Consider the following 139,967-nt stretch of genomic DNA (forward strand, 5'->3'; position numbering starts at 1 on the left):
CATCATGCTTTGGGGATGTTTTTCTGCAAAGGGACCAAGACTGATCGATCCGTGTAAGGGAAATAATGGATGGGGCCATGTATCGTGAGATTTTGAGTGAAAACCTCCTCAGCAGGGCATTGAAGATGAAATGTGGCTGGGTCTTTCAGCATGACAATGATCCCAAACACATCGCCCGGGCAACGAAGGAGTGGCTTCGTAAGAAACATTTCAAGGTCCTGGAGTGGCCTAGCCTAGCTAGCTGATTTGTAGCTGTCAATGACAGCTACAAATCAAGCCAGAAATCTGGGTGTAATTATTGACTCAGACCTGAACTTCAACATCCATCTAAAGTTTATCACTAAATCTGCCTATTACCACCTAAAAAACATTGCTAGAATTAAGGGGATTCTGTCTAAACAAGACATGGAAAAACGTATTCATGCATTCATTTTCAGTAGGTTGGATTATTGCAATGGCATCTTTACAGGCCTTAACAAGAAATCTATCAGGCAGCTGATCCAGAATGCTGCTGCCAGAGTCCTTACAAACACCAGGAAACTGGACCACATTACACCGGTCATGAAATCACTACACTGGCTTCCAGTGAGTCAAAGGATAGAGTTTAAAATCTTACTGCTTGTCTACAAAGACCTGAATGGTCTCGGACCAAAGTACATGGTTGATCTGTTAGTTCCTATGAAGCTCCCAGACCCCTGAGGTTCATCTGGATCTGGTTTGTTGTGTGTCCCAAGAACCAGAACCAAGCAAGGTGAGGCAGCGTTCAGTTATTCTGCTCCTCACCGGTGGAACAAACTTCCTGTAGACCTGAGGTCTGCTCCAACTGTCAGCCCCTTTAAATCAGCCCTAAAAACATTACGGTTTACTGAAGCGTACTCCTAAATTAAATACTTACCTGCTGGACTCTACTGCCCTTATTTTAAAACAACTTGTGCTTTTTATGATTTTACTTATTTTCTTATCATCTTATTCATAATTTTATTCAAAATTGAGGGGATGCAGCACGGGCACAGCAGCTTGGCCTCCTTCAGCTTCGGGTTGGTCCGAAGGCATTCACATCAAGGCAATGCAGGGTCCCTGGTTTGGGTTTTTGGTGCTCGGAACCTTGTGGGTCACTCGTGCAGCGCTGCAAAGCGGACGCTTCTTCGGTCAACGATCCTGGAGGGGATTGGTCCGTAGCTGGTCGCTCCTGGTGCTAATAATGGTGGTTCCTGCTCACGGGGGACCCCATGGAACCGTGGACAGGTCCGAGGCAGCAGGACCTATATGGGAGAGCAAACAGAAGAGAGAAGAGAAAAAAAAAGAGAGGGGGGGCCTTGCTCTTTTATAGCGGGGCCTAGGAAGTCGATGCGGCCCCTCCTGTAGTTTGGGGTCGTGTCCAATCAGAGCGTGGTCCCTTATCACTGAAGGGCCACATATGCAAATCCTGCAAAGCTTTGTCCATGGGAGTTTTGAAGTCTTCTTAGTTCCTTTGTTCTTCAAGCCATGTGCTTCAAGTCATAAAACTTTAGTCCTGGTCTCAGTCGAAGGCCGAAAACGCGGCCTTCAACCAGTCAAAGCCTGACTGTTCCCTGTCACACATTTCATATAAATTCATAATTACCCCATGAGTCCATAATCACACCGTGACTTCCTAATCACACATGAATTCATAATCACATGGGCGGTGGCCCAACAGAGGTTAGAGACTGGGATGATAAAGACATGGTTTAGAGGCTGAATTTCTAATTTATTAAGCAAAAACAATCAAAAGCTTGTTTTTAAGACATTCAAGGCCTGTTTAAAATAGGGATTAGATGCCATAATAGGTCCCCTTTAAGCCAAACAGTGGCAAGGAAAAAAAGGGCAGAATGCAGCTCCTGGCCTGCAAACATGCACAAAAGAGAAAAGGGGGGTGGTGGGCAGATCAGCACAACTATAAGAACAATCATGGTTATGAGATATGTCACAACCCCCAAGGGGGTACAACATACCAACCACCAAGGAATGAAGACAACATGATATTAGGAAGATTAAGCAATGTTTATTAAAAGGATTTTAGCTGCTTTTACCTGTGGGGGAGGAAGGGACAAATGGTTGTGCAAAATAAAGGAAATAAACAGAACAAAACTAAGCTTAACCACTTACTGTATGGAGAAATCAAATAACAAAAGACCTAACTAACTGATCTAAAAAGAGACGTGTAAAAGATGCAGTGGGTGGCACCAACCGCTATACCTGCTTTACATAGTGTATTCTAAAAGCAAGAATGTATAGGGTACCCCAGACTATTTAGTCCAGATACTCAAATCAGCATCCAGCACAGTCAAGCCGGGGACCACCAAAATGGCAGGAAGAGATTTTTAAGTGAGCCCTATTCCTCCACCACAGTCTTACAAGTAAGCTGCTTTTGATGTTGCTCCGAGCAACCCATCAAGGTAATCAGAGGACTGCAGCACTTCCCAATTAGCTCCAACAATGGACACCTGAAGAAGAATTGCAGAATGTCTGCACGTAACAATACCTTTTAATTTTTTATTTTTTTTTCTGAATATTTTTATCCCTGATTTTATCACCCAGTGCTCCTACCTAAGTGACAGTCCTGGGCATTGCCATCCTCTACCAACCCCGGGAGGGCCCTGCACTGAGCTCAGGTCTCCTCCTTAACCTAAGGAGTGAGCAGGCCGCATCTTTTCACCAGACAGGGTGGGGTTTCTCTAGCCGGACGTGGCGCGTGGAAGGATCACGTTATTCCGGCCAGATCCTCCCCACCCCATCTGGCGCTCCGGTTGGCCAGAGGGGGCATGAATAGCCCAGGACTGTGTGCATGTTTTTGTGAGGGTAGCTCACATTGCTACCCTAGGGAACACGGGGAGAACATGCAAACTCCACACAGAAAGATCCTTTCACCAACCCCACCCAGGATGTGGGCACTGAAGTCATGGGGGAACTAACACGCACTTCAGCGCCCACAGCGTCCCCGGGGGGAATTGAATCCAGGACCTTCTTGCTGTGAGACGGCTGCACTACCAGCTATGCCAAGGACATCGCGCAGTAGTCGATGTAACTCATCCAGAAATTATCCAAATCACCCGCGACATCGCGAGGTCAAGCACGGTAACTGCATGAAAAAAAGCCAACTCAAACAGTTCGCAAGTTCGAGCCCAGGGACAGCCGATAACGAGAATGTGTATTTAAGAGTAAAACAAATGAGATGGTAGTAATAAAGGTCATTCTACAAATTTTCTTCCCTAAGCTATGTCCAATTTGGGACAGTTAGCCTTGTATAGATTCTAAAGGATCTTACAATTTGAGTTTATAACAATGGAATAAGAGAAAGAAAGTCATAAAATCACTTATAAACATACCATTTTATTGAAATAATAACAATAACAATAGAAACAGCACAAATCACAATAAATGCTGACTCATATTTATAAACTTCTATTAACTTATATAAATATATATTTACATGGTAAAATAAAACAGCAATAACAATCATAGCTGTAACGTTAAGATGTAGAAAGGCACGTAATTACTCATTTATATTTACAATACTAATATTTTACAATAAGATGTAAAAAGGCATGTAATGACTAATATTTAGAAATAAAAAAAAGAAAAACACCCATAACAATAACAATATTCCCAAAAGGATGAAGGTTTTAAGAAAAAGCTGCTAAACCCAAACACAAAAACTTAAAACAGCAAAAAAGTTATCACCTAAGATAAGATATTCCTTTATTAGTCCCACAGCGGGGAAATTCGCAATACCATTACTAAACTCAAATTAATTCATTAATTTTACTAAACTAAACACAACTAGTTAACTTTTAAGAAGCGTTTTTGCTTTTTCTGTAGCCCTTTACAGCCCTCCATTTATCATATGATTGTGTCTCTGATTCTCCACAGTAGGCCTACTGTCCAGTTACCGAAATACTGCCTGTGTGATGGCGTTTTTCGGCTTTTTTTGCACTTGCTGCAAATAACCACATCTGTCTTTTTTGTGTATTTCCTTTTTCCTTGGGCTGTGTGCTCTTCTACCTGTTTCCTACGTCCGCTTTCATTGTGTGCTTGTGTCTGGGGGGATGGTGACGATAATGGTATATATGAAAGTATGTATAGTGAGCATCCAGGTGCAGCCGTCACCTGTGAGGATGCAGCCACTGACGGGACAACGTAGCCAGGTGGCAGTTGTGACAGGAAGGGCAGCTGTGGATGGGGCTGTGGAGTTGGGAAGATGGCTTGGGGTTGGCCTCCCTTTCAGATGTGCTTCCCCAGCAGTATTAGGTGGCAATATAAATTGATGAGGCGGAAGTAAACTGGCTGAAAACAGGGAGGGGTCTTTGTCTTTCTGTAACGTTGAAGGTAGTTTTTCTGGTCCAGCCATGAGTGAGTCTGGAGCTGGGATTACCTGGAGCAGAATGTTTTGTTCCTGTCCCCTGCTGCGCCTGCTGTACCTGTGTAAAATAAATATATAAAAAGATTAGTACTTTCTTTTCAAGGCTCTAATTACCTTGAAAATGCATGTAAATGAGAGGTAAAGTGAAATCTCTGTAAACCTGTCAGCAGCAATAAAGGTGAAAGATAACACTTGATTGTTTTCATTGTAAATCCATTGTTTTGGTGCAAAATTGTACAGATTCTGTCATTGTTCAAATCCTTCTGTACTTAACTGTATATGAAGTATGCTGAGGTCCTCACCATTGTGTGAGTGTGGCAGCGTTCAGGGAGCTGGATGGTGGTCTCACTCATCACTCTACTGTTTGTTATCACACACTCCCGGATGTGCTTGTACAAACGAGCCACCACTGTGAACCGGGACACCTTTTTCCCGTCACAGTGCACAGCATTTGGGTAGAGAGTGTCAGGAAGACGCCCCCACCACCCTGTTACAGTCAGGCCACTGAGCTGGACTGCAGGCCCCGATGAAAGATCTGAAAAATACAATCCCATACATACTATTAAAACACAACTTTTTTCAGTGTTATTATTTTGTAATTAGATATTTTGAATTGTTAATATATATTTTAAACAGTCAAAACCTTGTTCTTGCTTAGTTTATCTACCTGTTGATGCTCTGATGCTTCTATGGTGTCAGTTAAGTTCAAGCTTCCATCTGCCCATCTCCTAAAACGCGGCTCCACTAGATTCAAAAATAAAAAGTGTATGAATTAAATGCAATACTTGGACAATTGGAACATTAGTTACACAGACACATAGATGTGCTATCAGGCACCACTACTATGGAACCAACTTCCAATCTGGGTTAAGGAGGCTGACACCACCTCCACCTTTAAAACTAAACTTAAAACATTTCTGTTTAGTAAAGCCTATAGTTAGTGTTTAGTAAACCTCTAGCTGGTGTTGGTAAATCTCTAGGTAGTGTAAACTTTAGTGTGTCAGAGTCGCTCCTGTAGTTTCTTGTGCTGGCCCCCCCCTTCTCCTCCCTTTTCTCTCTTTTGTCCATGTTGCAGCATCCTTTGCCGGACACCGGAACCTGCAGGTGGTCGTGGGTGGCTTGTAGCTTGCATTACGGAGCACAAGTCTTTCCCTGACCCTGCACCCCAACCTGGGACTTGCTGATTGGGCCGGAGCTTCGGGAGCTGCGTGCTGGCCTGCGGTCCCCACCCCTGGTCATCCCGTTGCTGCTTCCACCTGCCTGCTGTGCTGTTGCCGTCCCTGACCCACCAGTCTGGCCCTCGGCAGGAGGGTCCCCCCTGATGAGCCTGGTCCTGCTCAAGGTTTCTTCCCTCCTAAAGGGGAGTTTTTCCTTGCCACTGTTTGGCTTAAGGTTTTTCTCCCACTAGGGGAGTTTTTTTTTTACCTGCCATTGTTTATGTAATAACTGCTCGGGGGTCATGTTCTGGGTATGGGTCTCTGGAAAGCGCCTAGAGACAACTCTGTTGTATTAGACGCTATATAAATAAAATTGAATTGAATTGAATTGAATGTGTAACTGTGCCTGTTTATTAGCAAATACAAATTTAAGACTGTAGTGTGGATTATCTCATGCTAAACAGTGAATGAATGCCTGCAAGTACCATCATGATTCCCCCAGGGGATGGAGAGTTGTAGTTTATTCACATTCTACTATATACACTGTATTTACTTATTAATGCTATTGTTGTTAATATTAAAAACAGGGATTGAAAATATCTATGGTTTATAACAATGGGTTGTAAAGATTTAATGCCAATTTGGAGGAAAACTCCTTTATGTTTTGTTAGATTGATCTACAAAGCCAAATCATGCTCATCTGATTTACTCCTATATTTGATTTTCAATCATTATAATTCGCCAAGGTTTGTTCATAAAAAGTTGATGATCCTCTGTTCTCTCTTTGCACTGCATTGTATTGTTTATCCGTACATAACTTTACATTCACACCTGTCATTTAGTTTTCTGCCGACATTTGTTTTTCAGCTCCGACCTGTGCATCAGATAAATCAACCTAGATACCATCAAAATTACTGTGGACCTTCACAAGTCTGGTTCAAGCAAGTACAAACACCATGGGAACACAACAATCATACCACTGAGAAGGGAGACAGCTTCTGAGTAAAAGAGATAAACATGCTTTCTTTTAAAATGTTTAAATGATTCCCACAAAAGCTTCAAGCAACATTTTAAAGATTGTAGCTGAAAGGAAAGAAGACTGTGTGGGTCTAGTGGTGTAAACTGGAGGAGATCCTCCATCATCCTGATCATGACAATCATCAAACACAACCTTACCCAAAAGGAAAGTCAAAGCTTGGTTGTGGATGATTCTTCCAGGTGAACAATGATCCCAAACATACCTCCACATTATTGTGGCTGATAGTGAAAGTATTGGAGTGAAACATCACAAAATAAGGACCTCAGGCGTGTTGAAACGTTGTGTTCATCATAATCAATCACCACAAACTAGCACTAAAAGAGATTTGAGTTAATCTGAGCTACTGCAGCTGCTGCAACCAGCCGCTACGTAGTGTCACTGTAGAATATATGTTACTGTTGGGGGAAGAGATTCTGTTTAATAATAATCATTAATTAGCCTCCAAAGACGGGTATCATCCATGAACTTCCAGCAGCTTTTCCAGGAAGATAACAAGATGTTCCCTGGCCAGCCGGGAGATTTTAACATTGAAGATTGAAGTTATTGACATTATAACCTGCAGACTGAATATTGACCGAATTGTGTTGTGTTAGCATCCATAGTTACGTAAGCATAAGATGATGTGTGTTTGTATAGTTAGTTTGTATTTCAGTGGAACAAGGATGTTAACAGATGATGATCAGGATACATAGATGAAATTCTGAAGAAGTGTCAATGTTGTGTGTGTGTGTGTGTGTGTGTGTGTGTGTGTGTGTGTGTGTGTGTGTGTGTGTGTGTGTGTGTGTGTGTGTGTGTGTGTGTGTGTGTGTGTGTGTGTGTGTGTGTGTGTGTGTGTGTGTGTGTGTGTGTGTGTGTGTGTGTGTGTGTGTGTGTGTGTGTGTGTGTGTGTGTGTGTGTGTGTGTTGCAGCAGGGAGGTGAAGAAGAGGATAAAAGGCAACACATGAACACTGACTCAATGAGAACACGACTCTTCATCGGAGCAAACACAGATTTCAAGGTGAGCTCGCAATGTTCAGTTTGAGAGAAAATTAAAAACAAATTATAAAATGAATAGTTTATTTGCATACTTTTTTCACTTGTCATGTGTTTATTGTAATAAACTGTAAATGTAGTATACATTTATTGAAAAAATGTATTTTATGCACCGAATGTGAACATGTTTAATCCTTTATTTTCAGATGAGGTGTTTCCTTCTACTGGCGATGTTGGTGGTGTGTGCTTCAGCTCTTGAAGGTGGTGCTTTTGTTTGTTTCACCTTAGAAGGAGATCTAAATGAAACTTTGAAAGTGAGGGAACTTTGAAGGAATTATTTGTCTTTTCTTGTCATTCTAATTACTAAAGACACTATCTAATGTTTTTATTTTATGTTACAGCTTAAAATAAAGAATTAACCTTTGGCATTCACTAAAATTGTAGAACTAGTGAAAAACGTGAAAACACTGCTTACAAATCAACGTGTGTTAAAAATAATCCTCATAAATGGTTATAATTATAAATGGCTAATTCACTAAATGAATTAGATTTTAGTTGAATTTGAAATAATTAAACACTAAAACTGGATTTAATTCTACTTTTAGTTGCAAGTGAAATATTTAATGACTTTTACAGATTTGATATTAAAATAGTGACAAAAATTGAAAATCAGAGCTGCTTCTCTTCATGTAAACAGCGTAATAGTGTACGAACTGTGATAAACGTATTTGTGTACTGATTTGTCCACTGCTTTGAAGTTTTCTTTTAAATTCTTTAAAAATGTAAAACAACTAATTTCATTTTCTTTTCTTTTCTCCAGATCTGTCAGGAAAGATGTTCACCTTCCCAGCGGAAACAAACTTCAATCATGTGAAGTTGATCACCACGAAACAGAATTTCGGTACTGTAACCGTCTGTCACAGGTCCGTATGAAAGCAGAATCCGCCATGTCTTAATTACTTTGATGTTCTTTCTAAAAAAACATTCATTTGTTATCTTTTAAGATCCATTACAGACCTCAAAAGAGACCACTCCCTGTTCTCTTTGGCCACGCCCTCTAGTGCTAACGACTTCCTGATTTTCTGGGATGAAGGCAAACAGGAGGTTGCGCCCCATATTAGGAATAAAAGGGTAGGGTTTGGAGGTTTCGACTACAAACCAAACACCTGGCACTCCATCTGCAGCACATGGGACTCTAAGTCTGGGGTGGTGCAGGTGTGGGTCGATGGACAACCTTCCATTCGGAGATTTATCAGCTCTGGATCAAACATCAGTGGACAACCTTCGATTATTTTAGGACAGGTAACGTTCTCTACTTAACCTCACTGGTCTTTTCGCAAATCACTTTGATTTATTTTGTAATCGTCTGTTTAGATTTAAGATGAGTTATTGGATGATGAAACCTTTACTTGCCATCTCATCTGCAGGAACAAGATTCTCACGGCAGTAGGTTTGACACTACACAGTCTTTTGTTGGCATGATGTCTGATGTCCACATGTGGGACTACACCCTGTCCTCCTGCGAAATCCAGAACTACATGAACAGCCAGAGCTTCACTCCAGGGAATGTGCTGAACTGGAGGGCGCTGGACTACAAAATCGTTGGCAACGTGCTCAGAGAAAACAAAGACATAATTTGTGTCTAAATTTCCAAAATGACGGCGGCGTAAGTGTCGGAGAAGGTGGCGAGTCATAACTTCTATGTTTCATGTCCTGAATAAAGGAAAAGTTACGAATACTAACAACTTTTGTTGAATCATTAGCCTCTTGTAGATGAGTTGATTTTCTAAGTCTCTTTCCCTTCAATAAACGTATGAAAGCATTATTGCAAGTGTTCTGTGCATTTTATCTTTCCATGTCATAAATGCATCATTTTAATATGACTTTATTTGTGCAGTAAACAAAACTGCCTCAAAGTGTAGTTAGAGATATAAGGAAGTTGAACTGGCTTGATAACTGAGATGGTTTTGCCCACAAATAGGTGTTTTGCTATTTAAAGGGAACAAAGGTGATATCCTCTAAGGTATTAGTTTTCTTTGTGGATACTTTTGATCTCTTCTGGAAACGTCCATCTTTTTTCTGTCGGGATGGCATTTACTGTACCCAAATAGACTGGGCTAACAGTCCGACAACTTATTCTGCACCATTTGTAATTCTCGTGCATCTTGACTGCTCTCAAACGTCTGCCCACCTCAGGCCATTTCTGGTCCTCGCCTACAAATCTGTCCCTCACCTACAGCCCATGCGAGCACCCCCTCGTGGCTAGGTGGGTGAACTACTGCTACCCCGCTAGTCCCCATTATGATGGACATCCCAGTCACAATCGGAGTGAGTGAGAGGGGCAGGGTAACGGCCCGGGCAGGCGGGGGAGAGGTTTGTCCGTCAAGACTCCTCTCCCTGGCCCTGCCCCTTCTCAACCATTCCCCGACCCTGCACCCCAACCTGGGACTTGATGATTGGGCCGGAGCTTCGGGAGCTGCGTGCTGGCCTGCGGTCCCCACCCCTGGTCATCCCGTTGCTGCTTCCACCTGCCTGCTGTGCTGTTGCCATCCCTGACCCCCAGTCTGGCCCTCGGCAGGAGGGTCCCCCCTTATGAGCCTGGTCCTGCTCAAGGTTTCTTCCCTCCTAAAGGGGAGTTTTTCCTTGCCACTGTTTGGCTTAAGGTTTTTCTCCCACTAGGGGAGTTTTTACCTGCCATTGTTTATGTAATAACTGCTCGGGGGTCATGTTCTGGGTATGGGTCTCTGGAAAGCGTCCAGAAACAACTTTTGTTGTATATCCAAGCTTCATTCAAACTCCGAACTGTCCTGGGCACCTTCCAACCCATTAACTTACATGATCTGATGGATTTGATCATGAAAATTAAATTGTCCTCTAGCCCTCTGGATGTACTACCATTGCCAACAAAGGCTATATAACAAAGTGTTGAGATTAACTTTTGTTATTGACCAAATACTTATTTTCCACTATAATTTGCAAATACATTCTTTAAAAATCTGACAATGTGATTTTCTGGATTCTTTTTTTCATTTTGTCTCTCATAGTTGAGATATACCTGTGATAAAAAATACAGGTATATCTCATCTTTTTTTCAGAAGCGCCACCGTGCCCCAATACTTTTAATTAATAACGGAGGGGTTGGAAGAAAGGAAAGGGAAGAAGAGGAGAGAAGGAGGATATTCAGTTTGACGTTTTCCATATTCGTGGCGAACTTGGCGGTGATGATTCGTGAGTTGACCGGTTGCCAGCCGATGAGAGCGCGTTGTGCTGCCGGAGCCAGCATCAGAGCCTTCTGTGTGTGGGCCGCCCTCTTCTGTGTGCCCGGAGTACAGCAATCTCTCTCCAGATGTTAGTCTCAGCTGCCCTGTCTTTAGCCACTTCGTCTCACACAGTCACACAACATCAGGAAGGACACCAACAAAAGAGCACAAGTTTAACAGCTTTTATTTAAGCAACCTCCGAAAATAAATACACTGAGCAGAAATCATAATACTCACTATAAGGAAAAAGGGGACCTGGAGACGCCGGCTGAACTAAGGAGGATGGGGGGGGCACAGCCCACCCCTTTAAAAGGGACGTCGAAGCTGGACCCCCCTCCCTAACTGAAAACCCAACTGAATACAAACAAATGAGCAAACGACCTAAAATAAAGACTACCAGCCATCTCCAGGCCCAAACTAAACTAAAGATCAAATTAAACAAAAGCTAACAAAAGAGCATCCAGTTTGGTGTTGCTTGGTCTGTGTCTCCTGGCACACTTCTTCTTTCTACTTCTTTCGTATTTCCGGCAGTTTTGACGCATCCAGGCGTATTACTGCCCTCCTCTGGTAGTTTGGACCCGAGTTAGTTCACAATGGTCTCTTAAATCCTCGAGTAAAGCCCTGTGGCGTGCAGAAAACGTATGACTGCCCCTGCTATCAGAAGGTGGTCCTCATGTTGGCCGAGTAATATTTTAACAGAAAAACAAAACAAACCTAGATCTGACAGAGTCCTAAATAAAACACTCCTTTCAACAGAATACTTTCTGCATTCCATCAGAACATGTTGAACTGTTTCCGGCCTCCCACACTCACACAACCCATTTAGATGTTTACCTACTACCAATAAGCTCTGATGTAGCCCACAGTGCCCCAACCTCAATCGAGTCAATTTAACCACATTCACTCGACTTCCAGAATAATAATATGAAGTCTTGACCTCCGGCTGAATATTAAAAAGGTGCCTCCCTCTTTCCTCCTCCTCCCAAATTTCCTGCCACTCTCTCCCAATTCCCTCTTTGATTTTAGACCTATACTCAGCCTTTCCTAATGGGATCTCAACATCCACACTGTCTCGGTTTAGTGCTGCTTTCGCCACCCTGTCAGCTACTTCATTCCCCATGACTCCGGCATGCCCTGGTACCCACATAAATTTAACCATACAATGCAGTTTTTCGAGTCGAAACAAAACTAATAGTATTTCATTTAGTATATCTGGTCTAGACTGACACCTATTATTTTTTATGGCTATCAGGGCTGCTGCAGAGTCTGAGCAAATCACCACTTCTTCTGGCTTACTTTCCTCCACCCAGTATAATGCCCAAAGCACAGCTAGTAGTTCAGTAGTGAACACAGATATATAGTTACTGACACGACAACACATTTCCTTTCCTAACTGCATCACATACACCCCAAAACCAGCCCTTCCACTCTCTGGATTCCTTGAACCATCTGTGAATATCTGCACATTAGAATCCACTGTCTCACACAGATACTTTTCCACACAGCTTTTAACATTGCAATCAGTTCCCTTAACAGCAGATAACAAAAACAAGTCCACCTCTGGTTCTGGTACAAGCCAAAAGGGCACAGGGGCCCAGCTCCTGGCACACTGAGCAGAGAGGAGTTGTATATGCTGATGGGAATCAGTTCAGGTGTGCCAGTCCAGGTGTGGTACTCTGAGATGGGAGGAGACTAGATTAATTAGATGATTGAAAATGCTGTGTGTTGAGAGAGAGAGAGTCATGGCCACACGCAACAGTGTGTGTGTGTGTTGCAGCAGGGAGGTGAAGAAGAGGATAAAAGGCAACACATGAACACTGACTCAATGAGAACACGACTCTTCATCGAAGCAAACACAGATTTCAAGGTGAGATCGCAATGTTCAGTTTGAGAGAAAATTAAAAACAAATTATAAAATGAATAGTTTATTTGCATACTTTTTTCACTTGTCATGTGTTTATTGTAATAAACTGTAAATGTAGTATACATTTATTGAAAAAATGTATTTTATGCACCGAATGTGAACATGTTAAATCCTTTATTTTCAGATGAGGTGTTTCCTTCTACTGGCGATGTTGGTGGTGTGTGCTTCAGCTCTTGAAGGTGGTGCTTTTGTTTGTTTCACCTTAAAAGGAGATCTAAAGGAAACTTTGAAAATGAAGGAACTTTGAAGGAATTATTTGTCTTTTCTTGTCATTCTAATTACTAAAGACACTATCTAATGTTTTTATTTTATGTTACAGCTTAAAATAAAGAATTAACCTTTGGCATTCATTAAAATTGTAGAACAAGTGAAAAATGTGAAAACACTGCTTACAAATCAACATGTGTTAAAAATAATCCTCATAAATGGTTATAATTATAAATGGCTAGTTCACTAAATGAATTAGATTTTAGTTGAATTTGAAATAATTAAACACTAAAACTGGATTTAATTCTACTTTTAGTTGTAAGAGATATTTAATGACTTTTACAGATTTGATATTAAAATGGTGACAAAAATTGAAAATCAGAGCTGCTTCTCTTCATGTAAACAGCGTAATAGTGTACGAACTGTGATAAATGTGTACTGATTTGTCCACTGCTTTGAAGTTTTCTTTTAAATTCTTTAAAAATGTAAAACAACTAATTTCATTTTCTTTTCTCCAGATCTGTCAGGAAAGATGCTCACCTTCCCAGCGGAAACAAACTCTGATCATGTGAAGTTGATCACCACGAAACAGAATTTCGGTGCTGTAACCCTCTGTCACAGGTCCGTATGAAAGCAGAACCCGCTATGTCTTAATTACTTTGATGTTCTTTCTAAAAAACAATTAATTTATCTTTTAAGATCCATTACAGACCTCAAAAGAGACCACTCCCTGTTCTCTTTGGCCACGCCCTCTAGTGCTAACAACTTCCTGATTTTCTGGGATGAAGGCAAACAGGAGGTTGCGCCCCATATTAGGGATAAAAGGGTAGGGTTTGGAGGTTTCGACTACAAACCAAACACCTGGCACTCCATCTGCAGCACATGGGACTCTAAGTCTGGGGTGGTGCAGGTGTGGGTCGATGGACAACCTTCCATTCGGAGATTTATCAGCTCTGGATCAAACATCGGTGGACAACCTTCGATTATTTTAGGACAGGTAACGTTCTCTACTTAACCACTGGTCTTTTCGCAAATCACTTTGATTTATTTTGTAATCGTCTGTTTAGATTTAAGATGAGTTATTGGATGATGAAATCTTTACTTGCCATCTCATCTGCAGGAACAAGATTCTCACGGCAATGAGTTTGACACTAAACAGTCTTTTGTTGGCATGATGTCTGATGTCCACATGTGGGACTACACCCTGTCCTCCTGCGAAATCCAGAAATACATGAACAGCCAGAGCTTCACTCCAGGGAATGTGCTGAACTGGAGGGCGCTGGACTACAAAATCGTTGGCAACGTGCTCACAGAAAACAAAGACATAATTTGTGTCTAAATGTCCAAAATGACGGCGGCGTAAGTGTCGGAGAAGGTGGCCAGTCATAACTTCTATGTTTCATGTCCTGAATAAAGGAAAAGTTACAAATACTAACAACTTTTGTTGAATCATTAGCCTCTTATAGATGAGTTGATTTCCTAAGTCTCTTTCCCTTCAATAAACATATGAAAGCATTATTGCAAGTGTTATGTGCATTTTATCTTTCCACGTCATAAATACAACATTTTAATATGACTATTTGTGCAGTAAACAAAACTGCCTCAAAGTGTAGTTAGAGATATAAGGAAGTTGAACTGGCTTGATAACACTGAGATGGTTTTGCCCACAAATAGGTGTTTTGCTATTTAAAGGGAACAAAGGTGATATCCTCTAAGGTATTAGTTTTCTTTGTGGATACTTTTGATCTCTTCTGGAAACGTCCATCTTTTTTCTGTCGGGATGGCATTTACTGTACCCAAATAGACTGGACTAACAGTCTTTAACCGACAACTTATTCTGCACCATTTGTAATTCTCGTGCATCCTGACTGCTCTCAAAGGTCTGCCCACCTCAGGCCCCGCTAGTCCCCATTATGATGGACATCCCAGTCACAATCGGAGTGAGTGGGAGTGAGAGGGGCAGGGTAGCGGGGGGGGGGGGGTTTGTCCGTCAAGACTCCTGGCCCTGCCCCTTCTCAACCATTCCCCGACCCTGCACCCAACCTGGGACTTGATGATTGGACCAGAGCTGCGTGCTGGCCTGCGGTCCCCACCCCCGGTCATCCCGTTGCTGCTTCCACCTGCCTGCTGTGCTGTTGCCGTCCCTGACCCACCAGTCTGGCCCTCGGCAGGAGGGTCCCCCCTTATGAGCCTGGTCCTGCTCAAGGTTTCTTCCCTCCTAAAGGGGAATTTTTCCTTGCCACTGTTTGGCTTAAGGTTTTTCTCCCACTAGGGGAGTTTTTACCTGCCATTGTTTATGTAATAACTGCTCGGGGGTCATGTTCTGGGTATGGGTCTCTGGAAAGCGTCCAGAGACAACTTTTGTTGTATATCCAAGCTTCATTCAAACTCCGATCTATCCTCTACTGTCCTGGACACCTTCCAACCCATTAACTTACATGATCCGATGGAAATTAAATTGTCCTCTAGCCCTCTGGATGTACTACCATTGCCAACAAAGGCTATATAACAAAGTGTTGAGATTAACTTTTGTTATTGACCAAATACTTATTCTCCACTATAATTTGCAAATACATTCTTTAAAAATCTGACAATGTGATTTTCTGGATTCTTTTTTTCATTTTGTCTCTCATAGTTGAGATATACCTGTGATAAAAAATACAGGTATATCTCATCTTTTTTTCAGAAGCGCCACCGTGCCCCAATACTTTTATTTAATAACGGAGGGGTTGGAAGAAAGGAAAGGGAAGAAGAGGAGACAAGGAGGATATTCAGTTTGACGTTTTCCATATTCACGGCGAACTTGGCGGTGATGATTCGTAGGCTGACCGGTTGCCAGCCGATGAGAGCGCGTTGTGCTGCCGGAGCCAGCATCAGAGCCTTCTGTGTGTGGGCCGCCCTCTTCTGTGTGCCCGGAGTACAGCACTCTCTCTCCAGATGTTAGGCTACGTTCACACTGCAGTTCCCAAGTGACCCAAATCCGATTTTTTGCTCATATGTGACTCAGATCCGATTTGTTTATGACAGTGTGAACAGCACAATTCACATGGAATCTGATCTTTTCAAATCAGATTCAGGTCACTTCCATATGTGGTTCTAAATCGGATACAGGTCTGATGTTTTGCAATGCGACCGCAGTGTGAACAGGCAGGTCGGAATTAATGCGACTTTGACGTCACACGCAGAGCCCCGAGCCGCGGGAGAGACACGGGAGACGGCGGGGGTTCCTCCGGGCCGCCTCCGCCTCTCCTCCTCTCCTCCGCCTCTCCTCCTCTCCTCCTCCTCTCCTCCTCTCCGCCTCTCCTCCGCCTCTCCTCCTCCTCTCCTCCTCCTCTCCTCCGCCTCTCCTCCTCTCCTCCTCCTCTCCCTCTCCTCCTCTCCTCCGCCTCTCCTCCGCCTCTCCTCCTCCTCTCCTCCTCTCCTCCTCCTCTCCTCCTCTCCTCCTCCCCTCCTCCGCGCTCACCTTTTTCACCTACGACCTCAGATCAGACGAGACAACCCGCTGAATTTAAGCATTACTAAATAAAGAAGCTAAGGATTCAAATCAGGAAGCGGTCGTGGTCGCATAACCTGCCCGTTTTACAACGAGCTGGACCGTGTGTTCGGTGATAAACCCAGCTGAACGCCGGAGAGCAGAGCTGACACTCCGGGGAGCGGAGCTAGAGCCCTGCTATAGCGGGACTGTTTTCTTCATCCCGCTCCCGCTGCATTTGCGCCCGCAGTGTTTACATCCGCTCCCGCCCGCTCCCGCAAAACTCTGAGAATTCATGCCCGCACAATGATAAAGATGCAAGAGAAACGTCCTTGACAAATCTATCTGATTTAATGTTAACATGATAATTGTGGAGCTTGATGGATAATTGGCAGTTCACAGGCACCTGTTGGATGCAAATCCATCATTGTCATCATCACACCTCTCTGCGCATGCGGGTCAGTTCAAGGCCGCGATCGGCCGCGATGCGTTCACACTCAAGTCGGATATAGGACACATTTTAAAAGATAATGTGAACAGCCACACAAAAAAATCGGATATGGGAAAAAATCGGAATTGAGCATTAAGGACTGCAGTGTGAACGTAGCCTTAGTCTCAGCTGCCCTGTCTTTAGCCACTTCGTCTCACACAGTCACACAACATCAGGAAGGACACCAACAAAAGAGCACAAGTTTAACAGCTTTTATTTAAGCAACCTCCGAAAATAAATACACTGAGCAGAAATCATAATACTCACTATAAAGGAAAAAGGGGACCTGGAGACGCCGGCTGAACTAAGGAGGATGGGGGGGGGCACAGCCCACCCCTTTAAAAGGGACGTCGAAGCTGGACCCCCCTCCCTAACTCAAAACCCAACAAACTACAAACAAATGAGCAAACAACCTAAAATAAAGACTACCAGCCATCTCCAGGCCCAAACTAAACTAAAGATCAAATTAAACAAAAGCTAACAAAAGAGCATCCAGTTTGGTGTTGCTTGGTCTGTGTCTCCTGGCACACTGAGCAGAGAGGAGTTGTATATGCTGATGGGAATCAGTCCAGGTGTGCCAGTCCAGGTGTGGTACTCTGAGATGGGAGGAGACTAGATTAATTAGATGATTGAAAATGCTGTGTGTTGAGAGAGAGAGAGTCATGGCCACACGCAACAGTGTGTGTGTGTGTGTGTGTTGCAGCAGGGAGGTGAAGAAGAGAATAAAAGGCAACACATGAACACTGACACTGAAAAACAAATTATAAAATGAATAGTTTATTTGCATACTTTTTTCACTTGTCATGTGTTTATTGTAATAAACTGTAAATGTAGTATACATTTATTGAAAAAATGTATTTTATGTACCGAATGTGAACATGTTTAATCCTTTATTTTCAGATGAGGTGTTTCCTTCTACTGGCGATGTTGGTGGTGTGTGCTTCAGCTCTTGAAGGTGGTGCTTTTGTTTGTTTCACCTTAGAAGGAGATCTAAATGAAACTTTGAAAGTGAAGGAACTTTGAAGGAATTATTTGTCTTTTCTTGTCATTCTAATTACTAAAGACACTATCTAATGTTTTTATTTTATGTTACAGCTTAAAATAAAGAATTAACCTTTGGCATTCATTAAAATTGTAGAACTAGTGAAAAATGTGAAAACACTGCTTACAAATCAACATGTGTTAAAAATAATCCTCATAAATGGTTATAATTATAAATGGCTAGTTCACTAAATGAATTAGATTTTAGTTGAATTTGAAATAATTAAACACTAAAACTGGATTAATTCTACTTTTAGTTGTAAGAGATATTTAATGACTTTTACAGATTTGATATTAAAATAGTGACAAAAATTGAAAATCAGAGCTGCTTCTCTTCATGTAAACAGCGTAATAGTGTACGAACTGTGATAAACGTATAAATGTGTACTGATTTGTCCACTGCTTTTTTGTTTTCTTTTAAATTCTTTAAAAATGTAAAACAACTAATTTCATTTTCTTTTCTTTTCTCCAGATCTGTCAGGAAAGATGTTCACCTTCCCAGCGGAAACAAACTCCGATCATGTGAAGTTGATCACCACGAAACAGAATTTCGGTGCTGTAACCCTCTGTCACAGGTCCGTATGAAAGCAGAACCCGCTATGTCTTAATTACTTTGATGTTCTTTCTAAAAAAAACATTAATTTGTTATCTTTTAAGATCCATTACAGACCTCAAAAGAGGCCACTCCCTGTTCTCTTTGGCCACGCCCTCTAGTGCTAACAACTTCCTGATTTTCTGGGATGAAAGCAAACAGGAGGTTGCGCCCCATATTAGGAATAAAAGGGTAGGGTTTGGAGGTTTCGACTACAAACCAAACACCTGGCACTCCATCTGCAGCACATGGGACTCTAAGTCTGGGGTGATGCAGGTGTGGGTCGATGGACAACCTTCCATTCGGAGATTTATCAGCTCTGGATCAAACATCAGTGGAGAACCTTCGATTATTTTAGGACAGGTAACGTTCTCTACTTAACCTCACTGGTCTTTTCGCAAATCACTTTGCTTTATTTTGTAATCGTCTGTTTAGATTTAAGATGAGTTATTGGATGATGGAACCTTTACTTGCCATCTCATCTGCAGGAACAAGATTCTCACGGCAATGAGTTTGACACTAAACAGTCTTTTGTTGGCATGATGTCTGACGTCCACATGTGGGACTACACCCTGTCCTCCTGCGAAATCCAGAAATACATGAACAGCCAGAGCTTCACTCCAGGGAATGTGCTGAACTGGAGGGCGTTGGACTACAAAATCGTTGGCAACGTGCTCACAGAAAACAAAGACATAATTTGTGTCTAAATGTCCAAAATGACGGCGGCGTAAGTGTCGGAGAAGGTGGCCAGTCATAACTTCTATGTTTCATGTCCTGAATAAAGGAAAAGTTACAAATACTAACAACTTTTGTTGAATCATTAGCCTCTTGTAGATGAGTTGATTTCCTAAGTCTCTTTCCCTTCAATAAACATATGAAAGCATTATTGCAAGTGTTCTGTGCATTTTATCTTTCCACGTCATAAATACATCATTTTAATATGACTTTATTTGTGCAGTAAACAAAACTGCCTCAAAGTGTAGTTAGAGATATAAGGAAGTTGAACTGGCTTGATCAAACAGATGGTTTTGCCCACAAATAGGTGTTTTGCTATTTAAAGGGAACAAAGGTGATATTCTCTAAGGTATTTTTCTTTGTGGATACTTTTGATCTCTTCTGGAAACGTCCATCTTTTTTCTGTCGGGATGGCATTTACTGTACCCAAATAGACTGGGCTAACAGTCCGACAACTTATTCTGCGCCATTTGTAATTCTCGTGCATCCTGACTGCTCTCAAACGTCTGCCCACCTCAGGCCATTTCTGGTCCTCACCTACAGCCCATGCGAGCGCCCCCTCGTGGCTAGGTGGGTGAACTACTGCTACCCCGCTAGTCCCCATTATGGACATCCCAGTCACAATCACCCACTTATGTTCTCATCCATCCATCTCATCCTCATCCACTCCCGGCTCATAGCCGGGAGTGTCGCGGAGCGCGTGTCATTCGTCAAATTACACTGAACTTTAAATCCCCTCTGTGCTGATAACGACACTGTGCTCACCTCAGTCAATGTGTCTGATAAATGTGTGCGCGTTTACTAAATGACTAACAGCGAAAACTTGGCCATCCTATAACTTACTGAAACTTGGCAATGAAATATGGAATTTGTCCATTTAAATGAACTCTGCCCTGCTGAATGTTCCTACATAGTGACTTCACGCCTATCAGGCCGTGGTTGTGGTCTTGCCATGGTTTTTTTTTTTTAAATGTTTCCTGTAAATTGATGAGCACTGCACTTTTCTCTCCTTTTGAATTACAGCTATCTAAAGTCGGTCGGCGAAAACCATTTTATATTCTACTTCTATGATTAAGATGGAAAAGATGCTAATGGTTGGCGATTTTAACCTGCAGGTCGATGATGTCACTAATGTATAGCTGCAGATTTTCTTAATATCACTGAATATTTTAATTTCAAGCAACATGTTTCTGATGCCGCTCATACGGGTGATCATACGTTGGACCTTGTCTTTACCCGGGGCTTGGATATTGATCATGTTCATTGTGACGATCTACTGATTAGTGACCACATATCTATCTTTTTTAACATATCTATAACTGCTGACCCTCCATGTCCCAATACAACTCTGTCTTCCCGCATCATTACACAGAGTACAGTTGATCAGTTGGCGACGCAATTCTGAAGCTATACTATTTCTGATTTTACTTTCTGATTTTAATGATGCTGAGATCTTACTGCAGTCTTTTAATGAAACGGGTATCGCTCTACTGGATAAATTGGCACCAGTAAAGACTAAGACCAGGGCTATCTGTAATACCACACCGTGGATGACTGATTCTGTCCAGGGCTGGACTGGGACAAAAAATCGGCCCGGGCATTTTGAGCCTAGACCGGCCCACCAGGTATTGATGGAAAGAAAATGAAGCCTATGAATGAGAACAAACGTTCTTGTGACACCGCTTGTACACTGTCAAAAAGGTCTCTTTCCAACCGTATAGTAATATGAGGAATTCCCATTATTCATTGATAAATTTGTATTAATTCAACTGATGAATTAGCTCATTCAACAAAAACATGCTTGCAAAAATTAGACTATCCTTTGTGCATTTAACAAAAACATCAAGGGATGGCTGCTTAACAAACTCATCTAAATTAAACTCCATTTAGAACTAGGGCTTTACCAATTGTATAAAGAAATCACCGCAAAGCGACAAAAGAGCGCAAAAATAAATTGCAAAAGCAATATAGGCTTAAGGCCACAAAGACCACCACAAAACGCTTGCAAACAATATACAATTTAAAGCAAAATAGCCAGCCGATGAGACACAGCCAAGCAAGCCGAACCCTGCTCAAAACCACTGCTCAACAAAGTGATGTCCTAATTAGGGGTGTACACAAACTTAGGCCTACAAAAGCAAACTACCAATTCCAGAAACTCAATTAAGTCAATCAATACTACTGAAATCAATGAATATACTTTGCAAACAAAAGGCCTACAGTCAATTAAGGTCGACAAAATAAATCCAAACCTTAAAAAAAAAAAAATATGCGAATGTGAACACCAACAAATTCAATTAATTTGACGAGCCCCCATCATGTTGCGGTCTCCACACAAATAACATTGAAATAATATGGCTCGAAAATGGAAACCACAACATCAGGAAGGACACCAACAAAAGAGCACAAGTTTAACAGCTTTTATTTAAGAAACCTCCGAAACTAAATACACTGAGCAGAAATCATAATACTCACTATAAGGAAAAAGGGGACCTGGAGACGCCGGCTGAACTAAGGAGGATGGGGGGGGCACAGCCCACCCCTTTAAAGGGACGTCGAAGCTGGACCCCCCTCCCTAACTCAAAACCCAACTAACTACAAACAAATGAGCAAACAACCTTCCATAGTTTTTCTAGGGCCGTCAAAAAGTGGCTTTTGGATAGTCAGTCCTGTTCTCATTGACAATACCGTACGGGTATTTGGCCATCAGATGGTTCCTTTGTGGGTACCATCTGATGGCATTTGGATTTTCTGATTTATTTATCTTGACCCAACCTTATTTTAGGTTCAATTATTCTAATCTATGTTATTTTAATCAGTCTGTATTTTGTATTTGCACTAAGTGCTTTAAATGTTAACCTTTTATTGTGGTTTCAGGACATTGTACAGTAGTCTGTTTCTTGTATTTGTATTTGAACACTGTCATTGTAAACCCTAATGTGTAGTATTTATGTTTGTCAAGGACTACAGATGGAAATTAGCTTGTGGCTAACTCTGGTGCAGCCATCTTTTTAATGTACCTGCACATTGTCCTTTAAATAAATAAATAAATAAATAAATAAATAAACTTAAAATAAAGACTACTAGCCATCTCCAGGCCCAAACTAAACTAAAGATCAAATTAAACAAAAGCTAACAAAAGAGCATCCAGTTTGGTGTTGCTTGGTCTGTGTCTCCTGGCACACTGAGCAGAGAGAAGTTGTATATGCTGATGGGAATCAGTTCAGGTGTGCCAGTCCAGGTGTGGTACTCTGAGATGGGAAGAGACCAGATTAATTAGATGATTGAAAATGCTGTGTGTTGAGAGAGAGAGAGTCATGGCCACACGCAACAGTGTGTGTGTGTGTGTGTTGCAGCAGGGAGGTGAAGTAGAGGATAAAAGGCAACACATGAACACTGACTCAATGAGAACACGACTCTTCATCGGAGCAAACACAGATTTCAAGGTGAGATCGCAATGTTCAGTTTGAGAGAAAATTAAAAACAAATTATAAAATGAATAGTTTATTTGCATACTTTCCTTTTTTCACTTGTCATGTGTTTATTGTAATAAACTGTAAATGTAGTATACATTTGTTGAAAAAATGTATTTTATGCACCGAATGTGAACATGTTGAATCCTTTATTTTCAGATGAGGTGTTTCCTTCTACTGGCGATGTTGGTGGTGTGTGCTTCAGCTCTTGAAGGTGGTGCTTTTGTTTGTTTCACCTTAGAAGGAGATCTAAAGGAAGCTTTGAAAGTGAAGGAACTTTGAAGGAATTATTTGTCTTTTCTTGTCATTCTAATTACTAAAGACACTATCTAATGTTTTTATTTTATGTTACAGCTTAAAATAAAGAATTAACCTTTGGCATTCATTAAAATTGTAGAACTAGTGAAAAACGTGAAAACACTGCTTACAAATCAACATGTGTTAAAAATAATCCTCATAAATGGTTAATTATAAATGGCTAGTTCACTAAATGAATTAGATTTTAGTTGAATTTGAAATAATTAAACACTAAAACTGGATTTAATTCTACTTTTAGTTGTAAGTGAAATATTTAATGACTTTTACAGATTTGATATTAAAATGGTGACAAAAATTGAAAATCAGAGCTGCTTCTCTTCATGTAAACAGCGTAATAGTGTACGAACTGTGATAAATGTGTACTGATTTGTCCACTGCTTTGTTTTCTTTTAAATTCTTTAAAAATGTAAAACAACTAATTTCCTTTTCTTTTCTCCAGATCTGTCAGGAAAGATGTTCACCTTCCCAGCGGAAACAAACTTCGATCATGTGAAGTTGATCACCACGAAACAGAATTTCGGTACTGTAACCGTCTGTCACAGGTCCGTATGAAAGCAGAACCCGCTATGTCTTAATTACTTTGATGTTCTTTCTAAAAAACAATTCGTTATCTTTTAAGATCCATTACAGACCTCAAAAGAGGCCACTCCCTGTTCTCTTTGGCCACGCCCTCTAGTGCTAACAACTTCCTGATTTTCTGGGATGAAGGCAAACAGGAGGTTGCGCCCCATATTAGGGATAAAAGGGTAGGGTTTGGAGGTTTCGACTACAAACCAAACACCTGGCACTCCATCTGCAGCACATGGGACTCTAAGTCTGGGGTGGTGCAGGTGTGGGTCGATGGACAACCTTCCATTCGGAGATTTATCAGCTCTGGATCAAACATCAGTGGACAACCTTCGATTATTTTAGGACAGGTAACGTTCTCTACTTAACCTCACTGGTCTTTTCGCAAATCACTTTGATTTATTTTGTAATCGTCTGTTTAGATTTAAGATAAGTTATTGGATGATGAAACCTTTACTTGCCATCTCATCTGCAGGAACAAGATTCTCACGGCAATGAGTTTGACACTAAACAGTCTTTTGTTGGCATGATGTCTGATGTCCACATGTGGGACTACACCCTGTCCTCCTGCGAAATCCAGAAATACATGAACAGCCAGAGCTTCACTCCAGGGAATGTGCTGAACTGGAGGGCGCTGGACTACAAAATCGTTGGCAACGTGCTCAGAGAAAACCAAGACATAATTTGTGTCTAAATTTCCAAAATGACAGCGGCGTAAGTGTCAGAGAAGGTGACGAGTCATAACTTCTATGTTTCATGTCCTGAATAAAGGAAAAGTTACAAATACTAACAACTTTTGTTGAATCATTAGCCTCTTGTAGATGAGTTGATTTCCTAAGTCTCTTTCCCTTCAATAAACATATGAAAGCATTATTGCAAGTGTTCTGTGCATTTATCTTTCCACGTCATAAATACATCATTTTAATATGACTATTTGTGCAGTAAACAAAACTGCCTCAAAGTGTAGTTAGAGATATAAGGAAGTTGAACTGGCTTGATAACACTGAGATGGTTTTGCCCACAAATAGGTGTTTTGCTATTTAAAGGGAACAAAGGTGATATCCTCTAAGGTATTAGTTTTCTTTGTGGATACTTTTGATCTCTTCTGGAAACGTCCATCTTTTTTCTGTCTGGATGGCATTTACTGTACCCAAATAGACTGGGCTAACAGTCCGACAACTTATTCTGCACCATTTGTAATTCTCGTGCATCTTGACTGCTCTCAAAAGTCTGCCCACCTCAGGCCATTTCTGGTCCTCACCTACAAATCTCCCTCCCCTACAGCCCATGCGAGCGCCCCCTCGTGGCTAGGTGGGTGAACTACTGCTACCCCGCTAGTCCCCATTATGATGGACATCCCAGTCACAATCGGAGTGAGTGGGAGTGAGAGGGGCAGGGTAACGGCCCGGGCAGGCGGGGGAGAGGTTTGTCCGTCAAGACTCCTGGCCCTGCCCCTTCTCAACCATTCTCCGACCCTGCACCCCAACCTGGAACTTGATGATTGGGCCGGAGCTTCGGGAGCTGCGTGCTGGCCTGCGGTCCCCACCCCCGGTCATCCCGTTGCTGCTTCCACCTGCCTGCTGTGCTGTTGCCGTCCCTGACCCACCAGTCTGGCCTTCGGCAGGAGGGTCCCCCCTTATGAGCCTGGTCCTGCTCAAGGTTTCTTCCCTCCTAAAGGGGAGTTTTTCCTTGCCACTGTTTGGCTTAAGGTTTTTCTCCCGCTAGGGGAGTTTTTACCTGCCATTGTTTATGTAATAACTGCTCGGGGGTCATGTTCTGGGTATGGGTCTCTGGAAAGCGTCCAGAGACAACTTTTGTTGTATATCCAAGCTTCATTCAAACTCCGATCTATCCTCTACTGTCCTGGGCACCTTCCAACCCATTAACTTACATGATCTGATGGATTTGATCATGAAAATGAAATTGTCCTCTAGCCCTCTGGATGTACTACCATTGCCAACAAAGGCTATATAACAAAGTGTTGAGATTAACTTTTGTTATTGACCAAATACTTATTTTCCACTATAATTTGCAAATACATTCTTTAAAAACTGGATTAATTCTACTTTTAGTTGTAAGAGAGATTTTTAATGACTTTTACAGATTTGATATTAAAATAGTGACAAAAATTGAAAATCAGAGCTGCTTCTCTTCATGTAAACAGCGTAATAGTGTACGAACTGTGATAAATGTGAACTGATTTGTCCACTGCTTTGTTTTCTTTTAAATTCTTTAAAAATGTAAAACAACTAATTTCCTTTTCTTTTCTTTTCTCCAGATCTGTCAGGAAAGATGTTCACCTTCCCAGCGGAAACAAACTCCGATCATGTGAAGTTGATCACCACGAAACAGAATTTCGGTACTGTAACCCTCTGTCACAGGTCCGTATGAAAGCAGAACCCGCCATGTCTTAATTACTTTGATGTTCTTTCTAAAAAACAATTAATTTATCTTTTAAGATCCATTACAGACCTCAAAAGAGACCACTCCCTGTTCTCTTTGGCCACGCCCTCTAGTGCTAACAACTTCCTGATTTTCTGGGATGAAGGCAAACAGGAGGTTGCGCCCAATATTGGGGATAAAAGGGTAGGGTTTGGAGGTTTCGACTACAAACCAAACACCTGGCACTCCATCTGCAGCACATGGGACTCTAAGTCTGGGGTGATGCAGGTGTGGGTCGATGGACAACCTTCCATTCGGAGATTTATCAGCTCTGGATCAAACATCAGTGGACAACCTTCGATTATTTTAGGACAGGTAACGTTCTCTACTTAACCTCACTGGTCTTTTCGCAAATCACTTTGATTTATTTTGTAATCGTCTGTTTACATTTAAGATGAGTTATTGGATGATGAAACCTTTACTTGCCATCTCATCTGCAGGAACAAGATTCTCACGGCAGTAGGTTTGACACTAAACAGTCTTTTGTTGGCATGATGTCTGATGTCCACATGTGGGACTACACCCTGTCCTCCTGCGAAATCCAGAACTACATGAACAGCCAGAGCTTCACTCCAGGGAATGTGCTGAACTGGAGGGCGCTAGACTACAAAATCGTTGGCAACGTGCTCACAGAAAACAAAGACATAATTTGTGTCTAAATTTCCAAAATGACGGCGGCGTAAGTGTCAGAGAAGGTGGCCAGTCATAACTTCTATGTTTCATGTCCTGAATAAAGGAAAAGTTACGAATACTAACAACTTTTGTTGAATCATTAGCCTCTTGTAGATGAGTTGATTTCCTAAGTCTCTTTCCCTTCAATAAACATATGAAAGCATTATTGCAAGTGTTCTGTGCATTTTATCTTTCCACGTCATAAATACATCATTTTAATATGACTTTGTGCAGTAAACAAAACTGCCTCAAAGTGTAGTTAGAGATATAAGGAAGTTGAACTGGCTTGATAACACTGAGATGGTTTTGCCCACAAATAGATGTTTTGCTATTTAAAGGGAACAAAGGTGATATTCTCTAAGGTATTTTTCTTTGTGGATACTTTTGATCTCTTCTGGAAACGTCCATCTTTTTTCTGTCGGGATGGCATTTACTGTACCCAAATAGACTGGGCTAACAGTCCAACTTATTCTGCATCATTTGTAATTCTTGTGCATCCTGACTGCTCTCAAACGTCTGCCCACCTCAGGCCATTTCTGGTCCTCACCTACAAATCTGTCCCTCACCTACAGCCCATGCGAGCGCCCCCTCGTGGCTAGGTGGGTGAACTACTGCTACCCCGCTAGTCCCCATTATGATGGACATCCCAGTCACAATCGGAGTGAGGGGGGCAGGGTAACGGCCCGGGCAGGCGGGGGAGAGGTTTGTCCGTCAAGACTCCTCTCCCTGGCCCTGCCCCTTCTCAACCATTCCCCGACCCTGCACCCCAACCTGGGACTTGATGATTGGGCCGGAGCTTCGGGAGCTGCATGCTGGCCTGCGGTCCCCACCCCTGGTCATCCCGTTGCTGCTTCCACCTGCCTGCTGTGCTGTTGCCGTCCCTGACCCACCAGTCTGGCCCTCGGCAGGAGGGTCCCCCCTGATGAGCCTGGTCCTGCTCAAGGTTTCTTCCCTCCTAAAGGGGAGTTTTTCCTTGCCACTGTTTGGCTTAAGGTTTTTCTCCCGCTAGGGGAGTTTTTACCTGCCATTGTTTATGTAATAACTGCTCGGGGGTCATGTTCTGGGTATGGGTCTCTGGAAAGCGTCCAGAGACAACTTTTGTTGTATATCCAAGCTTCATTCAAACTCCGATCTATCCTCTACTGTCCTGGGCACCTTCCAACCCATTAACTTACATGATCTGATGGATTTGATCATGAAAATTAAATTGTCCTCTAGCCCTCTGGATGTACTACCATTGCCAACAAAGGCTATATAACAAAGTGTTGAGATTAACTTTTGTTATTGACCAAATACTTATTTTCCACTATAATTTGCAAATACATTCTTTAAAAACTGGATTAATTCTACTTTTAGTTGTAAGAGAGATTTTTAATGACTTTTACAGATTTGATATTAAAATAGTGACAAAAATTGAAAATCAGAGCTGCTTCTCTTCATGTAAACAGCGTAATAGTGTACGAACTGTGATAAATGTGAACTGATTTGTCCACTGCTTTGTTTTCTTTTAAATTCTTTAAAAATGTAAAACAACTAATTTCCTTTTCTTTTCTTTTCTCCAGATCTGTCAGGAAAGATGTTCACCTTCCCAGCGGAAACAAACTCCGATCATGTGAAGTTGATCACCACGAAACAGAATTTCGGTGCTGTAACCCTCTGTCACAGGTCCGTATGAAAGCAGAACCCGCCATGTCTTAATTACTTTGATGTTCTTTCTAAAAAACAATTAATTTATCTTTTAAGATCCATTACAGACCTCAAAAGAGACCACTCCCTGTTCTCTTTGGCCACGCCCTCTAGTGCTAACAACTTCCTGATTTTCTGGGATGAAGGCAAACAGGAGGTTGCGCCCAATATTGGGGATAAAAGGGTAGGGTTTGGAGGTTTCGACTACAAACCAAACACCTGGCACTCCATCTGCAGCACATGGGACTCTAAGTCTGGGGTGATGCAGGTGTGGGTCGATGGACAACCTTCCATTCGGAGATTTATCAGCTCTGGATCAAACATCAGTGGACAACCTTCGATTATTTTAGGACAGGTAACGTTCTCTACTTAACCTCACTGGTCTTTTCGCAAATCACTTTGATTTATTTTGTAATCGTCTGTTTACATTTAAGATGAGTTATTGGATGATGAAACCTTTACTTGCCATCTCATCTGCAGGAACAAGATTCTCACGGCAGTAGGTTTGACACTAAACAGTCTTTTGTTGGCATGATGTCTGATGTCCACATGTGGGACTACACCCTGTCCTCCTGCGAAATCCAGAACTACATGAACAGCCAGAGCTTCACTCCAGGGAATGTGCTGAACTGGAGGGCGCTGGACTACAAAATCGTTGGCAACGTGCTCACAGAAAACAAAGACATAATTTGTGTCTAAATTTCCAAAATGACGGCGGCGTAAGTGTCAGAGAAGGTGGCCAGTCATAACTTCTATGTTTCATGTCCTGAATAAAGGAAAAGTTACGAATACTAACAACTTTTGTTGAATCATTAGCCTCTTGTAGATGAGTTGATTTCCTAAGTCTCTTTCCCTTCAATAAACATATGAAAGCATTATTGCAAGTGTTCTGTGCATTTTATCTTTCCACGTCATAAATACATCATTTTAATATGACTTTGTGCAGTAAACAAAACTGCCTCAAAGTGTAGTTAGAGATATAAGGAAGTTGAACTGGCTTGATAACACTGAGATGGTTTTGCCCACAAATAGATGTTTTGCTATTTAAAGGGAACAAAGGTGATATTCTCTAAGGTATTTTTCTTTGTGGATACTTTTGATCTCTTCTGGAAACGTCCATCTTTTTTCTGTCGGGATGGCATTTACTGTACCCAAATAGACTGGGCTAACAGTCCAACTTATTCTGCATCATTTGTAATTCTTGTGCATCCTGACTGCTCTCAAACGTCTGCCCACCTCAGGCCATTTCTGGTCCTCACCTACAAATCTGTCCCTCACCTACAGCCCATGCGAGCGCCCCCTCGTGGCTAGGTGGGTGAACTACTGCTACCCCGCTAGTCCCCATTATGATGGACATCCCAGTCACAATCGGAGTGAGGGGGGCAGGGTAACGGCCCGGGCAGGCGGGGGAGAGGTTTGTCCGTCAAGACTCCTCTCCCTGGCCCTGCCCCTTCTCAACCATTCCCCGACCCTGCACCCCAACCTGGGACTTGATGATTGGGCCGGAGCTTCGGGAGCTGCATGCTGGCCTGCGGTCCCCACCCCTGGTCATCCCGTTGCTGCTTCCACCTGCCTGCTGTGCTGTTGCCGTCCCTGACCCACCAGTCTGGCCCTCGGCAGGAGGGTCCCCCCTTATGAGCCTGGTCCTGCTCAAGGTTTCTTCCCTCCTAAAGGGGAGTTTTTCCTTGCCACTGTTTGGCTTAAGGTTTTTCTCCCACTAGGGGAGTTTTTACCTGCCATTGTTTATGTAATAACTGCTCGGGGGTCATGTTCTGGGTATGGGTCTCTGGAAAGCGTCCAGAGACAACTTTTGTTGTATATCCAAGCTTCATTCAAACTCCGATCTATCCTCTACTGTCCTGGGCACCTTCCAACCCATTAACTTACATGATCTGATGGATTTGATCATGAAAATTAAATTGTCCTCTAGCCCTCTGGATGTACTACCATTGCCAACAAAGGCTATATAACAAAGTGTTGAGATTAACTTTTGTTATTGACCAAATACTTATTATCCACTATAATTTGCAAATACATTCTTTAAAAATCTGACAATGTGATTTTCTGGATTCTTTTTTTCATTTTGTCTCTCATAGTTGAGATATACCTGTGATAAAAAAATACAGGTATATCTCATCTTTTTTTCAGAAGCGCCACCGTGCCCCAATACTTTTAATTAATAACGGAGGGGTTGGAAGAAAGGAAAGGGAAGAAGAGGAGAGAAGGAGGATATTCAGTTTGACGTTTTCCATATTCGTGGCGAATTTGGCGGTGATGATTCGTGGGTTGACCGGTTGCCAGCCGATGAGAGCGCGTTGTGCTGCCGGAGCCAGCATCAGAGCCTTCTGTGTGTGGGCCGCCCTCTTTTGTGTGCCCGGAGTATAGCACTCTCTCTCCAGATGTTAGTCTCAGCTGCCCTGTCTTTAGCCACTTCGTCTCACACAGTCACACAACATCAGGAAGGACACCAACAAAAGAGCACAAGTTTAACTGCTTTTATTTAAGCAACCTCCGAAAATAAATACACTGAGCAGAAATCATAATACTCACTATAAGGAAAAAGGGGACCTGGAGATGCCGGCTGAACTAAGGAGGATGGGGGGGGCACAGCCCACCCCTTTAAAAGGGACGTCAAAGCTGGACCCCCCTCCCTAACTCAAAACCCAACTAACTACAAACAAATGAGCAAACGACCTAAAATAAAGACTACCAGCCATCTCCAGGCCCAAACTAAACTAAAGATCAAATTAAACAAAAGCTAACAAAAGAGCATCCAGTTGGGTGTTGCTTGGTCTGTGTCTCCTGGGACACTGAGCAGAGAGGAGTTGTATATGCTGATGGGAATCAGTCTAGGTGTGCCAGTCCAGGTGTGGTACTCTAAGATGGGAGGAGACTAGATTAATTAGATGATTGAAAATGCTGTGTGTTGAGAGAGAGAGAGTCATGGCCACACGCAACAGTGTGTGTGTGTGTGTGTTGCAGCAGGGAGGTGAAGTAGAGGATAAAAGGCAACACATGAACACTGACTCAATGAGAACACGACTCTTCATCGGAGCAAACACAGATTTCAAGGTGAGCTTGCAATGTTCAGTTTGAGAGAAAATTAAAAACAAATTATAAAATGAATAGTTTATTTGCATACTTTTTTCACTTGTCATGTGTTTATTGTAATAAACTGTAAATGTAGTATACATTTATTGAAAAAATGTATTTTATGCACCGAATGTGAACATGTTTAATCCTTTATTTTCAGATGAGGTGTTTCCTTCTACTGGCGATGTTGGTGGTGTGTGCTTCAGCTCTTGAAGGTGGTGCTTTTGTTTGTTTCACCTTAGAAGGAGATCTAAAGGAAACTTTGAAAATGAGGGAAATTTGAAGGAATTATTTGTCTTTTCTTGTCATTCTAATTACTAAAGACACTATCTAATGTTTTTATTTTATGTTACAGCTTAAAATAAAGAATTAACCTTTGGCATTCATTAAAATTGTAGAACTAGTGAAAAATGTGAAAACACTGCTTACAAATCAACATGTGTTAAAAATAATCCTCATAAATGGCTAGTTCACTAAATGAATTAGATTTTAGTTGAATTTGAAATAATTAAACACTAAAACTGGATTAATTCTACTTTTAGTTGTAAGAGATATTTAATGACTTTTACAGATTTGATATTAAAATAGTGACAAAAATTGAAAATCAGAGCTGCTTCTCTTCATGTAAACAGCGTAATAGTGTACGAACTGTGATAAATGTGTACTGATTTGTCCACTGCTTTGTTTTCTTTTAAATTCTTTAAAAATGTAAAACAACTAATTTCATTTTCTCTTTTCTTTTCTCCAGATCTGTCAGGAAAGATGTTCACCTTCCCAGCGGAAACAAACTCCGATCATGTGAAGTTGATCACCACGAAACAGAATTTCGGTGCTGTAACCCTCTGTCACAGGTCCGTATGAAAGCAGAACCCGCTATGTCTTAATTACTTTGTTCTTTCTAAAAAACAATTAATTCATCTTTTAAGATCCATTACAGACCTCAAAAGAGACCACTCCCTGTTCTCTTTGGCCACGCCCTCTAGTGCTAACAACTTCCTGATTTTCTGGGATGAAGGCAAACAGGAGGTTGCGCCCCATATTAGGGATAAAAGGGTAGGGTTTGGAGGTTTCGACTACAAACCAAACACCTGGCACTCCATCTGCAGCACATGGGACTCTAAGTCTAGGGTGATGCAGGTGTGGGTCGATGGACAACCTTCCATTCGGAGATTTATCAGCTCTGGATCAAACATCAGTGGACAACCTTCGATTATTTTAGGACAGGTAACATTCTCTACTTAACCTCACTGGTCTTTTCGCAAATCACTTTGATTTATTTTGTAATCGTCTGTTTAGATTTAAGATGAGTTATTGGATGATGGAACCTTTACTTGCCATCTCATCTGCAGGAACAAGATTCTCACGGCAATGAGTTTGACACTAAACAGTCTTTTGTTGGCATGATGTCTGATGTCCACATGTGGGACTACACCCTGTCCTCTTGCGAAATCCAGAAATACATGAACAGCCAGAGCTTCACTCCAGGGAATGTGCTGAACTGGAGGGCGCTGGACTACAAAATCATTGGCAACGTGCTCAGAGAAAACAAAGACATAATTTGTGTCTAAATTTCCAAAATGACGGCGGCGTAAGTGTCGGAGAAGGTGGCCAGTCATAACTTCTGTTTCATGTCCTGAATAAAGGAAAAGTTACAAATACTAACAACTTTTGTTGAATCATTAGCCTCTTGTAGATGAGTTGATTTCCTAAGTCTCTTTCCCTTCAATAAACATATGAAAGCATTATTGCAAGTGTTATGTGCATTTTATCTTTCCACGTCATAAATACATCATTTTAATATGACTTTGTGCAGTAAACAAAACTGCCTCAAAGTGTAGTTAGAGATATAAGGAAGTTGAACTGGCTTGATAACACTGAGATGGTTTTGCCCACAAATAGATGTTTTGCTATTTAAAGGGAACAAAGGTGATATTCGCTAAGGGTTTAGTTTTCTTTGTGGATACTTTTGATCTCTTCTGGAAACGTCCATCTTTCTGTCGGGATGGCATTCACTGTACCCAAATAGACTGGGCTAACAGTCCGACAACTTATTCTGCACCATTTGTAATTCTCGTGCATCCTGACTGCTCTCAAACGTCTGCCACCTCAGGCCATTTCTGGTCCTCACCTACAAATCTGTCCCTCCCCTACAGCCCATGCGAGCGCCCCCTCGTGGCTAGGTGGGTGAACTACTGCTACCCCGCTAGTCCCCATTATGATGGACATCCCAGTCACAATCGGAGTGAGTGAGAGGGGCAGGGTAACGGCCCGGGCAGGCGGGGGAGAGGTTTGTCCGTCAAGACTCCTGGCCCTGCCCCTTCTCAACCATTCCCCGACCCTGCACCCCAACCTGGGACTTGATGATTGGGCCGGAGCTTCGGGAGCTGCGTGCTGGCCTGCGGTCCCCACCCCCGGTCATCCCGTTGCTGCTTCCACCTGCCTGCTGTGCTGTTGCCGTCCCTGACCCACCAGTCTGGCCTTCAGCAGGAGGTCCCCCCTTATGAGCCTGGTCCTGCTCAAGGTTTCTTCCCTCCTAAAGGGGAGTTTTTCCTTGCCACTGTTTGGCTTAAGGTTTTTCTCCCACTAGGGGAGTTTTTACCTGCCATTGTTTATGTAATAATTGCTCGGATGCTGATCTATCCCCTACCGTCCTGGACACCTTCCAACCCATTAACTTACATGATCTGATGGAAATTAAATTGTCCTCTAGCCCTCTGGATGTACTACCATTGCCAACAAAGGCTATATAACAAAGTGTTGAGATTAACTTTTGTTATTGACCAAATACTTATTTTCCACTATAATTTGCAAATACATTCTTTAAAAATCTGACAATGTGATTTTCTGGATTATTTTTTTCATTTTGTCTCTCATAGTTGAGATATACCTGTGATAAAAAATGCAGGTATATCTCATCTTTATCTCAAGTTGGAGAACTTGCACAATTGGTGGCTGACTAAATACTTTTTTGCCCCACTGTATGGGAAAGCTTTTTTCATGAGTCCATGAGACACAGTATTTTAATGATAATTAAAATTATACCATTACTGGAAACTTTATTCAAAAAATGTATGTCATTTTGGTGGACCCAAGCTCATCCATGACTTCAGCTTGTGGATGTTACATCATCTAACTGCCATCAGCATTATGTTGGAGCAGCAGCTGGTATAACTCTTCATAACTAATACTGCCATTGCTACATATAACTGGTTCATAATCTGTTACGGCTGTGGGAGAATGAGCAGATGTCTCAGGATTCTTTCACAAAAAGGTTCAAGTCTCTTTCCAACCGTATAGTAATATGAGGAATTTCCATTATTCATTGATAAATTTGTATTAATTCAACTGATGAATTAGCTCATTCAACATAAACATGCTTGCAAAAATTAGACTCTATGGGGTCTTCAACAGACCGAGTATTTGGGGAGTTAGTGTTTGATGCCACAGTATAAACCAGTGAAATTAAAAACACAGTATGGTATTAGTATACTATTGGTACTACCAATTTCTGTAGTTCATAGTAACATTACATAATACAACCTGATCGCAGTTCTTTAAAAAATAATCTAAAACTGTCACTGAAAAAATAATGTTGCTACCATTTGCAAAAAAAAAAAAAAACTTTATTGCTCAGTCTGGATCCATGAATATCAAGAATCAATGACATCAGTTCTTTGGGGAGAAAATGAATATAAAGAAGCATATAAAAATAAGGTGGTGACATCTTAAAACCTATCCTGAAGTGGACAGGAAGCCAGCAGAGCCATGCCAGGACTTGAGAGATATGATCTCTTTGTATCAGTTGAGAGCCAAACAGCAGCATTTCTGGGTAACTCAAGCAAACAAGAGATGACTCTTATAATCCTACACGAACAGAACTAGAATAATCTGTCTGTGTGGTTATAAAAGCATGTGATTCATCCAAAATCATTATAAAATAGAAATTGCTTCACTTTGGCCAACAGGTTTAAATTGGAATAAGCTGCTTTTGACAACAGAACTAATGTGTTTGTTAAATTCAACAAAGGATTTAGCCAAAACCATCCTAACCAAAAATGAACAACTGCTAATAGTGTGTTTTTTTTGTAAAATCTTTATTGGCACAGAGATAGACAAGTTTTTGAGCTGTTTCCGCTCTACATCCTGAAGTCCTCCCATCGATGCAATCCACTTCCGTTCTGGTGGACTAGTTCTGCATTGCTAGCTAGCACTGGCGTTGTGCCGACATAGCACTGACAAAGAAGATATAGCAACTACATGGATATTTCAAAGAAGAAAAGTGGTTCGGGAACGACGTGTGCGGTGGTTGGTTGTAGTAACTCGAGAAAGCACCTGAACGAGTGGTTAGCTGACTACACTGTTAATTATGAAGAAGTTGTCATACACTAACATTGCTACTGGTATTTTGCTACGGCAGTTGGTGGTTTTGGAAATGGGACAAACAATGCCCACCATAGCTACATTAATTGTGTGAGACATCAGCATTAAGGCAGAGCTGCAGGAGGCTATTCCCAGGGCACGTGAAAAGTTCTGCCATTGGTGAGGCAAGTACGTGGTTCCTCCACTCTTCATGAGTCTTAAAGAGTTTCACCTCCCGTGCCGGTTTTGGAGTGGTAGAAGCTGGCTGTGAAGTTGGTGGCGGCTGGTAAAGATCCTTCCTCTTGCGCCGTTTAGAGCGCACATACCTCATCTTCCTCTGACTAGCATTTCTTTTGGACCCAGCATCCGTGCAGAACGGGCAGTCATCAGGGCAGACGAACGGGATTTTCCCCTGTCTCACAGCATCTTCTACCTAGAGAGTAATATAGTTAAAAAAAAAAGTGCATAGATATTATAATGGATTCGCTGCAAACATGTTATGGGGTAAGGGAACTGTCAATTGAATTTGTGCACATAAATCAAATGTGTGCATATTATTCTACAGTTGTGCATGAATAAAAAATTAAACATTTGTTTAAGTCAAATCATACGAATCTGAAAGCGCCCTTTCAGATTCGTATTCACAATGAAGAAAACTCACCCATAAAACGGCAATCTGTATTCAAAATCTTGTAAAGTTGTAACTTTATGAGTGGTATTCGCACAGAGAAAATACACACTACATATTATATGTATGTAGAATAATATGCACACATTTAATTTATGTGCATGAATTCAATTGACAGTTCCCTTACCTCATAACATTTCATATGATATAATACATTTTACACATAGCCTACAATAAATATATAGAACATACAATAATAGAGAAAATATAAATAACATTGGGCTTGCAGAAATCCACTTTATGAAGAAAATGCGTTATTATTATCATCATTGCACACACGTGGCAGATGAGAGTATGTGGTATTAAAACAAATCATTTCATTTTCTTAGAAAACATAATTTCATTCCTTTTCAGAGTATCGTAAAATATACGTTTTTTGTTATTTCTGCTAAGTTGCTCCGGTTATTACTGTGAATAATATACATTTAAAGTGTAAGTGTTAGGTGTAATTGTGCGTCAATCCAGTGGTAATACCTCAGGGCTCCAGTAGGGGGAGTAACGCTCCTCTTCCTCACTCAAACGAGTGAAGGCGAGAGCTGTGTTTGTCTTTTAATACACCGACCTTCCCTCACTATTTTCCACTGTTTAAGGTGATTATTGTACACAAAGCACCATAAACCTAGCGCCACATGTTGTTGATGACTTTTATATTGTATAACTCCGTCATCGTGGGAGGCTGAGCTAAATAATACTATGGTCACCACGTGGCGTCTGACTGTTGCACCATTTTCATGTCTGTAAAGTGTGTAGAAACAGTATTTCATCTGAGAGATTGTCTGTATGGTGCTTAAAAACGTTATTTCATTACAGTAATAAGTTAGTTAATGTGTCAGTTAAAATATGAGTTAAAAGGATAAATGTATTTCATTGAAGTTACAATTCATGTGGTACACTGGTTAAAAATATCATTTACATCATTAAGAAATGGATCAAGAATAATTTAGTTGTTGAAACTGTAGTCCTGAGACTGAGTGTGTTCATACAGAGAATATCTGTGATTTTTGTTGTACTTTGTATAATTATTTACTTAATACAAACGAGTGAAGGAGAGAACCTTCCCTCACTATTTCCCCCTGTTTAAGGGCACAACACACACACTTTGCACTCTAGCCAAGTAGACTGTGATGTAGTTCGGATAGGGATGGGCGGTATGGACTAAAAAATGTATAACGATAATTTCTGGCATTTATCCCGATAAAAATGACGATAAAAAAAATACTAAAATTAACTCCACCTTTGTAACTATAAACCTATCTCATCATCATTTATTTCTTTCAGGCTCATTTCTTTCTTTCTTTCAGGCTCATTTCTTTCTTTCTTTCTTCCTCGCTCATTTCTTTCTTTCTTTCTTTCTTTCTTTCTTCCTCGCTCATTTCTTTCTGGCTCATTTCTTTCTTTCTTTCTTTCTTTCTCGCTCATTTCTTTCTTTTTTTCTTTCTTTCTTTCAGGCTCATTTCTTTCTTTCTTTCTTTCTTTCTTTCAGGCTCATTTCTTTCTTCCTCGCTCATTTCTTTCTTTCTTTCTGGCTCCTTTCTTTCTTTCTGTCTCATTTCTTTCTTTCTGTCTCATTTCTTTCTTTCTTTCTGGCTCATTTCTTTCTTTCTTTCTGGCTCATTTCTTTCTTTCTTTCTGGCTCATTTCTTTCTTTCTGGCTCATTTCTTTCTTTCTTTCAGGCTCATTTCTTTCTTTCTTTCTCGCTCATTTCTTTCTTTCTTTCTTTCTCGCTCATTTCTTTCTTTCTTTCTTTCTCGCTCATTTCTTTCTTTCTTTCTTTCTCGCTCATTTCTTTCTTTTTCTTTCTTTCTGGCTCATTTCTTTCTTTCACCTTCCTTCCTTCCTTCATCGTTTTTACCGCGAGATGCCAATTTCTTACCGTGGGGAATTTTTTTTACGGTATATCGTGAACAGTAAAATATCTCCCATTCCTAAGTTCAGATACCAAAAATAAAGACATAAAAGGTGAAATAATCTTGTTACCTTCAATAGGATCACAAATGAATGTGGACACGTCCTCCCTGGGTCAGCACCACACGAACATCCTGCAGTTCTGACTTCTCCAGCTTCAGTCACCAGCACCCACGCTGTATATTCTTCTTTGTTCACACACTGACTACTAGACTCTACATCTGCTTTCAAAAAAACAAAACCATCATGTTTGTAGGACATGACACAACCCACTTTGTTAGGGTGCACATATAGATATTCCTCAGAGGCTTTCAGATTGTCCATTGCTTTTGCATCTATTTCCTTGGATTGCAGGAAGTAGGAGATGATCTTGCTGGTGGTGATGCAGGGACACGTGGTCACGTCATCCTGCCAGTCCTGCACTGAACTCGGGTGGGGGAGAGTAACGCCAGCTCCGGTCAGAGTGGTGGAACCGTGTTCCCATTGCAAAGACATTGTCGAAATTAAAAGCTCACGGGCAGAGTCTTTGCTTTAGTATCCACGCCGCTGTTTACACCGGAAGACGCTGCGCAAACCCCTTCCGGCGGAAATGACATGCAATGGCGGCGCCCAGGTTTTGGCGCGAAAAACTTGTCTAAACCCCCTCCACCAGGTCAGGGGTTTCGTCCATCATGAGGGACGAAACGATGCCGCGTTCCATTTGTCCTCGGAAGTGGGGATTTCCCAGTTACCAGTTGGATTTTTCAACTGGAACGCCCCTCGAAGTGGCATTTCCCACTGGGAAAGTGGGAGAGTCTTCACCACCCCCGAGTTCACATTCCAAGATGGCTGCCCCGGTTGTAAACGAGAGCTCTGTAAAAATTCGTAGCACTTCATTCTAGTTTTGGACATCAGTCGTATACAAGTATTGTTCGGCATATATATGCTGCTATAATGTAATTTACATTTTTCATGTGGTATATGCGAACTACAAACTTCTTTACCTACTTTGTAACTGGAACGCTGATAACTCGGCTGTGACGTCATTCCCAGTTCCGAGTTCCGACTTCCGAGGTAAATGGAACGCAGCATAATGCCGCGTTCCATTTGTCCTCGGAAGTGGGGATTTCCCAGTTCCCAGTCGGAATTTTCAACTGGAACGCCCCTCGAAGTGGGATTTCCCACTGGAAAGTGGGAGAGTCTTCACCAGTAATAATAATAATTAATATTATAGATCCATGCTTCACCACCCCCGAATTCACATTCCAAGATGGCTGCCCCGGTTGTAAACAGTAGAAGAGAGCTCTGTAAAAATTCGTAGCACTTCATTCTAGTTTTGGTCACACTAAATCAGTCGTATACAAGTATTGTTCGGCATATATATGCTGCTATAGTGTAATTTACATTTTTCATGTGGTATATGCGAACTACAAACTAGTTTACCTACTTTGTAACCAGTACTCGAGTTGTAAAAAAGAAATCAGGGGGGATGGTGGATTTTATCATATGGGGACAAATAATTTGTGCTGATTACAAATAATATAATATATTACAAATAATAGCAGTGACCAAAACACCTGCAGAAATACTACAGGAATGACATAGCAGCAGTTAAATGCAGCCTTCTGTAAGCTTTAAATATCCACTGGACTTACATCTAATACATCAAAACACAAAAATAAAAACAGTTTTCTGAACTTATCAATATGACTCTGTCCTTCACAGGATAAGTAAAATGGATCACTGCAAAAATTCAAAATCTTAACAAGAATATTTGTCTTATTTCTAGTTAAAATGTCTCATTTTAGTAAAAAAATCTCATTACACTTAAAACAAGACTCTTCACTGGAAAAAAAAACAACAATTTTCACCTGTTTCAAGTAGATTTTCACTTAAAATAAGTAGAAAAATCTGCATGTGGAACAGGATTTTATTGCTTGTAATGAGAAGATAAATCTTGTCCCATTGGCAGATTTTTCCTACTTATTTCAAGTGAAAATGTACTTGAAACAGGTGAAAATTGTCAAATAAGTTATTTTTCTGGTGTTATTTTTCTGGTGATGACTCTAAATGTTGAAATAGCAGTAAAAACACATTAATTGATGAAATGACATAAGGGATGGGAAGGAGGGATGGCAGTTTTACAGGGGGGATGATTTGGACCGTTTTTATTTCAGGGGGGGATGCCATCCCCCCTCATCCCCCCTCAAATCGAGTACTGTTTGTAACTGGAACGCTGATAACTCGGCTGTGACGTCATTCCCAGTTCCGAGTTCCGAGGTAAATGGAACGCGGCAGGGAATGAGGGTGCTGATAAATTAGCAAAAATGGCACTGCAAAAGGAAATAACAATACCAGTTCCACTAGGTAAAGGAGAAGGTAAAGCAGTGATAAAGAAGAAAGGAATGGAAATATGGCAGAAAAGGTGGGAAGAAGATCAGAAAGGACAGGGATATCACAAAATACAAAGAATGATACAGAAGGGAGGAAATAGTCATAACAAGACAGACTGGACCACACAGGATTAAATGGCACTTTGTATGTTATGGGAAAAAGGGACAGTGATAAGTGTGAGAACATATTCTAATGTATTGTAACAGGTATGAAATAGAAAGAGAAAGGCTACAAGAAAAAGTCAGAGAGGCAGGACGTGAGTGGAATTTGAGGGGGATACTGGGAACAGAGGGAGAGGGGGTGGAAATCACCAGAAAGGCACTGATTAATTTCTTATAAGACACCAGGCTGATAAATAGAATTTAAAATAGGCTAAATGAAATGATGTTACACACTCTTGTACAGTAGGTGGCGGTATGCTCTTTAAAGTTGTTTGCGACCCGCCAATAAAACCGAGAAGAAGAAGAAGATAAAGCCGTATTGGTTCAGTGCGCATGCGCGCGAAGCTCGTGTAACAACAACGATGTCGACCAGAGCAGCAGGTGGGTGTGGGCGAAATAAAAGTGTTTATCTGCTTTTATCTGCTACCCAAAGCATCCAAATAGTAGGAAGATGATTAAAAACGCAGTTTCTGATACTATAAACCGGAGAAGTGTTTGGTTAATTGATGTTGCATGAATCTATCCATCCTGTTGCTGCTTTACTGCTCGGTGCATTATTGGAAATGTTCATTATGAAATTGAGGCGTCCTGGTTTCATTTATTCTATGAACCAGGAAGGCCCCTCAGATCCTCTGGCTCTTCATTTCTAGCTGTTTCCACAGAGTAGAACTAAAACATTTGGTGATGCTGCTTTTAGCCACTATGCTCCAAAACTGTGGAACAGCCTGTATTACAGTACTACAGCCTGCCGGAGGATCTGAGAGGAGCTGGAAATGTGGACACTTTTAAACGTAGACTAAAAACTCATCTCTTTGGTCTGGCTTTTATGTAGCATCAAATTTTATAGTTTTATTCTGTTTAACATTTTTTTAAAGGTATCTGTTTTATTTATTTATCTATCTCTTATAATGTTTTTATTATTTTTTATTGTTGTGGACTGATTATTTTTTTAGCCTTAATCCTTGAACTTTTATCTTTTTATAAATATTATATATTCTATTGTATGTCAGGGTGCATTGGTCTCCCAGTTTTTATTTTTTGGTCTCCCAGTTTTTATTTATTTGTTTATTATGCTTATTTTTCAGTCAAAATGTCAAAGCACCTTATTTCATGTACCTGGATGAAAGGTGCTATATAAATAAGATTTGATTGATTGATAAGAAACACGTGTGTTTTCAGGCCGAAGAGGGACGAAGCGCAAGAAGGAGGAGGAGGAAGAGGTTAAAGCCGAGGAAGATCAAACTGGTGAGAAGAAGGAAAGAGGAGAGCAGGAGAGCGACCAGGACGGCTTAAGGGTGATTATTGAACACTGGTGAGTACGGACGTAACTCCAGGTACTTAATCACATGTAAAAGTTGTTCAGTCGCAGTCTTGAGTAAATAGATTTTTTGTTGTTTTTTATTTTTTTACTTCTTTTGACACAGGTTATTTTTTAACCTCCTTGGCTTGTTTTGAAATTTGTTTGCAGTTTTTATCTCCTGCCTTCGGCCCACCTAAAGCATAATTAAATATGGTATAGTATATGATTATTATAGTATATGTGATATCCACATGTGACATGTTTTATGAGCTTAACCATATTGTCACAAGTATTTGACTAGAAACTTATAACATAGTGTCTCACTTCTACCATTACTGCTTTCTTGAATTTTAGTTTTCTCTATTCCTTCGTGCAGCTTTAACTTGTAGGGGGACCCCTGAGCAGAAAATGACAAAAAGCGTATTTTTGCAGCTTGAAGTGATAAAATAATGGCAGCATAAGATTGAGATTTGTCCATAGTTGTTTACAAAACACTGTTCACACCAGCAGGAGTGTATGCTGAGTTGCAGTGATGATTGAGATGATTTATTTATATTTATCACTTAAAACTAGAGATGTAAAGAATAGTGGTTCAGTGATAGAAGCACTGCTTTACAGGGACTTGGATTATATTTGTTGCAGTCTGGCAGCACTATGTTGGTTTCTTAAAGTTTCTAAAATGTTCTAAATCTAAAAGTCTGGGCTGCCTGTCAGATAGTTAACATTGTTGTGTAAAAATATTCCAGGTGTGCATTAATAAGTATATTAGTATAGACTTTTTTTCATAAGTGTTTTGTTCATGTACAGCATTTGAGTAAATTTATATATTTACCATATGATAAGCAATCATGCTGATAAATGACTGTGACCCTCCAACTAATTTCATGGTCTATCTCTTAATTCTGACAGTAAAAGCTGACGAGTGTACGGGCGTAATGCTGAGGAGGTGAAATCTGCTCTCCTGGCTGCCCGTCCTGGTCTCGCTGTGGTCCTCAACCCTGAGAAACCACGCAGGAACAGCTTTGAGATCACTCTGCTGGACAAAGGCAATGGTGAGCAGTCTGAGGTGGAAAATGTGAGGAGGAATTACTGCAACATTGTTGGCAAAGACTTGCACTGACAGTTTAAAAATAAAAGAAACCTTGTTGTGGTTGCTAAATCCAGAGGAGCAAATGTGTGTTTTTTTTTTTTTTTCTCGTTTCATTTTTAATAATGGCCATCTTTTAAAAGCACTCCATATCAATGCTGGAGTTGTGGTTGCAGAACTGAATTAAGCATCTTACACTTAGTTTCACTCAAATTTCTCATGACATACGAATAGGAAGTTCATTTTTCTAATGTTAAGACAGTATTATAGAAACAATGTCATCAAGATGCTTACAGGAAGGATAAATTGCATTAATTTAGTTTAAGCATTTCTCTTATGAATATCACAACTCTTGGTTTTTCTCTTGACAGAAACATCTCTGTGGACCGGGATAAAGAAGGGTCCACCTCGTAAGCTGAAGTTTCCTCAACCTGAAGTTGTTGTTGCTGCTCTGCAGGAAGCTGTCAAGGCTGAATAGATCTCCAGTGAAGGTTTGTCAAAACTAAAAGATTAGCTTATGGATGTTAAGGTTTAAGATCTAAGCATGGTTCACTTAAAGAAGCTTTTCCTCTCATGTGCAGTCAAATATCCAGGAGACGTCATCTGTGGAAGCAAAAATGATGAGGAGTGACCAAGGAGAAGCTCTCAGTCCCTCTTCTGATGACTTGAGCTCCAACTGATGATGTATTCTGGGTAGATGGTGACACCCACTGGAGAGTCTATAAACTTTAGTCTTGCGCTTTTAAGTGTTTTCAGTTCTCATTCAAAAGTTAACTGTACTTTTTAATCTGTTTTTGGTAAATAAAGTGTTACTACCTCTTGTGGATGCTGTTTTTTTTTTTTTTTTTTTTTTTAAGATTTTTACATAGATTTAGTAGTTTGAACCCTATATTTTCTCTCCAAAAAACATACTTTTTAATTTCTGTCCATTCCTTCATGTCAGATCTGTTTTTCATCCAAAAAAATTAGATGTTACACTTTTGATTTCAAGAAATTGATATGGTTGAAGTATTGATTGATCTCCAGTTACGCAATGAACTAAATCTTTAAAATGATCCTTGAACAGTTTAAGGTATTTTGATATTTCTCTGTTTACGGTGAAAAAGCTATTAGACAGAGGAAAAACTTTGGTTCATTAAAAGTGAAGAATCAAATCTAAGCTGGATACATGATCTCTTTTCCCTCAAACAACTGCATCAGGAACTGAAATTCACCAAAAACTGATATTACCGCATGGACATGGGAATTTTTTTCAACTTCTGGTCTTGGTGGCGTGAAACTTGGACCATCACACAATTAAGATATCTGCTGTGGTCAGGTGATATGTGAGCTATTGCAAAGATCTTACTTTGACAGTACGAAGGGCAAATGCTTCCTCAAGAAGTACAGTCTGCTCTGTCTTGTAAACATCCTCCAGGTTGTGTTTGTGGGGATTATTTTAAATTTGTCCTTAAACATCGAGATATGTACGGTTCTCTATGAGCATATTTAGATTGTTCCTAGTCTAGCAAAAATCTAACAATATACTTGTTCATGTTTAAGAGAATGTGATTGATAGGGCTCAACAATCTTTGCTCAGCCTCTTCCCCAACTCCAAATGAATAGAGAGGACAAGACAATGAGTTGTATGACATGTCAACAATGCAACTAATCTCCTCTCAAAATGTGGGATGTTAAAACAACTGATTAACAATCCGTCCGCAGAAGGAATGGAGATCACAGATTTGAGTCGATGGTAAGATTTTTAAAGAACTGTAACAAGGCAACATGTATCCAAAAGTCATCACAACAGCAAGGGCGAGATAATGAAGTCATTGAAGATGAAGGTAGAAGTCTGGGCATATTCTTGAGATGAAAAGGCTGAATCAGAAGCCTCTCGGCACAGAAACAACCAAAAGTCTATTTAAAAATTACTCATAATTTAAGTCTAAATCTTCCTTCCCTTCTTGTTATGGAAGCATATGAGGGCCTATTTTCAAATTAAAATACATTTCCGCAAATGCATTTTAATTTGAAAATAGGCCCTCATGCTTCCATACCTTGGAGTGACTGGAGTTTGAACAGATGTGTGAGATTTACCGCCACAAGGGGGCAGTAACAGACATATATACGGGCAGTAATGCCACTAATTTACCCAAAGAAGAAGACTTAGTGGCGCGCTATTGGTTGTTAGCGTTGTGACGTCATTACACGAGCAGCAGCAGCACCCTCATGTGTCAGGGACAGATTGTTTTGGGTTTTTTTCTACACTAACTCTTGGAAATTACACGTAAGTGTCATGCAGACTGATTAACATTTGTCTAACTAACTATGAAAACCTTTGGAGCATTTGTACACGTTCATTCCACCTTTGTTAAAGTTATCAACCCCAATATTTCAACCCCAATATTTGGCGCAGTCTGCTAACTTAGCTAGCGTGTTTGTATACAGGACTGTCTCAGAAAATTAAAATATATTGTGATTTTCTGTAATGCAATTACAAAAACAAAACTGTCATACATTCTGGATTCATTACAAATCAACTGAAATATTGCAAGCCTTTTATTATTTTAATATTGCTGATCATGGTTTACAGTTTAAGAAAACTCAAATATCCTATCTCAAAAAATTAGAATATTCTGGGAATCTTATTCTTAAAATGTAAGCCATAATCAGCAATATTAGAATAATAAAAGGCTTGTAATATTTCAGTTGATTTGTAATGAATCCAGAATGTATGACATTTTTGTTTTTTTAATTGCAAAAACAGAAAATAAAGAACTTTATCACAATATTCTAATTTTCTGAGACAGTCCTGTATTTCACGTAGATCATTCTTTTGTCTTTACTCTTTGGCTTCTCATTAAATAAGCTTAACTTATTCTCTACAGCTTTGCATACATCTCTGAATACGAGTTCTCTTTTTATTTTCCTCAGGATGTCATAATCAACTGAAGTTTAATATCATACAGCTTTGCTTGTCTGCTTTTGAATGAATACTTTATTACAGACTCAAAAGGTTCCATATAAAATACATAAAAATTACAGGTCAATATAACTTTTTAAAGAGGCATTGATTACACACGAAGAAATGTGTTGCTGCACCACTTGTTGCCTCTTTAACAGAGAGTGTCTCTTCGTAGTCATGGCAACAGAAGGTGTGGAAAAGACAAGTGATGACGCTCCAGCAAGCGGGAAGGTGTGCACCAGGTTTGACCTGGAGAAGGAGACCGAGCTCCGCTTTGAGGTGGAAGCAGGAGAGGCGTCAGAGCAAGTGGAGCTGGAGCTCCTCACTGGGATGGCTGAAGTGTTTGGCTCAGAGCTGAACCGTAACAAGAAGTACACTTTCGGACCAGGCTCCAAGATCGCAGTCTTCACCTGGCAGGGGTGCTGTGTCAATCTGTACGGGAAGCCAGAGGTGAGGGTGTAGACAAGAGTCCAGGCAGATTTGTGGAAGTTCTGAAATTCATAAAAGACGTAAATAGGCAGTCATTCTCTGTCAACTTTGCAGGTGGCTTACGTGTCTAAAGATACTCCCATGCTGCTTTACCTGAATGCACATGCTGCCTTGGAACAGATGAGGAAACAAGCAGAGCGAGACAATGAGAGAGGTCCAAGGGTGAGCTTTAATAAGGGGCAATTGCCTGTATTTAAAATCCTTTCAGTATATTTTTTTTTATACTGACACTGACTCTTGACTTGTCATTCAGGTGATGGTGGTGGGACCTACAGATGTAGGGAAGTCAACAGTGTGCCGGATGCTTCTCAACTATGCTGTGAGGGTGGGCAGAAGACCAACATTAGTGGAACTGGATGTTGGACAGAGTGGGGTAAAATGATTTTACTTATCATAATAAAAACAGCATATAACCAGACTACAGTATTTAAGTAAAATAGTACATTCTGCACGTTATGATTATGTATCACAGCGTATAGGCGGAGGTTTTTTGGATTTAGGTGTAAATTGTAACTACACCTCATCTGTTTTATAAAAGACGGATCTTTTGAATTTAAGAGCAAGGGTCAGTTCTGAAAGACAAATCTTCCTGTATGTTAATTTAACAGCACCAAAACACAAGGGAATTATCATATCATGCTTTCATATTATTTTAAGTCATTACACTACATCACAGAATATGCTCATTTCTGTATACGTCTAAGGACATGGACCTACTATTTAAGATGCATGTATTAGTATTTGAAAGTATTCATTGCACTATGTACATTATGGAAGTAATGAACACTTCAAGTTACATTTTTTACAATATGGACTTAGTCTCTCTTTTATCACAAAGTTGCTGCATGTCAAAGAATCATCCACACAATTGCTGAGGTCTTACTCCCTTCATTTGTCAGTGATTTTAATGGTGTAGGTTATGTGTCTTTATTGTAACTGTAATACAAATATGGTTCAGCTGGAGTATGCCAACACTGCAGCGTACACTTTATTTCCTTCTGAGGGATTTCCCTCAAAGTTGTATTGTAAATGTGTCTCAGACCGTATGAACATTCATTTTGCTATTTGTATTAATATGGTAATAACAGGACATTGTGCTCCTTCAGGTGTCAGTACCAGGGACAGTGTCAGCACTGTGCATTGAACGTCCAGCAGATGTGGAGGAAGGTTTCTCAGTCCAAGCTCCTTTGGTCTACCACTTTGGCTCAACTACCCCTGGGACCAACATCAAACTTTACAACAAGGTGACAAGAAACATTCTTGATCTTTCCCTACTTAAAATAATAACTGCATGTGACAAGTTTAGCTTTTGCTGTCATCAGTGATGTTTTTCTCTGCCACTTTTTCTCTTGTTTCTTCATTACTTGTAGCTGACGTCTTGCCTGGCCGAGGTGTTTTCCCAGCGCTGTGAAGTGAACCGGAAGGCCAGTGTGGGAGGCTGCATTATCAACACATGTGGCTGGGTGAAAGGCTCTGGATACCAGGCTTTGGTCCACTGTGCCTCTACTTTTCAGGTGGATGTGGTGCTGGTGTTGGACCACGAGAGGCTCTATAACGAACTCAAACGAGACCTGCCCCACTTTGTGCGAGTTGTTCTCCTACCCAAGTCTGGGGGAGTGGTTGAACGCTCCAAAGAATGCCGGCGGGACACCCGGGATGAGAAGATCCGCGAGTACTTCTATGGTTTCCGTGGTGTATCCTTCTATCCTTTTTCTTTTGAGGTGCGCTTTTCAGACGTTCGCATCTACAAGATTGGAGCACCGTCTATCCCAGACTCGTGCTTGCCTCTTGGAATGTCTCAGGATGATACTCAGCTAAAACTGGTGCCAGTGACACCAGGGAGAGACCTGACTTATCATGTGCTGAGTGTGAGCAGCATTGACGATGGAGATGAAGGAGCTCGAAAGGGTATTGTGGAGAGCCCTGTGTGTGGCTTTATTGTGGTAACGTTTGTCGACACTCAGACACAAGTGATGAAAGTTTTGTCCCCGGCACCCAGACCACTGCCCAGACACACTCTGCTTATCATGGACATCCGCTTCATGGACATGAAATGAAGCATCATCTTGGGTGACAGGACTTGGGAAGAAGTGGGGATCATTTTAAGGAGTGGCTCTGTTGGATTTTGTTTCCATGTTGTCTCATTTTGGGCTTTGTAAGGGCTGCAGAGGTTAAACATTTGAGCATGGGAACTGGTAGCAGCTATAGTTTTGTAATCTGTTTAATAGGCCACACTGTGCACATGTCTTTTGTTGTCAGAAGTGCAGGAATTCTCTCTTTTTAATCGTCTATTTCATAAAAACAATATTCTCTTGCATAATAAACTTTTAATTTAAAAAAGAAAAGGGGTCTCAGCATTTGACTTCAGCTCTGATCTTCCACAAAAGGTGAAACAATGTAACGTCTGGGGCATACCAAGTGTTTTACTCAAAAGGGTTTTTTACTAATTTCAGTGCCAAAAGCAGTTTAGGTTGTTTGAATGCATCCAGCTCTCAATAGTAATGATGTCTGACCTTAATTATAAGCTTATTGAGCCTTAAACAAAAACTCTCATAGTTTTGCCTCGTAGTAAAAGTTAGGTGTCCTCACCACTGATTCTTCGATTATGTCCTAAGTGGAAGGCGTGTCCTGGTGCACACATCCTGTAGTGTTTATCATGTTTGTTTTAACCGAAGTAAGATAAAGGACACTAACCTGAAGGTCATATCCTAACAGCTTACTGTTTGGGAGCAGTACAGTAGAAGCTCCTTTTAATGTTTGTTTGTGGCAACACCTACTAGAGTATTCGTTAGACCTTAATAATGTTTTAATTTTCCACAACATTGACTTGTAGATGTTTTTCCAGGTGTGACAACTACTTGGCAGCTTACAGAAATTCTGATATGTGCAAGTATCTAAAAAATGCAAGAACATGATGAACATAATTGTAAAATATAACAAAGTCGTCTTAATGGATAAGAATAGTTTTCCCTACATACGTTTTCATATTAAGATTAAATGTAATTCTTTGTTTCTTGTTTTTTTTTTTTTATGTTATTTTTTTAATGAAACTGGATACTGTTTTGAGACTGCCTGGTTAATTGATCAATTCATATTCAATTCATCTACATCCTGAGGATCATTTTAGCCAGGGATGAGCTGGTGACTTGTCCAGGGCGAAACCCTGCATTTGGCCCATTGACAGCGGGAGCAACCTCCTGCATGGACGATAATCTTCATACAGACGGTTATAGCCTCTACATGCATCCTATGTTTAGTACAGCAAAAAGAATAAATCATAGGTCAGTACGTGATGAGAGACAGCCACTAACATTTTCAACAAAACCTCTTTTGTTTAGTGCATACAAGGTAGAAAGCTGGAGTTTTTCAAGTGCATAACATTTACAGTTACTAGACAAATCTGAATTCATAGGGATGAATATTTGTATTCAACACATTTAATGCCATCAAACCAAGAATTTAAAACAATGAAAACATTTTGATTTTTTTCCTTCAGAAGATCTTCTGGTGTGTCTGATACCAGGAAGTTAAGCAATTTATCCTTTGCCTCAATCTCATTGGGTTGGTATCCTCTGTAAATTGGGGGTTAGGAGACTGTCTCAGATTCTTTTGACCCATTTCCAACATAGTGGTTCATGTACAGGTTCAGAGACAGTGCCCTGCTTGGAGCTGGACTGTTGTTCAACTATGAACAAAGCACCAGTCAAGCGCCGGGAAAACTGGTGCTACTCTGGCCCCAAAACACTGCTAACCAGTTAGGTTCATGGGATTATCGTGACCAACCAAACCAATGTTGGTCAGACTGGCTGATTGTACTGGGTGTTGACAGAACTGCAATTCATTTTAAAAGTACAAAAATACACCAGCATGTCCACTCTCACTAAAAGGTTCAAAATGGCACACCTCATCTGGGAGCTATTCAGTATTTTGCTATGTTGTATTTTCAATATTAATTGTGTTTGTTTTGCATAATTAGTTCAGTCAGTCTCATTGTTTCAGTCTATTTAAATTCCAGCTATATGGTTTTATTTTGAAAAGTGGTGGGCAATTTGGGCACAGCTGACGTCACTTAATTGCTTAGAACACAGTTGGACGTTATTGTGCACCGGATAAACTATTTGTTTTTTACCAGATTTAGCCACAGCTTCAGTTTCCGTTTCAGTATAAGCCATACGACAGAATCGGAGCGAACATTTTGAGATCTTGGTGTGTTCTTCTGGAAGAGGCTTAATTAATGCCACAAAAACCTTGCTGCCTGCCCGAACAATCGCCTCATTCATCCTGTGGTTTCTGTCTGATCTGCATGAGAAACGCTGACCTGGTGCTGCAGTGGCCGTTTGAAATAGTTGTTGCAGAAAAATAGCCACTACACCTTTTTCCTTTTAATCCTGCCTTACTACGAGTCTGCAGAATACTCAGACTTGAGAAAGGTACATACATGGTCCTTTATAAATACACACACACACACACACACACACACACACACACACACACACACACACACACACACACACACACACAAGGAAATCTCTTTAGTTATAAAGGCATCTTTGGATCAGAGCTGTTTAATGCACGTTCAGTTTCTGTTTTCAAACCTGTCCATTTACACCAATTATTTGCCAAATAAAAGTCATAATTTTTCTGCTTATTTATTTTTGAGGATCCAATTTCCAAAAAAATTATAGTCTTTTAGCTTGATCAAAAAAAGTCTTTATAATTACACATTTTTGTTGAATAACTTTAAAATTGGATTCTTCTCGTGGTTTATTTATCTGAATGATGGATCTCCACCTCAAAGAAAAGTAATTCAAATATGTTGGAGTTGGGACTGACCCTGGACTTTGCCTTAGGTTTCATATTGATGGCATCATTAGGATAACTTAACGTTCTTTGAAATAACTATAAAGGTGAATTATCATTCTATTTTTAACTTGGAAACAAAAAATAATTGGTTTTGCTCAGGGCTGATTTAGATTATATTGTATATGAAAACACTTCTTAATACAGTTGTTGGGTTTATTATTTTAATTGTCCCTATTAAAAAAAACAACTATATTCTGCCATACAGATCATAAGACACATGCGTTATTCTTATTTCTTTGTTTCAAGAACTTTGAAATAAGTTGGATATAGCTCAGTTAAAGTTTAAGCTCCCATTTCATTACTTAAAATCTATTTCGGCTCTTGACACCTTCAAACAATCTGTTCATATTTTAATCTGTTGAAAGATTTTGTTACCCCATTATATTACCTAGTAACACATGTGTTTGCTTTTCCTTCAGTCCTGTTGTTCAGGTATTGAAGTGTGGTCTGGAATGGCTGAGCTCTCTCTCTCATCTTATAAATGTTTCTGGTTGCAAGAGAACTATGACGCATCGTTTCCCTAAAAAGAAAACATGTTGCAGTAAACACACGAGTAACTTTAGTTGTTGATAAAGTAAAAACAAATATTAACTGAACTGTAGCAGTAAAAAATCATGTTTGAAATCCCCGGAAATGTGTGGATGTGACCTGCAGCATCAGCAGGAAACACAGTTGAACTCTTGTCAGTAAACGGCATGGACAGAAACTTATATGAAGTTTGTATCCAGAGGCATTTAACCTGGTTTTGCTTCCAGGTTGGAAATATGGCTGCACTCTTTATGTTTTTGTTTTACCTCTATGCTGTGGAATGGAGCTCTTTGGAAAGCTGGATGAGTTGCACTAACATCACAAACTCATGGGCTTAGAGATTTCTGTAAACAATTGAATTGTTTCAAAATAGTTACTGAATTATAACATGCAGCTTAGTTGAATAGGTACAGATTTCGTTGAACTTTTGGACATAAATACTGATATTTAGAGAACAATTTCTCTCTCACAGGAGCACAGAGAGTGGTCATCTCCTTCTGAGGAGGGAACTGAAGCAGCATCTCCAACCGCGGCCACTGTTTAAACATCAAATAGATTTGAAGTGCATTATCTTTTTGTGAATTGCACTTCCTAATCAAAATATTAAATAGACAATAGTTGCATTTGACTATTTTTTTCTTGTATCTGTACCTTCACTTGAATAAAGAGACTGCAATCAAGATTTCCATAAGTTTATTTGAAACATTTACAAATTACTAAATGTCAGAAGACAAAATAGTAAAACAGTTTATTTTGTTGAGTTGTAGAAACACTTTCATCATAAATAATCAGTATGATAACTGACTGTTGATCAGCTTATTAGGTGTTTGTTTATATAGATTATGTTCTGAAATCAAAATTGACCCAGCTGATTATGAGTTTATGCAGTTATAATCAACCTTTTTGTATATATATATGTGTGTATGTATTTATATATATATATATATATATATATATATATATATATGTTTGTTTCAAATCTTTATACATTGAAACTCCCCCTTTGACATAATTTAAAATCTCTTAATTTAATAGAAAAAAACATTTAAAACTTCATCTGGGTATGTTTATTAGTAAAAACATCATTTGTTGGCTTTGTGCTGTCTGTAACCATTTTCTTTACAAAAGACCCTAAAATGAAAAATGATTCCAAACACACAATCTATTAAACCAATGAGGGACAGAGTAGACGGGGCAGGAACAACCCCAATTTCCTGTCAAAACCACACATTAGAATGACATTAGAATGACATTAGAATGACATTAGAATGACATTAGAATGTTATCTAGGCAGTGGTATCTGTGATTAATCACGAGGAGTGGCTGTTAGTGCTTGCTGGTGATCTGTTAATCAAGCCCCCGATGAGGCCACTGTGGACTGCAATCACTGGTCGCTCTTGTTTTCCTTCTTGCTGCGTCCGAACAGAGCTGATGCCAAAGCCAGGATACCAAAGCCCACAGCTGCAGCAGCGCCTGCGACCATGACTACCTCTCCTGCCTTGCGCACCTGCAAGAGGAGAAGCATTCAGCTTTCAGTTAGTGAGCAGAGAGAATATGACACACATTTACTTGAACTCAAGACTAAACAGTCAAAAAAAAAAAAAATATATATATATATATATATATATATATATATATATATATATATATACGCACGCATGCACGCACGGTAATTATTTGATAGTGGGGGACTCATTGAGACGTAATGTTTTAGGTGTGATTCAGGTTGATTCAGTAGAATTTCATGTACCACAAGTAATATAGGCAGTTACACAAAACCACATTATCTAAATGATTATAATGTAAACTAAAGTTATTTTTGCTGAGAAAAAGCAGATATGCAGATATGAGTTTATTTTACACACTTTTATACAAACACAGTCCTGGGACTTTGGATTAAGGAATCCAAACGGTTTCAAACACTGTACTCTATCACACTGACATTTAGACAGTATGACATAGTTTCCCAACTTTTCCAATAATTGAGATATTTGTATGTGATGTGTTTATTACAATAAATGTGTTTATTACAACAACAAAAAAATTAATTTGCAAATAGAATTTTAAAATCCAAATTAGTCAAATGATTTATCTTCAGCGCACTGTAAAAAGTACTTCCGGAGACCTTTTACCACCACTTAATTAAATCCATGATTGCAAGGTAAAAAATGTAGTTAATTGATTTAATTAAACCTTTTAGGTTGTAAAGATTATTCTCATGAGTTGTGTTGACATAATAATGTTGTTTATTACACCAACTAAATATGGTTTGGAATTTAAACTGACATTTTTGCATCCATTGATATAAAATAAAATTCAAGTTGTAGTAACTTAATAAAATAGGCTTGACAACTGATTTGTGTCCATTTTCAGGTTATTCATGGACACATTTTTCAAAATCCTTTGTCATTAACGTAGATAGCCTTGTAGTTCCACAGTAGGTCAATGGTTGTTTAACCAAAAGTAGCAGCCTTTATTCTAACTCATTTTTCTTACTCTTTCTAGGGGACGAGGGGATGGGAGGGAGAACGGGGAGAAAAAGTTTGCTTTGTTGCCTGTAACAGTGACTGATGTTTGTCTTGTTGGAAACTGCAAACAAAAATCTAATAAATACATTTTTTTTTTAAATAAAAAAAAAAAGTAGCAGATTGTGGATATGTCTATGAGAGGCATAAAAGTAGTAGGGGTAAAATGTTTCTTTTTTTTCCTTATTTTTCCTTTTTTGCTCATTCCATCCAATGTTGCTTTTACATCTGTGACACTTGCAGAAAGGGAGAAGAATGAGTTGGGTATGGTATTTGTATTGTGAATAATATTGGTTAGTATTGCAATACCACTTTGAGTTTGTATTTTTCCTGGTCCTAAAAGCTGCATCACATTTTTTCCATGTGGAAAATATATACTGAAGAAAATCTATTTGGAATGACAATTTTTTTATGGTTGACAACTTAAAAACCTGTGTTCAATTTAGTTCATAACACTTACAAATTAATTCTAAATATTGCAGAAAAACTAGTTGGAACAACTTAATTTATATGACCATTCAACTTAAAACATGTTTTTATGCAACCAATTATTAAGTGAGTGGTAATTAAAAATACCTCTGATTAACAAGGAAAAGCTAATTGACAACTCTGTAGTTTGTTGGTTGACCGCAATTTCATTAGAAGTTGTAATAACTCAAGAAGACTGCTGCAAAAGGGTTGTGTTAATTTTTTTTGTTGATCCAAAACATTTGTTTTTAGATTGTGGCTTAATGTATATTTATCGGGCTAGAAATTTGTCATAAAAAAATATACATAAATCAGAATAATTTAAAACTAAACTATCTGCAACCTCCATTCTTGATTACATTTGTTTTCCAAAGGGGGGAAAAACCAACATTAAAACGTCTATCATCAGAGTCTTACTCAGGAAGCTCTTATCATATCTGTGCAGTTATGTGCTGTTTGACCCCACCCATACATCATACCATCCTCGTCCCCAATTATACTTGTTCTTCTTGTAATACAAGGCTGACAAATTACTCACTCCAAGTGCAGCTACTTTTTTCTGCAATGAAAATGTACAGTTTGTACAGTAATATGTTACATATAATCTGATGTAATGCATTTTTATACCTTAAAGTATTATTAAACTATAAAAGTTGGAAAACTTTTACTAAACTGGAGAGATGTTACTCATATTTATAATAAAAGAAGCACGAATGGGAACACATTGATTTTTTATGAGATGGAAATGGTGTCCGCAGTGAAAATATATCATCTCCCTCTGAGGGAGACTTCAAATTTATATGAAAATGTTTTAGGATGAGCCATATCACAGTTTTTTATGCTTTGGTATACAGACTTTATCCTTTATCATATTTCTAATATGTCTGAGCCACATTTTTCAATAGCAAAGGAGTACTATTACATGTATAATGTTTCCTCTACATTGCTTTAAAATGCAAAACAATTTTGTTATTGATTTAAATGTGTTTTGTTTCTTTTAGTTATTGTGGAGTCAAATTAATTTTGCATGCTTCCATCATTTAAACCCACATGTACAGTTGTGTGAAAAAGTGTTTGTCCCCTTCCTGATTTCTTATTTTTTTGCATGTTTGTCACACTTAAATGTTTCAGATCATCAAACAAATTTAAATATAAGACAAAGATAACAAGTACACACAAAATGCAGTTGTTTTTTTTATGAAAGTTTTTATTATTAAGGGGAATAAAAATCCAAACCTACATAGCCCTGTGTGAAAAAGTGATCCCCCCCCCCTTGTTAAAACATAAATTAACTGTGGTTTATCACATCTTTGGAAAGCTGAGTTCAATTTCTCTAGTCACACCAGACCTGATTACTGCCACACCTGTTCTCAATCAAGAAATCACTGGTCATATGACCTGCCTTACAAAGTGAAGTAGACCAAAAGACTCTCAAAAGCTTTTTCACACAACTGTACTTCTTTCTTACTTTCCCATGGTTCCACCTACCTGCCGGGACTCGGCTTTTCCATAACGCAGCTCGTTGGCAAAGTGTTCGCAGTTCCCCCTGAAGACGCAGTACGGCAGCTCCTGACCCACCAGCTCACCGGCATCCCTCAAAATGATGTGAACTGGCCGGGGCGAGTACTCATTGTCAAGACAGTTGTTGATTTTCCACTGGTTGATTCCCACTACATCCCAGAGCTCCTCCTTCTTCACCATGGCCTTCTCTGTCAGGACGGACATCACGCTGCTGGCACCTGCACCTGGGACCTCACCTGAACACGCAGAAACATTGGTACAAAGATATAAGGCAAAGAGGAAAGCTGGGGGAATTTATAGAGGCTTTATACCAGGGATATTCAATTGGCGGCCGGCGGGCCACATGCGGCCCGCCAGGAACTTTTATGTGGCCCCTGGTCATATTTCAAAAAAGGGGGTGTTTGATTAAATTTTTTTTTTTTTTTTTTTTGTGTCATAAGGAGCTTATGGTTAATATTTTGGTTGCTTATTTATAACATCAAACTGGCTACTATGGACTGAAATGCTTGTGCTCAATGCTTAATATAATATTCAAATAAGGAAAGTGGTGCTTTGTCATTATGGCGTGTTTTATTAAAAGTAGGTCAATATCAATTTCATTAAGTTTGCACAAAGCATGGTTTTAAATTGAACTTGCATTTAAAATAATATTTCTTGGAGGCGCCGGATGTGCTTTGCCGTGTGAGGACGTACGAGTTGAGGCTCCGTGAAAAAGTTGTCAATAATTACTAACATCGCCACATTTCTCACATTTGGTGGGATTAAACGAGTGTGTTTTTGCACGGGGAGCAAACGGGGACGCTTTAAGTGCAAATTGAAGCCGAAATGACCGCCCGAGCAACACGAACGGGAGACAAGTCGCAGGTGGCCTCCTCAGCCAGCAAGCCTGCTAGTCCGCCCCGTCGGGACAGCATGCCGCAATGGGCAGAGGAGATGATGGCCGAGATTAAACGAGGCAATACCGAAATTGCAAAATGCCGAGCGGAGACGAAGACTGAGATCACGAAGTGTAAAGAAGAAATAGAAAAGGGGAGAAGAGAGACAACGGCCGAAATGGAAAAGTGGGTCAAGAGCCTGGAGGAAAATACAAAGGCCCAGATTGAGATGCTGCGCGCGGAGGTGAGGCTGATTGACAGTAAAACAAGAAGTTTGGCTTGTAAAATGGATGAACGGGAAAAAGAAGTGGATGAGACGCTGAGTGCGCAGTCTGATGCCATGGCTGACATGGAGACTAGGATGAAAGAAATGGAGAAGGAGATATTAAAGTTGAGGGGACGGAGTGAGGATCTCGAGGCGCGGTCACGGCGCAACAACGTGCGTGTCGTGGGGATCAAAGAGGGAGCCGAGGCTGGTAAAAAACCATCAGATTTTATTGCTGGCTTGCTGAAAGAAAAGTTGGGACTGGCAGTAATACCGACGCTGGACCGAGCGCACCGGACTCTCGGCGCAAGACGAGACGGAGACGGGGTCCCGCCGAGAGCCTTCGTGGTGAGATGTCACTATTATGCAGAGAAGGAGGAAATACTGAAGAAGGCGAGAGAAATGGAGAGAACACCGGAGGGTCGGAATGGCCGGATTCACATCTTTCCAGACTACACTCAGGAAGTGAACAATAAAAGAGCAGCCTTCAAAGAAGCAAGAAGCCTCCTGCGGACCTGCGCGGGTGTCCGATACGGGCTGCGTTACCCGGCAACGCTTGTCATCACGCCAGAAGGAGGGCAGACCAAAGTCTTCCAGAATCCAAAGGATGCTGTGGGTTACATCAGGAAAGAACTGAGCCCCGGATGAAGTCAACAGACTGGTTTGAACTGGGCTAAGTAGCTTTTTGGGTTTAAAACATTTAAAAAATTGAAAAAAAAAAAATAATGATGAAGAAAAAAAAAAAAAAGCTTTTTGGGGTGTAATTGTGTGCAGGATTTTAGGGCTGATTTAGGGTTAATTATACCTCCCTGTTCGTTTTCCAATTTTATTTCTGGGCATTACTTTATCTAAGATCTCACGGTTAGAGGTCCTCCAGTTTGTTTCCTCATTAGATGACTAAGTCAGAGGGGCGATGTTAAGTTTTTTAAGGGGGGTGATTGGTACGGAGCCGCACGCGGTAGGCTTTGCGTGTGGAGATGGTGGACCGGTTGGCCACGAGAGAGCTCGTTAAAGAGCTCTGTGTGTGTGTTAGAGTTCATGTATGTTATATGTTATGTGTTGGTTGTGTTTATATGTATAGTACCCCCCCTTCCCCTCCCAGAGCCCCTCCTTTTAATTTTTCTCCTTTTTCTTTTGCTGCCAGACCTCTAAGATGTGATCCAATTAATGGGTTCCACGGGGGCACAATGGTGACACCTGGCTGCAGATTCCTGATATGGCGTCAAACATGGGTGTGAGCAAGATGGACACAAAATTGGTCAGCTGGAATGTAAGGGCGATCAATAAGCCAGCTAAGCGGAGTAAGGTATTCTCACATTTGCAGGACCAGGGAGCAGAAATAGCTTATTTACAAGAGACCCATTTGTTAAATAAGGATCATCTCAAACTCTGTAGGGGGGGATTTAATCAAATCTATCACTCGAACTTCAATAGTAAGAGTAGGGGAGTGGCCATCCTGATACACAGGAATGTACAATTCGTAGAAACAATTACAATAAGGGATAAAAATGGTCGGTATGTTATTGTTGTGGGAAAGCTTTTTAATATGCCTGTAGTGCTGGCGAATATATATGCTCCAAATTGGGACAATATGCAGTTTTTTAGAGACTTGTTTTCACGATTACCTAATCTGGATACTCACAATCTGATTTTGGGGGGAGACCTAAATTGTGTTCTTGATGCAACTTTGGACCGCTCTAGTTCAACAACCACGGTATTAAGTAAATCAGCACAATGCATCAATTCTTTCTGTAACGCGTACGGTATATTCGACCCATGGAGATTCACAAATCCAACTTCCAGGCAGTACTCCTTCTACTCTCCACCACATCAGACGTATACAAGGATTGACTATTTTTTATTAGACAATAAATTGACCCCTATGGTGACGGAAGTGGAATATTCTGGTATAGTAATATCCGACCACAGTCCGGTCATATTGAAACTTTGCTTTCCTGAGAACACGCCACCCCAGCGGACATGGCGTCTTAATACCAGACTGTTGGCAGATGACAATTTTACTACATTTATTAATTCTCAAATAGATTTTTTCTTAGAGCTTAATGATACCCCTGGGATAGGATGTGGTACCTTATGGGAAACCATGAAAGCATATATACGAGGTCAAATCATTTCATTTAGTGCAGGTGAAAGGAAAAGAAGGATGAAACGCACTACTGATAAAATGAAAGCGATAAAGGAAGTCGACCTGGCACATTCTATAGCCCCCTCTGAAGAGTTACATCGAAAGAAGATTTTGCTCCAAACTGAATACGATGTACTGATGAGTCAACGTGAGGAGGACCTATATTTTAGATCAAGACAGGATTTTTATGAGCATGGTGAACGCGCAGGCAAACTCTTGAGCCACCAATTGAAACGATCAGCAGCTACAGGTAGGATAGTGGAGATTGGGGATATTTTAGGAAATAAAATTATAGATCAGAAGGGTATTAATCATCAATTTAAGTCCTTTTATAAGGACCTGTACACCTCAGAAATAAATGACAGGGAGCGTGTGAAGAGATTTTTTGATGAGCTGCAAGCACCGGCCTTAGAAAGGGCGGATGGAGATAGCCTAGAGGAACCGTTGTCTGCAAGGGAGATAGAGAATGCGATTCGGAATATGAAGACGGGTAAGTCCCCAGGCCCTGACGGGTTCCCAAGTGAATTTTACAAAGCATTTGCTCCAAAACTAATTCCCCTGCTCTGCAGGGTATACAGGGAAATTTTTGATAAAAAGGCTCTGCCTCAAACGATGTCACAGGCTATGATCTCTGTGCTCCTTAAGAAAAATAAGGATCCACTTAAATGCGAATCATACCGTCCTGTTAGTTTACTGGGGTGTGATTATAAAATATTGACCAAAGTATTGGCGACTAGGATCGAGCCTATTATAGGTAAAATAATACATCCTGATCAGACAGGGTTTGTTGCTGGGAGACAACTCTCCAATAATATTCGTCGACTGTTCAATGTGATATATACTGCGGAGGATAACGTTGATCCTGAGGTTGTGATCTCCCTAGATGCCCATAAGGCCTTCGATAGAATAGAATATTTCTATCTGTTTACCGCTCTTGAGAAATTTGGTTTCGGCCCTAACTTCCGATCGTGGATTCAGGCCATTTACAAGAACCCCCATGCTATGGTCAGAACAAATAGTACAATATCTGAACCTTTCCCCCTCTTCCGGGGTACAAGACAGGGATGTCCTCTATCACCCCTGCTCTTCGATATTGCCATTGAGCCCCTTGCAATAATGCTGAGGAGCGCTGCTGGACTGGAGGGGTTACGAAGGGGAGTGCTGACTCATAAACTGGCTCTGTATGCTGATGACCTCCTTCTTTTCCTGTCAAAGCCTGTCATGAGCATCCCTGTGGCCCTTGATATTATTAGAGATTTTGGTGGGGTGTCTGGTTACAAAATTAACTTGGAGAAAAGTGTTCTTTTCCCGATTAATAAGCAGGCGCGGAGATTATCATTCCAGGCTTATCCTTTCACAACATGCAAGGATAAATTCATTTATCTAGGTGTTACCGTAACAAGTAAATATAAGGACTTGTTTAATGATAACTTCAAAATAACATTGGATAAGGCGAAATTAGATATGGAGAGGTGGTCATCTCTACCACTATCATTGGCAGGGAGGATAAATTCAATTAAAATGACTACAATGCCGCGGTTCCTTTTTTTATTTCAGACAATACCAATTTACATCCCTAAATCGTTTTTTAAAGAACTGAATAAATGTACGTCCACCTTTATATGGAATAAAACAGTACCCCGTATAAGAAGAGAATTCCTGGAGAGGTGGAGAGAGGAGGGAGGTCTGGCCCTACCGAATTATATGCATTATTATTGGGCAGCCAATATACATAAGCTATTATTTTGGGTCTCACAATTAGGGGAGGATGAAACTCCAGTGTGGGTACATATGGAACAATATGCTTCTAGCCCAGTGTCCTTACGCTCTCTGATCTGCGCCCCTCTACCTTTAAGCAAACACCTTTGGTCAAATAGTCCTGTTGTTCGTGATTCTATTAGGATCTGGGTCCAATTCAGGACACACTTTAAAGAGAGAAACGCCCTCTTATCTGCTCCCATCTATGGAAATCATTTATTTTCACCAGCCCTGGGGGGAGCAGCATTTAAGGAATGGCATCGAGCTGGGGTGGTATGCGTCAGAGACCTCTTTAAAGATGGTGTATTTATGTCTGCTGTTCAATTGGAGAAGGAGTATGGGATTCCCTCTAAGACCAGTTACTTTAAGTACTTCCAAGTACGAGACTTTGTGAAAAAGACGTTTTCCACATCCCTTGAGTTGTCGCAGAGTGGGTGGGTAGACGAATTATTAGACATTAACCCAATTCACAAAGGGGTGGTTTCCATGCTGTATGGCAATATCCAGAGGGTGGCCTCCCCATCTCTTGAGCACTTGAAAAGGAAATGGGAGGAAGAGTTAGAATTGGACATATCAGACACTGACTGGAGAAGGGCGGTGGAACTCATTCATTCCTCTTCTATATGTGTTAGACATGGCTTGATACAATTCAAGGTGCTCCACAGACTCTACCTATCGAGAGAAAAATTGGCAAAAATGTATCAAGGGGCTGATCCAACTTGCCCAAGATGTAAACAGGTGCCCGCCAATATTTGCCACATGTTCTGGTCCTGCCCCAGACTGAGAGAATTCTGGACCAAAATATTTGAAACGTTCTCATCGATTTATTCAAAGGAGATAGAGCCTGATCCTCTGACAGCCATCTTTGGGGTGGCACCAGAGACAGCACAATTAACTGTTAACCAAAAGAATGCAATAGCATTCTCCTCATTGCTGGCTAGAAGACTGATCTTATTTAATTGGATAAAAACTGCACCACCATCCCATAAGCGATGGTTACAGGAGGTGATGGCGCACCTTAAACTGGAGCACCTTAGATTTACTCTGCAGAAGAATACGAAGAGATATTGCAAGGTCTGGCAGCCTTTTATTTTATATTTTGAACTCAAGTTTCCATTAGCCTCATCATAGTCGGCAGCGTGTAATCACCCCCCCCCCCCCCCCCCCCTCCTTTAATTCACTATTTTGTTTGACTACATTTTGCCTTATTTATTATTATTATTATTATTATTATATTTGTTTACTAATTTTTATTAATTTGAACGTATATTCTGTTTGTTTATTGTTGTTGGTTTTATTTACCCTTTCTACATATTTGTTTAACTTTGTCTTGGGTGTATCTGGGTCCCTTGAGTGGTGGGTTTGTCAGATGTCTGATGTAGTGTGACCTGTGTGCGTGCTGTCTCGTTTGTAGTTTAGATGTATATGTTGTGTACTGTACTTTTTGGTGAAAAATCAATAAAAACACTTTGATTATTAAAATAATATTTCTTTATCTGAATATTATATTTAACATTCACAATTACAAAATCTGAAGACAATTAATACATAATTCATATGTAAACTAGATATATTCAAATGTATAATACAAATGTATTATATATACATAAGTCTTCGTCTTTGAGTGCAAAATACATTTTGAAAACCCCCAAATTTTCAAATTATGCGGCCCTCTCCATACAGTCCTTTTGCAGATGTGGCCCCCGGCCGAATCTAGTTGAATACCCCTGCTTTATACTCTAAACATGGCAAAAGATCCCAACTGTTTGTTGGTTTCAAGGGATCCATAAACCTGCTTAAGATCGCAAATAATGGAAGTTAATTTCCAGAATGAAAAGCTCCACATCACAGTGAACACGTGAGCTGTCATAAGCTGCTTTTTGTTCCAGACTAGTGTTTGTGAGTTGGAGTTTAGATGGCTGTGTGTGTGTGGACTTACTGGGTGGTGCCAAGTGAACAACAAAGCCATCGCCAACATACACTGCCCAGTGCTGATAAGAGCCCCGGAAGATCTCGATCAAGTCCCCCGGCTCTGGTTTCTCATCATACTGGAATCAGAGCACAGACAGAAAAACATTTACTATTTCAACAGACTGTGTTTGGCAAGATCTGCAGAACATTTGACCTGGTTAGACTCCCTGACATGAAACTGGGGTTAAACAAACCTGCATCATCTCAGATTAAAAAATATTATATTTTAGACCCATCTTTTAAATATTGCCCAGTTTTACATGGCATGTAGTTAAAAAAGCATTGATAGTTTTAACTATTTATAGTTTCCTTACCAATGTAGGGGCCATTACAGGACTTCCTTGGAAAGGTCTGGTCTTCTTTCACTGTCTCATAAATCACCAGCAGAGACAAATAATGTTTAACGGCAAAACCAAGTAAAAACATAGTTAATACTTGCTTCACAAATGTTTAACTTAGACCATGCTACTCCATTAAAGTAGCCTAATGTAATTTGTGGTGCATTTGAAGAGCATGATGTCATTATTGCTGTGATTCAAATTTTAGAATCAATGTTAACTGCTTGGATCCTCAAGTGTTAATGTCCCTGGTAAAACAATGGCTAGTGTTTTGTTAGAATAAGTGTGCTGTCTAACGAGAAAAATACTACGCATGAAGAGAGAGAGCAAACAAAATGACAATTGAGTGTATTTTTTGCGTACACTTCAGTTGGAGACAACTCGCGGTCTTCAAGATTTAGCAAACAATATCAGTAACACAAGCTGTGAGGCATTTAAATGGGTTAAAATAGCTAGTATTGGTCTGTGTTTACCTTTAATGGCTGTACGGCTGTACGGCTGACCTCATCTCAGATATAAAACATCACAGCAACCACGTGCGGCTGCCACAACACTCTGCAATCTTTATGGGGATGGTTTCGTATAAACAGGCCAGCTTCTTACCTTAATGGAAATGTCTGAAGTCTATTTAAAACAGTTGATCTTTCCGCGATGACACCGAAAGCAAAGCGCCACCGTGCGGGATCAGCTGACTGATGCTCTTTGTCACCTTCAAAATAAAAGCCTCAAACGCAACAACAGTTTCACTTTTTCTTTTGCTTCTTTCTTGTTGTTGTATAACGTGATGGCCAACCCAGCAGCCACACGTGGAACAAAAGGGTGCTTTGGTCTTTTGAATTTCCATTTCTAAAATGTATAATGTAATCATCTGTAATCTTGATATGAGGTTTTTAATCGGTAGCCTACTCACATTCAGTTAGTCTATTGTCAACTTTACTGTGTTGAGATAACTGAAAGGCTGGAAAGGGGTCTATTTTAGTATATGAGGTGATCTGGGTCATGGCTGGCCATCAGAGAACAACACCTGCTTCCCATCAAGGACTGAAAACCTTGGACTGCACCATTTTCATTTACAGAGTTGGGAGAGTGGAAGTTCTACTTAAACTATGTCATTTATGATTTATGATTTATGATTTATTTAAGTGATTTTGTTAGAACATTAAATTGACTGGGTTTGTATAGTTGATATGTGTTTGCCTTAGCCTCGTGTCACTTTGGCAGGTTATTTTATGTTATGGTCTTTCAGTTGGTTCATTATTTGTTCAAATAAATTTAGATGTCTATGATTAAACACCTTCTGTGTCATTTGTCTGTCCCCTCAGTCCCTCACAGCATTTTTATAAACAATAACGTTGCTATATTTTTTTTCTATTTTTGTAAAACCCAGCCCATATGATCATCATCAACTTTGAATTTTATAATGCACACATTTGGTACAACTTCTGAGACCTCTGTGCCACCAACCCATTATTTAAAAAAAAAGGCTATAATGAAAATAAATTAAAAATATATGTATAAATAACAAAATCAAACAAAATCTACTCATAATAATACCCCCCCCCCCCCCCCCAAAAAAAAAATGTTTAAATGTTGACGCTATTAAAGTCGAAATTGGGGGCATTTTCAGTTTAACATATGGTAAACACTTTATAATACAAAGTGTGGATAAAAGCTAGCCAGGCAGAGCAGGAAGAGAAGAGCCACTTGTGTAATATCAGTTCTACAAAGAATGAAATGATGAAATGTATTAGTAGTTATTATGTGTTACCTGGAAAACTAATAGTTTCATGTACTTACACTGTGGCTGATACATGGTTAATTTGAATGCTACAGAGACGACTATATAAACAGGTGTAGACGGTGAGCAATAGTCAGAGGGTGGAACTGCAGGGCAGCATGCAGTTTTGGAAGCTCTGGCCTGCGTATATTATATATATCCACAGAAGAGAAAAAGGCGGACAGACCACCACAACAAAATGCGAGAACAATGCAGCACATTTACATTTATGAGGTACTCCAAATAAACTATGAACTGAGCTGAAAGAGGAGAATAGAAGAAGGGGAGAGAAGAAGGATGAGGGGCACCACTCACTGGATCATAATGGTGTCTCCCTCCAGCGTAGGCCTGCAGCAGCATATCTAAACTCATTTAAGTTAAGGCTGACTAGTCCTCTAAGAAGCCTTTTTGGTCAGAAGTCAGCGCTGAAACCTGCAGCAATAATCCATCAGGAAAGAACAAACATACTTTACACCATCTGTTTTGCAAAATTTTAGGAAGAACTACTTGATAATGTTTGTTGTTAGATAGTGTTTTATTCATCCCTCAGTGGAGAATTTCGCTTTTTGCAGCAGTAGTACACACACATGCAGCGAAAGAAGGATAAAAAAAGTAAGAAATATAAAATTACTAAATATAAACAGTATATACAGTGGAATAGAAATAAAAGTAGTGAGTACGAGAAGAAACAGGTAGGATGTGTATGAGGTAGGGAGATATTATTGCACATCTTGTTATTGTCCGTACAAGACATAAATAAAAGAAAGACAGGAAAGGCAGTAAGTACATGAAGGCAGCACAGCATAAGTGAATTACTAGTGGGTTGGTGCTATTTCTGCATTTCTATATTTGTCGTGATACACAGACACACTGAAAACAAACAATAATAAGGATGGCCACTAGGGGTCGCCAGTGACGACACGTTCCTTTTCATATAAGCAAAGAAGTCGTAATTTCCGGCTGAGGAGCGCCCTTAGTTGTATTTAATCCCGAGTATTGAAAGGAGTTACCGCAAAAAAAGCGTTAAAAATCCACCGTTTCGAAGCTCCACAACCGAGAGGCGGGTTTGATGTGAAGCTTTAATGTTAAACGACCAAGCGATGTCTGTGGTCTTTGACGGGAGTCCGCTGAAAGCGATGCAGAGCTCGCACAGTCACACGCAGACTGCGCTGAGGTGAGGAAGCAGCCGCTTCACTCCACACTATGGGCTGATTTATGGTTCCGCGTTACAACGCAGAGCCTACGGCGTAGGGTACGTCGTACCCTACGGCGTAGGCTCTGCGTCGATTTAACGTGGACCATAATTTAAGCTTAACTTTAACTTTATATCACATTCTTCTGTCATCTAGGTTAAGAAATCCCACTCAAAAATGTGTGGGCTATTTTACTGGGCTATTTTATGTGGGTGTTTTTTGTTAAAAGTTATAATTTAAAAACTTTTTGGCTGCAATGTGTCTCGACAAACTCGTTGCAGGTAGAGCTTTATGAGTTTTTCACCACTGAAGATTTTTTTTTTATCCTACTCAATTTAACAAAACAAACTAACAGGATATGTGTGGTAGGACAGAATATTTCTTAAAAATAATTAATAATAAAAAATAATAATAAAAAATTCTGGACTTTTTAAACCCGAACATCATTTAAAATAAAGAATGAATTGCCAAATCGTTACATTCTTTCTTAATCGAAGAATATTGATTGTTTTTTTTGTTTACTTTAAAATCAAATGCACGGTATTTTTTGAAAGAAAAAAGGGCTTGAGTTTTTTTTTTTTTTTCCCCTCTTGTAACGGTATTAACATCAATATTCTTGACATTCTTGTCACTGTGGCTCTTTCATTATGAAAAACACAATATACGATAAAATCGTTTTTACATTTTCACATTCACTTGACAAAATGAGAAATTAATTTCAGCTGTCACGTTGAACAGACGTTTTAAATTTCATTTTCAACCGTATTTGTACGCACAGTTTACCAATAACACATATTATTTAATTTTGTACAATTTTTTTGGGCACATTGTTGAAAAATGTATAACAAATCTTTTTAATATCAATAGAGAAAATAAGCAGCAGAAAAGCCACTCTTCCTTTTGTGTCACGGCATCTGGAGGAGTGTTGTGAATTAGCGCCCCCTCGTGGTGGTAGTGCCGCATTATTTTATCGGCGAAAACAAGATAATCGCTTATCTATCTGATTAGATTTCTTCTAATTTAATGTCTGATCAGATTTTTTTTATAATCATTGTCTATCCCCAAATTATTATCAGAATAATTTGTATTGAACAGCCTTTTTTTATGTATTAATTTTTAAATTATGTTTAACTACTGCTTGGAAATATACACCAGCAACTGAATAAAAAATCTTTATTAATATACAACTTCTAATTTCTTGAAACAACCTATATCAGCAGTTAATGGCAACCAAAATGATAATTCAAGATAATTCAAGAATCATAAACATTGATATCCTAGAAGTTTGAATGGACTTGATTTCATTCTACGCGGATAAGTGTTCTTTTAATTTTTAGGGCATTATATCTACTTAATACAAAATCTAAAATAGAAGCATGCAGTTTCCTGTGATGTTTTGTGATTTTGACTAATTAATAATTAAGATGATTCTATAATTGGACTAATGATTGATTATCTGTATTAAAGTCAAGCAACTAATTTGGCACTGAAGTAATGTGTTTTATGGCAGTTAACAAAAGTTTTGTTATAAAGCACGTTATAGATTAAATAAGTAGGTGACTAGAAAATATGTAATAAACAAATGCCTATAATCTGTTACAACAGTGAACCAATCCAAATATTTGGTGATTGTAGATTTTTATTTATTGTTCTACTTTGCTATTTTGCCACTTTCTTTTTTTCACTTATGCACATCATTCAGATACATTTTTATTGCGGAGTTCATTCACAACTTCCTTTCACATTTTAAATACTTCATAAGTAATAGAGAATTCATCTGCAGCTTTAATAGTCAAGATAATCACCACTTGCATCTTTGAAATATTTCTGTGTTGTCCACGCCTGTGCTTGTGTCAGTGCGGTTATAGGTAGCTTGATAATTTTCATAATGAGGCTGCTCGTCTTCCTGCTTTCATCCTGTCTCTCCTCCTCTAGTGCCCAGGAACTGTCCCAGGAGATCAAGTCCTTCATCAGCGGCATTGATGTTGTCCAGGGCCGAAAGCTCAGTATCAGGGAACATGCTCGCTGTGCCGTGCGGGTGCTGCGCTCAGTCCCGGCCTGTCGAGAGGCGGTGCTGGAGCATTTGAGGGGCGTGTACGATGAACATGTGTCCACCTTTCTGCATAACCTGGAGACGGAGGGGAATGCCACCTCTGGGGTGAGCTCCAACCTGGAGGACATAATACAGGTACGACATTGCCTCAGTGGGATGATTTGGTTTAAAATGTTTAAGTTCTTGCCGACTAGGAATGGGCGATATTTTACCGTTCACGATATACCGTCAAAACAATTCCCCACGATAAGAATTTGTCATCTCGCGGTAAAAATGATAAAAATAAAAAGGAAGGAAGGAAGATAAGAGCCTGAAAGAAATAAAGATATGAGCCAGAAAGAAAGATAGATATGAGCCTGAAAGAAAGAAAGATATGAGCCTGAAAGAAAGAAAGAAAGAAAGATATGAGCCAGAAAGAAAGAAAGAAAGAAAGATAGATATGAGCCAGAAAGAAAGAAAGATATGAGCCAGAAAGAAAGAAAGATAGATATGAGCCAGAAAGAAAGAAAGATATGAGCCAGAAAGAAAGAAAGAAATAAAGATATGAGCCAGAAAGAAAGAAAGATAGATATGAGCCAGAAAGAAAGAAAGATATGAGCCAGAAAGAAAGAAAGATAGATATGAGCCAGAAAGAAAGAAAGATAGATATGAGCCAGAAAGAAAGAAAGATAGATATGAGCCAGAAAGAAAGAAAGATAGATATGAGCCAGAAAGAAAGATATGAGCCAGAAAGAAAGAAAGATAGATATGAGCCAGAAAGAAAGAAAGATATGAGCCAGAAAGAAAGATAGATATGAGCCAGAAAGAAAGAAAGAAAGATAGATATGAGCCAGAAAGAAAGAAAGAAAGAAAGAAAGAAAGAAAGAAAGAAAGAAAGAAAGAAAGAAAGAAAGATATGAGCCAGAAAGAAAGAAAGAAAGAAAGATATGAGCCAGAAAGAAAGAATGATAGATATGAGCCAGAAAGAAAGAAAGATATGAGCCAGAAAGAAAGATAGATATGAGCCAGAAAGAAAGAAAGAAAGATAGATATGAGCCAGAAAGAAAGAAAGAAAGAAAGAAAGAAAGAAAGAAAGATAGATATGAGCCAGAAAGAAAGAAATGAGCCTGAAAGATAGATATGAGTCTGAAAGAAAGAAAGAAATGTTTCTGAAATGTGGTGATAGATTTATAGTTACAAAGGTGGAGTTGAATTGGTATTTTTTTTATCGTCATTTTTATCGTTATCGGGATAAATGCCAGAAATTATCATGATACATTTTTTAGTCCATACCGCCCATCCCTATTGCCGACTATTATCAGGAAAAGTAATGCATGTCATTCTGGTTTCTGCAGGAGGTTCATGGCGTGCTGTCAGAGTTTATCCATCTCAACCCCCGAGCATGGGCCCCCCTCGTGTCCACCTGGGCAGTGGACTTGCTGGGCCAGCTGAGCAGCAAGCATGCTGGGCGTAGGGTGGCCCCCCACTCCTCCACCCTCAACGAGCTGCTGCAGCTGTGGATGTCTTGCGCTGCCACTCGCTCCCTCATGGAGGCCTATTCCCAGTGTTTGGCAGCGATGCTGGCCTGGTGTCCCGACGCTTGCGTGGATGCACTGTTGGACACGTCCGTGCAACACTCGCCACATTTTGACTGGGTGGTGGCTCACATCGGGTCTGCCTTCCCAGGAACCATCATCAGCCGAGTGTTGGCATGTGGACTAAAGGACTTCTGCTCTCACGGTACGAAGGATCAAGGGTTGATGTTGATGGGGGCGGATAAAGGCAGCAGAGTGCCCAAGATCGGCTCAGTTGTGGGGATTCTTGGACACCTTGCAGCACATCACTCTGATAGCATCCGGAAGGAGCTGCTCAGGATGTTTCAGGAGAGTCTGAGTCCTTCCAGCCCGCTATCTCCCACTTCATCCTCCACATCTTGGGAAAGCTCACCTCAGCTTCGACGTGCTGCGGTTCCGTTTCTGCTGCAGCTAGCTGCAATGTCCCCAAACCTCTTTGGCGCTGTGTCTGCAGAGCTCGTGGAGCTGCTACGCCCCCCGGTCCTGCTCCAGCTGCAGGCCCTGCTGCAGGGCATCCCCAGGGAGGAACTGGACAACATGCTGGGGTTAGCTGTCCACCTCATCAGCCAGAGCCCATCAGGGGGGGCTCGAGTCCTGAAATTTCTGGCAGACACAGCAACCCCTGCTTCAGTAATTATCTCTGGTCCAACACCTTCACCTCATGAAGGGGTCAGAGAAGGCTGTGACCGTCTCCTTCAGATGTTACTGCTCCATCTCCACAAACTAGTCTTCAACCGCTCTGACGGCGTAGAGATCAACCCTCACAACTCGGCCTCCTCTCAGCACCAGAGGGTCATCCCCTTCCTGGAGGAGCTGCGGTCTCACATAAGTCAGCTGTGTGCCGAGACACTGCGACTGGAGAGGAAGCGTCACCTGTGGCTGCACCAGCTGCTGTGTCTGCTGGCGGTGTACGGGGGTCCCAGCGTCGCCACCGAGACCCTGTGCCAACTTCTCACTCAGGCCCGCAACCCAGATGAGCTGGCTCTTGCCTGGCAGCTCCACGCCACACTCTCCTCCTGCATGGCAGGACTGGTTTCTGCCGCTGTAACCCGGTGCGTGGCCCAGATACACACTCAAACGTTGGGCCCACGGCAGCTGAGGCAGCTGCTGCTCAACCTGGCCGCAGCCATCCAGAGCCAGGACGAGGAGAGAAGAGCACCGGGGGGGGCTCAGTCTTCCATGGCCGTTCAGGTGGGCTCTGCCATCTCAGGACACCTCCATGATTTCTGCCCGCTCCTTCTCCACGGCGATGCAGCCGTATGTCACGCTGCGGTGCGACTCCTGTCCTGTAGCCCGCTGCCACGCACCTCATCCCCAGCGCACCTGCTTCTGCTCTCTCGAGCAGCCGTTACACACTTCTTTCTGGCACTGCGGAGGCGAGGAGAAGTGGGGAAGATGGGTAGAGATGCGGGGCAGGCAGCCGAGTCTGTGTCTGGTTCGGTTCTGCTCCTGTCTCGGTTTGCGGCATACTCTCCTCTCACTCTGAAGGCGGTGCTTCAGCAGCTGGTTGAGGGTGCCCTGCACAAAGGCAATGCTGAGCTGTTTGGAGGTCAGATTGCGGACATGTCTGGTGCTCCTGTGTCATCCCCGACTGTGTCCCCCGACCTTGGAGCTTCTCTGCTGGATATCAACTGTCGGTTTGGTACCACCGTTAATTTTTCTGGCAGTGTGTGGTCTGTGTTTCATGCAGGGGTAATTGGCAAGGGACTGAAGAGTCGCACTGCCTCCCAGCTGCCAGACCCATCAGGAGTCCTCCAGGTGAGCTGTTGGTTATCGAAGACAATTTCCAGAGTAGTGTAGTCTGACAGCTAATTACAGCTAATTAGAGGCGTAAGATTTTAATTGTAAAATGTGAATATGGAATTAGTTCTCTTAGGGCTGTGCGATTAATCGATTTTAAATCTAAATCGGATTTATTAATCACAATCGATGTTAAAAAAAAAGGAAATCGGAAAATCAATCTTTTTTTGCAGCTGGCTGCATTACAGACAGAGCTCGTCTAGGCATCTTTGTTTGGTCAAGAAAATAGTAAATGTTGTCACTTTACTAAACTCAAGGAGGATTTACAGTATCTTTCAATTGCACTTCATTCCCAATAGGGAAATTTGTTTGCTATTTTTCTTTAAAAATAAAGATAAAATATTTGAAACAATTTTTTCCATTGTCTTTTGTAGTTTTACCAAAAAAATCTAAATCGAAAATCGGGTTTTCAGAGAAAAAAATCGGGATTTTATTTTTTTCCAAAATCGGCCAGCCCTAAGTTCTCTGAAAATTGACCCAGTAACACCCAAAACGCATAATGATGTATGTTGTGGTTGATTTTGGGAATGTTCTCTTCTCTCTGCAGAACATTCAGACTCTGCTGGCTGTTGTCGTCCAGTGCTGCAGCTCTTCGGGTCTCAACGGCACCCGACCCCAGCCCAACCCTGATGAGCCACCGCCGATCAACGCAGAAGCAGCTAAAGTTATTGCAGTCACGCTGGTGGAACATGTCTGTCCGGATGTGGCCAACGGGGAGTTGTCCTGGCCGCCTGAGGAGCACGCCCGCACCACAGTGGAGCGAGACATCCACATTAGACGCTGCTTTGAGGCCCACCCAGTGCTATTCCCTTTGCTCCAGGTGGTAGCAGCCGGACGGCCGGCTCTCTGCTACTGCTCAGCTGTGCTCAGAGGCCTGTTGGCCACTTTGCTGGCCCACTGGGAGGCATCTCGTGAGATGTCGTCCACAGACTCCCCATGGCACCTGCAGGCTTCCTGCCTTCTGGTGTTCTGCATGGGAGAAGGGCAGCTCCTGCCTCCTGTGCTGGCCAATGTCCATGAAACCTTCCCCTATCTGAATCCCTTCGAGGTGAGGCTTCTGCTCGTGGCTGTGTGGGAGTACGTAAGAGGCAATGGGCCACTGCCGCAGAAGTTTGTCTTCAGTTCAGAGAAGGGTGTGTTTTTCCGGGATTTCTCCCGAGATGGTGACGTGGCGAGATACGTGGCACCAATCCACAGCGTCCTTCATAAAAACATTGACAGACTGGGTCACCTCTGTTGGCGGTTCCAGCTTTGAGAAGAAGTTAGAAGCAAGCTGTCAGGAGCAGGTCGCGATCTTAATAAAGACGGACTGTTAAACAGAAAAACGAGTGTTAACTTACCTTAAAGTGCACTGCAAAGTCACTGTAACTATAGTTGATTTCTGTAAAGGCGAAGCTGTGGACATAGGTCTTTTGTTCATGTGTCCTTTTTATTTTTTAATGTATTTCTAGACTTGATACATTTCCAACAGGTTTTGTGAGAAATGACACGTGTTTATTATCCACATACAGAATTTGTTGTCCACAAAATAGAGCCCTAATGTGTCATTTTATTTTGAAAGCACAGCTTAACTGTTAAATCATTTGTAGATTGTTTGGTATGATTTTCAGTGAGTTGATGTTCTCCAACTGTGCTTTCACCGTTGCCTCCCTTGTATTTATAAACTGCTGTTTGAACCACTTAACAAAATGGATCTTCATTTAGTCCTTGAACTGAGCATCCTTGTTGCATCATTGCAGAATACTGATGGTTATCATAGTGATCAGTCCTCTCAGTGAATTCTGTTTTTCATCCTTTGAAACACATGCTGCCACATGCTGTTTTTTTAATTTTATTTAGCTCATTGAGTTTATATGTTCTAGTTGTATTTACTGCAGGTTCTCTGGCTTTCTCCGACAGTACAAGGAAAAGATGCCACATTTTTATGTTTTTTGTTTTGTTCTCAAACCCATCTACTTACCTCTGAATTCTCTGGACTGGCAATCCAAGGTCGATGCCAGCTTGGAGAGCCTCCAACCACCATGCCACACTGAATGGGATGAAGCAGAGTGCTGGGGTGCAGGGACAACCAGACACACCTTATTGGAGTTAGCAGCTCTGATTTTCAAGGGAGACCCAGCCAAGGCAGAACCAATACAAGTGGGAGGGACACACACACACAACTAAAACAGCTTTAATACTACAAAATATTAACCATGGAGTTTACAATATACTTGATTTCACACTGTTGTTCCTCCAAGAAATGTTATTAAAATAAAACTCAACGGGCATAGAAGGTAAAAGAATGTACTAACAAAACCCAACAGGTCAAATATTGTTAAAGTGCATTTGATTACATTTCTTGGGGAAGTTCAGCTTGCCAATGGTTTAAAACATCAGTCGCTGCATAGTAAGAGCTGATGTGAGACAGCACATTAAAATACCAAACATAAGTGTAAGAGAATATAAATATAATTGTGGATCAGTTTTAGAGATTAGGATATGTGTAGTGACAGTCATGATCTAAAGCAGGGGTCACCAATCCTGGTCCTCGAGGGCCAGTGTCCTGCATGTTTTAGAGTTTTCTCTGCTTTAACACACCTGATTCTAATTAATCATCGTCATCAGCTTGTCATTGAGGTCTGCACAATTCTCTTAACGGCACAGTCACTTTTATCACGGTGCAATGAAGCAGCGAAACATGTAAAACATGCAGGACACCGGCCCTCGAGGACCAGGATTGGTGACCCCTGATCTAAAGTATTGTTTGGTAATTGCCATTAAATGTGCAGTATGTGCTGTGTTTATGGACTACAAAGACAAAAGGACAAATCTAATATATATCACTGGAAGAAAAGGTAAAAACAAGCAACAGTTATGGAAAAAAATATGAAACGGCTGAATACCAGGTTAGTATCTACAAAATGAATACGGCTGTGATTTATGGAAAATTTAAAAAATATGAACAAAAATGAGTAAACTCAAAACAGCAGGATAGAGCCTTTTCAAGTCTACAAGGACTGTATTTGAACAAATTTACACATTTAGATTTGGGCAGGTCTTTGCAAATGAAAATCACAGGAAGTTTCTTTTTCTTCAACTTAATCCTTTTTTTTAAAGCAACTATTGATTACAACCTTTTTTTTTTACTGTATTTTTTTTACAAATCCAAGTGTGTTCAGCTGTGATGTATGCAATTGTGATTTACATACGGATTTCTAAAGCTAAAAGGGTGAATGAGCATCCTCCAAGAGTGGTGATTCTACATGTTTTTGCCATGCGACGTGCACTAACTGGAAATTAAGTGAGGAATAGATCCATGGACAGTTCCGGAGTCGATGTGTTGGTTTTTTTTTTTTTTTTTTTCACTATTATAACAGCTTTATTAGAAATAGAATATAAAAAAACAATATGTTCAGTTTTTAATTTCCTTTTACAAATATAAATTAGTAATGAACCGGGGGTCGATGTGTACTCCAGTGACTGGAGCTCGCCGATGACGTGGTAGTGCCTGACAGGGTAAATATTCACATGAATCCTCCGTCATTGAAATGTTAAAATGAGACCAGCGTTTCTTAGAAACACAACATATTTATCGGCTTAATAAGAAAGCGCAAATATGTAGTTACATTTCCGTGAATCTGATCGTTGATCCATCTTGGTTGTGGAGTGTGAAGCCTGAATTATGGTCCACGTTAAATCGACGCAGACCTTACGCCGTAGGCTACGGCGTAGTGTCTGCGTCGGTGTAACGCAGAACCATAAATCAGCCTGAGGCGATGCACTGAGCCGCCGTTCAACAACCGCCATTAAGAGAGACGAAGAAGAGTGAAAGGGGCGGGGCGACGCGGCGGCATAAGCAAGATGGCGCCCTTCTCGGAGAGGTGAGAGGACAAAGCGGCTCCGCTATCAAACCCATCATTCATCCTCGATTAACTCGGTATTCGTCTGCGGTTGGGAAACTTCTATTCGCGCTTGTGTGTTCTCCGTAAACCCCAAAGAGATGCAGGTGTTTGAGCACAGCTGAGGGGCGCAGTCTTCGTGGAAAGTGGAGGGCTCCCTTCAATTGAATTAGCGGCTTTTACAGGCGGGTGTCTGCGCCGCTGGTGGCAAAGCTTTAATCGCTCAAAACGGTATTAAAACGCTCACAACGAGACAGCACAACCGTAATCAAGAGCGGGTCTAAAATATAAATTGTATATTGTCGGGAGTGGCTGCTTGTTTTGGTGTATTATTACAGCAAAGCTGGAAAACGTCGGTGAACCACATTAGCTCCTGGTGTCAGCGCAGCACGTCAGGATTATCTCACTAGTGGTGTTTGACAACTGCAGTAAGAAGGAAACTGCAAACTTGGGCTCTATTGTGAGTAAAGCGCACCTGGACGCGTTTAAAGTCATACATTGGCGCAGTGAATTAGATAATTGAGCGGCGTTTTATTTGAGCATCCAACCACCATGCCACTCCGAATGGGATGAAGCAGAACCAGACAAACCTTACTGGAGTTAACTCTGATTAGAGGGACACCCAGCCAAGGCACAACCAGTACAGATGGGGGGAAAAAACAGCTTTAATACTCAGAGGTGTCAAAAGTATTCACATTCATTACTCAGGTAGAAGTATAGATACTAGAGTTTAAAAATACTCCTGTTGAAGTATCAACTCAAGTTCTTTACTCAAGTAAAAGTATAAAAGTACTGGTTTCAAAACTACTTAAAGTATAAAAGTAATGTAAGGGGGGAAAAAGCCATTAAGGACAAAAGCCATTGAAAATGAATGAATCTTAGTATAATGCAAATATATTAAAGAACCATATATGTGTACTATTGAGCATTAACATGTGTTTCAGAGAGCAGGAGATATGATGACTAGTTGCCTATAAGTATTGTAATGGTGCAAAAAGTCAAACTTCAGAGGCATGTTATCATTTATCCTAACCTTTATTGGAATGTACATCCAAGTTTAGTTGCAGGAATCTGAGGACAACGGATGTAAGAACAAAACTGGACAAGAACATCTGAAACAACCACAACCAAATTCACTTTATCCGGATGGAGCAATTTAACTGGATAGTTTTTTTTTTAAAGGCCGAAATGAAATAGAGTAACGAGGCTGTTTTTAAAATGTAAGGAGTAAAAAGTACAGATAATTGCGTGAAAATGTAAGGCGTAAAAGTAAAAAGTCATCTGAAAAATAATTACTCCAGTGAAGTATAACCAAAATTTCTACTTAACTAAGGTAACGAAGTATTTGTACTTCGTTACTTGACACCTCTGTTAATACTACTAATAACTGTAGCTAATATTAACCATGGAGTTTACAATATCCTTGATTTAACACAGTTGTTCCCCCAAGAAATGTTATTAAAACTATACACAATAAAACTACTGTGAGTAAAGCGCACCTGGACGCGTTCAAACTCATAAATTGGCCCAGTGAATGAGATAGTTGAGCGGCGTTTCATTTGAGGACATATTCCGCCCACTCAGAGATCAAGGTCCGGATGTTGTGTGTAATTTAACCCCCGTGTCCAAGTCCTGGTTGTAGCTTGGTCGAGATCCTGTTAAAGAATTACTTGAGCACAAGACAAATTGAGGTATACAGATTGGATTGTAAAATATAATTGTTTTCCTTCGTAGGATGGCGCCGTTCTTGGTGCTGTGGCTGGCCATGTGCCTCAGTGGGACGTGGGCTGTGGACAGAGGCAACTTTAAGACCTGTGACCAGAGTGCTTTCTGCAAGTGAGTGCACGAAACAAAAACTCATTTAGCTCACTTTAAGTTAAGCAGCACGTGGTTGATGATTTCTAATCATGTCCCCTTCTGGTACTAACCAGGCGTCAGCGAGCCCTAAAGCCCGGCGAGTCCCCTTATCGGGCCCTGCTGGAGACCTTGGAGCTGACAAACACCAGACTCACCCTGCAGCTCATCAATGACAACAACAAGGTAGATAACTCTTAAGGCTGCATCCATACTGACACAGTTGAATTTCAGAACAGAATTTTAATCCAATTTTCATACAGTTGGTGTTGTTTGATAATTGTCCTCTTTGTAATTACCTGAAAATACGTGGCTCATTGATTATTTGATTATGGTATAACACGGGTGTGGGTTTTTTTGGGCTGTAGATTTACACAATTGAAATGTCTGCTTATGAGTGAGTCAACAATAAAAGATTTTAGATACATTTCCATGTTTTTAAATGTTGGTTCCCAAAACTTAATTTGAGGACAGGAAAGGACAATTATTCTGTCTTGCGCACTATATACTCCAGTCCTACTTTTGTCTGAGCCATATAGTTATTATTTCCTCCAAGTAATGTTTAGCAGTTGTTTTGTTTTTTTTAGCCATTGGTGTTTCTCGCCAAAAATGTTTGAGCAGCTCTAATGACATTTAAGTTTGCAGTGGAAACATTAACTTTAACATGATAAATCCAAGTCTCTGAATAGTCATTTTAAATGAGCAATTTCTGTCTTGAACAAAATAATTGTGACAATATATATAATTTTTTTTTCCCCCTCCCACGTTTTTTGTTCCTATAATCGAGAGGCCGTACTCTTGGTGTAACAGTTCACTTTACTGCCTAACAAGTACTCCTACCATCATTTCAGTCCATGTCGATGAAACTGATGCACACTGGGCTATAAAACCTTAGCCCAGTTATTTTTCCAGGTGTCTTTAATCTTTGAATATGCATTTGACATCAATACCTCAGAGGTTCTAGTTTAAAATGAAACTATTCCACCTCAGTATACATCTCACGTATGAGGAACTTTAATTTATAGGGAGGAAAAACATAATTAGGAAAATAAATACAAATATGCTAAATGTATTAATCAACATTTAGCTGTCAAATTAAATAACAAATGTATATGTGTACCTTTTTTCTTCCCCCCCATAACAACCCATCATGCTTGGATCAATTTAATCATAACACCATTTCTGCCCCTCCTAATATTACTGGCAAAAAAATCCTAAAATGAAATTCTGAATAGTCAGGGCCATGGCTACTACCATTTACTGACTGAACTGCTGTGTTATGGAGACAACAAGGTTAGCTTCCTTTCATCCATTTTGCTCTGTTTTGACCCACAGGTGCGTCTGCTTCTTGAGCTCTACCGTCTCCAGGGAAACATAACCAGGGTGAAAATTAATGAGCTGAAGCCGCTGAAACCTCGCTATGAGGTCCCAGATGTGCTCATCAGGGAACCGCCTACAGAGCCGTGAGTGTCTTGGGAACATTTCTACATGTATAAAAAGATTTGAGGCGTTCATGTTGCAGAGTTGAACTGAAAATTCAGGATCAGAAGGAGCAATACTTCTCTCCTAATTAGATTACAGTATATAATAGTATCAGTGGTGTTCAGTTCTTGACCTTACTGTTCTTCTCTGTTCTGTCGTCCTTAGCATGTCTGTCTTGTCCCAAGATGAGAATGGGGTCGTCCTATCATTAGGGGCAGAGTCTCAGAGGGTAATTGTCAGCGCCCAGCCTTTCCGCCTTGACATCATGGAGGGACGTGACGTGCTGATGTCGCTGAACTCGCGTGGCCTTCTGGCCTTTGAGCACCTGAGGATGCGCAAGGACACGTGAGAATCCACGCATGCACACACATTTATAAAAACTGGCCCTCTCTTTAAATTCACATCCTCATTCAGTGGATGATTTAAAAAGTTTTTGTTCCCATGATATGGTTTGCTTTTTGAGTATTGTCTTTGACTCGTTGTTATGTCCTCTTCTCCCTATCATCCTAGTTTCTCCTATAAAGTAACTAGCACAGTGGCTAGCGTGTGGGATAATATCAAGAGGGTATTCTCTAGGTAAAGACCCTTAAGATTTGTGTGTACTCTGTTCCTTGTACAAATGCCACCAGTAGTTACTTTAAATGTAGGGCCTTCCATCCCTTTGAGTTTTGTATTTACCCTCAAACAAATGCGTCTGCGTGAGAGGGTGAATGTGTGCATGGAAATGTTTGATTTGATCTAATATTAGCAGGGTCTGCTAGTAAAGCCTGACAGTGCTTCACACTCAACAAATGTATCAAATCAACAAAATCATGCACCCGTAGTGTCACTTCAGCAGCTCATCTGATAATCTGATGCAACTGCGTTACTGAATGTGTTTATCAACCAGCTATGTTGATTTTTATTCTCAATTTGCAGTAAAAGCTAACATGCAGCCATAGAAAAATGTAATCTCATGTTTGCACCAGTTTAGACTGTAGATCTGAGTGATAGGTGCATCCGTCTTCACACGTAGACTGCCTTAATTTAGTTTTCAGGCTTTGCTTCCCAGTGTACCAATACGACAGCAACATCTCTCTTTGTGGTTATTCAGTTTTGCATATTTTTTTTTTGTTTAGAACTGCATCAACTCCGGGACATTTTAATAGCAGTTTAAAGTGGTTTTCTGAGTGTTAACACGCTCTGCCACCTGAACCTCCTGCATGTTCATCACTGCAGCTCATGCACTTTTGCAGCTGATGGTGACTCAAATCCTGTTGCAGCTCAAGGCTTGTGTGGGTGTTTTTTTTTGTATTTTACTGCTACACCATGGCTTGGGTTACACGTTGGTTGTATGTTGGATTCTCAGACTGCAAGCTGTCTCTGTAAGGAGCATTGTGAGTGTTGCATATTGATGCCTTTCAGAGCTCATGTCCCCTGATGGCAATCTTGAATTAGCCACAAGGCAGGGAGTTGCTCAGTTCCCTTGGTCATTAAAGTTCAGGATCTGTAGAGTATCGTTTAGCTGTCGGTGTGGAGTAAGGGGAAATCATCAACCTATCTGTTTGTATGTCCTTCTTCCTTTAATCATTAGTGTAATTATCCCTACATATGTTGTCACAAGATTTTTGGACTCAGCCAAAGTGATGTAATTTTTCTCCTTGCTCTGCTTACTTCCTCTCATTCTGAGCAGTCAGGCGGACCAAGATGCTGAGAACAAAGAGGAGGCTGAGCCAGCGAATCAGGCTGAGGTACAGCAAGATAATCTTTCTCTTGCCCTCTGTATTTGAACACACCACTTCTGCACTTGGCTTTTATGTTCTTTTGTACATTGCATGACTGTTTCCCCATTTTCTCACTAGACAAAAAAAGAAGAGGAAGAGAAAGTAGAAGAGGGGATGTGGGAAGAAACATTTAAATCTCACTCAGACAGCAAACCGAATGGTAAGCTCTTGTTTTATTTCCATTCATTGTAACCATTATTTTAATGTAAACTGGTTGTGTGTGTTATTGAGGTGATTTTAATGACGTGTCTCTGCATTTAGCATTAAATATTACTCAACTTTGGATACTGTAACCTATTGTTGGCTGTTGTGATCCTCCAGGTCCATCTGCTATTAGCTTAGACTTTTCATTACCGGGGGTGGAACATGTCTATGGCATCCCAGAACATGCCGATACCCTAAAACTCAAAACAACTGAGTGAGTGCCAGTAGCATGTCACATTACATATTCATCTATGTTGTCCATCACCCGGGTGGGTACATTTAATGACGCATTACGTTTTTATGTTTGATCCAGTAATGGTGATCCATATCGGCTCTATAACCTGGACGTCTTTCAATATGAGTTGTATAATCCAATGGCCTTGTATGGGGCTGTCCCAGTTATGTTGGCGCACAACGCCCACCGGACTACAGGTATCTTCTGGCTCAATGCTGCAGAAACCTGGGTAGATATAAGCTCCAACACAGCTGGAAAGGTATTGTATTTTTCTCATCAGAGCAAATTATCTTCATGCATAGTTTAATTACAAGGACTTAAGTGTGTCATATGTTTTGTCCCTGTCCAGACTGTGTTTGGGAAGATGCTGGATTATGTTCAAGGCTCTAGTGAGACACCACAGACGGATGTCCGTTGGATCTCCGAAAGTGGCATAATTGATGTCTTTATTATGCTGGGGCCAACTCCCAAAGATGTTTTCTCTCAGTATGCCTCTCTAACAGGTGGGATAACGGATGTTTTCTTGTTCCTCTACAGACAGAATCACATTTTTATCCACAGAATATCAGAGCGGTGTTAAATTCTCAGGTTTTTAGGTTGAATTTACATACACGGCTTGCCTTTTTTTTTTTTTTTTAAGCATATACTCTAAATACAGAAATATATAACAGATTTTTTAGGAAGAAGTTTGTCCTGCTATAGATGATAAATTATCAGGTCATAATCATCGTCTTATGTTACTGACATCTTTTGTTTAATCCATCAGGCACCCAGGCATTCCCTCCTTTGTCTTCCCTGGCTTATCACCAGTGCCGCTGGAATTACAATGACCAGGAAGATGTGCGCTCTGTGGATGCAGGCTTCGATGAGCATGACATCCCCTATGACTTCATCTGGTTGGATATCGAGCATACAGATGGGAAACGCTATTTTACTTGGGATCCACACAAGTTTGCAACACCGAAGGAAATGCTGCAGGGTCTCCTGGACAAGAAACGTAAGGTACAGACAAACAGTCCCTCTCTGCACTGTACATGATATCTACGTCATCAGGTTTCTGGGCATCTTGCGAGTGGTTATTCAGCGTCAATTTTATGGCTGTGACGGTTAACTGAAAATAATAAACTGCCCTCTTCCCTAAATTCTGATTCTTTCTAGATGGTAGCCATTGTCGACCCTCACATCAAAGTAGACAGCAACTATAAGATCCATAATGAAATTCGTTCTCGGGGTTACTATATCAAGAACAAAGATAGTGGAGACTACGAGGGCTGGTGCTGGCCTGGTAAGAGACTGAAAACTACAATTTACTGGAAAATCTTACAAAAAAAAAGTTTATATATTTATATATGCATGCACAAACCTCTTTCTCATATTGGTTTTGTTTTTGGGACTGATGATGAACATTAGGTAGTGCCGGTTATCCAGACTTCACCCGAGCTGACATGAGGACCTGGTGGGCCAGCATGTTTGCCTATGATCAGTATGAGGTGAGTCTCAGAAACATCCATTAAGTAATCGGCAAGTATTACTACTGTAAGATGTTATTGATTCAGCAAATTTAGTTTTGCAACATGAGAAGTGGAGAATACCCAGTCAAAGTTTCGTTTGTTTGTTTAGCTGCGGAATGGCATTGACATTTTCCCGGAGTTCATAGATTACACTTTGTCCTCCCTGCAGGGCTCCATGGAGAACTTGTATACATGGAATGACATGAATGAACCATCAGTCTTCAATGGGCCAGAGGTCACCATGCACAAGGATGCAATGCATGGAGCCTGGGAGCACCGCGATGTACACAACCTGTACGGGCTTTATGTGGTAAGTCTACCCAGACTGAAACTTGTATTTAGATTATATTGTAGTTGTGAATTTTATGGCCACTACCAATTTTTCCCTATATTGGTGGCTGTTTCAGGCACTTAACAAAATCGTTCATGGTTTTGATTTGGTAGTTATGTGCTAAATCCAGCACCGTTTTCTACTGCAAATAACTTTGAAGTATCAAATACAAATTTCAGTGGTTATAGTTAACATTGTTTGAATCTGATCAAAACTACTACTTTTAAAAAGACAGTTAAATCCAAAATGAGGCATTTCATGGTTTTTAGTAGCTCACTTAAGCCGTTTTGTCAATACTTGATGAAACATGAGCATTGCATATGCCTGGTGTCATATATTTTAAAACATTTTACTCTCTCTCTATTCCATGATCCCTTCATGGTCTACAGCAAATGGCCACAGCAGAGGGTTTGATCCAGAGGTCAGGAGGAGTTGAGCGGCCGTTTGTCCTAACCAGGGCTTTCTTTGCAGGGTCACAGCGCTATGGTGAGCTCTTTTCCACCTGGACTTCAAGTAACCTGCTGATTCAGAGTTGCCCTTGCAAATCTACTGAGCGTGTTCTATTTGAAATTAATCAAAATGTGTTCTGATATGTTAAATTATTTTTATAATTTCTTTTTCATACTTTGTTCTGCTGTTGTGACAATGGGAATTTCCCTTTACTGTTCCCTGGAACAGTAATATCTTGTCAGGCCATTGAGCTAATTTCACTGCAGAGCCTTGACGTGCTGACGGGTGTTTTTGCAGGTGCTGTGTGGACCGGAGATAATGCTGCTGAGTGGGACCATTTGAAGATCTCTATCCCCATGTGTTTGAGTCTGGGGCTAGTTGGAATCTCCTTCTGTGGTGGTAAGTTACCACTGTCTTAGTTTAACTAATCTCTCTGCACATCATAAAATGATTACCGTTTTTTTTTTCCCTTCTCCCCGCACTATAAGGCGCACTTAAAATCCTTGCATTTTATCAAAGATCAGCAGTGCGCCATATGTATGAATTCTTGTTGTGCCTATTGACCCCAAACCAGTTTTATGTGGTCCACTGCACTCAACAATCTGTCAATGCTTTAGTGCAACTTTGGTAAGCAATGAAGCCGCTCCGCTTTGATTGTCAGACCATTCAGGTGACGCATTAAAGTCAGTCCATGGTTGATTACGGATTGCAATATCAGACAACTGATTATGTAGTTCTGGCAAGCGACCAACATCTAGTCAATGTTACCTTACTATAATTAGACATCAAGCCAACGTTAGGTTTTTAGCATAAATCCAATTTTCAAATCTATATACTAATCCAATTATAATCAAATGTTGGAATCCAACGTTGTTCCAGTCTCACACCAACTTCAGGTGCAATCGCTGGCAACGATGGACCAATCAGAGAACGGTACTTAGTACTACGCTTACCTCCTCTACTTTTTATTTGTCGAAGACAAATGATTTTAAAATGCAAATGTATTTTTGTGTATTGGTTACAACGAACCATACTTACGAGTTATCATGAATGAGTTGAATAAAGTTCGACTTACCAGACTGTTTTTTTTGTTTCGCTTTAATATGTTTTATCATGCACCTTATGGAAGAAAATAGACCCGTTCATTGATATATTGTGCCTTATAATGCGGTGCACCTGATGGTTGCAAAATACAGTAATTTGTTTTGTGGCTTTTTCTTTTTGAGTTAATATTACTTTGTACTTTTTGAAGCTCTTTTTAAACCAATTTGTTTTTGTTTGTCATGCCATGTGGAAATGAACTTGTTGTGGCTTCAGGGTTGTAACTCGTGCAGACTGCTTTCACGTGGTTGTATCTTTTTATTTTAACTCGGTGTGTGTCAGAAAATCAGATTAAATAAACCACTTCCATGAGAAAGTGAAATGACAGATAAAGCTGTTATCAGATAAGCATTTATTTCAAGCCTGAGATTCAAAAGTTCTGTACATCTTAGTTTAAACATTTTCTTTCCCTGTAAAGATTAAATTAGGTTCCCTGACAATCTAGCTGCTGCAGTGACATGTGGCTGAGAAATGTCAGCAGCGTACAGCACCCGTGATACTTAACAGATCTTGTTAGGAAAAAGTGTTTAAATATTGCTAACGTATATTTTGCAACGGATGTCCCCAGAATGTTGGTATGGAAATGCGGTTGAGGTGTTGCCACGGTTACTATAATTGATCCCTCTGGTACCCTAGCTGCGGTTGTTTTTTGTTGTGTTGTCTCACTTTCTGTTCAGAATATGATTCCCGTGTTCATGATGAGATATAACATCATTAATTTGATGAAAGAAAAAAATGATTTTATGAAGAAAGTATCCATATTTAAAAAAAATAAATAAAATAACCATAGTTTAAGAGAGGCTCTCATGAGAGAGTTGTATGCCCAAATTGTAGAAAGGCTCTAAAAGGCCCAGAGTCCACTAACCAATACCCTCTTGTATTGCAGCTGATGTTGGAGGCTTCTTCAAATCACCGAGCTCTGAGCTGCTGGTGCGTTGGTACCAGACCGGGGCTTACCAGCCATTCTTTAGGGCCCATGCCCATCTGGACACACCCCGGCGTGAGCCATGGCTGTTTGGTCCAGAAAACACAGCTCTGATTCGTGAAGCTGTGCGTCAGCGCTACACCTTCTTGCCCTACTGGTACCAGCAGTTCAACCACGCTTATCACACCGGAGAGCCTGTCATGAGGTGAGGATGAGCAGGAAGCAGAGTTGGTATTCAGCAAATTGGTTACAAAAGTTTTTTGAGTCACTAAAATGGCATAATTGGCACACTTTATTTATGAAAATGATAGAGCAGCAGATGAAACGATGTCATTTGCATTTCTTTTGCAGACCGCTGTGGGTGGAGTATCCTCAGGATCCTGCTACTTTTGCTCTGGATGATGAATTCTTGATTGGTGAGACTAATCACTAAAACTGAAATGTTTTCTTCTGCCACATGTGAGCATATTCTCTTGGACTGCTTCAAATTTCTAGTAAGAATTGTCCCCATAGCGGCTGTCATTCAAAGTTTTAACTGATTTTTAGGGGAAAAAAATTATAAAAAAAAGTTAAATCGGTCTGAAAGTGGTCACTAATTAGGAGAGAAGAGTTCAAGAGAGAAGTATGAGCTGCATGTGCTTTTGTTCAGAACCTTTCAGTTTAATATTTTTAGCTGCCCACGGTACAAAGGTGTTTTTCTCTTATCACTCCCTTGTGTCAACAGCAAATAGCCGTTAGTGTGCCAAAAGATGACAATGTTAAGCCTGGTTTATAGCAGCTGTGCACGTAGGCTCCACACAGGGGCTGCGTTATTGTTTGCATCATTCTGAAATTAAACTAACAACCGGCTAGGTGCAGTGTAGGTTCTTTTTACTTCAGTTTTATAGCTCAGGCATAGCAACGGAGCAAATAAAGTGTATTTTACATGACCTAGAACAAGGTTTATCTTATCTTAAATACACGTTGAGCTTTAGTCATTTTATAGACATTGCAGCAAACTATTGTTCTATTCAACTTATAAAAAAAATTGAAAACGGAGAACAATTCTTTCAATTGACGCAACGTGTAATTGCATTTGGAGAGGGGTGCTTGCGAGGCTATGCCGTAGTCCAGTGATTCTTAACCATAGGGCCGCGGCCCACACTTGGGCCGCGAGCGCCATCTAGTGGGCTGCGAAAAAAATTCAGTTTTGTACGTGTGGGCCGCGGGGGCCGCGGGACTGCATAGCAACTCCCGACCAAATGAGGAGAAGAAGACACTCAGCTAGCTGTACGTGTAATAGTAAGAGAAATGGTGTGTATTTACAGAGTAAATCCTTCATTTTGCACAGAGTAGGTTTAGATCCGCCAGGATCAGGGATCGATTACTTGGGTCTGCGCCCAGAGCGAGCGAGCGCGGCGTGATCATTTATCCTGACTCGTCCGCGCAGCCGGGGAGGTCGGTGCCGCTCGGGCGGTGGGCTCCATCGTTACTGCTGAAGGATTGTACATGTAGATGTGTCTGCTGGACTGGACTGTTGTTCGGGCTCGCAAAAGCATCGGAAAGTGACTCTGCTGCAGCGGCCAGAGAGCTGCGGGTTCTGCCCGGCCGTCTCAGCTGATCAGGCTCGGATGAAATCCGACACGCGCAGTCCTGACAACTTATTAATGTAAATAAAACTTAGTAAGTTACTTAGTAAGTAATTAGCTTGACTCTTACAGAGATGAGAAGCCTAACAGGTGGAAAGGAAAGTTCAACTCAGAATGGACCGATTCATCCTGGTTCAGTTTACCCACTGGGACAAAACCAGTGTCTCATACGTTCAGAGACCGTGGCGTTCAAAGTGCGAAAGTGAAACGCCACTGAAACAAAACAGTTTTTCATCAAACATATCCACTCAAGTCTGAACTGAAGTCACAGAAAATAAGCTGACCATCTTAAACATGTTTGGGTCCACATACAGCTGTGAAGCAGCTTTGTCCACAATGAACAGAATTAAAACTAAATATCGTTTCAGGCTCATCAATGAGCACCTTCACATGCATATGAGAACCTGACACCATCCAGCCCAGATTTAAAGTCCTGGCAGGAGAAATTAGAGCTCAGTTCTCTCACTGAACGACAGAAAGTGAGGGCATAAGATTAAGGGGAAGAAAGAAAAACTGCAAAACTTTTAAATTGTTAAGATGTGTTTATATTAATTTATTATAAAAATGTGTTGAGACAATTAACAAAGAAAAGGGGAAATTCAAACTGCTGGTAAAGAAATAAAATAAGATAGCATTTGAAAAATAAAATAAAATCTTATTTATTTTATTTTTAAGAGAAAAAAATGTGTAATTGAAGTTACACATGTTAATGGTCAAATATGTACTTTTTTAATATAACAGTCAGATGCAGATGTTGATACAACTATGAGGCTACTTGAATATATATATATATATATATATATATATTATGATGTTCTGGACCTTCGCTGCTATACAGTGTTAATATTTAACGGGCCTCGGGCCACTCTGTACTGAAAAAATTGGGCCCCAAGGTCAGAAAGGTTAAGAACCCCTGCCGTAGTCTATACTATTGATTTCACACTTACGGCATAGGTTTGACGTAGAAGTATAAATCCAGCTTTAGTGTACACTCACCAGCCACTTCATTAGGTACACCTGTCCAAGTGCTCATTGGTGCAAATTTCTAATCAGCCAATCACACGGGAGCAACTCGATGCGTGTAGACATGGTCAAGACGATCTGCTGCAGTTCAAACCGAGCATCAGAACGGGGAAGAAAGGTGGTTTAAGTGACTTTGAACATGGCATTGATTGTTGGTGCCAGACGGGCTGGCCTGAGTATTTCAGAAACTGCTGATATATTGGGATTTTCACACATGACCTAGGATTTACAGAGAATGATCCATAAAAGACAAAATATCCAGTGAGCAGCAGCAAAAGATGATGCTATCACGTCAATATGGACCCAACTCCTTGTTGTATCTATGCCACAAAGTATTAAGACAGTTCTGAAGGCAAAAGTTGGATTTGATTGAAACCTTTATTGTCCCCTCTGGGGAAAATCAGTTGCCAAACAGCTCATGACATTCAAAAAAGGAAGACAAACAGAGCCGAGAATGCAACAATACATATAAACACACTGCTGGTCCAACAAACATGAAGTGCTGGTAGTTGTTTGCCAGAGTGCAACATGTGCAGATAAAAGTCCAAGCCAGTTAGCCTATCGGCTCCAGGTCGCCCCGTGCCTGCAGGGACTGGTTGTAGAGTTGGAGTGCAGCTGGAATAAATTACCGTCCAAATCTTTGTGGTCTGACGGGGGAGGACAAATCTGTCGCTGAATTTGCTCCTCATCCCCAAAGGGGGTCAAACCCAGTACTAGCAAGGTGTAGGCCTACCTAATAAAGTGGCCGATGAGTGTACACAACCTAGTCATCTCCAGTCAGTGAACAAAACAGTTTGGGTGACCATATAACAGCCATGGTAAATGTTGCACCTGGATTTAATAGTCACAGAAATGCACCAAATAGATGCTACATTTAATTGTTCCTCTAAGGGCTGGAGTTGTGCTCATAACTTGTATGTGCTGCCACCATGTGGCCAACACTTTAGAAAAGATCAATTTAATGTAACTTTGTTGTCCAAACTGTTGCCGTATTTAATAATGACATATGTTGAGTATAACCCTGTGTAAAACCAGCTGAGATTCGGAATACAAAATGGGACGAAAACCTGAATTCATTTGTTGTGGTTTGGGAAATATGAAATGATCTTCTCTTCCACTCATGTGACTTAACTCTGCTGTAGGACGAGACCTGTTGGTGCACCCAGTTACTGAAGAGGGAGCTAGGGGAGTCACGGCTTACCTGCCTGGGAAAGACGAGGTACCGGCTTGGCACTGACGCATGTTAATGTGATTTTTGTATTCTTGAAATCTTGTCTTAATGTGCGTGTGTGTGTGTGTTTGCTCCCAGGTCTGGTTTGACATCCACACCTATCAGAAACACAACGGCGCCCAGAACCTTTACATCCCTGTCACCATGAGCTCTGTAAGAGACGCACAAAACTTTCAACACTACTCAGTATAAAGAAGGATTTAAATTATAGTTAATCTGCAAGTAGTTGTTTCAAACTCCTCCACCCTCTACATCATCATTTGTCTGATTGCAATATTAAGTCTTCATGTTTTCTCGTCAGATCCCTGTGTTCCAGCGTGGTGGGTCCATCATCCCCAGAAAGATGCGAGTCCGCAGGTCTTCCACATGCATGGAGCACGACCCCTACACTCTCTATGTGGCTCTTAACACCCGGGTAACTTGAACACAGTCCACTCATGGCTGCAAGACTCAACTGATTCCATACTGTTTTGATTTTAAAAGTACCAAGTGGCGTCATGGAAATGTGAATTTGACATTTTATTTGACAGGGAACTGCAGAAGGTGAGCTGTACATAGATGATGGCCACACCTTTAACTATGAAAAGAAGGAATTTATCCGTAGGAGGCTGTCCTTCGCAAACAACGTCCTATCCTCTACGTGAGTAACACATTTATGTGGAGAATATTGAAGTATAGAGTGCTAAAGTATGCAGCCAATAGTTTAATCTACATCTGCTACTAGAGGTACGTGGCCTTTGCTCAGAGATGACTCAATTTTTGGTTGAAATGTCTTTCCACAGTAACCTTGCTGTTGATGCCCAGTTTACTACCAACTCCTGGATTGAACGTGTTATCATACTGGGAGCCAGAAAACCCAGCAAGGTTACCCTTAAGACTACTGGTGAGTGATCGCTTTTTTTTAATTTATGGAGCAGTTTTCTTGGGACAACAATAACTGTTTTTGGTTTTTGTTTCCTCTGCAGATGGTCAGGATACCCATGTAGAGTTCGATTTTGATGCCTCGATGTCTGTCGTAACACTTCGTAAGCCTGGCATGAATGTTGGGGCAGACTGGACCGTGATGCTTAAGTAACCATGGAGACGAAAGAAGCAGGAAAAAAAAATGCACAACTGGGCGGAATGGGAGGAGATGGAGAGAGTGGGAACAGACGCAATGCCCAAAACTAACTACAGCAGTCAACATCCAGAAACGCGTTAACACAGTTTTCATTCACACAAACCCACACTCACGTTTACCCGTTCAGCCAATCTGTCACCTCAATGCAATTTCTCTCTTGGGTTCAGCCAAACTGCAGTACTTTTTTTTTTTCTTTTCTTTCTATGGTTACCACCAGGTAATTCAAATTTTTCAGATGTGTAACTAAACCGTTGGAGGTATGTCACTTTTTTCTTTTTTTTTTTTAATTGGGGATTAGAAGAAAGCATTTATTTTCATTCACTCTTCTATTTGGTTTTACATTGCATTTTTCATGGTCCGCATTCAAATCACACGCTCTACCTGCTGCTAACTCCCCTCCCCAGACTCAAAACGGTCATTGTCATTCCTCTATTAATCCAACCTCTTAAATCAACAAAAAATTGGGATTTTGTGCGTGCTGCATTTTACATCTAGGGAGGTCTCGCCAACGGTCTCCTAAATGGTTTCACGCTTGGCTTTCATCCATTATTCTGGAATTTTCCTGATCCCACAGAATAGAGGTCTTTTATTTTCTAGTCCTGGCCAGTCCTTGTGTAGTCAGTCACTGACTATGCACACAAAGGATTTATAATCTTTGTATCACATTTGGATATTATGACATTTTTCGGCTGCAACCCGGAGAGAATAATTTTAGCTGCTTTGAACAAACCTGGTGTTGGAAATCACTTCAGGGGACTGAACCACTGTCCTACTGTGGATCATTCTGTTGATGTGGTTTCCCAGTTTTATCAAGACATTTTCCCATATTGGTTTAATAGTTTGTTTGTTTTTTTTTATAAAAGATTTGATGAAAATTAAGAGCTTCATTTGGTTTAGATTTTCATTAGTTAATATTGGGACAGCCCAGAATTTCCACTTTGTCATTTGGACGTTAATGAACGGATGAATTAAAATCCTTGAGGTGTTCAACTTGGGAAAACAGCCACAACTGTCCTAAAATATAGAGGGTACATAAATACAAATAATTCACTCGAGTAGTCTGTGCTGTTTAGTAAAATCATCTGACTTATTTTTAGGGTTTTGTTTAGTTTGTCTGTTTTTAAGAGAATAAATGAAATTGTTGCTGCGTTTTTTGTTTTGTTTTTTTGTTGATTGCTTGAAATGATGGAAATGAAAGTAAAGTGTTGCACTTGAGTTGTCAGATGCACTCTAACAAATGAGACCAAGTGAAAATAAAGCTGACCAAATGTAAAAGAAGTCTGTGTTGGTTTTATGGGTTTTAAACAGGTACAATGTTTCAAATGCTGCTGGGATAAGTTTGCAAAAAAAGACCTGCAGTTCATTACTCAAGTACATAACCCATTTAAATGTGGAGTGATTTTTAACTCTTCTCTTTCAAACACTTGATCTGGGAGAACTAAACCCTCTTTCACTATGGAACTGAAACGGTAAAAGGATCAAATCTGACCGGTTATAGTTTTTGCAAAAAAAATGCTAAAAGCTTCAGACCGCTCACAATAGTTGGTTCAATAATTATGGAGGTACATTTGCGTCTTAATTATTCAATAAAAAAAAAAGTTCTTCAATTAAAAAAAAATTCACTTCAATCAAAATAAAATGTTTCAATCAAAGAAAAAAAGTGGTTGAATGCAAAAAAATATTTGAGAGTAAAAAAAAATGCATTTGAACACTTTCTTCACTTTCTTTCTTTCTTTTGTTGGGAAATGTTTTCTTTGATAGAAGTGAAGTTTCTTTTGTTTGAAGCAACCTTTTTGATTGAAGTAGTGTTTTTTTGTTCGGGCCATATTAGGCTAGACATATTAGGATAGACATTTGTGTATCATTTAATCAAAAAAGAAGTTGCTTCAAAAAGAAAAAAATATTTTCAATAAAAAAAAACTTTTTCAAAGAAAAAAAAGTGTTTGAATGCAAAAAAATATTTGAGACCCAAAAAATTACATTTGAACACTTTTTTTTTTTGGATTTGTGTGGAGCGATTTTTAACTCTTCTCTTTCAAACACTTTCACTATGGAACTGAAACGGTAAAAGGATCAAATCTGACCGGTTAAAACATTTGCAGAAACAATGTTAAAAGCTTCACACTGCTCACTCTGTTGGTTCAATAATCCTTTATTTTGGTCTACATGCTCGGATGCTGCGCACGCATGCGCAGCTCGCACATGTGTGGCGTCATGGAGACCATCATGGCGGCGGAGGGCGAGGAGATGAGCGGCAACGGAGAGCTGGACGAGTCTGCAGGTGCTTTCCCTTCACTATGGATGCTTTTCGGTTACGGTGGCGGTTTACAGATATTGAAATGCTTAAGATTTAGTCACAAGCATTCTACATAAGGCCTCCCATCTGGGGCCTCTGTTAGGATAATTATGAGCTATGCTAAGCTAAGTTAAAGTCACACGCAGCCGCGACGACACGATTCATTTCTGATATTTGTTTTGTTCATAAACTCCTAAAGCAGTGTTTTCCAAGACAAGCTTGCAAAGCTGCACACAGTGCATCCTAACATTTCGGTGGTTGTCTTTTGTCAGTGACAGACCTCTGCAGAAGCAGGAATACATTATAGTTTCAGTCTGTTAATTATCTGCTTTAGTTACATTTTTTTGTTTTTATTTCTTGCCAAATTTCATATTCATGAGAGTAAATTTTCAAAGAAAACCCCTTGCTTTTATGTTTTCCAGAAAGAAATGGAACTTTACTTAAAACTAATCACTAAATCAACAAATGAAAAGGCTATTAAAACCGTAAACTTGTGTAATATGTATAATCTTCTTGAATAACGAACATCACCCCTGGCACATGTTCTGTATTCTATTTGTATACTGTTCCTGTATACTATTCTGTGATAATTATTTTAAATAAAGTAAAAAAAAAAATAGTTACATTTTTTTTCCATATTTCTTTTATCTGACTTGTTTGCTGAATGCAATCTATATATAATTGATGTAGCCTGTCACATCACATCATGTTTTTTTTAAAATTTGTTATAATTTGTTTAATTCAGTTGCTTTTTATGAAATAAAACTTGTAGAGCAAACAGGAAAAAGTAAGTGATGTTTAGTTCCTAGTGTTGGGAATTAATGATTCACAAGTTGACAAGTACCATTTACAAATTATGGTTTGTTAGACCTACAGGACTGTGTCAGAAAATTAGAATATTGTGATTTTCTGTAATGCAATTAAAAAAAGACAAATGTCATACATTCTGGATTCATTACAAATCAACTGAAATATTGCAAGCCTTTTATTATTTTAATATTGCTGATCATGGCTTACAGCTTAAGAAAACTCAAATATCCTATCTAAAAAAATTAGAATATTCTGGGAATCTTAATCTTAAACTGTAAGCCATAATCAGCAATATTAAAATAATAAAAGGCTTGCAATATTTCAGTTGATTTGTAATGAATCCAGAATGTATGACATTTTTGTTTTTTTAATTGCATTACAGAAAATAAAGAACTTTATCACAATATTCTAATTTTCTGAGACAGTTCTGTATGTGCATTTTGTTTGTTTCAGTCCATGGTAATCACATTAACGTAAACTTTTGATCCAGTTTATTATTTGATGGATAAGTTAAATCTAAACCTTATCTAAATCTAAAGCTTATTTTGAGTGAGTTGAAGACCCTCAAACTTAATCGAGCCTCACCATCATTTGCAGATTTATTTTTACTATAAGGATTGTAATCAATAGACTAAGATTGTTATTATTATTTGTTTAACTTGTTTGATCAGTGCCAAATACTCCACTGTGTGTTACAGTTCAGTTTCACTACAATTATGGGAGAAAGAAATGATACCTGATTCTGGAACTAATTTGCTGTTATTTGCAAACTTATTTTAGCTGATCTGTGAACATGTCACACCCACTTAAATGTCATTAACTCTGGTCTCTTCTGCAGTTAATATATGACTTTATATTGTATACAAATCAAAGAATATGTCATATCAGATGTTATATTTACATTCAGTCATTTAGCAGATGTTTTAATCCTAAGTAACATGTAAGCAAGGAATGGCATTCAAGACTCAGTAAAATAGGTAACTGAATTGTTTACTAAGTTCTTATCTATTTAAAATGAAAAATTTGAGATCAAATAAGTGCAGAAGTGCAAAATAAATGTTACAATTGTTGGGAAACGCGATGTTGTGTAAGTCGATGAGTCTTGAGGATATTTGAGGTAGAAAACGATGTGTTTGCTCTGACAGAATTCAAAATATTGTGTAGACTTTATCCAGCCAGCTCTGATGTACAAAATGGGAATGTAAGAGTTGAAATAACTTTTACTGCACACAACATTTTACAACTTTTTTAAGTTGAATATGGGGTAGAGCAAAATCACCCATGGCAATATTTACACCCTTTTTGACCCGTGTTGATGATGTTCAGACATTGCTTTGCAACCCAAATGGGGACTAAAGTCAGCCAGTCACATTTAAGACAGGTCTCTCTCTGGCTTCAGGTCAATTGTTCTTGGAAAATGGCAAGCATTAATATGGATTAATAATGACCCTCAGATACTAATGGAGATTTATCTTTGATTTTATGCTGTGAAGCCATGGATGTCTCTGAAGCGCCACCGCCACCTCCTCCGCCTCCCCCACCTGAGATGTCAGAGGAAAACGGCAGTGTTGCTGCGGCCCCTGAGGGCCCTATAGATGCCGACCCTGCTTCCTTCTCCATGCCCTCGGCTTCTGAGGAGGAGGAGTTACCAGCAGACTTTGAACGTATGTTGAAAACGGCAAACGATAATCCTCAAGACTTCACCAGTTGGACAGATCTACTGCAATACTGCGAGCAAGAGGTGTGTGTTTGTTTTAATGATAATAATAATAATGATAATTATAATGGGGAACTCATTATGACCATGAGGTCAAAAAATATGTTCAAACTGGTGGGAACGCATTTTCTCATCTGTTCAGGGTCACGTCATAGCATCACGCAGAGCGCTAGAGGCCTTTCTTGCCCGGTATCCTCTCTGCTACGGCTACTGGAAGAAGTTTGCTGATCTGGAGCGGCGTGCCGGGTACAATGACAAAGCAGAGGAGGTAGTAGCAGTTCATTTCTTCTGTAGAAAGAAAGTGTTTTTCCACTTGTATTTAATCAGGAAATATTTATGGACATTGTTTGTTGTGCTAGATTTGTATTCAGGGCCTCCAGGCAATCCCCCTGAGTGTAGATCTGTGGATCCACTACATCAATCTACTGTTGGGAACACTTGACATGAACCTGGAAGATTCACCCAGTAGGATTCGCACGTAAGCACCAATGAACTTATTGGTTTAAATTGAAATATCTCCTATTTCATTTCTAAAGCAAGATCAAAATTTACTCATAAAAGTTTACAGTCATTTAGCTCATCAAGCTCCTTATTTGAACAGCGTTTTTGTTGAGGAAATAAATACAACAAGTATTAAGTGGCAATGAGTCTCACCATGGCATTTTTGCAGTTGTGGGTATTTACAAACCGCCTATTGCTTGGAGTGAAAAATGTCATGTGATAACCTGATAGCATCAGAGCAGGGTGTACTGCACATAAGCTGCAGTACATGATAAGTCAGCCCTGATTAAACAAGCAATAATCACAAAAATGTTCTAGAAAATGTCCTTTTTACTTGCTTATAATCTTTTTATGCACATTTTCTTTTCTATATAGTAGTTAAGCCACACTATCAGTTCCAGCAGGCTATCTTAATATGAAGTTTTAAAATTAGTAAATATGTTTGGTGCTTTTACAATGTTAAGAAGAAAAAAAAAAAGAATCTAATGAGATATAGAACAGAAAAATTAAAACATTTTGTATTCTTGCTGTGTTTCGCAATCCTCAGTGTGTTTGAGGCAGCGGTCTCAGCAGCAGGCCTGGACTTCCACTCAGACAGACTTTGGGATCTGTATATTGAGTGGGAGAAGGAGCAGGGGAACATGAAGAGCGCTGCAGCCGTCCTGGACAGAGTACTTAAAATCCCCACCCAGCTCTACAACACCCACTACGACAAGTAAGACCCCCAGCTTATCCGACATAAGATGATGCAGAAATAATGATGCAGAATTGTTTCTGTTTTTCCCACATTTATAACAGTGAGAATAACTAGTTGTTTTAAAAGTCTCACTTCTTCACTGGCAACATGAACATTTCATGTGTCCATCTTTTTCTGTGATGTATTAATTTAATTTTCCATCTTGCCACGTCCTCCACTCGGCCGTGTATCAGGTTCAAAGAGCACCTGAACAATGATGCGCCTAAAGACGTGCTTTCTGTAGAAGAGTACGAGGAGCTGAGGGCAATATGCCGCCAAAACCAGAAGGCTGAGCGAACCGAACAGGAGAAGGAGAAGGAAGAGGAGAGGCCGCCAGGGGAGGAAGAGCCCGCCACACCAGAAGGGACCGACAGTGTGAGTAACATGCAAGCCATTTCTCTTTCATCACTTGGCTATTAACAATTTTTTTGTACTTCATGTTTTATTCTAACATGTTTTTGTGAATGTAAACATGAATAATTACTTAATTACTCTCTGTGTTTAGGAAGAACTGATGCAAAAGATAAGAGAACAAGTTCTGGTTTGCAGGGATAAAGTGTACCAGGACAACGAGGGAGAAGTCCGCAACAGATGGAACTTTGAAGACGCTGTGAGTTTCTCCTGGTATTTTATTTTTCTTATCTTTTCCTTAATTTCTTTTTAATTAAGTTCTTGGTTCTAAACGAACAACGGTGTTGTTGGATATTTGTTCATTATTCAAAAGGTGTTATTAAAAAAGGTCACTTTAAAAGATAACTTTTTTTGTTTTCTTTAATATACAGAATCCTCTCTTGGATCTCAAAAAACCCAGCCAGTACTGTAAATGTTCTGGTATCTGTAGAAGAGCTTTGAATAAATTAAAGAAAAATTCTTAAGTTCTTCATCTTGTTTACATGCTGTAATGCAACTGCACTCACCTCAAAAACGTATTTCTCTTCTCATGGTCTCCCGTCAGATCAAGCGACCGTACTTCCACGTAAAACCACTCGACCGCTTGCAGCTCCAAGCCTGGCACTCTTACTTGGACTGGGAGATTGCTGAGACGAAAAAGGACGCCAAAGACACAACACAAGGTGAGCAAAAACATGATGAAGTCGCTGTCAGATGCCACCGATGTTTACCGGCGGTTTGTTTTATTTTTATGAAAGTAGTTTAAACACCCTCATGTCTTCAAGATCCAAACCAAGCTGCCTCAGAGGAATCCGGGGAAACATCCCGGCCTCAGGAAGCCCCGCAGGATCCTGCAGCTCCCCGCAGTGACCACAGAGTTCGAATCTTGTTTGAACGCTGCCTGATCGCCTGTGCGCTGTATGAGGAGTTCTGGACCAGGGTAAGAGCATGCATTAAGAGCAAGCAAACAAGAGCATATTTACACTTACATTTGAGTTAATATCTTATGCACGTGCACCAGTGTGTAATGTAAGTGTATGTTGTTTAGTACATTCAGTACCTGGAGCCCCAGAGCGTGGACGAGGCTCGAGCTGTTTTCAAACGAGCCTGTGTCATCCATCTGGCTTACAAACCCAACATCCACATGCTGTGGGCCACGTTTGAGGAGAGGCATGGTACGTGAAAAGTACCATCTTATTTTTATTTGTTTTTTTATTAAATGTATCTGATTTGTGTCATGCATCACACAAAAAATCCTGCAGTCAAGATTACTTCAGAGACTTCACAGAAATGACTGTGATGCATATATATATACTGTATGTTTCAACAGATGTTTACAGAAAAGTAAAATAGTTGCAATGAAACAGTTATTTAGTGGCACCAGAGGGTGTGAAACCAATATTAACGATAAACAACACACACACACCAGTAAACTTGCATTTCCTGCTTTGGAAACAGGAAATGCGTTACTCTCTTAAGGACTGCTTCATCCTCTCCACCAGGTGACTTAACCGAGGCCAGGCGAGTGTTGGAGGCCCTGGAGAGCTCTCTGCCAGGTCTGGCAGTCGTCCGACTCCGCAGGGCTGCTTTGGAGAGACGGACAGGCCACTTGGAGCAATCTGAGGCCTTGCTGACTGAGGCAGTGGCTCAATCCAAAGAGAAACCCACACTACATGCTTTCTACTCCATCAAGCTGGCTCGTCTACTGCTGAAAGTGGGCAGGGACCCCAGCAGAGCTCGCACAATTTTACAGGAAGCACTGGAAATTAGTCCGGTGAGAAATGAACACTGACGCACACCGATTGATCAAATTGGTCACTTTTTTGTGGTTTTAATCCCCCCCCCTTTTGCTCTCCACGTGTCCTGCATCAGGATAATGACAAACTGCATTTGAACCTCTTGGAGCTGGAGGTGTCGGGGGACCCCTGGGCCTCGGCTGAGGCGGTGAAGGAGTGTGTGACACGGGCTCTTGCAGCTCCTCTCACCCCACACACCAAGATCCTCCTGTCACAGAGAGGCCTGCAGTTTGCAGAGGATTACAGCAACTCCATCGAGAGGTTTGGATTCATGACAAATATTTAAAATCAGACTAAACTTTGAAAGATGCTGGCAGACAGTCCTCATCTGAATCTGTGTTTCTGACCTCTGCAGTGTGCTGTCCATTTACGAGGCACACCAGAAGCTGCTGACTGAGCTCGGTGGGACAAAGAGGGAAGCAGAGAACGGGTGAGAGGAAAAAGAACCACTAACTTAAAGTTAGATGGAGCAGGAGTAGGAAACGCAACTGGCAATATTTGATTTAACTCATAACACTGCCATTTAAATGTTAGCAACTTTTTAAAGTCAAAATGTATTTCAGATGATGTCAAAGAGAACTCTTTGATCTCATTCTGAAGGGATGAGGATCCAGAAAAGCCGGAGAAAAGTGACGATGGCGCTGCTGTTGCCGCATCTACACAAGTCCCTCCCACTTTGCCTCATGTCCCCATCACCACGCCGCCGCCAACTATGATGGGCACCGATATGAGCGCTCAGTCGAACTATGGAGCCTACAGCAACTGGTACCAGGTAGGACTGTGATTCCCACACAGTGAAGATTTTATGATCTTGTAACAGGACTTTGATCTATAGACCATTAAATACTGTATTTTCTGGACTATAAGCCGCTACTTTTTTCATAGGTTTTGAACCGTGCGGCTTATACAAAGGTGCGGCTATTCTGTGGATTTTTCTTCCACCGCTCAGGACGCTCTAACCGGAATTAGAATAAAAACTAAGACAAAATAAATGCAAAGAAGAATAGGCTACTTCTTCTTTAGCAGATATAAGTAGAAGCAGATTTCAAACAGATAAATAGATGAATAAATACCGGTTATTTTCTCTTGTTTCTGTCCCGTTTTAATCAGCAAAGTTGCTGCTGTGTTAAAAGACACTATTAGGAAAGGATCTATTTAGGTACAAACATGTACATTATTTACAGCTCAAAATCCTTCTGTACATGTAGTATATATCTAATCTAACAACATAAATATCTGCGGCTTGCATATCTTTTTTTCTAAATAGAGCGGATGCGGCTTATATACGGGTGCGGCTTATAGTCCAGAAAATACGGTACATATTTTTAGCGTGTGGTTTCACTGGTGTTGCAGTAAAGTTAGGATGAATTTAATGTTACTGTTTGTCCTCCCTTTAAAGCAACAGTACGGCAATTACGGCTATCAGAACAACTGGAACTACAACCAGACCTACTATCCACCCAGCTAAAAGCGAGTCAGAGCAGCCGTGTCAACGGTTTCATCCAACTGAACAACAGACTGAAGCGCAGTGTCCTGCAGATGCTGATGCAGCTGCTGAAGCGTATCGCAGCCTCCTCCGGCCCTTCCTCCGGGTTACGTCACTGTCCTGGATTTGGGGGAAATAAGACGTGGAGCTCATTTAATGCGTCATCACCTCTTCAGTTCTGAGGGGCAGGTGGAAATATCAACGAGAGAAAATCTGCGTTTTCAGAAATGTTCCTCTGCAATTTTAATTACAGCTATTTTTGTATTAGTTGGAAAACTGACCTCTTTGCTGGTGTTTTAAAAGCGTCCATTTATCCAACTTTAGTTGGCAATGTTTGTTTGACATTTTGTACCATTTCACTGTGTAGTCTGTTTTCGTCTGATGTATATAAAGGTGTTTTATAGTGTGTCACAACAGAGCTTTTTTTTTTTTTTTTTTTTTTTTTTTTTTTTAAATTTCACGTCTCTTTACTTGTGCTTCCATAATGAGGGGGGGATCAGCTTTTACACATGCTTGCTGTAAAACTACAAACGGTGAGAGGAATGTGTCCTATGCACTGTATATCTACTGTAGTCATTTATATAAAATCAAACTTTTTAAAAATATACACAAGTCGGGATAGCATTCAGAATTTACTTCTTTGATTCTTTTTGTTTTAATTAAGCCATCAGCGTAATCCATGACAGTCCACCTTAAATTTAAATGAATTCAACTGGATCTTAAATGAAGGGCTGTGGGGAATCTTGTGGAGTTGGGAAAGCAAAGTTGACAAAGCTTCGTAACGGGTCCTGCTGCCTTGTCTGACTGAGATTAATGTCATCCTCAAATAAAAGTTACCCAGAATAACTAACAATTGATATTAACAAGTAATTTGTTCATCTCTAGTTTGCTGTTATCAACTGACCAGTCTCATTTAAGTATTTTATTTTTATAATTAACCTTTATTCATCCCACAAGGGAAAAATAGTGTCTGCTTTTAACCCATCAGTAGTTAGACGAGAAGCAGTGGGATGCTAGATTTACAGCCCCGGGGAGGAGCTAGGGTTAAGGGCCTTGCTCTGGGGCACAACGTCGTTCACCTCGGTTGCAATCTGAGGACGAACCTGGGTCCCTAGCTCCCATCAAGGTTCTAGTTTTGTCCCTTTTTTTCCTGACAGACCTGATGGAACCGAGTCCAGCCTGTGAACCATTTCATGATGCCCACACATTTTCTATAGCGCTGGGGTCAAGGCTTTGTGGAGGCCACTCTGCATATATTCATTTTGTTGTCTTTGGGACATTTTGCAACTAATTTGGAGGTACGCCTAGAGCTGCGATCCATTTGTAAACCTGTCCACCCCCAAGCTTTTACCTTTTGGCAAAGATGTTGCTTCAGTACATAAATATAATTTTTGATGAACCAGAGTAGTAAAAGGTCCACATTTCTTTTCCTGTCTTAGTTACTTTCCTTGTCACGTAATGTCATGAGGTCTTGGTGTTTGAAGGTGTGCCTTCAATTAAACCAAATAATGTCAGTTGACGTATCAAAAGATGCCAAAACGTCTCAGTTAAATTCTTAAAGCCAATCGACTTAGTAAATGTTAACTCCTGACTTCGAACAGGGAAATAAAGGTCTCAACATATCCCTTTTTCTTAAATAAAACTACAATTTGAACAAAAAAACAACCCAAAAAACAAAATATTATTCATCAGCTCTTGGACTTTTTATTAGATTTGTTAATAAAATTATTAGAAAAACAAGGAAGGAAAATGACTTTCAAAAAAAATTCAGTCCACCAACTCAACTCTCAAAGTCAGCTTTATTGTAAGTGGATATTTGGTGACTATATAGACATAACTGTCAGAATATCTGAAATTATAAAAAAAAAATGCTATAAGTACAACCTCACAAAATAAGGAAGATTGTGAGGACAGGATTTAAGGCCCTTTGAGAACCACTGTAGCAGGTTAAAACTGAATGATTTGTTCTGGGTATTTTCTCAAATGTGTTGCTAAAACCACAAATGGTGCTCCTGAAGGAAGTATCAGTCAAAAGCCAGGTATCATCTTTTTATCAGTAAAAGCCATCGTCCAGTTCGCTGCATGCAACAGAGCACAGAATAGCAGAAGGCTGCATTCAGTGAGCCTTGAGAAACCAATGTTTTCCTCGTGAACACACTTTCAAATCTAAATGCAAAACCACACTACATCTCTGTTTTAGTTAAATTAACTGGCTTATTGAATGATACTAAAAGATGACGGCTCTGTTTCCGGTGTCTCTGGTGTGGATGTAGTGGAGTTGGTGAGGTAGGCTCACAGAGCAGATCCTCCAGTTCCTATTTTTTGGTCACAACCAGCACAGCTGAAGGCACCAAACCTGAGCAGTAAGAAAAGAAAATTAGGAAGAGGTGAGATACAGTACGAGTCCCATTTACTTCTCTTAAGTACACACCAATCTACCCTTGGTATCAATATACAATTTGATGGTGGTGAGCATAGACATATATAAAGGCTAGATGACTCGTCCGCGCTGCTGCCAATGCAGAGCGACGTCGTCACACGGCGGCCATCTTGCCACAGGAGAGACGCTCACTCATAACATTGTGTTTAATGGAGCATGTACTGCTTAAACAACCTTAACTTGCTCAATTCTCAACAGATTTTCAAACAGTTTGGTTTGTTATGAACGTCAGAGATGTAGTTATGACACTGCATACTTGTGAATAATTATAAACATTGAAAAACGTGAAATGGTGTATTTATATTATGACATTATAACATGTACCGGTATATATATATATACACATGTTATAATGTCATAATATAATAATGTTATAATATATAAACATGTTATAATGTAATATATATACATGTTATGAGGTAATAATATATGTATATGTTATAATGTAAATATAAATATGACTAAGAATACTATAGAAATATTCATTTAATATAAATACCATGTCATAGCAATCTGTTTCTTGTTATTTTCATACAAAAGTACGTTTTTCAATGTTTATAATTATAAGTATGCAGTGTCATAACTACATCTCTGACGTTCATAACAAACCAAACTGTTTGAAAATCTGTTGAGAATTGAGCAAGTTAAGGTTGTTTAAGCAGTACATGCTCCATTAAACACCATGTTATGAGTGAGCGTCTCTCCTGTGGCAAGATGGCTGCCGGTGAACGACGCTGGAGACTCCGCCTTGAGTCATCTAGCCTTTATATATGTCTATGGTGGTGAGGTTATATCGATAATATGACTGGATGTGGCCCAAATCAAATAGATCACATTCTGATTGGAATATATATTTATTTACATTTCACATTCTCTTCACCTAATGATGAGAGATTCCGTTTTTTCTTTTTTAAATCAAAGCTCGCTTGTTATCTAGCAGCAACAATATTATCTGGTAAAACCCCCTTTCTTCCTCACCCAGCTCTTTCAGGGGCTTCTCCATGTCCAGTTCAGTGTAGACGTGGCGTGGGTAGGGTGACAGCAGTGTGAAGTCCTGCCCCTCAGGCGTGTTGCCGTTCATCTGCACATAGACGCGCACTGCTGCCAGCGGCTCCTGGGCCTTAAACACTGTTGTGATGGTCGAGCCGTCCAGCATTCGCACCTGTGAATCAGTCAGTTGAAGACCAGAAAAAATGTTTTGAGGATGATGAGACTGGTGGAGCATACAAAAGGAAGATTTTATCATCAGGCTCAGCAGCTGTAATGCGATTGTCTATAATTGCAATGTCAAGAGTATAGCTGGTAGCAAAATCTATCAATAGTAAGAAAAAAGAAACAAAGAAAAAATATGAAACTTTAGGTAGATTTGAATCAGTAATGGAAGAATTGCTGAGATCTCTGATGGAAAAAATGCAATAGACAGACAAATCAACCCAATCCATAACAAAACCTAGAGATGGAATGACATTTCTAAATCCTTTGATAATTGTGTGTAGGGCTGTAGATAGGAAGTATAAATAATCAAATGTGGTTTCACCTGTATTCTGGACTCGTCATACTCCTTCTTAGTGGGTGGAGGGCCCTGACCAGTGGGCGATGACGGACTGACTGGGGTAGGCTGGGATGAAGCAGCTGTGCTCGAGGGTGCACCACCTCCAAACTAAATACAAAAAAACCAATTGCTCAAACTTACATAGTCAAGATGGGAAAGAAAAATAAATAGGAAAAAAATAGAATACCTTTTGTGCTCTCTCCTCTCTGTCGCGTGCTATTTTCTCTTTAACCCTTTGCCTGACAGAAATGAAAATAAGCAGAAAAAAAAAAATCATTAACAAAAGGCCAAATCTTCCCCAGTGATGTCCATGAAGAAAAAAAAATCCCTACAGCACAGGAAACCTTTTTTATACCTTCTTAATATGGAGCACAGCACAGGGAAATAAACTGTGCCCGAGGAAGGTGTAGTTATAATATTTTGGTGTGTATCATTCTTAAGTTATTGAGTTCACAAGAATGATAACTTAATCGTGACATCCTCTAATTCTCTAACATGTTTTAAGAATCCTTGATCTTGTTCTTTTAGCCACGGAGGAGGAATAATGTACAATGTAAAAACAAACTTTGCTCCTTTTTAAATTACGTCCCAGACTAAAGTCAGGAAAATTATTTCAGGAAAAGAAAAAGAAGGGTAACATTTTAGACATTTACAGTACTTCAGCTTATTGCATCCCACACAAGATGAGCTTGTTTGAGTCCATGTAAACAGACTTGTAACCCAAATCTTTTGCATTTTCCTCCTCAAACACATCATTCTGTGCAGTAAAGACCTTACCTAGCTAGTTTCTCCTCCATCTTCTCTTTCCTGCGCTGGTCAGAAAGTTTTTTCATCTCATCATCCTGTAGTTTTTGGCGGATCTGCTGCAGCTCTTGGCCCTGCTTCCTCCGGTTCTTCTCCCTCTCCACCTCTTCTGCTCGCTCCCGCTCTCTTCTCTCCGCCTGCTTCATCCTCATCAGTTCCTCTAGTCTGGAAAATGGACAAAGATAGGCGTAAATTAGTGACACTCTTTCCAGTTTGCCTCCTCAGTGTCTCTACAGGCCAACATTTACTTATTATTTAACATTTAGCCCACATACATTATATCTACAGATATTTCGAAAACATTTTTCTTACATTTTTCCAACACCAAGGCTTTGGGTATTAACCTGATACAGAGTACTTCTCCGATACCAATGTTGTATCTCTTTTTTTTAATTTATGATTTATGTTTTTTACAAAAAACAAAACATTTTTTCAACTAACATATAATAAAGAATATTCACTAAATAAAGAAATCCAGGAATTAAACTGAAAGTGCAGTCACAAATATGTAAAATGACATTTGAACACATTGGGAGGTTCGGGTGTCCATCATAAAGCAGACTGTCTACACCTCTTTTAGCTGATAATAAATATGTTTAGTCAGTAGTGTTGGGAATAACGCCGTTAAAAATAGCGGCATTATTAACGCTGTTATTTTTTCCCAGTAACGGGTAATCATTCTGAGCAAGTCCGGTCAGGTGAGTCACGTTTGAAATAGTAATTAGTTAGATTACCCGTTACTGGGAAAAATCAACGGCGTTAGTAACGTTATTCCCAACACTGAGTGAGTCAGGTCGGATAACATCAATTAGATATCATGTCTGATATATAGTAAAGGCTGAGTTATGGTTCTGCATCAAAACGACGCCGTGCCTACGGCGTGTGGTACGCGTCGACGCATACCACGCGCGAAATGGAGTGACGGAGAAGTCCGAAGGGTTCACGACCGCGTCACGGTGACAGTGTAGGCACGCCGTCGTTTTGACACAGAACCATAACTCAGGCTTTACGCGCCACATTTCACTATCAGTAACGGTAACGCCGTTGTAACGTTTGAAATAGTAATTAGTTAGATTACCCGTTACTGGGAAAAAATTACGGCGTTAGTAACGCCGTTATTTTTAATGCTGTTATTCCCAACACTGTCAGTCAGTCACGTCATCTAGTACAATTAATTCTACAGTTGTGCTTGTCATTGCTTAACGGCTCTGGCTTTTTTGGGGAATATCTCTCATTTTTTAAATGCAAATTCAGTAATTTGCTATTGCAGTGCCTAACCCTTTCCCTTCGACTTCATAAATGTGGGTTTTGTTTTGTTTTTTCATGTGAGGGCTCTTTAAATGCTGATTGACATTTGCTTGTGTTATTTTTAGCAGCTGTGGTCCAACCTCTGGAAACCACAGCCTTGCATAATGAACATGTCAAATTTTTCACGGTGTCTAAAAAAACACCACATTGGCAACATAACATTAATGTTAGATAGCTAACTTTAATGATCAATGTTCCTCACTTGTAAATTTATCAAAAATAACATGGTATCAGAGAGTACACTGACATAAATACTCCCTGATACAAGTGCTCTTATTTTGTAGCAGTTGATATTGGAATAACGTTTTTGGGACAACTTCATTAATTTTGCAGCGTCACTAAAAACGATCAGACCTTTTGACTTGTTCGCGTTTCTCCTCTTCTGTCATAAATCGTCTTGAACCGTCCATATCTTCAATGTAGTCAATGTCTCCATCTGCCGTACCTGAAGTCAGAAACGATGCACATGGGAAAAAGTGATTTAAAAAAATAAACAGTAAATTGGAGGGAAATGTATTGTGGATCCTGAAAAATTTCTGTCAACAAATCAAGGCAAATGTCACATTTTAACAAAAAATAGGCTCATCAAGCCTTTATGTCCAACACTACAACAATTAAAACCTCAGCATGTAGGAAGTTAATCTGCTACATAGATCATGTGGTGTTCTGTGGCGTATGGCACTAACAGGCTCTAAGGTGAACTGACCACCTGAACTTCCTTAGTTAAAGTTAAGACAAAGAGACCGATATGAAGATAAAAGAAAACAGGAATAAATGGCTAAACACACTACATTTTAGTATAGATTAAACTGGAATTAAGATTTTTTTCTTCTAAATATCCAAAATACAAGCTTTGATAACCAGACAGAGATATATTGTTTTATCTAATTTTGTAATTCAAATACAACATATTTTAAAATCCATCACAATATCCAGACACATTACAGCCTATTAAAAAAGCCCCACAGGCCTGACCTTCAGCAGGGTCTCCTACTGTTGGCTGTTCTGTGTTGGACCGGCTATCTGCTCCTCCCACGACATCCCCCACCGGAGGAACATAGGGCTCATCAATGTCTGGGTCAGTTTCATGCTCCACCAGCCTGAACAAAATAAGAATATCATAGAGGACAGATCAGAGTGGAAAACATATTATTTCACATGATATTTTACAGCTCAACAGGGCTCTTCTTTACTCTAATTTCCAATGCAAATAGTTTCCCTGAAACATGGAGGGGATTGGCACTGTATCATTGTGACTGTACGTGAAACTGATGACACAGTCAGACAAAGCATCCCTATGTATTCATAATTTTCATAGCACTCTATGAGTTTGAGGAAAGAAGGTGAGAGACAAAAACGCATGATGTGAATTTGTGTTCTTGTTAATGCACAGTGATCCTGGATTTGTATTTCATGTATTTGAATGAGCCAGCAATTTTTTTCAAAGACCACATTTTCTTCCAATGCACTGCAGTCCACAGTTCTGTAAATGACTTTCATTGTAACTAGAAAGAGTGTTAGTGTGTGAAAGAATCAGGACTTCAGAGTTGCTTTTGTCATGGGCACAGGTAAGGACTATCTAATTTTGAAAACTAATCTTCATTGGCTCCCCGTCCCTTTTAGTTTTACCTTTAAAATCTTGGTGCTGACTTTTAGAGCTCTGCATGGTCAGGCCCCCCTCCTACATCAGGGACCTACTAGGCCCCTACACTCCATGTCGGAGGCTCAGATCATGTGACCAGAGCCTACTCTTGGTCCCTATCTGCTTTAAGATGCGAGGAGATCGCTCCTTCCAGGCCGTCGCACCGAGGCTCTGGAACGATCTCCCGCTGTCTCTACGTTCTCTGGACTCCATCGATGCTTTTAAGAACAAACTTAAAACCCACCTGTTTCTCCAAGCTTTGAAACATTAGTAGTGAGAGGGTTGTTTTATGACCATGTTGATTTTATGTACTTTTATTCTAGGAGCTTTTATCGGTATTGTCTTGTTTTTATCGTATTTCTACTTTTATTGTAGTGTTTTATTTGTGTTATATTATTGATGTTTTATTTTTTGTGAAGCACCTTGTGACATTCCGTTGTCTATGAAAGGTGCTATATAAATAAAATTTACTTACTTACTTATCTGATCAGTCAGTCAGTAATGTCATGTCACTGTGTATTGTTTCCTCATGACCGTCAAGTGCTTGGCTGATTTATATGGAAATAGATAGAACAGTCTCAAAAGCGACAAATGCACACGCCGATTCACAAATGCACACGTTGATCCTTCCATGTTTAAAAAAACGCATTTGTGGATTGAAGCACGTCAGGGGAGTCTCAAAAGTCACACACAAATGCAGCGCAACCCACAGATGAAAAAACGTTTGTAAATCAGGTTATATTTGTGTGTGCATCAAAAATACATTTGTGTATCTTGTCCTACGTACGTGTGAATTGTTCTGTGAATTTGCAGATCATCCTGTGCATTTGTGGATCGGCGTGTGCATTTGTCACTTTTGAGACTGTTCTAGCTCCATGATCCAGAACGCTGCTGCCAGAGTCCTTACAAACACCAGGAAACTGGACCGTATTACACGGGTCATGAAATCACTACACTGGCTTCCAGTGAGTCAAAGGATAGAGTTTTTAAATCTTACTGCTGGTCTACAAAGACCTGAATGGTCTTGGACCAAAATACATGCTGGATCTGTTAGTTCCTATGAAGCTCCCAGACCCCTGAGGTTCTTCTGGATCTGGTTTGTTGTGGTTCCCAAGAACCAGAACCAAGCAAGGTGAGGCAGCGTTCAGTTATTCTGCTCCTCACCGGTGGAACAAACTTCCTGTAGACCTGAGGTCTGCTCCAACTGTCAGATCCTTTAAATCAGGCCTAAAAACATTACTGTTTACTGAAGTTACTCCTAAATTAAATACTTACCTGCTGGACTCTATTGGCCTTACTTTTTAACAACTTGTGCTTTTTATTATTTTACTTCTTTTCTTATCATCTTATTCATAATTTTATTCAATCTTATTTGTTATTTACCGTCTAATTATATCTTGCCGCGTTTAATGTCAATGTAAATCACTTTGAATTACCTTGTGTTGAATTGTGCCATATAAATAAACTTGCCTTGCCATAGATTTACCACTACAACATGGGACTGTAGTGATGACAGAGGACGGGGGGCACTAGTATGTGGTAACTGTTTTTTCCTGACTTACCAGTCCATGGCTTGCTCTATTCCTTGGTTCCCTGTATTGGCCACAGCCTTCTCCCTGCAAGAGGAAACATTTCCACTATGTCATTAAACAGCCTGAAATCTGTGTCAATCCAGGGAAGAAATTACATTCATCATTTGCACTTGTTATCACTCACGCTCTGTTTCTGTCAAAGCCCATCTCCAGCAGGCTCTCGAGAGTTGTTAGCTCTGCCATTTTGACCTGAAACACCAAAGGTACGCTGATGGAGTCATTCTCTTTCTCTCTGAGACATTATTACACATGATACACTGGTTAATGGAGCTATTACAGAGAATTAATCCAGCTTTCAAAAACTGAACTGGTCACAAGAGTTAAGAGGTTTCCATATACCGCAGTTAGGTCTAAGAAAAACACGTTCCCACTGTTAGTAATTTATACAAATATCACATGAAGCTACAATTAGCCTTAATGTGGCTAACTGCTAGAGCTAGCTGGGAAGTTTCGCTGACTAGCAATATTAAAAGGAATTGTATTAACTTTCAGTCATTTGAGCGATACAGTTTTGTTTTTATGTTATATATATATTCAGCCATTAGTGTTATTATATGTTAAAGATGTAATATTATCATATGGACATGTAGTCATGAAGGGAACGTTGGTTAGCTACTCACACATTAGTCAACACCGCTTCATCAGTACGGGAAGCTCGGTGGGTCAAAAACAACGAGGCAAAAAATTGCGATTTTTTTTTATTTCCCCGTTCTTTCGTGAAGAATTGAAATCAGAATGTAATCATCTCAGCATCCTGTTTTGTCATCTTTACATGATTCATATACCTTCAACTAGCACCTAATTATTTAAATACAGGCTTTCATCTGTACATTTTGCTTCATGCTTGTGAAAAAAAGAGTAGTGTATAGATTATAATGTAATATACAACACTTATCACAATAGTCTACTATATAAATGAAACTCAACGACGTTCAGTTAAAAATACATTTATTTATCTATCAGTTTCATATATGTATTCTGTTGAAATGCTGTACAAAAATAGTGTAATTAATCAGCAGAATGTAAATCCTCTTGTTATATAAATAAGCTTCCAGAATGTGTTAGAAAACACACTCTTGTTGTATTATTGCTCATGTAACAGATGTTTGCAGCACTGATTTGTCTAATTGTAAGTATTTTGTTGACCTTTAGGTTTGTACCGTAAATGAATGAATTCAGCATATAAATTAAATGTATAATAATTGTTTATTTTAAAATGAATTCTTCACAGTTCGCTGTTTTCTCAAGTTCTCAATCTAGCACTATTACAACAGACTGGGACATTCTGTACTTTCAGTTTGTTTCTTATCCAGATTTTTATTAGCTGCTTAAAATGCTGTTCTAGCTGATGATATACAAGAAGATAGGGGGAAGGAAGTACTGTCGGGAATTCCTATCTTTGGTCTTGTGATCTAAAAGGTCTCCCAGAGACATGAACATGCAACAAAAGAAATTGTTTCATGCAAGCAACAGCCACACTAGATCTCTCCAAAGTCCAAACTACGATATCAAGGTTACATGGTCAGATATAAAGCTGTATCTTTATCTGCATACCGCACAGATATGAGACATGTAAACAGCATAATCAATTATGTTGCTGCTCAAATGGTAATACATGAGACTGCGGCCTTATGTTATAGTATACCGGTAATTCAAATGAAACAGAATTAAACCAATACAAAACATGTTAAAAAGGTTTAACATACTTATTTTCTTCTTGGGTTCATATGTTATAATGAACTGTCTCTAATCTAGAAATCAGATTGTAATCTCACACTGGGAGTTAAAGCTATGCCAACAATTATTTGAATGTGGCAATTCAATTCAAACTGCTTCCTGTTTTTACATCTCTTTGTTGTCTTTTTGTGTCTCACTTGTAGTTGTGCCTTTCTTGACTTTGTGTGCCTCGTTTAATGTCTCTCTGTGGTCAGATGGATTTCATTCTTTAATGCTACGAAGGATTTTCTTTTAAATGATCTTTTAAGCATTTTGAGGTAGTTATTTGGTTAGTCATTGGAATAGCTTCTTCCCCATATTAAAACGTTTTCAGTTGAGTTGCAGAGGAAAAGAGTAAAACTATGTGTGTCGGTGTGTGTTTATGTGTGTGTCTTCGTGTGGGTGGATTGATGGGTAGTAGAAATTATCTGAAGAGCTTTATGACAGGAACTTGTCCCTTATTAACTTGTATCATTTCATACCATCTCCATGGGTTTATTGGTTGTTCTGATAGAATACAATTTGCTAACTGTAACATGCAGGTTGGGTCTGTTACATATTTACCATAAGTGTAATGATTAATTTTTCTCCCCCACACGCAGTCTTAAGCAGCCCTCATTCACAAGTCCATCATTACTTTAGCAGTCTTCTCTCTCTGTTAGTGTCTCTTATTTAAAAAAGTTTTTCCAAGAGCTGATTTTTTTGCAATGATTTATTATTTATTAGCATTTATTTATTAGTTTGTCTTTTTTCATGTTATTCACCTTTCTCCCCTTTAGGGTTTGTATTTGTTCTTATAATGTATTTTTTTGTCTGTTTTTGAACTTTCAGAACTTTCTCTCCACACATTTGCAGTATTTATTTGGTGAGTAAAACTTTATGTTTCAAGACGTCAAAGACACAATTCATTTCATCAGGTATCAGTCAGATTGTAAATAGGTGGAAACATGAAGGACAGCTTTAGTTTTAGTTTGCATTTTCGCAGCAATGTATGATGTAAATATTGTAATTTTGTTTTATTGTTAAATTTAACAGTGCACCACTCTGCAAGTGGCGTAATTCAGGAGTATATTCATGTTTGTTGAAAAAGTAAATCACAGACAAACATTTGAGTCATTTTGCTGAATAATTGAATTGGCTACAGGCCTGTTTTGATTCCTGTTTTGAGTCTCTCTGTGTTAAGTTAGCAAGTTATCCCTTGTATGGATTTTCTCCAGGTGTTCCAGTTTTTTCCCAGGGTTCACAAACAGGCCTTTTAGGCTAATTGCTGATTCAAAGTTGCCCACTGGAGTGAGTGTATGCGTGGGGGTATGTTCATGTGTGACCCGGAGGACTGGTGACCTGACCACGATGAATCCCTTGCCCTACAAGAGATTAGCCATTCTCCTACAGACCCCAGTGGGCCGAAGAGGAGGCAGTGAGTATAGATATTGGATGGATGGCTAGTGGCCAATAAACCATGACATGATGAGTTTTCAAAATTTAATGAAAATGTATATACGATCTAATTGTTTCCTGGCAGTTATTCATTTCCGCACAGCTATTAATGGCTGTGTTTTATGTGTATTTCCTCAATTCTGGGTTTGACCTAATTGCTTTAAAAACCTATATTAAGCCAACAACGCATCACAACACTCAGGGTTTAAAATCAGCCAAATTATCATATTTCTTGTTTCAGACCTTCAGTCTGTCTTGTTTTCACATTTATATGATTTAGTGAAAAACACATGAATTCAAATTTTGATACTGATATTTACAGTGCTCATTACAGATGGTTGCTCCAGCCCATCAGTGTGCTATCGTCTGTTAAATATAGTAAGAAAATGCAGCAGGATAAGCAAAATCAAAGAAGACAATAGAGGTGAAGGTTTCTTTAGTCTACCCTTAAATTACTTTATGACTCTGTTTTGCAGAGGATGGGGTTAAAGGTCAAAGCTCACAAGGATTAGTGTGTGACATTCTGGGAAACTAAGGAGATGAAGTGGGCAAGAAATCATCCATGACTATGTTTACTGCTTGTGTCTGGAGCCATATAAATACCTAAACGTAAAAGTTTAATTTTAATGAGCTTGAAATTCAACTAAATTAGATGTGATGGTTCTTACTCTGGACTCCATGTTCAGTTACATGTTCAGTGAGCAAATTACCCTGATTTTTATAAGTGTGAAAGGGTAGAATGTAATCTTAGGAGCAGTAAAAAAACAAGATTATGGGATTTATTGGTGGGTGATACTTTACTAATCTTTTACTAGGTGTGGCAAGTATCACATGAGGGACAAAATAATACATTTTCAGTCCTCAATAAGATAAAAGGATATCAATTCACGTGGTTTGCAACAGCGACCAGAAGAGGGCAGCATTAATTCAAAAGACGGAAACTTTGATCATATCAGTGAAGTGACCCTTCAGTTTTATTATGAAACTTTTATCAAGTTGTTCAAACAAAAAACATTACACTCTAAAAATAATCCTTTATTTTAGATTCCATGCAAGAAATAAAGGAGCATGTTTAAAGTAAGATTTAATCAGCAGCTGAATATACTTATAATAAGAAAAACACTTCAAGTGTTTTTGTTTTGTCTAATTCAATAGTAGATGTCAGCAGAAGGCTGCACAGTCAGTCCTGTGGTGAAAGGCCTCTTGGTTTGGATTTAGTTCTGCCGGCTGTGTTGTTTTTGTGGGTCTCACCAGCTGTAACAGCATCTCCATATGGAAAAAACTCTGGCTTCCAGTGGAGCTGCTGTTATCTGTGGTGGAACACCTCTTGTCATCGAAACAATGCGTGAACACTGCAGCTTGAGCTAAGCAACATTCACTATTTGCTGTTTTTACAGTGGGTGCCATTTTCCTGTCAAATAAGTTGTTGTTTAAATGTAAAAAAAATAAAAAAATAAAACTGATCTGTGAATCCAGCCTAGCTGTCTGTCTTTTTCTTTTCCATACTACCTGAAAAGCTTACCTTAAATTTAGTTCAGCGATGTATCTCTGATCATTGTGTCCTTCATGTGTGAATGGTAACATTTTATGTACATGTGTCATGGGAATTCATGCACAAAAGGTATAATAAATGGTAAGAGAGACAATTTGGCAAGCCCCTGAATTAAAAAGGAAAGAAGAAAAAAAGAACATTTACCCAGCCTGAGAAAGTGTGTTACAATAATCATGAAAGTAAAACTAAAACCGAGTAGGTATCATGTTAACAGAATGCAATTTGATAAAGCCCCTTGAAATGAAAAGCAAAAGCATCTGTGACTAATGTAAAGTGTTACTTTGAATGAATGAATGATTACACTCAAATGCATTTATTTTCGGTATAATGATTGAATAGATAACTGAGCACAGGCCCAAGGACCCAAGTCAGAAATATGATGTACATCTCCAAGAGAGACACAAAACAATCAGAATATAACGAAGAAGAGACATCTACGGAGAACAAATGAAATAAGACAATGACACATCATTTTAACTCAACTCTCAACTCAATTCAATCTTTATTTACAGGTATATAGCACAGTTTAAAACAACCGAGGTTGACCAAAGTGCTGTACAGTTAAAGACAGGCATATATTACAAAGATAAAATTAAATGGAATAAGATGAGTACAAAATACCAGAATACAATGAAGTGAAAAATAAGAGTAAAATAATTAAAATGAGAATCTGTTTTAAATAAAATGTTGCCAAAATCCATTAAAACTAATCAAAAGCCAGGGAGGAAAAGTGTGTTTTTAAAGCTGATTTAAAAACCTCAAGCGATCGTGTAGATCGAACATGAAACAGCAGTTTATTCCAGAGTCTAGGGGCCACCGCAAAGACTTCAGACCTTTGGACTTCAGTCGTGTTTTGGGGGTCGACCAGCTAATTGGATTATCATTTTAATGATAACATTTGGGGAATTATAATAACTTCAAAAATGTGTAGATAACATTATACAAGACAAATGTAAAGCGATCCCAGGCATATGAAAAATGTATATAAAGTGATACTGAAAAGGACTTACAAGATCAAGAGAGGAACAACATTCGAAACTGTGTCACAAAATTATAAGAAAGTAGATGCATAAAAAAATCTAAATAAACAACAAATAAATTAATAGATGGAACTTAACAAATTGATTGATAAAGAGACACAAAGGGGAAAAAGAAGATAGAAAACTGAACAACGTGTCACTTTATGAACAATATGAAACATGAAACCACCATGAAAATGCAGTGATGTGAAATCCAAAGCATCTGTCTCAATTACACAACAAATACGTGGCATGTTGTTTTATGTCTCCTTTAGTTTTAGTGTCTTGGTCTTGTGTAATCAATAGACTACAGGCTTTTTATACTTGCAGGGGTCTTCAACCCTGGTCCTCAGGACCCCCTGTCCTGCATGTTTTAGATGTTTCCTTGCATCATCACGCCTGATTCTAATTAATGGTTGACATCAGCTCGTCATCCAGGTCTGCACAAGTCTGTTAATGACACAGTAATTTTTATCATGGTGCAATGAAGCAGAGAAACATCTTAAAACATGCAGGACAGAGGGTCCCGAGGACCAGGGTTGAAGACCCCTGCGAAAGTTTAAAAGAAAAATCGCAGACACATTAATGTAACTGTTAAAAAAAATACATGTTATTTTGTGTGTTTCTGTTTCCTGTTGATGTAAACATTATTTTATATAGTTGAAAACAAATGCATGGCTGTGGCACCATGAAAATGCATAGTGATGTGAAATCCAAAGCATCTGTCTCACTTACACAACAAACACATGGCATGTTGTTTTATGTCTCATAGTGTCTTGGTCTTGTGTATAGACTACAGGCGTTTTATACTCTAGGTTTAAAAGAAAGAAATCACAGACACATTAATGTAATTGTTAAAAAAATAAATGTTAGTTCGTGTGTTTCTGTAAAAAAATATGTTCTATCGTTGAAAACAAATGCATGGCTGCGGCAAAAAGCAAATGAATACTTCAGAATTTCAGAATTTATTAAAGGATAGCCTCTTGAGATGTGCCATCTCATTTTCAAGGGGGTCCCAAGAAAACATACAACATTACAATACATCACATTACAGTATAGACATACATGACATAAAACAAACACAGACATCTTGCTCACCCCCTCCCACACACAACCCCTACCCACATAAGTCTAGTTACAAAATAGACAAATAACCGGAACAATAAAATGAATATAACATAACAGAGAAAAAAAAATAGAAAAAAAGGACAAAAAATACATAAAGAAATTAAAAACATAGGCAATTTGTTTTAAGATGAGAGTATAATGACAACTTAAAACAATGAAAAGAGGTAATAGAACGCAAAAAGAGAGGAAGACCATTCCAATCTGATGGAGCTTTAAAATTAAATGATATTTTACCAACCTCTTTTGAAATTCTAGGAACAAAGAAAAAAAGGAAATTTCATATGTATGAGTGAGTATGGAGAGTTATATGGAATCATGAGTTCTTTTAAATATGGAGGACAGTGACCCTACGCCGTAAGCTACGCCGTCGATTTAACGCAGACCATAATTCAGCCTTAACCCTTGTGCTGTCTTTGGGTCAAGGGAGGGTGAAGGGAGAAAAGAAGGAATGAAGGAAAGAAGGAAGGAAGTAGGAAAGGGAGTAAGGAAGGGAGAAAAGATGGAAGGGAGGAAAGAACGGAGAAAAGATGGAAGGAAGGGAGAAAGGAGAAAAGAAGGAAAGAATGAAGGAAGTAGGAAAGGGAGTAAGGAAGGGAGAAAAGATGGAAGAATAGAATAGAATAGAATAGAATAGAATAGAATACTTTATTGTCAATGTACCTGGGTACAGTGAGATTGAGAGCAGCATCACCTCTCCAGTGCGGGAGGGAGGAAAAGGGAGAAAAGATGGAAGGGAGAAAGGAGAAAAGAAGGAAAGAAGGAAGGAAGTAGGAAAGGGAGTAAGGAAGGGAGAAAAGATGGAAGGGAGGAAAGAAGGGAGAAAAGATGGAAGGGAGGAAAGAAGTAGGAAAGGGAGTAAGGAAGGGAGAAAAGATGGAAGGGAGGAAAGATGGAAGGAAGGGAGAAAGGAGAAAAGAAGGAAAGAAGGAAGGAAGTAGGAAAGGGAGTAAGGAAGGGAGAAAAGATGGAAGGGAGAAAAGATGGAAGGAAGGGAGAAAGGAAGGAAAGAAGGAATGGAGAAAATAAGGAAAGAAGGAAGGAAAAGCAAAGAAGGTAATAAAGGAACGAATGACGAAAGGGAGGTAGGAAGAAAAAGACGTAAAGGAGGGTAAAAAAGGAGGAAAAGAGGAAAGTAAGAAGGAAGGAGAGAGCAGGAGGAAAGAAGGATAGAAGAATACAGCACTAGGGTTAATGACTATTGGCTGGGCTCGCTGTGCTCGTGGAGGCTTTTATTGTGAAATATGCGAGGCATTTCCGGTATCTGCGTGTCAGCCGTCGCCGGGTTCACGCAGAGGTCCGTAGCTGACAGCCGGGTGCTAAACGCTAAAAGCTAATTTTCAAGTGACCATAATAATCGAACAGCTTTGGACGATACATTCACGTTTCTGTAGGCGTGCGGGCTGCGTTCCGTGTAAGCTGCGAGTCTCAGAGAGAGAGGGTGCTAGTTGCATGAGTGAGCCTCACTATCTAGGGTGGGGACAGTAACTTAAGAGACCTCGCCCCGTCGACCGCCTCATTCCCGCAGGCAGCGAGCCGTGTGGCAGACCCGCTCCGCTCATTTAGACCACTACTCACAGCTGGAACTGGTTAGGATTGGAGAAAAAGATAAAAACAAGTCATAATGTTCAGGAAAAACTTGAAGAAGGACCCGGAGCTGTTTCAAAATGTGTCGGACGGGCTGCGGCGGCTGTACCGGACCAAGCTGTTCCCGCTGGAGGACGCGTACCGCTTCCACGACTTCCACTCGCCCGCCCTGGAGGACGCAGACTTCGACAACAAGCCCATGGTGCTGCTGGTGGGCCAGTACTCCACCGGGAAGACCACCTTCATCCGGCACCTGATGGAGCAGGACTTCCCCGGCATGCGGATCGGCCCGGAGCCGACCACGGACTCGTTCATCGCGGTGATGCACGGCGAGCAGGACGGGGTGATCCCGGGCAATGCCCTGGTGGTGGACCCCAAGAAGCCCTTCAGGAAACTCAACGCCTTCGGAAACGCCTTTCTCAACAGGTGAGTGACCCCACAGTGCCAGGTCTCCACACCGTGATATTATTATTATTAGTCCATGGGCCGGACTAGATATCAGTACAACTCAAGGTGACAAAACTTGCTTATGGTTTTTGAAAAGATCCATGTCTGTAGACATGGGTGGAGATCCCGGGGGGGACATGTCCCCCCCAATTTCTGAAAAACTACCCTAAATTATTCAAAATTGAACAAATGTATTTTCAGACTTTAAAGGTTGAATATGTACAATATTTATTAAAAATATATTTCTAAAAAAAGAATACATCCACGGTGAGTTTTGAAGTGTACAGAATGAAAGTATTGCTACTCCATAATTCTTTTTTTTGTCTGAATTAATATTTTTAAACTTTTTACCACCATAACTGTGTTAAAACATGATCAGTTAGTTTAAACAACTTGTTTAGGGCTCCATATTTCATCCATATATCAATTGTTCGTGCATAAAGTAGTTCCATAGGATAAAAGGAAGATGGTGAGAAGAATTTGAGATGAGTAGACACTACATGCCCAAAACCCTTAAAATTATGATTTACGAATACAACAGTTAAGTAAGCAGTGACTGTTTAGGACAAATAAACAAGAAAGGTAAGCACAATAAATGATTCCCTGTGCAGTATTTTTCGGCGAGCCTTTACCAATTTATGGCATGGTATGTATACGTTGGTGTCCCCCCCAATCCTGACATCGGATCTGCACCCCTGTCTGTAGATGATATTCTGGTATGATAATCAGTACTGGAGTTGAGGGGGGATGGCATCCCCCCTGAAATAAAAAGTGTCAAAATCATCCCCCCTTTCCATCCCTTATGTCATTTCATCAATGAATGTGGTTTTACTGCTATTTCAACATTTAGAGTCATCACCAGAAAAATAACACCAGAAAAATAACTTATTTGACAATTTTCACCTGTTTCAAGTACATTTTCACTTGAAATAAGTAGAAAAATCTGCCAGCGGGACAAGATTTATCTTCTCATTACAAGCAAAAGATATCTTGTTCCACTGGCAGATTTTTCTACTTTTTTAAGTGAAAATCTACCTGAAACAGGTGAAAATTGTTGTTTTTTCCAGTGATGAGTCTTGTGAGAGATGAGATTCTTTTTTATTTTAACTAGAAAAAAGACAAATATTCTTGTTAAGATTGTGAGTTTTTGCAGTGATCCATTTTACTTATCCTGTGAAGGACAGAGTCATATTGATAAGTTCAGAAAACTGTTTTTTATTGTTGTATTTGATGTTAGCCCAGTGGATATTTAAAGCTTACAGAAGGCTGCATTTAACTGCTGCTATGTCATTCCTGCAGTATTTCTGCAGGTGTTTTGGTCACTGCTATTATTTGTAATATATTATAATATTTGTAATCAACACAAATTATCTGTCCCCATATGATAAAATCCACCATCCCCCCCTGATTTTCTTTTACAACTCGAGTACTGATGATAACCCTTCCTGAGTGGCAGCTGTATCATAGTTATCAGCTCATGAAGTTACCCAGCCCCGTCAGAAAATGACACTTTAGCTGCTGCTGCATATCCTGGTTTAGACTCATGTACAGGATATCTGTCAATGTTTCACAATATTGTCTTTGGTGTCATTTTAAAGGGGACCTTTTTAAGCATTCATTCAAGATACGATGTGAATCTTTCTGACCAACATAGAGTTCACTGCAGCTCTTTAAACTATAAACAACACATCTTTTTACACAATATTCGCCTAAATGATATGCTGTCTTTTAGCCCTCCTCACCTAGGAACAACAGAGACACAAAATACAAAAACTGGAATACTCACAGGACCATAAGGATTCAGGAAAAGTATCACATCTTAGCTTGAATGAATGCTTTAAAAGTCCCCTTTAAAATGACACCAAAGACAATATTGTGACACATTGACAGATATCCTGTACATGAGTCTAAACCAGGATATGCAGCAGCAACTAAAGTGTAATTTTCTGAAGGGGCTGGGTAACTTCATGAGCTGATAACTATGATACAGCTGCCTCTCAGGAAGGGTTATCATACCAAAATATAATCTAGACATGAATATTTTCAAAAATCATAAGTAAGTTTTGTCACCTTGAGTGGTACTGACAAGTGAAATTTTGGGCTCTGGCATTGAGGAAAGCAACATTTGTAATGGAGCAATGTTACACCATATGAACTCTCAAAGTTATTTATTATTATTATTATTGCATCAACCATTCAATTGTTTATACTGATGTATGTGGCTAGTTTATTTGTATAGCACAATTCAACACAAGGTAATTCAAAGTGCTTTACATCAATATTAAAAGCAACAAGACACAATTAAACAGTAATGTTTTTAACCCTGATTTAAAGGAGCTGACAGTTGGAGCAGACCTCAGGTCTACAGGAAGTTTGTTCCACCAGTGAGGAGCAGAATAACTGAACGCTGCCTCACCTTGCTTGGTTCTGGTTCTTGGGAACCACAACAAACCAGATCCAGATGAACCTCAGGGGTCTGGGAGCTTCATAGGAACTAACAGATCAAGCATGTATTTTGGTCCAAGACCATTCAGTGCTTTGTAGACCAGCAGGAAGATTTTAAACTCTATCCTTTGACTCACTGGAAGCCAGTGTAGTGATTTCATGACCCGTGTAATACGGTCCAGTTTCCTGGTGTTTGTAATCCACACTTTAAATTCCCCGCTACAAGTCTTTACATGCACTATGTCTCTTTCTTCTGGGTAAAATGACTATGTTGTTGCACAACCTTTGTAACAGTCTACTGTGTGTATGACACTTTTCTCTTTCATCATGTTTAGAGAATGCGGTTATTTAGTGCCAACAGAGAAGTGGCAGATCCACCCTGTGTTTGGTAAACTACAGGACAGGAAGGTGCTTTCCGGCATCTCACCCTGTTAGCATGAACTTATTTTACTTTTACTTTGCACGACATTCTGCTAGTTACCATACCATCCATCTCTCTTAAGGTACCCCTTCTTATAACCATTTAGCAGTCAGTCTTGCCATTCTCTTCTGTCCCAATGTCATAGCATGGCTCATTGAACACAGAAATAGTTGTATGCTATGTTGCTCAGCAACATGCTGACCTTGTTCTGTTCTTATATAACAGGACTATAATGTTCATATCCCCATATCCATATAAGTGTTACCACTTAAGTGCAAAGTGACTACCCATCTCCTTTAACTATCGGTACAACCTATGAAGTCTTATCACAAAGGGGTTAAAGGTTTTCTGTATCTATCATCTTGAGTTAGTGTAACATTTTCAGCAGCAGAAGGGTTGTTCTGTCAGCAGTTGTTAAGACATTTCGGCTCATCAGAACTGGATTTATGAGATTGATTATCCAGACATTTCGGCTCATCAGAACTGGATTTATGAGATTGATTATCCAGACATTTCGGCTCATCAGAACTGGATTTATGAGATTGATTATCCAGATATGATGAATATGTGAAGGCAACTTCTGCAACTCTTCCCACAATACTATTACAATTGAAGCCCACACCTGAGGGGATAAAGTCATGAAACAAACTCATGACTCAGAGGTATTTTCCAGGTGGAGCTTTAACTATTCAAAGCAACACAGCATTGGCATTAGCATTGGCAAAACTTGTGGGAATGAAAGGTCGAAAGTAGAAGTGAAAGTGAAATATAAATCTAGTGGTCGTTTGTGGTGTGTTTTACAAAAAGAAAGAAAGAGAAGGAGATAGGGAAAAAAAATCAAGGTCAATGGAAAGGCTCCACATGTTCCATTGACTAATTGAACTGGTTTCCTTCCAGCCAGCTCAAAGTACAAGGTGATATGAGTCAGTCCGTATAACTATGTACTGTGAAACCGCCCAAATCCGGTTGTAGACTGAGAGGATTTGCCATGACATCAGAGTACTTGACATCTGATTGTTTGATGATGTCAGTTCTGGTACAGGATGTGGGGATATCCCCCTTCTCTCCTTGAATGCTACTTTCCACTTTCAGAGGAATAGTCATCTGAACAGATGGACAAATAATCCAAATGACTCATTAGTGGACAGTCATGGCTCACAATGTTAATCTGCTGTTATCTTCGGATTATGGAACCGTGTTGCCATATACTGTTGTAATCTAGACACTGAAGTTGGCTGTTGCTGAGTGAAGTTGCTTCCTATTATCCATTGTTATTCCTTCCTGCAATTATGTCAAGTGTTGGCCTTATCTTTCATGAGATTACATTTCTGCCAAGTAAGATCCTCCCAAAATCAGAAAATAGAAGCAATGCATTTTCAAGCAACACCTAAAAGCTTAGGGGTATTTGACTTCTCGGATCAATATTCACCACTGATTTTATTACAGATTTGTAAAGAGAAACTAGAACAGACTGTAAAAGCAATGGCTATTGTCTCTCTTGTTAAGTATTTATTAAATTGTTGGAAGAATTCCTGGAGTGTTATTTGACTTGCAGTTCTTTTTGAACAGTCTGCATTTTTGTCGCAGAAACATGCAAGTGTGAAAGGCTGAGAGATCACATGCCACCTGCTTACTGTCATATCTCTACTGGCATGCACTGAACAGATGATTTGGCACACAGCCAAGAACTGCCTTAGATTGATGACATTTTTGTTAAAAAAAAAAAACAAGATCCAAGAAGAATTTTTAAACAGCCTATTTTCAGTTTATACTAGAATTTTCCTCCTGTAAAGAATACATTTTTGAACTTTATTTCAGTGTCTTTACTCACTCACCAAAAAGAAGATGCCGAGGGTCATTATTTTAATTGACTAAATAAATAGAGGTTGTGATGGCATCTCCTCTGTGTAGCTCCTAACTATAGTTATTCAACCTGCAGATTAGCTTTAAACTATCAGGCTCAAGTGGTGTTGGCCCTGAGTGTAACCAGTTATTTAAGATAAGAGTAAACAGAAATCAGTATTGCACTTCTCACGCTTGCCACTTATTATTTTTTGCCCTCTACAGGGGGCTTTTTATACTGTTATTTCAGTTATCTAGCATCTTTGTTTCTAATAATTCAATTGTTTCTAATTCTTGTTGTTTTGTTAATTTTTGTATCAGATGGTTCCACATAGGGCTGTTTGATTTTGCCCAAAAATAAAATCTCGATTTTTTTTCTCTCTCAAAATCCGATTTTCGATTACGATTATTTTGTGAATTGACAAAAGGCAAAGAAATGATTTCAAATATGCAGTTTTTTTATTGAACATTTGCCCCATTGGGCTTTAAGTGCAAACTTTGCTCTTATTAAACCAAAAATGAATGAATAAAGTGCAAAACTCTGTAAAATAAGTTGAAAAAAAGTTTTAAAAAATATAATAAAATATAAAGTTTTATCTCTGAAAAAAAAAAATCAGCAAATCAGCACTTGCAAACATACAGTAAGTTATATTTCCAATTAAATAAAACAAGACATTTTCTAATTAAACTAAACTGGGTCTTTGCATGCTAAATAATAATGGTGCCCCCTCCTACACTAAAGAGCCTCTCCGATGGGGCACTTGTCGCAGGTATTGAGAGGTATTTCCATCAATCATTAATATGTGTGCAGAAAAGGTTAAAAAAAATAAATAAAAATCGATTTTACGATTTTCACGTTTTAACATCGTTCTAATTACATAATCGCGATTACGATTTAAAATCGATTAATCAAACAGCCCTAGTAACTATATACTTTATTATTTACCTGCTGAAAAGCATGCATATTTTTATAGTTCTTGTTCCCTATTATTTTGCATTTTACAGCAGACAGAGGGGCTCAGTACATTTCTGTTCGTTCTCTCAGCCATTAGTCAGTAAAACTGGAGTCAGCAAAGCTGCAGTTCCGCTCTGGCCCACCCTGTCCTGCACTGTCTTGCTCTGTCCTGTCCTGATATTTCAGAACGCTGACTTGGCTATTTAGTGACGTAGGGACCTACACTTCCCAGAGCACACAACAATTGTGCTGAGACACATACAGTAATAAATACAACTTGTAATTTGGTCCCTCACTCAAACCAAGATTATAGGGGAAACAGGCGTGGAAACGTGACATAGCCTGTAACACTCTGTCCAGTTCTAGTGACAGCCAACCCTTTTCCTCTTCTCCATGGGAAATTGAGTTGTGATGTGAGAGCAGTCAGTGGGGGTCAAGAGGTGGAGCAGAAAAGAAAGGCCTCATGTCAAGAGTCTGATATAAAATTACAGACATGAAGAAAAATCTGAGGAGAAATGTATTTGTGCCAAACTGTCCTCTCGGAAAGGATAGGTCAGCCACATTTTTAAAGGACGTGATTACATATTTAAAATCTCAGATGGGACCCTTGTTGATGCAGCGGTTCATTGTTTTGTTTTTTTTTCCATAGATTTTTATTTCAGGTTTAATTTAACATTTTTCCCCCTTACAAAGCACTGTGTGGAAAAATATTGGCTGATAGCTCAGTGGAAAATCTGAGCCAAAATTCCAACTGGTTATCATACGACATCAGATATTAAAGGAAGAGGAAAAACCTGCATGGATCCTCAGCATTTGCTGTTATTGTAATGTAATATAGTCTGAAGGATCTTTATGCAAGAAGCTTTTTCTAATTTTTTTGTCTTGGTTTTTGTGGATTTTTCCAGTTCCCTCTTGTGTGTGTGGTACTTCTCCACTGTTAGAGTTTTGTGTCTGTGTGTGTGAGTGTGTCTGCCCTCAGTATGGTTACAGCAGGAATGCAAAAACAAGGTTCTCCCAGTCTTATGACCTGGTGCCTCTGAGCTCATGTTGTATCGTTCAGTTTGGCTGAAAGAGCAGCAGAGTGAGAAGTAGTACTCTGAAATGCGTGGGGTTTCAACAATTCCCTTCTTTGTTCTGTGTTAAGACATTGTTGGGTTTTTGTAAAACCAGCCACATTTCCTCATGCTTCTCACTGTGTGTATTTCTAGTTTTCTGTGTTTGCTCAATATCTGTTGGAGCACAACAGATATTTTAAAGTTTAAATCCCAGTGTAGTGGCCAATAGTGGCCTGAGACACTATTGGGAAGTGACTTATGCTACACTGGGAATATCTGAGGCCAACAATTTTATAGCTTAAAATGTGTTGTCCCTCATCATTTCCCTTAATCATTCTTACGTCACTGAAGGACTTCTAAAAGCAAGGACTCCAGACTGTTTGGAAAATCTGTATCCTCATGTAGTCTTATAGTTGTTGTAGGAAAAACATCTCAGCTAGATTAATGCATCAAACAAATCTTAAACATTTTCAGTAAAGCTTGATTAATGTTTGTCTGATCAATGCAGAGCTTAAGTCATGAACATTTATACGTGTTCACAGGTGTGTTTTGTGTCCTCTAAATGTCAAGCTGCATAGAAACAAAAGTGGAAGTAACTCTGACTGTTTACCTAGCAACAAATGGAGCTCATACATGTTGACCAAAAGTTCAGTTTACTGTGGAGCATGGATTGCCAGCTGGATACCCACAATACGAGTTATTGTGTTGACACTGTAAATATGCTGGATATATCCATATTATATTGGACATCTTTTTTTCACAGAAGCAAATTCTTCTTACAAAGCAAGCTGGCCACAGAGATGTGCTATGAAGCTAGTTAACACACTCTTGCTTTCTTTCAGAACAACTTGTCACACACGTCAGTTGATGCTTTTGCCGCACACAATTCACTGATCTCCTGACACTTCGTTCATGAAGAGTATTTTTATGAACAGAAAAGTGTGAACACCATGCAAATAATAATACAAAATGACACCAATGCTCCTGCAATTCATACAAAAGAAACCATTATTACGACGTAAGTTTATATGGTCTATTTAAGTAGTGCGTTTATGGCAGTGCACCTGCAGAGAGATGTTAAACTTTATCTTGATCGTCAAGAGGTTAGGAGTTTTCTGACACTCCATAAAACATTTGACTTTAAAAAAAACAAAAAAAAAACCCAACACATTTTGAATACTCTCCAACATGCTAGCTTATCAGTTTAAAACAGATATATGTGGGGCAAAGTATAAAAATGTATCCACTTCTCCATATTTGATTCCCATAGAAATGTAAAGGCTACAGTTTTTTTTTTGTTTTAAAATAAAGTGCTCTCAGTTGCATATCCATGTTTTTCATGGCAAACGTTGATATTTTTGAATATAAATGCAAGTAGGACTGCAATGTATAAACATAGTTGATAAAAATTGATGTCAAAAGTTGTTGCCCACGAATTTTAATGATTGATCTGTTAGTTGGTTACACCATCACATGTCTGTTTCACACTGTGAATTGGAACTGACAACAATTCTTAAAGGAATAATGGTGTTCATGTTTGTTTTCTGGAAATCAATCAATATGATGGCTTTAAAAAGTTTAAAAATGCAGATATTTTTGTCTCCGTTGTTGACACCACCTCTTGAGTGCACAAATATGTCAGAAATTGCTCTCCAAAACTATGTCAAACTTTCAACAACTCTTAAAAATATATGTATTTTTCACCCAGTACTCCTACCTAAGTCAGTCCTGGGCATTGCTCCCCCTCTGCCAACCCCGGTAGGGCCCTGCACTAAGCTCAAGTCTCTTTCTTACACAAGGAATGGGCAGGCCACTTCTTTTCACCTGATTGGATGGTGCTTCTCTGGCCGGACGTAGGGCGTGTAAGGATCTCGTTATTCCAGCCAGATCCTCCCCGCCATAGACTATATATGCACGTGGTCAGAACTCAGCAGTCCTGGGAGCGCTGTAGAGACACACCTATGCATGGAAAGCTCTACTTCAGGGAGGGCTATCTGGCCATCAAGCAGTTTCTATTCAGGACATCAACATTCAGTACTTGGGCCTCATGACATTTCGGTGCCGTTTCAGCACGATTTGATCTGGGAAATTATCACAAAATCTGTGAAGGATTTCACATACAATTTAATCAAACTCTGAACATAACCGGCTCTGGGTCAGGTTCAAGCCCATAGCGATGTAGACATAGGGAGTGGAAAAAAAACAGAACCCATTGCCTGGAATCAGGATTACAAGTGTGGATATGAATTTAATGATTTATAAAAGGTACATTTTTACCTTTTTAATTATTTACCCAACCTAAACTGCACAGGTACTTAAAGATTAGTGTCTGTTTTAGCTCTGACGCTCTTCTAGCAACGATATTTTACTGGCGTTTGCGCCTGAGAGCAAGGGAGAGTTGACACTGAAATACTCCAGAAGAAACTAAATGCCAAGCTTGTGTATAAACAGTCTCACCAAACTGGTTTTCTGATATGTCCTCCTGCCTTCCACCTCAACATCTGATAAATGTCTCTCTTGTCACACTGTCTTTCTTGTATCCCCTCTGCAGATTCATGTGTGCTCAGATGCCAAACGCTGTCCTGGAGAGCATCAGTATCATCGATACTCCTGGAATCCTGTCTGGTGAAAAGCAGAGGATAAGCAGAGGTTGGTTTCACATGCACACTAACACTTTTCTCTCTAATATACCCACTTAAAGTACTCATGTTTATGTTGTATTGTTATAGCACACCCTTTGATAAGAAACAGTGAAATGTTCCACTGACAAAGCTTTGCACAGCTGCAAAATAAACCCACAGGAAGTTGCTTTTTTTCAGATACAAAAATAAACTTGCTTTAATGACCTTCTTTTTTAGGTATTTCAGATTTGGCAAATAGTGGACACAAACACCTGAGTAACCTGTATTTAGCTCCTTTTACACCCCCAAGGCAAAACAGTAACTCAACTGCTCATGAAAATGTGTTCGAGGGCCTCACAACTTGACAGTAGTGAGCAGAGGAGTTGTTGCACTTAGAACTTCATTTCCTGTTCATCCACATATGGTTTTCATTCATTTCAGTTTTGCTTTTCTGACTGTGATCAGATCAGCCTTAAATTGTAATGTTAAAAAGAAAGGGAAAAACAAGTTAGAGTGGAAAGTATAACTCCTACATTTATTTTTCAATGTATTTACTTTTAATAGTCATGTTTGATTTTGCATTGTATTATTTTTCCCTTTTTTTTTTTTTTTTTTTTTTCCAACAAGTTGAGTCAATTCATATTTTTATTCAAGAGCACTTTCAGTGCTGTGACCTTCCGGGTCATTTCATTATTGCCACATGTACATTTTTCTTAACTTTTGATGATATTACAGAACACAGGCAAAAGATAATACTGCAGCTAAACATAGCTTCTGCTTTTCTATCTGACTTGAGTCAGTTTTAGAGGAAACGCAGATACAAGTAGTTTTTGTGTACTATAGTGGAAGGAAGTGGAGTATAATGGCAAACATTGCAGTTTCTCCAAGATCTCTCACTATCACCTCACCATTACTACCACCGGTGCCTCTCTTGCGCAGAGTGCTGCTTTATAGTCAGTCTGCTTTTTATTAAAGGCTCAGTCCCCAAAGGAAATGGACTGAAGAGTAAAGACACATTGAAGACTGAATTAGAAATGTGAGATATCTTTGCAGAGGTGTCAGGTTTTTTCATTCTTATACAGTGACTTTCTGAAAATGGATTCCAATAAGTCGAATAGAATTATTATTTTTTTTAAAGTTTTCTTGGAGGCAGTTGACATACATATAATGTATTATCACAATAATGAAACATATACATTGTTAAGTATGCATACTTCTTTGAGAACAAAGAGACCAGTATTGAGGTGAACCTGTCTGGGAGGAAAAGACTAAATCCAGAAGTACATACCTCATGTTTCTCTACATATATACTTACACATTCTTGCTGCCAGACACGTTTCCCCTATCTTAAGCCAACACACATTTTTGTACACGTCATACTTTACTGTTTTTGTATAAACATAGATAAAATATTGTACTCTACTGCCATACTGTGCGGCCTATGTCATATATAAACAGAACAGATTTAGATTGTACAGCTCAAGTGTGACGGTCACATGTGTCTTTACTCACTATCGTGGTGAGTATTAGGTTTGTGCCACAGGACGATGTGAAATATGTCAGACTTTCTCTTTGTGCTAACCAGATGTTGGGAGCTGTGTGTAACTTCTCACATATAGTCAAACGTGTTTATTTATGTATTTTTAAAGAGAGAAAACAGTAGAGGGGCATAATACATTTTTCAGGCTTTTGACATAACTGTTTAATTACTAAGGCATTCAAAAATGTCTGTAGACAATGTAATGTTAAATTCCATTCATGGATGTGTGTGTTTTTTCTTATTGTGTAATTCTATGAGATTGTATTTATTTTTGATTAGGTCAGCAGTATTTCTTCCCTACTAAATTATGCCGCAGCAAAAAGCTGTAGTGGAACAGTGAATTTGCAGAACTATCTGGCTTCATTGTCAAATCATCAGCAACAATCTTGCTGATATAAGAATGAATACTTTTAAAGATCTACAGCAAAGACAAGTATTTCTCAGAAGCCATGTTGAAACTTGAAAGCTTGTAGCCAGTAAGCCTGCAGCATCGATCTGGGAAACAGTTGGGAATTTTACGGAAAATTTGTGCTGTCTTGCTAAGCATTATGTGAGAGTGCTGAAAGAATTTCCAAAACATTTTTCCAAACGAATATCAAGAACCAGTGGTTTCAGATTAAACATTTTTTTTTTATTTTTTTTTTTTAAAGTTTACATTGCAAAGCTGCATTGTTAAAATTTGAATGCAACTAGATATTTGTTTTTTTTTCTGCTTTTTCATCTGTGGTTTGCTCTGCATATGGTTTTTGATCTCTTTCCAAATTTGTCATACATTTTAAACACTGTCCCAGCATGTCTGTGCAGTGGATATGGTACACTCATGGCAGTTGTCGAAGTTTTATGCTGTAGCTAAGTCTGGCCTTGAGCAGCTGTTTCTATCTGATACTACGATGTGTATTTTAAAAAAGGACTTGGGAGAATCAGTGGAAGTCATAAGCTGGCTTACATGAGGAATTTCATTTACCCCCCCCCTCCTCCTCCTTTGTTAGCCTTTCACCTGTTATGTGCAAAAACAGACACAAATTCCTTTTTGCTCAGACAGCTTTAGTGAGACCATCCTCTCTCGCCATATCTGTTTACAGTTTTCTCTCACTTTCACTTTTACTCAACCTTGTCTGACTTTTCCTCTCTAATTTCTCTTGTTCACATGCTCAGTCCGATCTGTGTATGTCAGAATGATAAAGTAACAATGCACAGTAGTCTTGGAGCACAGATATTTATATTATGTTTAATGTCTGTTTTTAATGTAGGCCAATAGCCTTGTTTTTTTTTAATATTAAGCTTTCTTGAAACATTTCTTTTATCAAGGTTTTTTATTGATTGGATGATAGTTATGATCAGCACTAAACAAAAACAAAACACCCCACAGTCCCCACATTCTCAATGCCAATGAAGCTGTTTTGTAACTTGAGTTAACTCCTTGTTTGTCAAATACGCAAAAGGAAGTGAATATTGAAACAGGATTCTGGGCTAATTTTGTGATTTTACAAATGTTGAAAATCCTTAGTCGCTTTTTTTATTTCATTGTCATCACTTATGTGAACAGCTCATGTTAAGCGTTTTTCATATTTCATTATTGGCAAGTTTTTTGTAAGCTATAAAGTAATTTCCTCTAAGTAAAAGCATGCCATCCGATTTACAAGAGATTGGACTTTTATAGACCTCTTACTGTTGGCATAGTCCAACTGGTTAAACAATAACCTCTGGAAAAAGCCCAGCCTCTTGAAAGCCCTTTTCTAAACATTGCTGGATCAATGTGACTTGACTTGACGTGAATGTGTAGCCCATAAATTAACCTTTCCCAATGTATAATTTATTGACCGATTATGCTCTTTGTCATATTTCAGTGCACCTCATATGTTAACAATGAACCACTTCACGATAGGAATTTTACTGCCATCATGATTGATTTCAATATTGACTTTTCTTTAAGCAACCTTTCCCTGATATTTTTGACATTGATATTCCATCCTTTTCTTTTAGGTTTAAACATTTGTGTAAAAGTGTAAAAGCCAGGTACAGAAAAATGTATAGGCTGATCTATGAAGCACTAATCATCGACCTTCCTTCCTTCTCCAGGGTATGACTTTGCTGCCGTGCTGGAGTGGTTTGCTGAGCGTGTGGACCGCATCATCCTCCTGTTTGATGCCCACAAGTTGGATATCTCAGATGAGTTCTCTGAGGTGATCCGAGCCCTCAAGAATCATGAGGATAAAATGCGGGTGGTGTTGAACAAGGCAGACCAGATCAGCACTCAGCAGCTGATGAGGGTCTATGGAGCACTGATGTGGTCTTTGGGAAAAATCATCAACACACCTGAGGTAAAAAGCATGTATTTTTCCACATTTGTGCTTTTTGGTTTTATTTGTATGAAAAACAATGATATTGATTTAGCATTAAGATCTTAAATATGGTCTGAAGAAATCTAAGCTGTATTTATTACACAGATAAAAGTGCATTACAGTCATTTGCTATCCACTGTTTTCCAAAACTACTTACGAGAGATGAGCATTTGGGGGCTGTGCAGAGCATTGCGTCTTGCCTTCAGACACTTCAGCATGTGAAGTAGGTAAATGGGGATTAAATCAGTAAATTTCTAATTAACAGACAACTATTCCACTTCCTGCTACAGTTGCTCCAAGATACTATCTTCCTTGGTAATGATTAATAGGAAATTTGATCACCTTTTCGCATGTCAGAATGGAGGTCAGATATGTTTTCCAAGCAGCAGAGTGGTCATGTAGTTTAGTTTTCACAGATTTTCATTGTACCAGATGACACAAGAGGAGGGGAAAAAAAGATAAAAATAATGAAAGTGAAAAATGGTTATTATGCTATCCATTCAGAATCCCATGTCCTATCATGTGACAACGTCTTATGATTCTTCCCTGGCTGTTTGGTTAATATTTGATGCAGAGCCATATTCATCAACCATTTCCAGAGGAACCTTTGAGTCATGCAGATCAGTATTCATTGACTTGACAAAATTGTATCACGGGGCATTTAACAAACCTCAGAACTTCATTCATTCATACATTTTTAAAAACTTGTATCTACTTTCCTTCCGTATGAGTTTTATTATGTACCATTTGCCTTTTTTTGGACGTGCAATGATTGAGTCTGTTTATGCAGCAGCGAGGCTTGTGTATGTGACGTATGAAATAATTTCCTTTCACTTGGAGCGGATAAGTATCACCTGAGGGGAAATGGTGATAAATGGAGTGTGATCTGTGCAAACTTTATTTCAGGTCGTACGTGTGTACATTGGCTCGTTCTGGGCCCAGCCCCTGTTGGTCCCTGACAACAGGAAGTTGTTTGAGGCAGAAGAGCAGGACCTGTTCTTGGACATACAGTCGTTGCCACGAAATGCAGCTCTGCGTAAACTCAATGACCTCATCAAACGTGCGCGCCTCGCCAAGGTTGGTATAAAAAAGGCAAACGCTCCAACAAGTCTTATAATTATTATATTCTAATATCTAAATTGCATACCAATCTCAGTAAACTGCTGGTTTTAACAGGTATTTTGTCAAAGCAAAAAGTAAGTTTTATTTTATTTAGGGGTTGTGGTGGTGTGGTAAAATATCACCTGACGACTATGGGAATTTATCTGGAACCTGCTGACACATAACTGAAAACTCAGTGATGAAATCAGTGAGATTTTACGAATCATGGAACCGAGAATGTCTCAACTTCATCCATTTAGAAAATAAATAAGTAAAAACTAAATCAAATGTCGATGTAGTCTATTCTGACTTCACTGTTGAAGAGTCACACTGTCAGAATTTTATATTAAGCTTCGTCTTCTTTTTACCCACACCCTTGTCCTTTAGGGGTTATTACACAAATGCACGTTTTTGTGTAACCATGTTAGTTTGCTTCAAATTGACCACAAGCAGAAGGAAATGGAACACGTAGGAAGATGATGGAGGTTTCGAAACTATTAACCATGTGACTTAATCTAAAGAATAGTCTGTGTATATTTCCCCTTGAGGAAGTGAAATTGAAATGTAGATTATCTGTCATTTCCTATGGCAGTGTACCTATCTGTGCCTCAACATTCAAAACACCTCCCCTCATGTTTTAAGACATCAGTTTCGACTTGTGTTCAGTAACTAATCATGACTTGCCCTTTTTAGTCCTTGTGCCTCATTGCAAAATGTCTCATTTATAAATTTACCTGATTTTCCTGTTTGATGAAGAAGAAAAGATGAGCATTAACCCCATTTCTATGATGCCATCCAGGTGCAAGCCTATATTATCAGTTCTCTGAAAAAGGAGATGCCCACTGTGTTTGGGAAGGATTCCAAGAAGAAAGAGCTGATATCCAACCTGGGAGAGATCTACCAAAAGATAGAGAAGGAGCACCAGATCTCCCCTGGAGACTTTCCGAACCTTGCAAAGATGCAGGTAAGATTTTAAAACTAAAAAAAGAAATCCCCGTCATATCAGACTAGTCTACTGTCTGGAGTGATACATTAGCTGTTTCCTTTTGTCCTACATAACGTTGGGACAAAGCTCCTTGAGTGCAAAGCATTCAAACCCTTACTCTTCACATCTTTCCTTCTTTCCTGCTCTTGCCCTCCAGGATGGGGATAAGATTTATTTTTCCTGGTTTGCCAGGAAATCCTGCTTCTTGTACACTTCTTCCATCAGTAGCCATTTAAGAGTGATCTATTTCTATCACCATTTCCTGTTTTCTCTCAACACTCTCATCTCTTCAGGAGCAGCTCAATGGCCAGGATTTTACCAAATTTGCAGCTCTGAAGCCCAAATTGCTGGAAGCGGTGGAGGACATGCTCGCCAACGACATTGCCCGTCTCATGGCCTTGGTGCGCCAGGAGGAGGCTGCTATGCCGAGTCAGGTTGTCAAGGGTGGAGCCTTTGAGGGAACCATGAACGGTCCCTTCGGTGTCGGCTATGGCGAGGGGGCCAGCGAAGGTATCGACGAGCTGGAGTGGGTGGTGGGTCGTGACAAGCCCACATACGACGAGATATTCTATACCCTCTCCCCAATCAATGGCAAAGTGACTGGTGCCGCGGCCAAGAAGGAGATGCTGAAGTCCAAGCTGCCCAACACGGTTCTTGGAAAGATCTGGAAGCTGGCAGATGTGGATAAAGATGGCTTGCTCGATGATGATGAGTTTGCCCTCGCCAACCATCTGATTAAGGTGAAGCTGGAGGGCCACGAGCTGCCAGCTGCACTGCCCGAACATCTGGTGCCCCCATCTAAACGCGGGATATCGCTGGAGGCCTGAAGGTCTAGAGAGAGGGAGGGGGTCAGCCTGGAAGTTGGTGGTGTCTACACTGACGTCACAGATTAGAGCTCTCCAAGTCCAACCATGAACATGAACAGCTTCATCCTCCCATCAAGCTGCAAGTGCCCAGGCTTCGTAACACACCAGGAGGAGGCAGTGCTGTGATCTTTTTCACCAGAGAGAGACTGGAGGGTTTCTGGGAGGGGGGTCCATCTTTGTGCATTAGGGGATAACATACAAATATCTATATGGAGGCAAGAGGAGCAGTCACAGGACAGGAGTGGATGAAGTGATGGGGTGGGCTTGAACATGAATTTATGCATCCTGTGTAAAGATGTCTTACAAGTATACAGTCTATATAATGATGATCCAAAGAAATAGTGATGGAGGGAATGAATTAAAACGGCTATTAGAATTACTTTATCTATATTTTTGTATTTCTTGACTGTTAACTGAGTCTTTCCACACACTTCCCTTTTTATTTCTTTGCCAGATAAATAAAAAGGACTACTGTACTGTGTGACTTGTGTTTGTGAGTTTATAATTCTGTGATGTAGAACTGTCCTGGGTTTACCCCAACCGCTGACCTATGAACCTGAACAAGGTCCTTCAACCTCCCGAGATGCTTAACAAGATAAATCAGATGAAGGGAATGAATGAATGGGTTTGTGATCAATGTAAGATGGTAAAAGAAAAAGTATTACTCATTTTAAAAAAAGGATAAATAATTTGTTTAATAAATCTCAACTGAATAATAGTTTTCTGCTATTAAATGAGTCCAATGTCACTGAAGGTCATGTCAAGGACGGTGTCTGAACTTGCCCACAGAAGTTTTCTTTGATACGCCTGTGAAGTCTTCTGCCCCCTGTTGTTCAATTATATTCACAGTAGGGGCATCAGAAGGACATATAAGGTAATTCTATGTTGAAACAAATGGCAGCTGGATGAGTATTTTTGAAGAGGAGCAAACTACGAACAGTGGGGAGGGCAGACATTTGTGACATTCTCAGTCGGAGGGCGTGGAGAGGATTCACAAAATGCAAGGCCATACTCAGCACAAAGTGTGAGTGTGAGCAGCACAAATCATAAACACCCGGACAGGAAACTGCTATACACTAGCGGAATAGTTATATTCTCCTTTTTAAACCTGCACTTTCCCAGAAGCAGGTTTGGACGTGAAGGGTTTTCTTTGTGCGATTATGCAATATAGAGGCTTAAATGTAAGTCATTATATTGGAGGGGTTTTCCTCTCTAAACTACATTTATAAAAATTCCAAGTGATTGCAGGGCAAAGAATTGCACAAGCACATCAACGACATCTTATACAGGTCCTGGATGTTTACATAACTAACTGCCACGTTATCAGCTTCTGCAACCTTTACTTGACAATGTCATTGTGGAGGTTGTTTTGATGCCGACTCACTGCTGAGCGCTTCACTTCACTTCCTAAAACTCAAGGCATTTTTTTTTTAAATCTAATTTTGATTACTAAATTGTGCATTTCTGTGTTACTACTCAGAGCTTTGACAGATTTAATGAAACCCTGCACACTGACTCAAGCTTAGTCAGCAGGCATGACTTTCATCTGCGACAAGAGGCCACAGGCGCCCTCTTGTGTCTGGATAAGTTATTACAGGCTGCTTCATCATTTACTTATTCCCTCTTTTCTTTTGTTTCTCATCTGCTCTTTGGGAAGCTTTTGCTGCTGGAAATTATTAAATTCCTCCTTTAAAATTTAGGGTTTTTACCCAACTGTGCCTACTGTGTAAAACGATCCACGCTGACAGATATATATACGTATGAGTTTCCAAATAAATTTTAGCTGATCAAATGCAGCAACATGTAAAAAAATTGGTCAGAATGTCTGCCACAGGAAATGGCCTATGTGAAATAAACTGGCCTCCAAAATTAAAACATTTTAAATTATTCTCATCAAAATTGGTGTATTTAATTTTGTACAGAAGAAAAATGAAAGGAGCACTGTGCAAATGTTTGTTGACTGTAAAACGTTTGAGTTTTGGCATTTTTTTTCAAGATCTCAGATTATGATGGGCTTGTTTAGCATGGGTCCTATTCGTGAACATTATTAGGAAAAAATCAAATGAATCCTATTTAAAATCTCCATAAACACACAGACTCCTTGTCCCAGTCCCAGTTAATAGGTCTGCACATGTATCCACATGTATGTATCACACTAAAAGCTCAAATATCTTATGTCTGGGAAGCAGGAGATTTTTTGTTGATTTGTTACAGAAGTTTCACTTGTAATCTTCTGTGACTCTGCACAAATAATTAACCGTTTGCAGTAGCGTCAGGGCTGCTCCTGGTCAGATATGGCCATGCGTTGACAGAAAGCTGCTGGAATGACCAAACGGGTGTGAAGTGAAAGGCGGCATGACTCCACATCCCTGTACTTCTGTAGACTGTATGTTTGCATAGCTCTCAGTGGCCCCCACTGTATATCTCCCCTTTACACTGTTTCCTCTTTCCTGTCTTCCTCTGTTAAGACGCCAGCATGCTCCCGCTCATCTCTTTTTCCTTTTTCCTCCCTTCTCTTCCACTGTTTATGGAGAGCGGCTTCTCCCTGTTTTGCTTGTTTTCTTCTGGATCTTTGTTTTTCATCTACATTGCTCTACCAGCCCACAAACTTGTTCCATCACCTGGCCTCTCAGTGCTCAGGGTCACTTTGAGCCCTTCCATATCCAAAAATATTTCCTGCAGCCCTCTGACACACTGACCCCAGCAGAGAGTTGACTCTGTTGAGCTTATTTATCATAATCATGTGGTAGGAGTGTTGCTTCTCGGAGGCAGGTGAGGAATGACGCACCTCTATGTGTAAGCATAAGGAAATTAGTGGATCTCTATCATGGCAATATTATATGAGCAGCCCTAAAATCTCTAAGAGGTTATGAGAAGGTGAGTGCTTTTGATCATTTAGCTTATGAGGAGGAATAAATACTGAAGTTTCTCAGTGGTGTATAAAACTAGCACCCTTTTGGGATTTTTCTAGGGATTTCAAAAATCTTGGACCCTATATTTAACGGAAAATAAAAGAAAGATTCCAACACAGTTGGGATATAATGATTTACAGAAAAAACTTGAAGGACATGAGTAGTAATAGTCTGTTTCTTTCTTAAGTTAATTTAATTGTATAAACAGATTATGAGAATTTGCTAATAGCAAAGCCTTGATGCGTTTTGTCTTTTCCAGTTAGGAAGTTGTGGGCAGAGCCAAAGATGTGGAAGGTGGAGGATTCTGCTCTCATCTGGCACTGTGATGTAAAAAACCTGTAATCTAAACAGCTCATTTAATTATGTTTTCACACTGATGTGACTCCATACCATGTGACAAGTCAGAGCTTTATATTTGACACCCAAGTATGCTCTTAAACATTGCTTCTTTTTTAAATGTGAGCCCTTTAAACTGAGAAACATCATTTTATATACTCATGCATTCTTTCACAGGATAGTGAACTTCTACCCATATTAACTTGTGAGGAACTAAACATGTGTGACATGCTTTTTATTTGTACAATCATGGTCACAATTAATTAGGTATATGATCTGTGTGTGAGGTTCTCATTCTTCCTGCACCAAATAACATGACCAGTGCATCATATTGTTGTCTGCATTATTTAACAAGCATGAATTAATTTGGGATTAAGTACATGAGTAAATGTCACACAACGACAATATATTACAAGGGAGAACGTTTATTTTTGATATCTTGGACACAGAACACATCAGAGCTGTACAAAATGACATCCAGGAGGGTTTCAGTGATTCCTGCAATGATGAGTCTGTGGGACAAGTGCATATTCTTTGGGGAAAATTTGAGGATCAAATTATTTAGAAAGGGAGGGGGAAAAGAAAATAAGTGCTACAAACGATTATTATTACCATTTATGATAGTTACCCCATTTTTTCCAGTTGTAAGGTTGCATTAGATCTGATAACAACATGGAAACAAGTGACTTTACATTGGAACACTGAGGCACATATTGACTTTTCTTTTTTTTAACCTGTAAAAGGAACCAAACATTGCAATATACACAATATATTTACCATTTATTTGGAGTTCATAGGAGAAAAAAATATAGGAGGATAACAACACAGTGCCTTTGATTTTTACTGTATAAAACATTCAGATAGTGTTCAATGTAAGGTACCGGTCTTTTTGTGGCACTTTGTTCATAGGAACAATCCAATTAAAACCAATCAGTCATCATCAGGGTGAGCCTTTTCCTTGCTGCTCTGGGTTATTTAGCTGAAGAAAAAGTGGCAAAGATGAAGTAGGGATATGTGCGGTTTGATTCAACAAATCTGGGGGGGAAAACATATCAACATATATAAATTTGGCTCAGTTTGTCCTTTTCCCTCCAGTTATATTATGAGGTATTACCACTGTTGGTCATGGTTCAGTTCATTTTATTTTTCCTGTCTCAGGGTCAGCAGGGCGGTCTTGCTGCCGACTGAGGAGCTCCAAACATCTCTTGCGATGCATAGGTTATGTAGAGGAAGCCATCCATATCCCTGTAGCGAGTATAAACCTCCCCCATGCTGGACGACATGCAGGACATGCTCCTCTCTGCCACCAGCAGGAACAGAGACTCGGAGGACTCCAGAGCGATTTTATTCCTGGAGGAAAAGAGACGTGGAGAGGCAGATTGAGGGCG

The 139,967-nt window shown here is 39.8% G+C and overlaps 15 protein-coding genes across 22 annotated transcripts in view; 11 read left to right on the forward strand and 4 right to left on the reverse strand.

The window, feature by feature from the left end:
* Positions 1-7,525: 7,525 nt before the first annotated feature.
* Positions 7,526-9,366, forward strand: LOC133447586 (C-reactive protein-like). Its single transcript, XM_061726298.1, has 5 exons — positions 7,526-7,575; positions 7,757-7,811; positions 8,371-8,473; positions 8,555-8,852; positions 8,978-9,366. The coding sequence occupies exons 1-5, from the start codon at positions 7,534-7,536 to the stop codon at positions 9,194-9,196; spliced, it is 717 nt and encodes a 238-aa protein (XP_061582282.1). The 5' UTR covers positions 7,526-7,533; the 3' UTR covers positions 9,197-9,366.
* Positions 9,367-12,858: 3,492 nt separating this feature from the next.
* On the forward strand, positions 12,859-19,243 carry LOC133447365 (uncharacterized). Its single transcript, XM_061726038.1, has 8 exons — positions 12,859-12,913; positions 13,460-13,562; positions 13,641-13,938; positions 14,062-14,274; positions 17,798-17,858; positions 18,417-18,519; positions 18,602-18,899; positions 19,025-19,243. The coding sequence occupies exons 1-8, from the start codon at positions 12,859-12,861 to the stop codon at positions 19,241-19,243; spliced, it is 1,350 nt and encodes a 449-aa protein (XP_061582022.1).
* A 3,441-nt stretch (positions 19,244-22,684) lies between these two features.
* Positions 22,685-26,730, forward strand: LOC133447587 (serum amyloid P-component-like). 2 transcript variants are annotated; one of them, XM_061726299.1, is made up of 5 exons: positions 22,685-22,717; positions 22,904-22,958; positions 23,502-23,604; positions 23,682-23,979; positions 24,105-24,323. In XM_061726299.1, the coding sequence occupies exons 2-5, from the start codon at positions 22,904-22,906 to the stop codon at positions 24,321-24,323; spliced, it is 675 nt and encodes a 224-aa protein (XP_061582283.1). In that variant the 5' UTR covers positions 22,685-22,717. The 2 variants fall into 2 exon arrangements, with proteins under 2 accessions (XP_061582283.1, XP_061582284.1); XM_061726300.1 differs by lacking the exons at positions 22,685-22,717; positions 23,502-23,604; positions 23,682-23,979; positions 24,105-24,323 and adding exons at positions 25,908-26,010; positions 26,089-26,386; positions 26,512-26,730 and having other exon boundaries at positions 22,901-22,958.
* Positions 26,731-28,298: 1,568 nt separating this feature from the next.
* On the forward strand, positions 28,299-29,158 carry LOC133447366 (serum amyloid P-component-like; the record flags this gene model as incomplete). Its single annotated transcript, XM_061726039.1, has 3 exons — positions 28,299-28,408; positions 28,487-28,784; positions 28,910-29,158. Coding segments are annotated over 3 exons (627 nt in total), but the record flags the coding sequence as incomplete, so codon positions are not given.
* A 2,305-nt stretch (positions 29,159-31,463) lies between these two features.
* LOC133447588 (C-reactive protein-like) lies at positions 31,464-33,090 on the forward strand. The gene is made up of 5 exons (XM_061726301.1): positions 31,464-31,501; positions 31,683-31,737; positions 32,271-32,373; positions 32,449-32,746; positions 32,872-33,090. The coding sequence occupies exons 2-5, from the start codon at positions 31,683-31,685 to the stop codon at positions 33,088-33,090; spliced, it is 675 nt and encodes a 224-aa protein (XP_061582285.1). The 5' UTR covers positions 31,464-31,501.
* A 2,500-nt stretch (positions 33,091-35,590) lies between these two features.
* LOC133447589 (uncharacterized) lies at positions 35,591-39,104 on the reverse strand. Its single transcript, XM_061726302.1, has 2 exons — positions 38,548-39,104; positions 35,591-36,314 (listed from the first exon to the last, which is right to left on the reverse strand). The coding sequence occupies exons 1-2, from the start codon at positions 38,968-38,970 to the stop codon at positions 35,985-35,987; spliced, it is 753 nt and encodes a 250-aa protein (XP_061582286.1). The 5' UTR covers positions 38,971-39,104; the 3' UTR covers positions 35,591-35,984.
* Positions 39,105-41,323: 2,219 nt separating this feature from the next.
* On the forward strand, positions 41,324-44,220 carry selenoh (selenoprotein H). The gene is made up of 5 exons (XM_061726303.1): positions 41,324-41,390; positions 42,189-42,321; positions 43,219-43,361; positions 43,768-43,887; positions 43,978-44,220. The coding sequence occupies exons 1-4, from the start codon at positions 41,372-41,374 to the stop codon at positions 43,872-43,874; spliced, it is 402 nt and encodes a 133-aa protein (XP_061582287.1). The 5' UTR covers positions 41,324-41,371; the 3' UTR covers positions 43,875-43,887; positions 43,978-44,220.
* A 1,357-nt stretch (positions 44,221-45,577) lies between these two features.
* On the forward strand, positions 45,578-49,769 carry clp1 (cleavage factor polyribonucleotide kinase subunit 1). Its single transcript, XM_061726304.1, has 6 exons — positions 45,578-45,665; positions 46,519-46,793; positions 46,887-46,994; positions 47,086-47,205; positions 47,939-48,076; positions 48,203-49,769. The coding sequence occupies exons 2-6, from the start codon at positions 46,521-46,523 to the stop codon at positions 48,887-48,889; spliced, it is 1,326 nt and encodes a 441-aa protein (XP_061582288.1). The 5' UTR covers positions 45,578-45,665; positions 46,519-46,520; the 3' UTR covers positions 48,890-49,769.
* A 3,130-nt stretch (positions 49,770-52,899) lies between these two features.
* LOC133447026 (phospholipase A and acyltransferase 3-like) lies at positions 52,900-64,786 on the reverse strand. 4 transcript variants are annotated; one of them, XM_061725416.1, is made up of 5 exons: positions 64,694-64,786; positions 64,067-64,117; positions 63,721-63,829; positions 56,705-56,973; positions 52,900-53,730 (listed from the first exon to the last, which is right to left on the reverse strand). In XM_061725416.1, the coding sequence occupies exons 2-5, from the start codon at positions 64,079-64,081 to the stop codon at positions 53,608-53,610; spliced, it is 516 nt and encodes a 171-aa protein (XP_061581400.1). In that variant the 5' UTR covers positions 64,082-64,117; positions 64,694-64,786; the 3' UTR covers positions 52,900-53,607. The 4 variants fall into 4 exon arrangements, with proteins under 4 accessions (XP_061581400.1, XP_061581401.1, XP_061581402.1 ...); XM_061725417.1 differs by having other exon boundaries at positions 64,067-64,121; positions 64,694-64,784; XM_061725418.1 differs by lacking the exon at positions 64,694-64,786 and adding an exon at positions 64,564-64,683.
* Positions 64,787-66,825: 2,039 nt separating this feature from the next.
* Positions 66,826-74,275, forward strand: ints5 (integrator complex subunit 5). The gene is made up of 4 exons (XM_061725420.1): positions 66,826-67,041; positions 68,996-69,248; positions 70,448-72,424; positions 73,014-74,275. Exons 1-4 carry the CDS (start codon positions 66,950-66,952, stop codon positions 73,719-73,721), a joined length of 3,030 nt encoding a protein of 1,009 aa, XP_061581404.1. The 5' UTR covers positions 66,826-66,949; the 3' UTR covers positions 73,722-74,275.
* A 1,964-nt stretch (positions 74,276-76,239) lies between these two features.
* ganabb (glucosidase II alpha subunit b) lies at positions 76,240-92,483 on the forward strand. Of its 3 annotated transcripts, none has more exons than XM_061725421.1 (25): positions 76,240-76,329; positions 78,082-78,183; positions 78,279-78,387; positions 79,537-79,664; positions 79,849-80,028; positions 80,194-80,259; positions 81,356-81,413; positions 81,525-81,606; positions 81,768-81,864; positions 81,964-82,144; positions 82,235-82,388; positions 82,652-82,887; positions 83,044-83,170; positions 83,296-83,375; positions 83,566-83,706; positions 84,117-84,213; positions 84,475-84,576; positions 86,165-86,408; positions 86,555-86,619; positions 89,997-90,073; positions 90,164-90,238; positions 90,387-90,500; positions 90,616-90,725; positions 90,868-90,968; positions 91,051-92,483. In XM_061725421.1, the coding sequence occupies exons 1-25, from the start codon at positions 76,310-76,312 to the stop codon at positions 91,158-91,160; spliced, it is 2,856 nt and encodes a 951-aa protein (XP_061581405.1). In that variant the 5' UTR covers positions 76,240-76,309; the 3' UTR covers positions 91,161-92,483. The 3 variants fall into 3 exon arrangements, with proteins under 3 accessions (XP_061581405.1, XP_061581407.1, XP_061581406.1); XM_061725422.1 differs by lacking the exon at positions 76,240-76,329 and adding an exon at positions 76,357-76,385; XM_061725423.1 differs by lacking the exon at positions 80,194-80,259 and having other exon boundaries at positions 76,243-76,329.
* Positions 92,484-93,412: 929 nt separating this feature from the next.
* Positions 93,413-102,271, forward strand: si:ch211-114c17.1 (pre-mRNA-processing factor 39). Of its 2 annotated transcripts, XM_061725424.1 has the most exons (15): positions 93,413-93,486; positions 95,805-96,052; positions 96,171-96,296; positions 96,388-96,506; positions 97,077-97,244; positions 97,460-97,640; positions 97,771-97,875; positions 98,221-98,338; positions 98,441-98,595; positions 98,704-98,830; positions 99,158-99,429; positions 99,528-99,712; positions 99,807-99,881; positions 100,052-100,223; positions 100,851-102,271. In XM_061725424.1, the coding sequence occupies exons 1-15, from the start codon at positions 93,420-93,422 to the stop codon at positions 100,917-100,919; spliced, it is 2,187 nt and encodes a 728-aa protein (XP_061581408.1). In that variant the 5' UTR covers positions 93,413-93,419; the 3' UTR covers positions 100,920-102,271. The 2 variants fall into 2 exon arrangements, with proteins under 2 accessions (XP_061581408.1, XP_061581409.1); XM_061725425.1 differs by lacking the exon at positions 100,851-102,271 and having other exon boundaries at positions 100,015-100,191.
* A 345-nt stretch (positions 102,272-102,616) lies between these two features.
* Positions 102,617-110,936, reverse strand: ubxn1 (UBX domain protein 1). The gene is made up of 10 exons (XM_061726306.1): positions 110,896-110,936; positions 110,400-110,464; positions 110,246-110,299; positions 108,017-108,141; positions 107,396-107,486; positions 105,707-105,898; positions 105,117-105,168; positions 104,915-105,037; positions 104,356-104,539; positions 102,617-103,293 (listed from the first exon to the last, which is right to left on the reverse strand). The coding sequence occupies exons 2-10, from the start codon at positions 110,456-110,458 to the stop codon at positions 103,253-103,255; spliced, it is 921 nt and encodes a 306-aa protein (XP_061582290.1). The 5' UTR covers positions 110,459-110,464; positions 110,896-110,936; the 3' UTR covers positions 102,617-103,252.
* A 7,457-nt stretch (positions 110,937-118,393) lies between these two features.
* ehd1a (EH-domain containing 1a) lies at positions 118,394-135,812 on the forward strand. Its single transcript, XM_061725426.1, has 6 exons — positions 118,394-119,137; positions 128,428-128,525; positions 132,117-132,358; positions 133,286-133,456; positions 134,280-134,444; positions 134,759-135,812. Exons 1-6 carry the CDS (start codon positions 118,749-118,751, stop codon positions 135,290-135,292), a joined length of 1,599 nt encoding a protein of 532 aa, XP_061581410.1. The 5' UTR covers positions 118,394-118,748; the 3' UTR covers positions 135,293-135,812.
* Positions 135,813-138,986: 3,174 nt separating this feature from the next.
* map1lc3cl (microtubule-associated protein 1 light chain 3 gamma, like) overlaps positions 138,987-139,967 on the reverse strand; it is a 1,702-nt gene continuing 721 nt past the window's right edge. Inside the window, exon 4 of the mRNA XM_061726307.1 lies at positions 138,987-139,929. Coding sequence (XP_061582291.1) covers positions 139,740-139,929 — 190 coding nt within the window. The 3' untranslated portion in view covers positions 138,987-139,739. The remainder of the gene's footprint in view (positions 139,930-139,967) is intronic.

The sequence above is a fragment of the Cololabis saira genome, chromosome 7 (genome assembly GCF_033807715.1).
Source record: "Cololabis saira isolate AMF1-May2022 chromosome 7, fColSai1.1, whole genome shotgun sequence".
NCBI lineage: Eukaryota > Metazoa > Chordata > Actinopteri > Beloniformes > Belonidae > Cololabis > Cololabis saira.

Coding starts and splice junctions, on each gene's coding strand:
- si:ch211-114c17.1 (XM_061725424.1), top strand. CDS start 93,420: ATGGAGACCATCATGGCGGCGGAGGGCGAGGAGATGAGCGGCAACGGA. Junction 96,507..97,076: donor TCACCCAGTAGGATTCGCAC/GTAAGCACCAAT, acceptor CGCAATCCTCAG/TGTGTTTGAGGCAGCGGTCT. Junction 98,831..99,157: donor CACGTTTGAGGAGAGGCATG/GTACGTGAAAAG, acceptor CCTCTCCACCAG/GTGACTTAACCGAGGCCAGG.
- ganabb (XM_061725421.1), top strand. CDS start 76,310: ATGGCGCCCTTCTCGGAGAG. Junction 83,707..84,116: donor ACCTGTACGGGCTTTATGTG/GTAAGTCTACCC, acceptor CATGGTCTACAG/CAAATGGCCACAGCAGAGGG. Junction 90,969..91,050: donor GGTTACCCTTAAGACTACTG/GTGAGTGATCGC, acceptor TTTCCTCTGCAG/ATGGTCAGGATACCCATGTA.
- ehd1a (XM_061725426.1), top strand. CDS start 118,749: ATGTTCAGGAAAAACTTGAAGAAGGACCCGGAGCTGTTTCAAAATGTG. Junction 119,138..128,427: donor GGAAACGCCTTTCTCAACAG/GTGAGTGACCCC, acceptor TCCCCTCTGCAG/ATTCATGTGTGCTCAGATGC. Junction 128,526..132,116: donor AAAGCAGAGGATAAGCAGAG/GTTGGTTTCACA, acceptor TTCCTTCTCCAG/GGTATGACTTTGCTGCCGTG.
- clp1 (XM_061726304.1), top strand. CDS start 46,521: ATGGCAACAGAAGGTGTGGAAAAGACAAGTGATGACGCTCCAGCAAGC. Junction 47,206..47,938: donor TGGATGTTGGACAGAGTGGG/GTAAAATGATTT, acceptor GTGCTCCTTCAG/GTGTCAGTACCAGGGACAGT. Junction 48,077..48,202: donor ACATCAAACTTTACAACAAG/GTGACAAGAAAC, acceptor CATTACTTGTAG/CTGACGTCTTGCCTGGCCGA.
- LOC133447365 (XM_061726038.1), top strand. CDS start 12,859: ATGAGGTGTTTCCTTCTACTGGCGATGTTGGTGGTGTGTGCTTCAGCT. Junction 13,939..14,061: donor CTTCGATTATTTTAGGACAG/GTAACGTTCTCT, acceptor TCTCATCTGCAG/GAACAAGATTCTCACGGCAA. Junction 18,520..18,601: donor GCTGTAACCCTCTGTCACAG/GTCCGTATGAAA, acceptor TTATCTTTTAAG/ATCCATTACAGACCTCAAAA.
- ints5 (XM_061725420.1), top strand. CDS start 66,950: ATGTTAAACGACCAAGCGATGTCTGTGGTCTTTGACGGGAGTCCGCTG. Junction 69,249..70,447: donor ACCTGGAGGACATAATACAG/GTACGACATTGC, acceptor TGGTTTCTGCAG/GAGGTTCATGGCGTGCTGTC. Junction 72,425..73,013: donor ACCCATCAGGAGTCCTCCAG/GTGAGCTGTTGG, acceptor TTCTCTCTGCAG/AACATTCAGACTCTGCTGGC.
- LOC133447589 (XM_061726302.1), bottom strand. CDS start 38,970: ATGTCTTTGCAATGGGAACACGGTTCCACCACTCTGACCGGAGCTGGC. Junction 36,315..38,547: donor CATTTGTGATCCTATTGAAG/GTAACAAGATTA, acceptor ATTACTCTCTAG/GTAGAAGATGCTGTGAGACA.
- LOC133447586 (XM_061726298.1), top strand. CDS start 7,534: ATGAGAACACGACTCTTCATCGGAGCAAACACAGATTTCAAG. Junction 7,576..7,756: donor GAGCAAACACAGATTTCAAG/GTGAGCTCGCAA, acceptor CTTTATTTTCAG/ATGAGGTGTTTCCTTCTACT. Junction 7,812..8,370: donor GTGTGCTTCAGCTCTTGAAG/GTGGTGCTTTTG, acceptor TCTTTTCTCCAG/ATCTGTCAGGAAAGATGTTC.
- LOC133447026 (XM_061725416.1), bottom strand. Junction 56,974..63,720: donor TGTTCACTTGGCACCACCCA/GTAAGTCCACAC, acceptor CTGCGTGTTCAG/GTGAGGTCCCAGGTGCAGGT. Junction 53,731..56,704: donor GAAAAGCCGAGTCCCGGCAG/GTAGGTGGAACC, acceptor CTCCTCTTGCAG/GTGCGCAAGGCAGGAGAGGT.
- LOC133447588 (XM_061726301.1), top strand. CDS start 31,683: ATGAGGTGTTTCCTTCTACTGGCGATGTTGGTGGTGTGTGCTTCAGCT. Junction 31,738..32,270: donor GTGTGCTTCAGCTCTTGAAG/GTGGTGCTTTTG, acceptor TCTTTTCTCCAG/ATCTGTCAGGAAAGATGTTC. Junction 32,747..32,871: donor CTTCGATTATTTTAGGACAG/GTAACATTCTCT, acceptor TCTCATCTGCAG/GAACAAGATTCTCACGGCAA.
- LOC133447587 (XM_061726299.1), top strand. CDS start 22,904: ATGAGGTGTTTCCTTCTACTGGCGATGTTGGTGGTGTGTGCTTCAGCT. Junction 22,959..23,501: donor GTGTGCTTCAGCTCTTGAAG/GTGGTGCTTTTG, acceptor TCTTTTCTCCAG/ATCTGTCAGGAAAGATGTTC. Junction 23,605..23,681: donor ACTGTAACCGTCTGTCACAG/GTCCGTATGAAA, acceptor TTATCTTTTAAG/ATCCATTACAGACCTCAAAA.
- ubxn1 (XM_061726306.1), bottom strand. CDS start 110,458: ATGGCAGAGCTAACAACTCTCGAGAGCCTGCTGGAGATGGGCTTTGAC. Junction 107,487..108,016: donor AGTAGGAGACCCTGCTGAAG/GTCAGGCCTGTG, acceptor TTCTGACTTCAG/GTACGGCAGATGGAGACATT. Junction 105,169..105,706: donor ATGGAGGAGAAACTAGCTAG/GTAAGGTCTTTA, acceptor CATTTCTGTCAG/GCAAAGGGTTAAAGAGAAAA.